Here is a 121,896-nt window from a genome sequence, read left to right as displayed (position 1 = left end):
TTCTGGTGAGGTAGACTGACAATTAATGGCCCTCCCTGTATCCATGCATTTTTCCAACTTTGTAGTGCTTTCTAACCTGACTCTGGGTGCAGTCATGTGACCTGCTCCAACCAATGGCACATAGAGGCTCGAAGTGGGATGAAGCACTGGGGCTTGTTCTCTGGCTCTTTGGCCACTCACGTGAATAGATCCAGGCTAGTTAGTCATGGATGGGTCATATGAACCAGAGCTGAGCCGCCTAGTCATTCCAGCTGAGGTCAGCCTAGGTTAGGCAAGAACCAAGGATCGCAAGATCATCACAGCTGCCTGGCTGACCCACAGCTGACTACGGACACATGAGCAAGCCCAGCAGAAATCACCTGAACCCAGCCAGACCACCTGAACCCCAAGGCTTAAGAGTCACGTAACTGTTTATTGTTAAATTCTACTGAAGTCTGGTGGTGGTCTGTTACACATTATTCTGGCAATAGAAAACCGAAAATATGGGCACATGAATTTAAATCATTTCTTTTGCTAAAACAGGGCGGTTCAGGGCTCTGATAAGGGGATGGAGTCTGAATAAAGCACAGATGTCTGGAACTCCAGGGGTCGGGCAGGGGTGTCAGACTACATCTTGAATTTCTGCAAAAAATTTCTTGTACTCATAATGGGACCCAATAAATAATTGTATTTGCTCTGTGGCTTAATCTGCCTACTCTGTCAAGGAGATGCTAAGGCTAGGCCTTGGCATGCCTCTTAACTATGAAGAAAGCAAGCTAGACAGACTCCACAATTTATCGAAAAAGACTTCAATTTATTTCCTATTTATAAAATGAAAAAAAGTGCTTTGGGTATAAAATCTAAATGTCCAAGGTGTGATCAGTCAAGAGTACAGAAATGTCCCTGTGTATTGTTCAGTTAGCCATGTGTGCTGCAAAGCAAATGGGTTCTGGGAACATCTCCTGTACAGGCTAAGTGTGAGCTCCCCAAGAATAAAGCCACAGAGCCCCTGTGAGGGAGATGGGACAGAAAAGAAAGGGGATAGAACCGAGGTAGGAGGCCAGGAAGGGATCATTTATGTCCTGGAGTCTGTACTGGGCAACACTTTAATTTGCAAGAGGGAGCATCTTCTTTTTGACTGCTGAATGAAACTGGCCTGAGCCTGTCCAAGGAAAGTCAAATTGCTTCCTGTGCAGAGGGCTCATCACTCCCTCTGCAGAGCAGCAAATGTAGCTTCTGTCAGGAAGGAAAGGCATCCATCAGTGTGACAAGAAGTGGTCACCTTCGGACTTGCACGAACTCCTTGCGCAGCCACAAAGAGTCCTGGTAGAAGCGAGGATCGCCCAGTCTCACAGCTGTCCGTTTGTAGAAGTAACAGTATAACACTGCCGCTGTAGATAACAGGCAGAAAAGAAGCCTCAGGGATGCTCCCGAGTGTTCGGTTCAGGTAAGAACATACCCTAAGGAGGCGGAGGGACCCTGCCTCAGGATTTCCCAGTGACTCCTGATAAGAGCAGAGGACAGTACTCTCTCCTGTTCCTGGTGTGGCTGTTCCGCCCATCCTACACCAGCTGTGATGGGCGGGCAAGGCAGGATCAAGGCTCTCACTGCCAGGCCATAGGAGGGACCAAAGTGAGACCTGACATTGGTCTGGTCCTTACCTAGCCTCTGGAATACAAATAACGTTTGAAGTCCATCTGTCCAAACAAAGCGGTTAGAGTCTTTCCAGCGTAAGTTCTGAAGGAGACATGAATAGATGGTAAAAGGTTAATGGCCAGATAAGGCTCTGACACATCCAACTTGGTCAGCTGCAGAGATGCCACTTGGTTTAAAATCAGGCTAATCTCACCCGTCTTTCTTTCCACAGCCCCAAGTTATGTTTCTTAAAGATGCCTCAAGATCACTTTTGTGCTGCAAAGGGGATATCCTTTTAACCCTGGGGGATGAAGTTTGAACTAAGCTATTTATTCCATTTCACTCCATAGCCTTGGCCAAGGAGAAATGATACACATAATCTCAGGAGTTCAGTGTGGTCACTATCTTGCCTTGAAACTCTCAGGCTCAGCTCATGTCAGATAAAGGCTCAGGGTTTAATCAGATTAAGAGCTTTGTGGTACAAAGCCGGGACCTATTTTGGCTCCGGGAACCAGAGTGGAGACAATCCTCTTTAGGAAGCACCTACAGACTTGAGCACTGCTGCTTTCCTGGGAGCTCTGCTTCTCTCTAGGGGATCGTAAGGGTAACCCAATAGAAGGTTCAGTTTGAAAAGGTGACTTTAGTACAGAAATGACTAGAGAACTGAGGTTTCGACATGTTCTATCAAAATGAGTACTTGAGAAACACATGAGATGCCCAGAGATGAAAGAATTTGTGAAGCAAAAGGAATCTGAAACCATGAAAACTGGATCTGCTCTGAGGCTTACCTCAGACCCAAACGGAGGCATCTTGAATTTGGTTCTCTGAGTGTATGTGATGGGTCACAACCGAGGGCGTGAGGCACTAAAGGGCAAGCAGCACTCGTGCTTGGTTATTTCCCATGGGACACTGACACCTCAGAATACCCTGTAACAACACCCACCTTCCCAAACGGCTAATGATGGAACCGATTCAACTTCCTGTTTTAGCCCTGGCAGGCCTGTTTGTGGCAAAAGTGAACTGAATTTCCAGAAATGTCCCTCGACTCTTGGATAAGGCTGTTCTTCAACCCATAAGGTTGGGCAAAGCGCCTCATGAAACCTTCATGTACCTAGCTCCAGGTCAGACGACATCTGTTTCGCCTTTTTTTTTTTTTTCCTCAAGGATTCCATGAGATATAAAACAATGATGCTGGACTCCCAGAGAAGATATTCCTTACCCTTTAAGGATTCAGACATTCAGAGCTCCACTCTTACCATGACCCAGACATGAAGGGAGATGCTGAGGGCGAAGTACATAGCTGTCAGGATGATGGTCCCTTTGAACTTGTGGAACAGGAGGTTGACCAGACCAGCCTGGAAGACGAAGGTGTTGAAGAACATGAGGAAAATGATGATGATGTTGAAGAGAACTGCAATATCCTGGATGCTGCAGACACAAAAAACACAGTAGAGCCGAATGGAGGCCTGTGTCAGGACCCAAGAGCCGACCCCAAGTCCTAAGGGACACCATGAGGTCTGTCCTTCCTTATGATTTAGTCCTCTGAAACCCCCACAGAGATAGCATGGGCTTTGGGGCCCCAAATGACATGAAGCGAAAACTACACACTGGCCCCTCAGTTGAGTCGCAGTCCACAGACAACTCAACGAACCTCCTAGGCACTTGTGAAGAGAAGCTCATTTCCTCCTCATGTCCAGAAAATTCCAGCCCTGTCTGCAGCATAACCTGGTCCTATCAGACATTTTCATCTAGCAAGACAGCAATGCGCTTTCCCCGATCTTTGCATGGCTGGTACTTTAGTGCCATCCAAGTCTCAGTTCAATTGTCCCCTTTTCAGAAAGACTTTTCTTTAGCCTTACGACCTAAAGCAGCCCTCCCCTCCTCGCCCCAGCTACTTTCTATCTGTTTAATGACATTTTACTATTCGAAATCATCTTTTTTTTTTTTTTAATGTACTCATTATCTCTCCACTAGGATGGAAACCCCACGAGAACAGGAACTCTCCAGATTCACCACTGCAGCCAGAACTGTCTGGTGGGCCAATGAATACCTGTTAAAGGAAAACCATGTCTATGGCTGTGGCTTTCTGTCTGGAACGTGCCTCATGAAGTCTACACATCATTATGAAGGAAAAATGCCAACAGCTTTCATCTCACGGGATTCGTATATATTATTAATACTATTATCCTTTTAACCTGCCACTTTGTAATCCCCTTTCATAGCAATGTAAGACAATATTTGTAAAATGATTGGGTCAGGAATCTGACCCTCATCTCCTATGTGAACTGCTCCCTGTATCCCAAACTCTTGTCTGAAGTATGCAAAAATAGGACCTGGGACGTGACTATGTACCAGGGAGTAGTACCCAATTTTTTTCCTCCCTGATAATTCTCTATTAAAAACTTTAAAATGCTATAAATCACGATTGTCGAGGCCTTCAAAATGCTTGGTTTAGCTGTCCAGTCCCACCCACTGAACTCACATGAAGAGCACCAGCTGAATGACAGGAGCCATTCGGAGTAGCTCTGAAAAGGAATTGACAAAGAGGTCATAGGACAGCAGCAGGAACTGCAGGGAGAGCACCAGGCTATAGTTACTTGTCTGAAGCATCTTCCTTCTGCTCTCTGGGGCCCCCAAGGGCACATTCCACAGTTCCCCAGAAAACAGCTCCCCAGCACCGAGGGAGAAGTGTCTAGCCTCTCAGAATCAGAGCTGTTTCCCTTCCTCTAAGACCAGGGTCTGTTGAGGCAAAAAAAAAAAAAAAAAAAAATTAATAAAAGTGGTTAGAAATTCATTAATATAATAAATATTTACTGAGGACCTATTATGTGCCAGGCACCATTCTAGGTGCTTGGGATATATCAGTGAACTACATAAATAACAAAAAAACCCCAACTAGTCACTCCTAGGGACCCTCACCCTCAAACCTTCCTCTACGCCTGAATTTTCTAAACACAGAACTCTACTTTTGAGTCTAAAGGAATCTAAGGGTACTATAAAGAATGATCATCTGGTCATATAATAATTCTAATACTAATTGCAGTTATATTGATCACTTACCACACGCCAGGGGCTATTCTAAGCACTAACATTATTTAAATCTCACAATAACCCCATGAGGTAGAAGATACACTATTACTTTCCCCACTTTACAGATGGGACAATTGGAAATCCAGAGAAGTAAAATAGTTTGTCCAAGGTCACATCGCTAGTAAGTGGCAGAAATGGGACTCAGATCGAGGCAGTCTGGGTCCAGAATCTGTGCTCTTAACTCCTGCGCAAAGCTGCCTCTTACATAAATGACGGGCTGATATGTAACACAAACATGTTGGCACAGGAGAAGTGGGAAGTGGTATAGGCAGGAAAAGCTGAGAGGAAATTGTGCTTTCCTGCGAAACTCTATGTTTAAGATTGCAGTAGCAATACAGAGGCACCAGGTAAGAGAACCCGGGCCCTAATTTTCATGTAAGACTCAGAAGTTACTCTGGGGGTGTCTCGTGACCCCTCCCTGCTGGATTAAATTTATAAACAAATTTCGAAATGCTTCGAAGTATTAGAGATTGAGATTAAATTAACATTCGTAAAATGTTTTACAATTTACAAACTCTTTCTATATTTATTACTTATTTTTCATTCGTACACCCATTTTGATTAGCAGCTGTCATTATGCATATAATCCCCATTTTACACAGAGGCTCTGAGAGGTTAATAAACCTTGCCCACCTCACCTGGTGGCGAAGTCCCACCTTGGTGGATGTATGAACGTGGTTTCTCAGACGTTTCCTCATTCATCAAATAATACTGATAGCACCTATGTGCCAGCATCATGATAAATTTGTCAACAAAGATAATTTCCTCTAATCCTCGCAATTACTCTACAAGGTGGGAAAGAATTATCCCTATTCTACAGGGAAGGGCACAGGGTCAGAGTTCAAGTCGTTCTTCAGGTCGCAGTTGAGAAGAGCCAGGATTCACAACTAGGTGACACCCAAGCCCGGACTCTTAACCACTACCTCAGCCACCAGAGGGCTGTTGTGAGGACCCGTTATATAGAACTGCCCACAGCCATCCGTACGGGAAGGACGAGCATCTTCCTCGAGTTTAGGGCAGCAGTGATTCGTAAGGTGATGAAACAGTCTTCAGTTTGTCCACCGTTACCTGCCGCGTTCCCTTTGTCCCCAGGGCAGTATTCCTCGACCCTTCCCAATCCACTTTAAAGTGGAGCTGTCTTGGCAGGAAACCGAAACCAAAACAAAAACAACAAAAATTCCGACTTCTGGACACATTACCTACTCCTCACCAGGCACTCTCACCTCACAGCCCCATCGTCGGTTGTCATGGGGACATCTTCTGGTTTCCGGAAACCGGTTTTAAATTCCGGAAGTAGATGACATAGGCGGGCTCTGTCTGCCTGTGTTACCAGCCTGTCGTCGGCTTTTTCTCCCCGCTCTACGGCCAGTCCAGCTGCCACGTTTGGGTCCCGCTTTCCTAGGCTCGCTCCTCCCCGGGCCCTCCCATCCGCTGACCAAGGCCAGCCCTTGGTGAAAAACTTCGCATCAGCCCAAACATATCTGCTTCCACGGCATGGCGGACGAGGGGCAAGGTAGATCCACGAAGGCGTTGCTGACCCCTGGAATCCCAGGCTTGGGGAAACAACGCCCGCGGAGGAAGAGGAGTTGGGCTCAGCTTCTTAGCGCGCTGGGAGCCGGCGACCCAGCGGCTCCGGACTTCATTTCCCAGGAGGCCGCGCGCGCGACCGGAAGTGCAGCGAGCCTATAAAAGACAGAGGCATCCTCGCTAGTGCATTCTAGGGCGACGGCCTCAGGTGGGTTCGGTTGTTCCTGGGAGTCCGTGACTCCATCTCCTAGGAGCCCCGGGTGCGGCAGCGGGCGCTGGGAAGGGAGAGGCGGGTCTCGGAGACCCCAAACCCCACTGCGTCTCACTGTGGTTCGGGGGTGGGAATGAGCCCAGGCTGGGAGTTCAGTTACCTGGGTTCAGTACTGGCTTTGCTACTACCTCGCTTCGCACTGTCGCGACCCTTTGCCCGGCCTCAGTTCTCTCATTGGAAGTGAACAGCGTTCTCCGTGCCCTTTCTTCCTCTGGTGGTGGTTGTAAAGGCACGAAAGCTTCTCAGAAGCAGCAGTCAGCGGGCGGAGCCCCTCCTCTTAATTTTCACCCAAGGTTAGCCGGAACCTCCTTGGTCCCAGCAGAGGAGACAGGGATCGGTCCCGGCGTTCCTGGAACGGTTCTCTGAGCACCTGAGGCAGACCAGACCATATAGCCCGGAGGGCGAGCCTGTTATCACGCGGATGCTAAGTAAGGAGCGCTGAAATTTTAGGGCTCCTCACTCCTAAATCCTGACTTGGAAATGAGTCCTTGGAGCTGAAGGGCTATGGGAGCGTAAATCTGGATTCCTGTACCAGCTTTGCTACACACCTTGGCCAAGTCACATTCCTTTTTTGAGCCTCAGTATTTTTGATCTGTAAAATAAGAGTAGGACTTGAGTTCTAAGTCTCAGGATTCCTAAAACTTGGACTATTCATCTGGGACAGGAGAGCAACAAAATGACTTTCAGTTCCTTTATTTGTAGTCTACGATATTAAAGTAGTATAAGTTTGAAATAGAGCCTTTTCCTAAGTCTGAAGACCGAATGGGAAATACAGCCATACCTCTCATTTTTACATCTTGTTTTATTGCGCTTCACAGCTGTCGCGTTATTTTATAAAGAAACTCAAGACTCTCCACCAGCAAAAAGATCACGACTGTATTGTGATACTCACTTTACTGGGGTGGTCTGGAACCAGACCCGCTGCCTCCGAGATATGCCTGTACCCACTTCCTACTCCAGGGCCTGATCTGTTTCTGTGCAGCCTGGGAGAATCCTTTCTGCCAAGGGGTTATGGAGAGTGGACTCGATGGATGGGGGTTGACCACCTGTGACCCACAGACCAAATCTGGCTTGCCTGAATGGTTTTTACACATTTTAACACTTGAAAAAAATGAAAAGGGAAACTTTTTGTGACATGTGAAAATGACATGAAACTAAAGTTTCAGTGTCCATAAATAAAGTTGTGGGGTTTTTTTGGCACACAGCATGTTCATTTGTGAAGGTGTTGTCTATGACTGCTCTTGCACTACATTAGCAGAGTTGGTGACATGGTCGTGACAGAGACCACATGGCTTGCAAAACCTAAAATATTTAGCATTCTGGCCCTTCACAGAAGAGTTTGCTGTCTTAGAATGGGGCTCCACAAAGCCAGGGAAGACTAGGGGACCACACTGTGGTGAGTACATCCTGAAATCAGTACAACCTGCTCTCGAGTAAATGAGAGGATGTTTTTAGCATTTGGATTACAATTTTCACGAGACTTCCTTTTTTCTCTGCTTTTGTTCTCTGTTTCAGGCAGAGGGAGGGCTCATCTGTGTACTGTGAGCAGTATAGAACTGCAGCCCTCTGACAGGAAAGTCCCTGTTGTCCATTTCAAGCCTGACCCAGGGCAGGACTTCTTCCAGGAGGGTGGATATAGTCCTTTTTGTATTATATTTACTTTTATTTTTTCCTTTGATGAAAGGAAGAGGTTCTTCATGCTGACATTCCTTCACTGGGGGGGGGGTGACTGAACATCTGGTGACCTCAAGCTTCCTCTGCTTCTGCACAAACTAAGGGGGCAGCTCTGAGGCTGGGCAGCAAATCTCTGAGCTTGGTAGTTGATTCATGAAGCTTCTAGGAAGCCAGTGGCATGATTTTCTCCTTCCAGTCTCATGGAAGCTTGATTTTTCCCCCAGACCTTGGCTCTTCCTTTCTCAGAGATTATTGCCAACTTGTATCACCTTGCAAGAGCTCTGTCTATTTCTGGCTAGGTGGACACCTGGCGTGGAAAGAGCTGGCATGGCATGGAATCAGGGCCCCTGGGTAGGCATGGGGGCCATATTTTTCAGGTTTTTGTTATTCGGGATGAAATGCTGTGACAATACTAAAAAATGTGTAATACTTCACTCCCGCAATGTTCTTACATACATTTCCTCACTTGCCCTGATGACCTGTGGTCAAGGAAAAAACATGGGCCATGAAGCCAAATAGATAAGGGTTTGACACTCCCTGCCCACTTACTGGGTTCTGATTCTAGCCAATTAATCTTTCTGAGCCTTATTTTCCTCATCTGTCACACGGGGTTGATAACTCTTCAGAGGGTTGTCAAGAGGAGAAAATGGGATCATGTGTGTAAAGTTTCAGTGTGCTGTCTGCTCGTAGCTGCCTTTCAGTAAATTATATTCTCATTGTCATTCCTTTATTCCAGATGAGAAGACCAAGTCCTACACATGTTAAATGATCTGCTCAACCTCACTTTATAAGAATTAGAGCCCAGGCTGCCACCCTATCGGCCTGCCACTAGGACTCAGGGTAAGGAATCATGTGTTTTATCTCCTTTGGAGTTCTCGGCCATTACGGGCCTCCTCTCTGTTAGCTGGTTCGGATTGAGGGACCTCAACTGCAGGAAGCCACAGCGTCACCTTCTTGGGATGGGGAAACTGCCTCGAGAGTTGGACCCATGCTTCCCGCACATTTGCTGAAAGCAGGGACAGTCTGTGATTTTGTGCACTTGACCGCTAACCCTCATGCCCCCCTGCCAGGCATTTGAGAGCAGCTGCACAGGGGCCTGCACATTCTCCATACCTGAAACTACAGTCGCTGTCTGCGTTCATCAAGTGCATGTGGAAATCTCAATAGCAGGTCCATGAATAATGTTGTTTTGTTCACTGATGAGCTTAAGGAATTTAAGTCTTGTACGTATCAATTAGCCTGTGGTGAAATTGGTTTTATTATATGTCATTTCATCATAGTTCCAAAACCTGGCGATGATGTTAACTGAGGACCTACTCTAAACTCTTGCTTTCTAGACCATGAGTTCTTACTTCCTTTTTTCTCCTTTGGACTTTCCACAGAGGAAGAGAAAGCAGAAGTCTGGGGATAGCTGCGGGCCATTGCCCAATTCAAGGTATAGAGGGTGGGGACTCGAGTGAAGGCCTGACCTCACCTCCCCAATGGGAGGATTAGCCCCACGGAGTTCGTCATCTGGGGGAAAACTCCTCTGTAGAAGTGGGAGCCCATAGGACTTCCCGGCTGGTCTAGTAGGAGTGTATTTGCTCCTTGCCAACTGTGATTTCGCCTCCTGATGTTAGAACCGAGGGCATTTGTGTGAGCTCACCTGGCTTTCGATTCCTGTCCCTTTTTTGTGGGGAGGCAGTTCTGGTCCCGCGAGGGGGGACTAATCCCAGGGTTCTGGGCCCGGGGCCGTGGTGTCAGCCACGGCAGATGAGGCACCTCTCCAGGGCCAGCCCCAGGCCTGGCTGACTTCACTTGTGCACTGCCAGGTGCTGGGCGGGGCCTCAGTCGCTGTTCTTATCTAGAGATCAGGCCTGCCCAGCTGTCAAGGCCTCATGGGACAGTGCCCAGGCTGATAGTGGGGAAACTGAAACAAAAAGTGTCCACCCTTCAGACCAAGAGCAAGGTCTTTAGCTGGTGTGTGGGGCACGCTCGAGCCAGCAGGGTTGTGTGATTTCTCCTTCTAGGAGTGCCTATCAGAATGGCTGTGGCATGGTTCTATTTGTCTGTCCTGGCACTGTTGTCCTTGGGCATGATGTGCATCCTCTTCACCACCTATTGGATGTGGAGCTGGCATGGTGGCTTTGCCTGGGATGGCACCAAGCTCATGTTCAACTATCACCCAGTGCTCATGGTTGCTGGCATGGTGGTGTTCTACAGTGCTGGTGAGTAGGAGGTCAGCAGGGGAGATGTTCCTCGGCCCAGGCCTGGGCCGGGCAGACCGCTCCCTCTCCAGGGCTGGCTTTTGTCACTGTTGGTTCAGGGCTATAGAGGTGGGGTGTGTTGGTCTGTCTCCGGGCCCAGGTGTCATTTGGGGGCATCTGAGAAAGGCAGCTTCATGGATATGCTAGGGCAGGGGTTGGCACACGATTTCTGTGAAGGATCAGGTAGTAAATATTTGAGGCTTTGCAGGTCATATGATCTGTGTTGTGAGAATAGCCATGGACAACATGGAAACACACGTGCGGCTGTGTTCCAATAAAACTTTATTCACAGAAATATGTGGTTGGTTGGATTTGGCCTGTGAGCTGTAATTGCTGACCCTGCTCTAAGGAGCAGGAGGTTGAAGCCTCTGCGGCATAGTAGGTCCTCACGTAAGGGATCTGCTTACTCCTGCCAGACCCATCTTAGTCCCATGCATTCAGGGTTGGGCTTTGGGGCCCAAGAGAGCCTCATTTTCCCCATGTGTAACATGGAGGTAAACGATGGTGACGTTAATGATAGCAGCCTACCCTGTGTACTTCAGATATTTCATCCCATTTTGTTCTTAGAAGAAGCTTGTGAGGTGGGCTCTATTGTTATCCCCATTCTACAGATGAGGAAACTGAGATTTAGAAAGAAGATGCCAAATAGCTAAGAGATAAAGCCAGGATTTGGACCTAGGTTATTTAGCTGTATATCCTGTGTTCTTGATAACTAATCTCAGTTGTGATAATACAGGTAGATGAAATAATGAATGCGACATTGTTTTTTAACCTGCAAAACTGCATGCAAGCTACCTTTATTATTGTAATGACCGAAGGGCAGGTTCAAGGAACTTGCTCCTCTCTTTTTATCACTGTCCCTTCCCACCCTCCTTCATGACTGACTGTCGCAGGGAGAAGAGACGCTGAGGAGTTGATCCCAGTGTTCTAGCATTTCTTTCTTTCCTCACGGGAAGGCTGTGTGGGACCGTGTCAGGGTAATTCCCCTCATGTGCGGTGAGCACGAGGGGAAGAGGCCGAGCCGAGCCTGCTCTCTCCCGCAGCGTCGCTGGTGTACCGTCTGCCTCAGTCGTGGCTGGGATCCAGGCTGCCCTGGAAAATCGCCCACGCAGCCCTGCACCTGGTGGCTTTCATCCTGACCGTGCTGGGGCTTGTGGCTGTCTTTAAATATCACAACGAGGCAAAAATCGCCAACCTCTACTCCCTGCACAGCTGGCTGGGCATCACCACCGTCTTCCTCTTCGCCTGCCAGGTGGGTGCTTTCCACCCTCCGTTGGGTTCCCACTGCTGGATGGCAGCCATGGGTTCTGGTTGAGGCTTCACTTGTATCAGCACAAAATATTCTGTCTGCTCATTGCCTGGAGATGGCCTTGCAGGGCACGTCCTGTAGAACGGGCTGTTTAAAAAGTCGTGGGAGATTGGCGGTTCCCACACTCACCCCGTTCCTGCTTTTACCCATCACACTGCCCACCCGTCATCCCCCAGTGCTCTGAGCTAACCTTGTCACAGCACGTACCACGCTGATGCTAAATTATCTTTTTCACCTTCCCCACTCTCACCGTTGAACCAGAAGCAATTCTAGAAGTCGTTTTCATAGTCTGATGTCAGCGCTGTACAAGGGAGGAGATTTACGAGCCGGTCCTGGAAAGAAATAGACAGACAAGAATGGCCGGGTTTGCGGGAGAATGGGGTTGCAGCTACGCATTTTATGAAACGTTGTTTGTGTCGGGGGAGCAGACACCACATTCAGGAAGCTCGGTGTGGCTGGTGGGCCAAGGTCTCCTGACCCGTGGGAGCCGCTTGTGGGGTGGGATGACCTGGGGCACCTTTGGTCACACACAGTATGGTCAGGTACTCTCGCCCTGTGTCACAGTGGTCCCTGGGCTTTGCCACATTCCTGCTGCCCTGGGCGTCCATGCAGCTGCGCAGCCTCCTTAAGCCCGTCCACGTCTTCTTCGGAGCCTCCATCTTCTCTCTGGCCATTGCGTCTGTCATTTCTGGCATCAATGAGAAGCTTTTCTTCAGTTTGTGAGTGGGGTGGGGCCCCAACTCTAAGGTGCAGGGGAAAGAATAGGGTCCTCAGAAGATGCACCTTATGATCATGGGACCCAATCAAGGGAGGGGGGCCTGGGAGGCCTTTGGGGTTGGGCTCGTTCCTGATCTGGAAGGTCTTTCTTTAGGTAAATTGAGATTGGTAAATAGTCAGCGGGTGTTTATCCAGCATCGAATTGACTTAGCACCTACTATGTGTCAAACTATTCTAAGAACCTTAAATTGCCCTACAACATCAATACTGTTGTCACTGCCACTTACAAATGAGTTCCAAGGCACAGAGTTTCTTCGTAGATGAAAAGCATTTTGCAAAATATTTGTTGTGGCAGAGATTTAGAAATATGTCAACATTCCAGGTCACAGGTGGTCCTGGGGAGCATTCTCACCCTCTTGGTGGCACTGATTCTCCCACTGGGCAGAAACAGGTGGGAAAGTCTCTCAAGAGCCCGTATCATTTCATCATCTTCAGGAAAAATGCCACCAAGCCGTACTCCAGCCTGCCTGGTGAGGCGGTCTTCGCCAACACCACCGGGATGCTGGTGGTGGTCTTCGGGCTGCTGGTGCTCTACATTCTGCAGGCTTCGTCTTGGAAACGCCCAGAGGTGGGGATCACGACCGAAAGACAGGTATGGAGTCCTGGTCTCCCATGGTAAGTTGGGGTAGGCCTGGGTCTGGAGAAGGGTCACCAAGGAAAGGCGTGAGCCTGACCGGGAAGACTAACCCAGTAACATGGTGGGAAACCAAGTAGCTGGAAGGAGGGGTTAGGTTCGCTGGTGGGAGCCCCAATGTCAGGCTAGCACATTCCAGCCATTGTAGCAGATGCAGCTTCTCTGGCTCAGGGGCTCCTAGGGCCCTGGCCCGTCCCCTGCAAGAGGACGGCGGTTACTCCCCCGAATTCCTGTGGTTTCACGAGGGAGAGTGAGGCCTTATTTTCCCCAAGGAAGGACTTGGGCATGATGAGCTGTAGAAATTTTTACTCTTCCAGCTTAGGTCTAGTTTGGTGGGATGGGAGCTTATCTAGCAGGCGCTTGGCGACCAGCTGAGTGCTTGGAGCAGGTTTTGCTTGTTCTTGGCCACGCAGGCACCTGAAAAATGGGGTGAGCTGGAGGGCCTATCAGGCTGAGGGGCTTTGGGGCTTCCCTGAAGGATGCGGTGGCCTGGGTGGGGACTGCCCTGCAGGTTGGGGTTCTGTGTGAATAGCTCAGACCTGGTGTGACTCCTGCAGGTCAGGGGCCATTTTGACGTTATGTCCTTAACCCCTGTGCCTCTGCCTTTCTTTCCAGTCCCTGTTGCATGAGAGGGAGTGAAGCGGGAAGGGGCCCCCGGAGCAGCCGGTGGTGTGGTCTGGATTCCCCGCAGGAGCTCTGATCTACCCGGGGTGCCTGTCTGGTTTCTGCAAGACTCGTTTGGGCTCCGGGCCCATACCTGTCCTTCCCTCTGCTGGGCCTGCTGTCTTCAACCTACTGCTCACCGCTTTTCTTGGTGGCTTTGGCGTCTCTCCCCCTTCTTGGCATTGGCCTCCGAGTGCCGCATTTACACAGGCTCGCAGCGCTCCTGATGTCTGTCCGAAGTCAAGCACATTTCCCCTTTAGACCCTTCAGGACGTGGTGGGAAATCCCGACAGCCCAGATGAGCTGCGGCTCAAGTGCAATCTAACATGAAAGTGAGGGCGGTGATGTCCACAAAGGCATTTCGTTTAGGGGACGCCACGGGGCAGGCTTCATCTGCTGTGATCCCCATCTGGCCCACCCGGACGTGAGGCTGGACTGGGACGGCGCGAGCTGACGGAAGGAGAGGGGGAGGATGGTTGCAGAGCGGCCTCTGCAGAGGAGCCGAGGCGCCGACTGCTCTTTGCTGTCGTTTCATGTTGCTGCATGGCGTCTGCATCCACTGGGACCGCGTGGCTCCACCTCTTCTAGCTGCTGCTACAGCTGGCGCCTGGATCCCCGCCCGTCCCTGTGACTTACATGCCTGTCAATGTCAGGCAGCCCTATGAACCCTGGTAACCTGTTCTCCCAAGTGCAGACAACCTGTCCCCGACTGTCCCGACAGGGATGAGTCGCAGGGGTGCCTCAGACTTTTTACTTTCCCTCACTAGCTTAGGGCATCCCTGCTTGTCCTGAGCAGGTTCCACCTTGCTCTCTTGATAGGGCCCTAGCCCCACTGATTTTCACACTCCGGCCCACCATGAGACGTGCCGAAGTTGCGTATTGTGCCCGGCAGAGCTTAGGGTCATGGCCATCTTAGAGGTGGTCCTTGCTGAGCATCGGAGTGCCTCGCCTGCCCCCGGAACAGCTGCTTGCCTGGCCAGACCCAGGCGCGTCCTGCCAGCCTGGGCGTTGTGGCTCTTGAGGGGAGACGCCAGCGGGCACTTTGGCTTTTCCTGCCCCCTCCAAACAAGCCCAGCCAGGTCCCAGGCACCACGCTGCTGTGCTTAGATGACAAGCAGGGCAACACCTGGGGTCCAAAGCGTGCGTACTTCCGGGCGGGTGTCAGTGAGGCCAACTGGCCACCCCAACCCTACATGGCCAGATGCTGGCAGGATGGCTATAGCTAAACCTCCTTAGTGGCTGAAGCCTTCAAAGCCGTTGGGATGCCAAGTGCCTTAGTCACATGACCAGCCCTCACTTTCTACATAGGTAGGGATTTCACTTGTTTATGAAGCCTGATATTCATTAAACATATTTTTGAAAAAGCCTCCTCTGCTGAAATGACATTGTGGTTAAATGAGCCCTGTATAACTTGTAAAAGCCTCAGGGACAGTTCTAGGCCTAAGACCTGGGGAGGGACAAACTAGAAGGCACTGAGGATCCACACGGTTGTCTTCCTGGAGTTGCCTGTGACTCCTGATAACATGGACATTCCTAATAGTGAATGGCTTTTGAGCACTTGGTCATCTCATGAAGAAGGAAATGCTTCCAGTTTTATAATCTGGAACACAAACAGCTAAGTGACTTGCCCAGGGTTACCCAGCCAGGAGATGACAGAGTGGGGACCCGCAGGCCAGATGTCTGATGCCAGAATCTCCTGAGCTCCTGGGTGTGCACGTCTGTGCACTGATAACTCTGGTCGGGGACCCTGAGCAGAGAAGCCCAGGAATCGTGGGAGCCTCCCCTCCCCCAGTGCGACCAGCTGTAGATGCCACCTGGCAGTGGAGCAGATGACCTGGAAAAAGTCGGATGCAGACACCAGTGATAACAGGAGTTCCCAGTGAGTGACGCCCCCGGACTGTGCTGGCGGCTTCACCATCAGTTCATCTGAATCCTTTTCCACATCCCCACAGGACAGGTACCATTCTGATCTTACAGTCCAAGAAGCTAAATAATAGGGCTGACTTTATGTAGCTGGTTAAAGCAGAGCCAGGATTCGGAGGTGTGTCTGTGTGAGTCTATGCCCATGCCTATGACCACCGCCCTGTGCCAGGTATGGGCCAGCTGTGCAGGGTCCTGTCCACCACGCACCAGCCTTGGCAGTGCCATCAGTGACTGCGCTAGAGAAACCTGGGGGTGCTGTTTCTGTTTTACCACCGACTTACACCATGGGGATTCCTTTTCCTCCTGGTGTCCCATCTGCCCATTTGATTCCTGAAGGATCAGTAGGTCCTATTTGTTTAGTGCTAAGAAAAGCACACTCATTAGGTGTGGTCTGTGTCAGGACAGGAACGGGGATCCCAGCGGAGCCAGCTCAGCTGCACAGACCCAGCCTTTGCGTCTCAGATGTACGAGATATGCCATGATCACCTCAACGAGGGGCCGAGGTCCTAGTCCCTGGTGCAGCAGTAGGGCCACTGTTCACAGGTGGAAAAAGGTCCCTCAGAGGAAGCGGTGGCTGCTGCTTCAACGTGGTTTATTAGTTTGCTTTCCCACACTAGCTCAGGGTCAAATGCAGAAGGCCTTTCATGGGGAATCTAAAAGCCAAATTAGCATTGACAGTTAAAGGCTGAGCTGCCACCCAGGGAAAATGCCTCATTGCCGCAGCCCAGAGTTGGCTGGGGACAAAGGGGGGTGACCCCAGGGCCCCACCCTCCCTGAGGAGGGAAAGGGCAGTGCTGCAGAGGCACAGGACCCACTCTGGGGCTGTAATTTCTACAGTGGAGAGGTTCTGGAGGCTGGTGGGGGAATTCCCTGCTGAACTCAGGATGGGCCCGAGGGGCGAGGGAGGGTGACAGAAAGCAGAAGTGATGATGGCCAAGTGCACAGCAGTGGGAGGCACTGAGGCCCAGGGAGGCAGTCACGTGCTCTAGCTCTGCAAGACCTCCAGGATGGCACGGAGAATGGCTGCGGCCGCCACTGCCCCGGGGTCTGGCTGATCCAGCCGTGCAGAACTGATGTAACTGGCTCTTCCAGCTCCAGCTTCCATGTTCTTGGTGGCCTGGGCTGCGGCTTCTGCACTCTGAGGGGGTGAGGGTGAGGGAGCAGGTTTAAAGACAAGCCACCAGGCCTCCTTCCTGCCATGGAGCCCGGGCCTTCCTGTCCCAGCTCTGCAAGCACCCTCTGTACTGTCACTAGGGTAGAGAGGTCACCTCCTACCGGCCTCCATTTACTAGCAGGGCAAGGTCCACCATTCACTGAGGGCCTGCTATGCCCCCGACACCCATCTCTCTCCAGCCTCATAGCACCCTCTGATTCAAGTAGTCACCGCTACTGTTAGAGGTGGAAACTGAGGTATAGACAGGCTGTTGACTTGCTCTAAGCCTGTCTCCCTGGGTGGCCGGGCCCAGCCTCACTCACCTTGACTGCTTTGGTCAGGATCTGCAACAGATCAGCCCCTGGGCTCTTCCAGGCCTGGAGCTCCTGTCCTGCTGCCCACAGAGAATCCAGCTGGACAAAGTGAGGGACAGGGGGGCTGAGGACAGGCCCTGTCACAGAGGGCAATCTTCAGGGCTTCTATAATCAAAAGGGGGTAAGGGCCGGGCCAGATACACACCATAGTCCTGTCGCCTGGGGCAGCCTTTCCATACCTGGTAGGAAAAGAGAATGAATCAAGTTTACTGTGGGCACAGGGCCTGGCTGTGATGAGGTGACATCAACCACCTCCCCCAGCCTACCCCTGGTCTAAGGCACAGAGTTCTGGCTCACTTCTGCATGGCCTCCAGGCCGGCATCCATGGCAGCAGACCAGGCCGGGAGGTCTGTCTTGGCCTTGAGTGGCTGGGCTGCTGCAGTCAGGAACAGGCCGTAGAGCTGAGGAGGAGCCGAATGCCGAGCGTTCAGGTCTGGCCTGGGCCTCAGCCAGCCTGGGACCCCTCGGCCAGCCTAGGACCCCATGTCAGCCCTCCGACCCCGGGGGCTGCCGGCACTCACTGCCCCGGATGAGCCTCCCATCTTCTCCAGCAGCAGCATAGACAGTTTGGAGAGCAGCTGGGCAGGGCGGGCAGGGGGTGGACCCTCCTTCAGCCACCCCTGGATCGCTGCAAGCAAAGGGGTGGTGAGGAATACAGAGTCTCTCTCTCCCATCTGCCTGGACCCCAAAACATACCCAGGCCCCGCTGCCAGGCAGCAGGAACGGGTCCTGGAACAGGCTGAGGGAGCCCACGTGAGATCCCAGGCTCCCTGTCTATACCCAGTGTGCAGCCTGGAGAGGCGGGGAAATGGTGACTGACGGGGACCTCGGCGTTCATCCAGCGGGTGAGGCCTGCCTGGGCACCCTCGCCTGACCGTCCACAGCTCACTTCCCGGCTTCATTTTCCTCCTCGGGCCTTTGCTCTACTATAGTCTTACTGACTGTTCATTGTTTGTCTCCCTGCCAGAACACAAGCCACAAGGGCCGTGATTTTTATCTGCTCTGCTCACTGTTATATCCACAGAGTCGAGAGACTGGCCTGTGGTCGGCACTAAATACATTTTTTTTTTTTTTTTTGACCAAATGATGCTGGATAATAGAGAACTAGCCTGGATAAGCTGAGAAAAATAAGAACAACAGAATGAGTTCCCCTTGAAACTGAAGTTATTCACTGCAGAATATTACATTTTGCTCTGTGATAACCTTCCCACACTTGTCAGAAGGGCCTTTTCTCTAGGAAAACAGGTAGAAAGGGTGCTAGGTTTTGTGAATGCTGGCAAGCCACGTCAGCACTCCAAATGATTTTGCAATTGTCCCGGTTCACGTAATGCCAATGTCTCAGAAGCAACATGCCACCGGCCCCTCTCCTGACCCCAGAGGAGCCCTGGCACCGACCTTTGGCGGCGCGGCTGTGGGTGATGCCGCAGTCCCCATCACCGGCAGCACGGTCCAGGGCATTCAGATGGTCCTCCATGCCCAGGAGGGTGGAGCACACGCGCTCCAGCACAAGCACTACCTTCTTCGAGGCTACGCCTAGAGAGGGAGGACAGTGGGGAGGAGGTCTGCCTGGCCCTTTCACAACCGAACTTAAAGGTATGGGAGGTATGGGTGCCCAGGCCCTGCAAACCCTGCACCCTCCAGGGCTCGGGCCAACACCCTGGGCCACCTGCGCCAACAGCGGGGTCTGGTACCTCCTGCAGGGGTGGAATCACGGGCCTCCAGGGGCTCGGTGGGGGCTGCCCGGCTCCGCTTCCGCCCGGTCACGGAGACCCTGGGCGTGTTAGGCCAGGCTGATGCGGTGGTTTCTGCATCTAGTGACGAAAGAATGATTCTCTTATACACGGGTCCGTTGGCCAGAGATCAAGTGGGACCTGGATTCCCCACCTGGTGACCTGGCTCATCTCAAAAAGCAAGTACTGAGTATCTACTATATACAAGGGAAGGTGGGGGTAGCATCCCTGGGGAGGACCCTGATACCAACTCCTCCACAGTCACGTGAGAGCTGGAAAAGGCTTGAGAAGTCAGAAAGGGCCTCTCCACGGGGGCCCGACTGTCATGGTCAGCCCTGATGGGATTTCTCCAAATCCCCCGGCTCTTTCTAGTTATAAGGAGCCCCGGCTCAGATGCCCCGGGTCCCAGGTCTCACCTATCAGTTTCAGGAGGGGCTCGTCCACCAGCAGCAGGGTGAGAGAAAGGCCCTGCATCTCCAGGGCTGACATGAAGGTGCCCACGAAGGAACGGGCAATCTTCACCCCACGGCCCTCTGCAATTCCAAAACATGGATGTCTGTGAGGGAAGGTGGGAAGGGTAGTGCTTTCCACCCCGCAACCTGGAGCGTCAGAGGGATAAATGGACTAAGAGAAAAACGAGGACTTGGGAAGCTGGGGCCTTAAGTCAGTAGAGAGATGGCCAGATCTGCTCAGGGCGTTCCTTCATGAAGCCCTAAATTACCATGTCCCCTGGAAATGTCCCTTCTGTAGAGGCAGATGGGTCTCTTTTCCTGAGCTCTTACAGGCACCAGACACTGTGATAAGTGCCTTAGGTATGTTTGATCTCATTTAATCCACAACAACCTGGAGGCAGGTACTAATGTTTTTGTCCCCTTTCTATACACAAGGACCAGGCTCAAGGCTTGCAGCGATGAGGTGGCGGAGCGACGGCCTGACTCAGGGCTTTATCCGACTGCACAGCCCATGCTGTGGGCCGTCACGAGACCCCACCTCAGCGGCTTTTCTTATGCCCAGCTTCAAAGGGCTGGAGGGAAGAAGCTCTGAGGGTTGGGAGGTCCCCTTCCAGAGCGAGGCTCACCCAGAGAGCGGACAGCAGCGTCGGCGATGATGCCCAGTTCCAGGAATGACAGGCCGCCCAGGTTGTTGACCATCAGCACCACGGAGGAGCCTATAGGCAGGTGTGATACCCTGGTGAGGCTCTCTGGGCCCCTCTACCCAGGGGGAAGGAAGGGTTGGGAGACAGAAGGCATGATAGCCCCTTACCAGCCTTCACAGGCACATGGGACACATTGGAAGAGTTGGTCATGTGGTCGAGCATGAGTGTCACAATCTTGTCGGCGGTTGCAATCTGCCAGAGGGAGCCAGGAGTGAAGTATGTCTGAGGCCCTGGCCACTCACCCACCTTCCCATCCACTCACCCATCTATCATCCATCCATGCACCCACCACCCACCCTGAGCCAGGGAGTCCGCCTACCTTTATCCGGCGAACGCCGGCTTCCCCGTGGATCCCTGTGGACAGACACGGTCACTGCTGACCTGCTCAGCCCTGGAGACTACTAGCTCGTCATGTTTTTATGAGGGGTTTGCTAAGTGTTCAGCACTAGGCTAGGTGCTGTGTACACTGGGTGTGGGGGTGGACGTGCACAGAAAATGAAAAATACACAGTCTCTGCTCTCCGGGAGCTGTGGCTTGGTGCTGGAGAGAGCCAGGAAGTTAACTTTTAACGAAGTAAGAAGCTTTAACTGGAGGCAGTCACCACGAGGCCACATGAGGTCGCTGCCCTTGGCTTTGGACACAGGGGAGGGAGAGGGAAGGCTTTGTAGCCAGGAGGGAACTCTGAAGGGACCTTGGAAGAAGGGCTGCATTTTGGCAGAAGACCCAAAACGGTGTTACCACAGCAGGGAGGTGGACAGTGCATGGAACCCCATGTTGCTGGAGCCCTGGGCGTGGATGGCAAAGCAGGTAGAGATCAGGCAGGTTGGGCCAGAAGAGACTCAAATAGCCATTTAAAAATACCAAGACCACTCATGTGACAGCTCCAGGTAAGCTGAAAGGACCAGGCAGATGGCTCCCAGAGCATAAGATGTGGGTAGAGCCCACAGGGAGCTGGCATGGCTGGGATGGGGTGGCCGCAAGCTTACCCAGGCCGAGTTCTACCTCATCAGCTGCAAGTTCAAAGGTGGGTCTGGAACCAGGGACACTGCAGGAGGACAAGCTCACTCCCAGGGTTCCTAGGAGAAATGGGGTATGAATGGGATGACGGCTCTGCTCCTGGCATCGGCCAGGGCAGCAGTGGTTGGAAGCCCTGCCCAAGGGCAGCCTCTTCACTGAGAAGGGATGCCCAACTTTTCATCTCACATAGAAGCCAGCTCTGGGACCCAAGGCTACCAGTCCACAGAAGCTCCCCCAGGGAGGCCTTCCCTCAGCCCCTGGGGAACGCCGTGGCGAAACTTCCTACGGAGCTGATGGGAACATGCTCCTAGTCCCAAGGTAAGCCTCAGCCTCCTCCCTTCCCCTCCCCAATCCCTGGGCAGGCACTCACCCATGGCCTTGGTGACCATGCTCACTCGCTCTGTGATCTCCTCCAGCCCCACTCCTGCCTCGGCCAGGGCACCTGCCACCTGCACCCACACAGAAATAAGCCCCCACAGGGGAAGGAGTCGCTGTAGCACTTGGGGGTAGGAGACAGGCTGGGGCTGAGTTTCTAGCTGGGTACATCTGAGTACTGCCACATCGACCTGGCCCATTGCATTTAGGGCAGAGGATTGTATCCCTGCAGTCATGATGTACCTACCAGGAATTTTCAAGAATTCCAGTCCGTTGGAGCCAAAAGGGTCTTTACAAATAGAGAAATAGACCCAAAGAGGAGAGATGACTTGTCCAAAGTCATACAGCCAATTGGGGACCAGTCCTCTAATGCCTGGTCTAGAGTTCTTTCTCCAGGGCATACACACCGTGGCTCCTTTTACCCCCCTCCCACCCAGCTGCCAATCCACCCACCCACCCACTTTTTGCCAAGCATCTAGCATGTGATGAAAAAAAAAAGTGACTAAGTCACAGTCCCTTCTTTGAAGGAACTCTCAGCCTCAGGGGTGGGGGGACTGGGGAACCAGACACATACGACTTGAACATTTAATGGGAAGTGGTAAATGCAATGGTAAAGTTCGCCATGCGATGTAACACAAGCACCGAGAAGAAGCTACTAACCAGCCCAGGCTGACTGACTCGAAGACCCTAGAAGGTTTTTGGCAGGCGAGGAGAGGCTACTAACCAGCTCGGTGGAGCGACAGGGGCGCCCACCCAAATGGGGAGACATCAGAACCAGAATTTGATGGGACAGTAGGAGTTAGCCAAGCCAGCATGGGCTGGAAAGGACTTTCAAGGCTGTAGATACAGCACCAGGAAAGCCCCAGAGGTTGGCCACAGCCAGGCGGTACAGGGGATGGGGGTTAATAGGCCATAAGAGGATGGTAGGGATGATGGGAGGTGAACTTGGAAAGCCAGGGAGGAGGGGCTGCAGTATGGTGGGGCTTGACCAAGAGGCCTGGGCTGACTGACTCGAAGACCCTAGAAAGCTTTGGCAGGCGAGCAGCCTGGTCAGACACCTCCGCGGTAGTGTGGGAACAGACTGGATGCGCAGGCGGGAAGCAGGCAGGGGAGCCCAGTGAGGAGGTGGCTACTGCCACTCGGGTATGAGCAGGTGAGTGCTGAACCGAGGCTGGGACAGAAAGGGTGGGGCTCCGAGCAGGACCAGTGCTGTAGAGGCACCCGGGAATAAGGTCACCAGCAGGGCGATGCTGGGTGTGAGGCATGGAAAGCCGAGGGCCTGGGAGAAGGCCTGTGTGCTGGGTTTAGGTAGTAGAGGAGATGTGAGGCCTTCCTGGAGAAGGAGTGGCTTCCTGTGGGGTGGGGTGGCTGGAAAGGCCCAGGTACCCGGTGCTGCCAGGAGACGGCAGGCTGGGAGGGGCTGGCCAGCCTGCGTCCAGGTGGGGACAGCTCACCTTGTGTATGAGCACTGTGCCACACAGCCCCCGCCTGCCTGCCTTCTTCAGGACGGTGAAGGCGCTGTCATCCCCAATGACCACCATCTCCACAGGGATGCCCGCAGCCCGGGCCTGCTCCCGGGCCAGGCCGAAGTTGAGGCGATCCCCAGTGTAGTTCTTCACGATGAGGAGGGTCCCCACTACAGGAGCAGCCGGCAGGGCACCATCAGTGCTTGTCCTCACTGCCCCCCAGCCTGCTATCCTGGCAGCAGCCCCGCCAGCACGCCAGGCTTACCTGTGCCTGCCTGGGCCACTGCCCTGATGGCCGCCAGGATGCTGCCCACGGCTGGGGAGGTGAACACGGCTCCCGCGATGACCCCTGTCAGCATCCCCTTCCCTATGAAACCTGGAGACGGGAGAGGTGGGGAGAAAATGCTGGGTGGGGACCTGTGTCTGCTGTCCCTGGGCTTCATGGTTTGGTGGGCCCTACTCTGTGCTTAATGCAAGAAAAGCACCTGGGTTGCTCTCCACAGATGCTCACTCAGGAGTTATCTTCCTTGACCCTCACAACTGAAATTGTCACCTACCCCAGCCTTGTGGCTTGCTCTTCCTTTCCCTGCTCTTGTCTTCACAGACTCATTCATATAACCTGGAATGATCTCTTTCCCTTATATGTCTACCTGGTTACTGTCTGTCTCCCCAGAGGGGAACAGAAGCTCCAGGAGAGCAGGCGCCTTGCCTGTCTGGTTCACTGTTGCATTGCTAGTGCCCAGAACAGTCCAGGCACACAGTGGGTACTCATTAATGTTTGCTGAATGGATGGATGGATTTGCCGAAGGGAGACAGCAAAGGTAAGGAGGATATAAAGCTTGGTCCCTGCTCCCAGGAGCTCTCAAGGAGAGCTCACATGCCTGGAGCTGAACAAGAAACAATCCAGGGTTGTCCAAGTTGCATGTGAAAACGCAGGGTAGGAATCCAAAAAAAAAAAAGATGTCCCTCGAGGCTGAAAGTGTCAGGAAGGTTTCGTGGAGGAGGGGATGGGTCAGCCAGGCCTGGAAGGCCAGGAGGATTCACAGAATCACTGACTCTCAGAGCTGCAAGGGTCTGGAAGATCATTTGGCCTAACCTCCTACTTTTATAAGATACACAGACTGAGGCCCAGAGAGAGGCCATGACTGGACCCAAATTATAGTCTGAGATATAGGAGAGCAGGAACTAGGACCCCTTTCCTAACTCTGGGCTGGGTTCTGTCCTGAGCCTCCTAGTAGCAGCGACAATTTCCCCGGAGCCCCCATCCACTCTGCCCAGCACCCAGCCTGTACCTCTGGCCCAGGGTACTCACCGGCATGGGCAGGCTCATGGCCAGATCCACCACCCGACAGCAATGCCACTCGGCCCTTGAGGCTGTCCAGGTCAGAACGGAGGACCACACGGTGGCCCTGCAGTAACTGCAGGTTGGGGTTGCAGGCCACCAGACCAGCAAGGGCATCATCAGCACAGTTTGCCACCGAGTTTATCAGCTTCTTGGACGTCTGTGGGAGAGGAGAGAGGCGGAGGTCCTGGGTGTCATCTGGCCCCCACCCTGCCACATTGCTATAGCCAAGACCCCTCTTCCACGCCCACTCAGGAACTCCAGGCAGACAGCAGCTGCAGCAGGAACTACAGGACACACAGAATTGGGTGTCGTTTTATCAGGAGGATGTTTCTGTGAGTTCTTAATTTGTATCTTTTGTATCCTTTGCCTACTCTATCAAGTGTCTTGAACTATGGTTTAAATTTATCCTGAAGAATGGTTTCCAAACATAGAAAATGGGGGAACTGGAATCCTGAGTACAAAAAAAATTTAATGAAATTAGGGCCCAAAGCCCGTTTTCTGTCAAAGGAGAAGCCTGGCTGAGGCTCCTGTGCCAGGGCAAGAGGGCAGACAGGCTGTTCCCACTGGGCCTTGGGCGGGGGAAAACAACACTCCCCACGCTTCTTGGTGTGCCAGGCCTCGCTCTAGGCACTGTGTGTAAAGGAATAACAGAACACTGGTACCGCTTTCAATGGAAACACACGGGATTTCCACATGCTGCGGGGAGTGCCTCACAGGGGAAACGTGTACACAGGGAGGGCACCCCGGAGGCCCCTCAGCCCCTTTGGCAGATCTTGGGCGTCTGCGAAGGGGGAGTAGGACTTAGGGAGGTAAAAGGGAGTGAGGGGCACTCGGGGAGGGAAAAGGGAGCATGCTCCAGGCAGAGGGAGAGCATACGCCAAGGTCTGGAGGTGTGAAATAGTATGGTGGCCAAGCCAGGAAGCAAGTTAGAATGACCTGAGCTACCGGTGACCATCAGGGAGAGGTGGCAGGCGCTCACCAGCAGATGGAGGATGCTGGCCACACAGAGCGTCAGGTGGCAAGGACATGGGAAGGCTGGCCTGAGCGTTGAGCTGACACAGGAGGCACAAGTGGGAGGAATGGGGGCTAGAGCTGTTAAGGGTTTGGGTTCTGCAGGCACGGGCATCGGGGCTCAAATCCCACATCTGCCTCCATCAGCTGTGAGAACTCAGCGAAGACACTCACTGTACTGAGCTACGAGTCTTCCTCTGCAAAATGGGGATTATACAGTATATGCCTGTTATACAGTAAAAATTGAAAGAAGGGAGCATCTTCCTTTTTCAAACAGGCTCTAAAAAGCTGGAGCTAGCTGAAGGTTTGCAGACTGGGTGCAGCTCCTGCTTTTGTCCCAAAGAATGAAACTGAGGCCCCAAAGGGACCCAGAGGGCCAGGCTCACAGCGCCACCTGCTGGCCTGGGGGGCAGCCTGCAGCTGAGTCGGGTTCTAGCAAGGTGCTAGGGTCTGGTCCTAGCAAGCTTCTCTGAGGCTCCTTCCTCAAGCCTGTGGGCGACAGGTTCCATTGTGAAAACTTTGGCCTTTCCTGGGTCCTGCTTTAGGACAAGGAGAGCAGCACAAGTCAGTAGGGAAAGAGCAGAATAATAAGATTGGCTCCATCCCTGAGCAGTGACTAAGAGCCAGACTGCTTCTAAAGGCTTTTGAGCACGTCTCAGTTAATCTTCCCACCAACCCTATTAGCTTGGTGAGGAGACTGAGGCACAGTTAAATGACTTTCCCCGAAGTCACACAGCCAGCTACTGTCCAGGTCTGCCTGGCTCCAAAGCTGGCTCCATTTTGGCCTTATCATGCTGCTTTCCCCAGGGGCTGAAGGCAGGTCGAATGGCAGGTCTTGCCCTAGGACGCGAACAGGCTTGTAGCTCTCAGAACCCACCAGGGACTTGAATATACAATAGAGCTGTAAGTTGTTCTCAGCCAGAAGCCCAGCCTCCAGCGCCACCACCCTCATCTTCCCTGGCAGCCCGTCCTGCCTAGAATTCGCAACCATTTCTGTACCAGAGCCAGAGGAGGGCTTGGGACCAGTGCCATCCCTGGTTCCCGTAGCATGATAGGGTAGAAAAGAAAAGAAAGCTGATTAGGCACTGTGCAAGGCCCACGACTCATGTGATAAACGCCTCATGGCCCCTTGGAGGCAGGCCTTCATCGGCCTCATATTGCGGAGGAGGAGAAAGAAGCTCAGATAGGTCGAGTCTTCTGTAAAAGGTCACAAGCTGGCAGGCTGAAATTCGAACAGGTCTGTTCAAGGCCTGTTTCAGTTTGCATCAGTTCTAGAGTGGGCACGGAGCAATGCTCAGCAATGCTGAGCTTCCCATAGCACAGATCCTATCTCTGGGACCAGCCAGCCTACATATGCCTCTGCCTTACGAACAGGCATAAGGTCCTTCTCCATGGCCCCTTCTGTAACTGATACAGTGTGTATTACAGAGTAGGTAACTGTTAATGTTCTAAGCTAAAGTCATGACCCAGACTGGGCGCAGACAGGCCCTAGAGAGACTCAGAGGCTACAGCCCCAGGCCTGGGTGGGAAATGGAGGGAAGCAGGGATCAGGCCCTGAGAAGAATCATCTCTCTTAACCTCTCTGAGCCTCAAAAGACAGCAGCATCTCTTGGTCAGAGCGAAAGGAATCCTGTCTGCCTAGGGCTGCCACTCCCCAGCACTGCTCCAAGCCCACAGTGTCCTTCGCCTGCCCGGAGGTCTTCATGGGACTCACCATGGTGAGGAGACTCTGAAGCGAGCTGAACTCACACCTTTGCACTGAGCTGCTGGAGGATGGGTGATCTTATGTGTGCTCCCTGTGTCTCAGTACAGTGAAGACAGCAGAACCTGCAGGATGGGAGAGAAAATGAGCTGCTGAAGGCACTTGTACCCTACTGACACGATCACGCTTCCAGGGCCCTAATAATTTGGGAGCTGCTCCAGACTTTGATCAAAGTCTAAACTCCAAACGTGGACTGGGGATGAAGAGAGGGGGGCTGATCAAGGTTCACGCCTGTCCTTGGCTGCCAGAGACAGATCTACACACATTGGGCACAGCACTGCCTTTATGCCCTGGAGCGGCACCCACTTCATCATCAAGGGGCAAAATGACCCACAGACTAATTCATTCTCTCACATGGGCCTCGTATACAGTGAATAAGTTTATAAAGATCTTCACACACTTGCTCTCGTTGGTGTTGGTACCAAACCAGGAGGGAGGCAACTGAGCCTTTGACCAAATTTTACTTCTGGTAAACTGACTCAGAGAGCTCTAGTGACTTGTCCAAGGTCATACTATTAAGTGCCAGGATTTAACCTATGTCCAGTCTTTCTACAGACTGTTCTACTGATAATTCAGTGTCTCTAAACTCAGGCAGGCCCTGCTGTGGGAAACGACACGTGTAAACCCTCGGTAGGCTAACCCTCAGTTCAACTTGGTTCAGAGGTATCTTGGGATCATCCAGGGTCTTGGGCTCACTGTATGTGTCTGCAATGGGAAGAATCCACACCAGCTCTGCATCTGGCTCTGCTTCTGACTTATTGGGAGAGCAGAGGGCTGGGTCCTTAGGTAAACCAATTCCCCCGAACCTCAACTTCCTTGTCTGTCAAATGGGCTGCATCCTCTGTGGCATTCGGCAGGTGCTCCAAGCCATGCGGGTCTCCTATTCCTTGCAGAGCCTGATGTTGTCCGCCTGTAAGTTGCAGGGCTAACGGCTTTGCTGGGTCATTAAGGTTCTCACAGGGAAATTCTGGTTATGTTTGAGGTAAGAATTTGTACAGCAACAGGGGAACTAATAATGCTGGGCAAGTGGCCTAGGGGGCCCTTCAAAGTCTGTAGAATTAAACACAGTTCGATAATGAGAGAGGTGAGCTTGAGCCTCCTGGTGTCCACCCAACTCCCCACCCCAGGTGCAGTGCGGTAATAGATCATTCCAGGATCAGGTGAGGGTACTAGCTAGGTTTGGAAGAACTAGAAGGACTAAGGGGAGGAAGGTACGGAACTTGGTTCTAGACTGGACCGTGCACAAATTGCTGTCACCTCCCCCCACTCTCTAGGCCTTTGCAGTTCCTCTGGTTCCAAAAGAATGAAAAGCCCCAAGGCCTCTGAAGCAATGGAAATGGGAGAGAACAGGGCCTGGGGCAGGGCGAGGGGCGTGGACTGGGGACGAAGTCGGCGAGTCAGCTCCCAGGGCAGAGGGGACATCGGCGCAATTCCCCCACCCGCTCACGCCCGCATCGGCCACCTCCGCCGCCAACTCCGCTTCTCAAAGACCCGTAACAAGGGGCCCTCATCCGGGTACTCGGGCTCTGGCGGTAAGGGAAGGGGCGGGGCCTCCGGGGCCGGGCCTCCTTTGGTTGGCCGCCTCGGGCGCCCTGAGTCCTCCGAGAGGCCAGGTGAGGCCGTCCCGTGATGCCCTGCGCCCTGGCCGCTCTGGGCTGCAACGTGTCTGCGGGGCGGAGGCAGCGGCAGCGGAGTTCGCCGCGCGGGTAGGGGACCCTGTCTCTTCGCTGGTGTCCATCTCTCTGTCGTTGCGCTCGAGTCTCGACGGGCCAGCTCAGGCCTCGACATGTCGTACAACTACGTGGTAACGGCACAGAAGCCCACCGCCGTGAACGGCTGCGTGACCGGTGAGGCTGCTAAGGGCTGGAGACCCCCGTGAGGGAGAGAGTTGGGGGGAACCGAGGCCTAGGGAGGCCCGCGGCCCCTGGGGCGGCGGGCGGGAACCGGGCCCGGGGAATGGGAGCTGCCGGCGGCCGAGGAACCCCGAGTTCACTTCAGAGGAACTGCCTCCACACGCGCCTTTCGGAGGGGGAGGGAAGCTGCGTTCGAGGGTCCCCTTTCGTCCCGGGAGGTCACTTGACCTCGAGGACAGGGACGGGCCCGGTGGGACGGAGAGCGAAGTGAGAGTTGATTGTGCGGTGTTGTTGGGGCCCCGAGACTGGCCTCGCGTGGCCAGCGGACGGGGCAGTGGCGATAGCGACTTTCGGGTTAGAATTTTCTTGTGAGAGAGCTGGGGGGGTCGGGGGGCGCAGGAGGTGGAAGGGTGTGAGGCGTGTCCGCGCTCACCCCAGGCGAGAATTCTCTTTGCCTTGGGGCTGTTGTTTACTGGAGGGAGCTGCTGGAAAAGAGGGTTCGGATGGCCCAACCCAGTGCCGGGTTTGCCTTGTTGACTGTGCAGGGATCGTTAAGGACACGGATGTCCAGAACCTGGGAGCAATCGTCTTGAACTAGGTTTTCAGCAGAGTGTGAAGACCCCAAACTTGTGTGTGCGCGCAAATACTAATTATGATTCCAAAACAAAACTGTTGTTTGAAGAGTTGGAGGTGTGGAAGAGTGTGGAGGAGGGTACTGGCAGACCGGGGACAAAACAATGTTTTCACATAAAGCTTCGAGAATTTCCTTCATTTGACCTGGTGTTTTTGATAAAGAACTTGTGAAAATTTAGATAACGGACTGAATAGAGATGCACACTTTCCCCAGCCTCTCTTGATTAGAGAATAAGTCTGCCAGTGCAGTATGAAAAGTAAAATTTGAGGGTACAGAGGCATCCGAAGTGTTTTCACAGTCATTGTCCGTTGAAGGACTTTTGCTGCTCTTAGGCCCAGTCTAGTTTTCTTAGTCTGATTTGAGAAGTAGCTCTTGTGAATTTATGAAGTAAGGCTCTGAGGTGCCGATTTGGTGAGAAGGGTGTGAATGGAGGGAGCTGGAGAAATAATATGAATTAAATGAGAATTCTGGAGCTATTAGGTAGAAGCGATAGCATTTTTTAGGTACCGCTCTGGCTTTAAAAGTTAGAAAATCTGTTCTTTCAGGACACTTTACTTCAGCTGAAGACTTGAACCTGCTGATTGCCAAAAACACAAGATTAGAGATCTATGTGGTCACTGCCGAGGGGCTTCGGCCCGTTAAAGAGGTGGGCATGTACGGGAAGATTGCTGTCATGGAGCTTTTCAGGCCCAAGGTAAGTGCTCTGGGTTGGGCCCAGCGACAAAGATGGTTTTACATTGTTTTATGTTATTGCTTGGGATGGGTGGAATAAGGCTTAGGAGAGAAACTACTCTTTTGAATGGCAGACTTTAATTTATGTTCTTCTTGAACAAGCTTCCTAGAAGTGGGAGAGATTGACTAGGGAAAAAGAGTTTGAAATGTGGATCACCGTACCGTGGGTCACCATGGAGCTTCAGAGTGTTGGCTCTAGAGTAGGGCAATCTTACCGTCATTCTTTATTAAACCAAACTTTAGATGTCACCGAACCTTTCAGAGTCTTATTTCCCTATCTGCAAAATGGGAAATAAGTATCCAATCCCCTGGGTCATTGTGAAGATCAAATGATTTAAGAACACAGGGCCTAACATAAGCATTCACTGTTATTTTAACAGTTATTCTCACATTCCCATCATCATTATTATAATGTTTTCATTCAGCTAGCCACCACATTGCTTCGTTATCTCTTAACTGAATCTGACAAGAAAGCAATGGGTTCAAAATTTTAATTATAACCTTTCTGCGTTAATAGTAAGTAAAACTTTGTTGATTCGTTTTAGCTTCTATTGTTTACATTTTTTCCCTCTCTCCAAATGCTCGGAGAGGAGTGGAGGAGTCATTCACATTCATCTTTCCGAATTGAATGAAATGAGTGAAGTTAGTTTGATTTGTAAATAAGTGAAGAAATGTATGTAGAGCAGAGGTGGAGAATCATGAAAGTAAGGAGAAGACTTGATGTTTATCAGCTTCAGTTCTGACCTTTCGTACACACCCTTAGAGTATGTGGGCACTTACGTGTGTTACATACTCACGATGGGTTTTCTCTTCGGGGGAAAAAAGAAAGTTCTGAAAGAACTTAGCTTGCTTAAAGAATGATGATTAAAGGCTCGCTAGGTATTCCTGTTTTGAACAGATCCTCTCTTGATAGCATAATGTTGGTTTCCAGGGGGAGAGCAAGGACCTACTGTTTATCCTGACAGCTAAGTACAATGCGTGCATCCTGGAGTATAAGCAGAGTGGCGAGAGCATTGACATCATAACGCGAGCCCATGGCAATGTCCAGGTGAGGTGTCTGCTCCAGGCTGGTGACGGTTTTCTGGGGCCATCATGATTCGTTGAAGAAAATTGAAGTGCTGGGGGCAGCTCTCTTCAAATGACCAGAGAAGCAAGGAAAACACTAAGGGTTTGAGCTTTTATGAGGAAGGGACTTCTGTAGTTTACTCAGAGTCCAAGGGACAGGGTAAATAATTCACTGAGGTTCAGTATTTTGCAAAAAGGAGTACACTGACATTTAGGCTCCCTGGCCACTAGTTTTCTACTGCTCCTAAAACCATCCTGGGAAAGAGGCGCCGGTGTCCTCTGTTACTCTGGGTGTTGAGGTTCTTTCCTAACCCCAGTTTTACTTCTCAGGACCGGATTGGCCGCCCCTCAGAGACCGGCATTATTGGCATCATTGACCCCGAGTGCCGGATGATTGGCCTGCGGCTCTATGATGGCCTTTTCAAGGTTATTCCACTAGACCGGGACAATAAAGAGCTCAAGGCCTTTAACATTCGCCTGGAGGAGCTGCATGTCATCGATGTCAAGTTCCTATACGGTTGCCAAGCACCTACCATCTGTTTTGTCTATCAGGTACTGGAGCGGGAGGAGAGAGGGAGAAGCTGTGTGAATTGGTGTAGTAGGAGTTCATTTTTGCTAAATTGAAATGCCTAGATTTTGTAGTAGAGTAGGCAGAAGTGTTTAACGTATTTGTCCTGAAATGTTTTGAATGATATAATCCATATGGGTCAGGTTTTGGTTGTATCTTGAGTGCAGCGGTGCTTTCTGAGGAGGCAAGAAGCTCTGGGGCTTGTAGCAGGTTTTAATCCTGAGATTACCCTCTGGTTGTGGGCCTTGGAGATTTCATAGGGTGACCCAGTTATACTTCACCTCAGTCTCTTACTGGCATGCTAGGGGATTATTAAAACTTAGCTGTAGAGAAATGATCTAGAAATTGCCTTTACAAGCAAAGAGAAAAATGTCTCGGTGAGGCTTTTATATATGTCTTCTAAGAAGAGGTTGGCATTTTATTCAGCACTCACTTTCTGTGACTTGCTGGCTCTTGACTTCTATTTTAGTCTGTGCCTAAAACTTCAGCAGAGCTGATCGTGGGCAGCTGTTCCTTGGGCCAGATCCGTTAAGGAAGAGGGGGGCAGGGTGGCAGAGCACTAGACTGACATGCCTGTATCTTGGTAAAATCTCAGCCTTTTAACAAAGGGCCGTACAGCATGAGGTCATTTCACCAGCATGTGGTTGAATAAATGATGGAAGGAAATAGTCTAAGTGCATGTACTATGTGTGGACATGAACACACTTCGACAGGATCTCTGTTAAGTATTGGAAATATTGATGTATATTTGTAGATTCCTAGTTTCACCATAAGTATTATAGTTCTGAGGCTGGTTGGAGTTCAACTGGATAAGGTTAAAACTATTTTGGAGATTTAGTTTTATTTTGCAGTGTATTAACTATCAGCTGAAATAACTTAGAATTTCCCTTTATTCTTCAGTTTTGTAAATATCAGGTTAGTAAAACTCTGACGTTGGTTTTTCTGTCCGTTCCCAGCCTCAGGGCTGCCAGTGTGAAGGAGCTTTCGTTTCTGTACGTGTGTCTCAAGGGACCTAAATCTAAACCCCAGTTTGAACTTTTCGTGAAGTTGAGTCTTACCCCAGTCGTTGATGGGAAAAATCTCTTCATCAACTAAAAATTACTTTATTTCCTGTTTTTTTTTTTTTTTCTTGGCCAAAAATTTGATTTGACAGATATTTACCATTCGAAAGGTAGTTATGCTAAGTGTTTCTTGAACTGTAATAGCAACTAAGGGGTGGTCCCAGCCCTGAAACACATGTCGAATTCCTTTCATAACTTCCTAGACGCCTGTCTGGCTTTCGTTGAGGCCCTCCTCCCCTGGCAGAATGTAGCCTTTCCCCAGCCCTGCTCTTTTATCTCATAAAGGTGACTGACAGCTCCAGGGCGAAGTGAGTCATGATTCAGAAAAAGGAGAAGACGATGATGTTGACAGTGGCAGGACTGGAGGTTTTGACTAACTTTAGAGGAGCAATAAAATGTCGTGTTCTCCTTACTATCACCCCTTTAGATGTATTTAACTACTCAATGTGTTTGTTTTTTCTCTTTAGCTATTTTGTAAGTTCTTGAATATATATACTTCTTACACACATATACATGTGTACGCACACAAACCTTTTCATATTTACATTGTATCTTATAGTGGTCAGTACAGTGACAAATTCTTTTTTCTAATATTTAAACCTTTCCTGATTGGTTAAAGTGTTGGAAACAGTAGTTCTCAATGTCATTCTATCCCAACTGATGGATGAGGGTGTGAAGGCTGAGACGGGACAGTATTGTCAGATGCTGGGTCGTTGTGGTGTCCCTTTCAGGCTCCCTCTCCAGCCCAAGGTTCACCTTTCCTAAGGACGAATCCATTTTCCCCACCTAGGACCCTCAAGGGCGGCACGTAAAAACCTATGAGGTGTCTCTCCGGGAGAAGGAATTCAATAAGGGCCCCTGGAAACAGGAAAATGTAGAGGCCGAAGCTTCCATGGTGATCGCAGGTGGGTTGGGGGTCTGAGGAAGTTTGCCTCTGCCCCAGGTCTGGGGCGGTTCCCCGTTTTTGTTCCTTCCTCACCTCGGCCCCTTCATCTCAGTGCTCAAGTGCTGTTACGCCTGTTCGTTGTTGCGCACTCCCTGTGTCTCCTGCCTTTAAATGTGCTTGCCTTTGTTTTTTCCATTTCTGTCTTTGGGATTGTCTTGTTTTTTACTGACCCCAAAATATAGCTTTCCTTTATTTAGGATGGAAGGATTAACTATAAAACACTGGGATTGATTTGCAGAGTGGCATATGGAAAATAGTCTCATTATTTTATTGTTGGGCATAATATTTAAAAAACTGAAAGGGACCAATAGAGCTTATCCAGTCTGACTCCTTTATTTGACAGATGAGGAAACAGGGCCCGAGGGACTTGCTCCTGCCTGCACTTCCTCGACTAAGCCTGGGTGACATTCCAGGCCTGTTTGTACCTTATCTACACTCTTGCCCCAGCGCTGTGTTGTGTATCTCACAACACAGAAATTTTAAATCTCTTAAGTGCAGATTGTCTCTTCTAAATGACGGCCCTGATAATGGGGGAAATTAAGCTAAGGAACAATTAAGCTAAGTAAAAGCTTTTAGGCAAGAAGGATTTGAAGCTTAGGAGAGAAAATGGGAAGGATGCACTGGAAGAACACCAAGACGACTGCACCCTAGGAGCTCAGAAACACCAAGAGTGGCAATAAAATATCCCCAGGATTAGATCGTGCCAGCCTAAGGTTTCTAAGACAGGATTCTCAGAGAAAAGGCTATCGTGTTCCCTGGGCTTTGATGTTTTTTTGAAAACAGTGACCTTGTTGAAATTCGCCTGGGATAAATGGATCAGGGCCCTTGCTGTCTCAGGGTGAGGCAGGGCCAAAGTGCAGAGCGTTCTAATGCTGCCCTTTCTCATGCAGTCCCAGAGCCTTTCGGAGGGGCCATCATCATTGGGCAGGAATCAATCACCTATCACAATGGTGACAAATACCTGGCGATTGCACCTCCTATCATCAAGGTGAGCAGCTTTCTTTTACTTTTTTCTTCTGTCTTTTCTCTTATGCTGCTCCTGTCTTTCTCCCCATTTGTCAAATGGAGATTCACAGATTTCTGTTGTACTTCTAACTTAGCATGTAAGATATTGTGTTGGTCTTTGGAAATACAAAGAGAGATGGGTCTGGTTTTGCCTACAAAGGACTGGCTTGTTTACTAAGAGAGAGAAATAATAATCAAAATAGGTTTACCCTTTGGTGCAGCTGCTATGGAAAACAGTATGGAGATTCTTCAAAAAATTAAAAGTCGAGCTGCCATCCAACCCAGTCCCACTTCTGGGTAATTTATCTGAAGTAAACAAGAACATTAATTCAGAAAGATACATGCACCCCTATCTTCATTGCAGCATTATTTATAATAGCCAAGATAGAGAAGCAACCATATTCCAAGGTCAATTGGTAGACAGTCAATAAAGTATATACACACCCTATACACATCACACACACACACACACACACATACACACAATGGAATGTTACTCAACAATAAAAAGAATGAAGTCTTGCCATTTATCACAACGTGGACCTAGAGAGGATTATGCTAAGTGAAATAAGTCAGAGAAAGATAAATACTGTATGATTTCAGTATAAATACTGTATGGACTGCAAAAATTGAATAAACAAAACAAACATCCGTAGATACAGAGAACAGGTTGATGGTTGCCAAAGGGGGAGGGTGTGGGGGGAATGAGTGAAAAGGGAAAAAATGCTCTGCAGATCTGTCCAATAAGTGATTCTAGTCATAATAAAAGTGGCATACACCAAAAAAACAAAAGGTTTATCCTTTCATCGACTGGGGCAACTTTAAGAAGGGAAAAATTTTGCAAATTCTATTGAATGTGTTGAGGGCTCAATTTATGTTAAGTAATATAGCGATGAATTATATAGACTTTAAAAAGTTAGTCGTAAAAATTTCAAACTTTAAAATTTCAAGTCATAAAAATTGAGTCTTTAAGTTAAATGGCAAAATCTATGGTAGCATTATTGGTAGGGGGTAATTAGCAGTAGTGAGGATAAATAACAAAATCTGATAGTGTTTATAGTCCAGTGAATACTTAGAACTTGTTCCTATTTCGTTTATTTCTATTTTCTAGTAGAATAATATGGACAAACATTTAAAGTATATTGAGCACCTCAGAAAATTGTCTTCAAAATAAAAATGTCTTGATTTTTAATCACCCACATAATGTTAGCTGAGTGGATTCCTTGCTTGTGAAATAGTCGATTTGGTAAAGAGAATGGCTTGCTCTCTGGTTGTGGAAGAAGTTTCATCTGTAATGATTGTGTCTTCTCTCTTGGCAGCAAAGCACGATTGTGTGTCACAATCGCGTGGACCCCAATGGTTCCCGCTATCTGTTGGGAGACATGGAAGGACGGCTGTTCATGCTGCTATTGGAGAAGGAGGAACAGATGGATGGCACCGTCACCCTCAAGGACCTCCGCGTGGAGCTCCTGGGAGAGGTCGGTCTCGTACCTGCTCTGCCGTGTCCTGGGGGCCTAGTGACCCGAGATGTGCGATCCCACAATGCGACCGGGAGTTAAGTTGCTTAGCAACACCTGGCCACTCCTGCTGTGGACGTTGATTTTTGAATGAATCGGAGGTTGGAGAATCTCACAGGCAGCCAGGCACTACCTCAAGCATAAAAGAAAGGGAAACAAAGGGTACAAGCTAGAATTAAAGCTTAATCTAACGCTGATAGTTCTGGGAGAAGATTCCCCCAAAAATTAAAGAATTATGCAGTGAATTTTAGAGGTTTCTAGTTATTTTGCAAAGACCAAAGTTGTTGGGATTAAGATGATCGTTTGGAGTAGGCACCTGTAAGATAAGTTACCAGTTTTTCTGCCCATAGGGATGTGATAAAAAACTTCAGAGATTTAGGAACATTTGCTTAGTGTGACCTGAGATTCGAAATAGAGGATTGTTTTGGGAATCACAGCTGTAGTTGTTTGTTTTCTCAGCAGAGGTCTGAGAGATGGGTAGGACAGCATCTGGATCCCACACGGAGTCCATTCTAATTTCTTTCATGCTGTTGACTTTCCCCTAGACATCTATTGCTGAATGCTTGACATACCTCGATAATGGCGTTGTGTTCGTTGGGTCGCGCCTTGGTGACTCCCAGCTTGTGAAGGTGAGAAGACATTTTCTTCCTTCTATCTTCTTTTTCACTGTCTTCACTGCTGCTTCATCAGGTTTCTCCTGTGTTTAGTGCCTCTCAGACATTCTTCGGTTCGTTTATATCTGTACTGTCCAGCGCTCTACCTGTTTGGTTTAACTTCCCGCCCTGAGTAGATCTTTATCCTAAAGGTTCATTCAGCAAGCGTGTCACGCAGGGTACTGGCTTTTGTGGACAATGATGAACAAGACACATCTCTTCCTTTTAAAATGTCATTGTCTAATGTACTGGATATTCTCTTAAATATGAAAATTTTGGACCTTCTCTGGAGAAAAATGCACACCAAACACGTTATGTTAATTTCCAAACTGCTTTGTTAGAAATCCCTGGCTGGTTAGTGGGCCAGAGGTAGGACAACCAGGTTCCTTAGTCCACGATCCTCACTTAGACTCCTCCAGTGGAGCACAAGAAGGGCAAATCTGGTAGAATTGAGAGTTTCTTTTGGACGAAGACCCATTTCTTTAGGGATGAGCCTGTTAGGAGCGTTGTAGGATTAACATTATTCTTTCTTTTTAGCTCAATGTTGACAGCAATGAACAAGGCTCCTATGTAGTGGCCATGGAAACCTTTACCAATTTAGGACCCATTGTGGACATGTGCGTGGTGGACCTGGAGAGGCAGGGGCAAGGACAGGTAAGGGGATCATCCTGGAAATGGATGGTTGGTGTGCCCACTCTAATTGTGTCCTAGGTTTGCTTGTGTAGAATGGGGAGTGTGCGCTGAAGATAACTGAAGAGCTTCACTCACTAATCCCAGTGATAGAAGGATAACTACCATTTATTGACTGCCTATCTCAGGTTGCCAGGCATTTTATATACATTATCTATAATCACACGAGCGTCCTGTTAAATAGAGTTTCTTGGCCATTTCAGAAGTGGGGAAACTTAGGGCTGAGAAGGATTAAGGAACTTGTCAAGGTCACATAACTACTAAATGGCAGATTGTGTCTGACCTCAGATCCTGTAATCTTTCTAGTAGTCTAGGTTCTAGGTGGAAGCCAGCTTGCTAGGAGAAGCTGTAGGAGCTTTTTGCTTCTTGTACTAGGATATTCTGTTTTCTTGGTAAATTTGAGAGATGTTGGAGATCAACCTCTGCTAAGTCTGCATCCTCGAACCTAGCTCCACGATAAGGGCCCTTGGATTAGTTATTGCTAGTTTACTTTCAGGGCATCGGTGTGATGGCCTAGTCTCTGGAGGGTTTATTTAGAAACTTTTTTTTCCTTGCAGCTGGTCACATGCTCTGGGGCTTTCAAGGAAGGCTCTTTGCGGATCATCCGGAATGGAATTGGAATCCACGAGCATGCCAGCATTGACTTACCAGGCATCAAAGGTAGCCTTCTGGTGGACATAGGAATCCGGTCTTACTTGAGTGACCTTGGCCTTTTGCCTTGTTACATGTCGTGAAGGCACTGGGGTGGGACCTAGAGGAAAGCAGATCAAATGAAGAGTAAAAGGCATGATAACAAATAAGTGATAGAAGCTTAAACATACTTAAAGGTATAAAAATTAACTTAAAGAATACTATTGACTAAAATTGGATAATGGAATAGAAGAATGAGGGTGGAAAAGATTAATGTTTTTTTTAGGGAAATAATAGACTCTCTAAAGAAAGTAGGGACTGAGGATATATAAGTATATTATAAGTGTAATATGAGGATATCTTATAAGTATAAAAGGTAATTTCTAGAACGAAAATATAAATCTTAAATTCTAGGCAAAATATGATGATTAGAAAGATCAAAGAAAGACTATAGTGAAAGGCTTTCACAGCATATAAACAAACGTAACGTAAAATAATATGACAGAACTAATAACAAACATCTGTATGAGTATCTATATCTGATATAGCAAATATGTTTTAAGAAAAAGATAATCAGATCGAATCATAAAATCAGTTCAAAGTTTTATACAGAAGGCACATCTAAAATAAAGTAACTCAGAATACGAAAAAAGGTGAGAATAGAAAAGAAATAGAGATTTATGAATTAGAAAGGAAGAAATAATGTAACTACAAAACCCAAGAGAGTGAACCGAAACACTATAGACAGTAAGAATTCATTAAGGTGGCAAGATATAAAATTAATATAGCGAAATCAATAACTTTCGTGTAAAAACACAATGAGAAGGTATAGTAGAGGGAAAGAGGTAATTAGCAATAGCAATGAAAGGATAAAATACCAAGGAATAAATTCAACAAGAAATGTGTAAAATCTATACAAGGGAATCTTTAAAATACTCTTGAAGTTTTAAAAGGATAGATTGATCAAATGAAAAAGTTATACCAAGGTCTTGTAAATCATTATAAAGCAGTTCTCTCTTTTTATATTTAATGTATCGCAATAAAAATATCAGTAGGTTTTTTAGCTTGACCTAGACAAGTTAAAAACCAAATGGAAAAAGAAGAAACAAGAAAAGCCAGGAAAACTTTAAAAACAGTGGTGAGATGGGACTAGCTTTACCAGATAGTAAAACATACTGTAACACTTCAGTAATTAGAAGTGTGGTTTTAGTGCATGAATAAGTGGGCTCACTAGTCCAGAAGTAGACACAATTAATTACCTGTGGGAATTTAGTGTACAATACTGGCGCTATCTCAATTCAGAGAGATAAAGGTGATTCTTTTAAATAAATGGTATAGGGATAGCGGTCATTTGGGAAAAGGTAAGGTTGGACCATACCACACAATGTATAGCTTGCTGGAATCTAAACGGATCAAGGGCTTAATGTAAAAAGAAGCTATACAAGAACTAAAAGAAAAAGTTGGTGGATTCCCTTCTAATTTTGGAGTGGGGAAGGTCTTTTAAACCATAACTCAAAGTACGGAAGCAAAAAAGAAAGATTGATAAATTCAGCAACATAAAAATAAAACACTTCATGGCAAAAGCAAAACACTGAGCTAATTTAGAAGAAATGGCAAACTGGATAAAAACATGTTTGTCTTCTAGACAAAGGCCTAATCTAATTTATCAAAAAATTTGTAGAAAGAAATTCCTGTCCCCAAATTGGCAAGAGACGACATGAATGGACAGGTAGTAGTCCTCACTTGTATTAAGAGAAATGCAAATCAAAACAACGATATCGAACTTTACCAGATGGCCAGAACCAAAAGTTTGACAACACACTGTGTTTGTGAGGCTGTAAGGAAATAAGTGTGTTCATTGTCAGTATCCACCAAAACAGCTGCATCTAGGGATTACCTGGCAGCCCCAGTTCTGGGCTTCTACCCCGTAGACCTTCATATATAAGAAATGACAAATACAAGATTATTTGTTGTGGCATTGTATCTTATAGCAAAATGGTAGGGGAAAAAGAACATCTGTCAGTGGACTGACCAATCAACTGGAGTAGCCATAAAATCAGATACAGTGCAGATGTCAAAAGCAAGGAACTATTCTGTTTTGATAAGGCTCAGACATACAGTAAGTGAAAAGTGCAGACCAGTGTGTGATAGGCTCTTTTATATTTGTATTTGCTTGCAACACAGTGCTTTCCTAGTTCCTTAAATTAAAAAAACAAATTGGATTATTAACCAATTTATCCCAGTAAATTTAAATAAATTTTTTTAAAAATGGAAAGGCAAACTAGAAACTATTCTTGATGACTTCTTTAGGGGATAGGTTGGAGGGAGAGGTAAAGGAATGCGAATTCTGTGTTTAATTTTGAGTCATGGAAATGTATTATCCCATCTAAAATCAAATGAAAAAATTTAAAATATCAGGCTCAAAACAGTTTTTAGAATACCTAATTTCTTCAGAGTCTTAAATCTAAGAAAAAACAGTGTGTGTTTCAGCTGACAACTGACTCCAAATTTCCTGATCTTTCCCTGGGGTCAGGCTGGTCCTTCCTTGGATGTATTGGTCTGTGCTGTGCATCTTAATTCTTGGTCTGTGTTTCAGGCCTATGGCCACTGCGTTCCGATCCTAACCGGGAGACTGATGACACTTTGGTGCTCTCTTTTGTCGGCCAGACAAGGTAAGATGAGTCTGATGCCAGCTCCAGTTGCTCATATGAAGGTTGCAAGGCGGGGAAGCTGGTCCGGCTGACCCGGCCTTCAATTCTGCCGCAGAGTTCTCATGTTAAACGGAGAGGAGGTGGAAGAAACCGAACTGATGGGTTTCGTGGATGATCAGCAGACTTTCTTCTGTGGCAACGTGGCTCATCAGCAACTCATCCAGGTAACAGCTGAGAAGGGGGCAGGCCCCATGTACTTGAATTTGACCTAGAGTGCAGGACAGAGCATCTCTGGATTTTAAAACAGTCTATTCTTATGGCTCTAAAGTAATGTTAAAGGGCTAGAAGAAATTTAAATTACCTAATAACCAACTCACTACCAGAGATAACAATTTAACAACTCTTAATTTTTGAGATGTTGCTTTTAGCTTCATTTTTCCTGTACACATGTATGTAAATTGTATTTATTCATGTTATCTTTTATAGATTGGGATTGTATATTTTCTGGGGGTACTGTTTTAGTACTAATTACATCCTGTCTTCTGAGATACACATTTTCCCCCTCATTATAATATTAATACATATACTTATTGGAAAAAGGTTAAAAAGCACAAAGAAGAAAAAAGTCATAATGCTACCATCGTATATGACTGTTGGTAGCACTTGCTACATATTATTAGAACCAGAGCTCTAACTCTGTTTGGAATCTTGTTTTAAATCTATCTGTGATAAGAGAGGGTCACTTGTTAGCCATGAGAGCCTGATTTCTGAGCATCCTTCCTCCTTCCCCCGCCAGTCTCTGTTTGGAGCGACGCTGGTACTCACTCTTCAGCTTTGCACGCACCCCGCGCCTTTTCATCTGCTCTCTACTCTGGCCAGAGTCAGTGTTTGTCAGTGTTGGGTACAGGATTTGAGTGCCTGAGGATTATTGAACTGTCTCTACGTTTTTATCTTCTTGGTCTTCCTTTAACCAATAGGCAGTGCTGGATTTGGTAAAAACTGGAGGGAGGAGGTTTCTGTCAGTTTGTGGATCAAGTGTGTATGGCGGGGCAGTACTGACTCATTGCTTCATTAGTGTTTTCTAACTAGTGGCCCGAAAGCTGGCACAGCTCACGGATCTATTATTAAAGGGTTTTTCTCCTTTAATATAAACTCTGTTTTGATAGGTAAGATGAATTGATACATAACAATGTCATCAAAATGGTTTTTGGACATTTTGATACAATTGTTGCATTTAGTAAAGAACTTTAAATCGTTTTAATGATTTATACACTGTAAAGAACTTGGATACTTTAGAGGTGTCATTTGGGGTTGAGCAAAACTGCTGGCCTGGGTCTTACTCCACTGATTCCTTTCCACAGGATGTGGTTTGAGTTACCCAATCCTTAATCCAAATGAAGCAGGCCTTTTATTCTCGCTGTAGGCAAGCAAGCTGCAAGCTGCCTTGAGTCAGTCTTTTTCAGAGCTTCACCTACACACGACATTGTAATTGGTCATCGCAGGATTTCGGGAAAATATATGGCAGAAGAGGACTTGCGTAGCTTATTCTTAAGGCTCTCCCAGGGCAGCTCTTAGCACCTTCCTGCTCCTGGACAGATCCCTGCAGCCACTTGAAGACATTGCTCTTTTCTCTCTAGATCACTTCTGCGTCAGTAAGGTTGGTCTCTCAAGAACCCAAAGCTCTAGTCAGTGAATGGAAGGAGCCTCAGGGCAAGAACATTAGCGTGGCCTCCTGCAACAGCAGCCAGGTGGTAGTAGCCGTGGGACGGGCCCTCTACTACCTGCAGATCCATCCTCAGGAGCTCCGACAGATCAGGTGTGTGTTTATCTGTCTGCACTTTTTTCCTCCCCTGTTCTCTGAGACTTTTTTCATTGTTGGCTTCCCTCCTATGCCATATTCTTCTGTGTTTAGCCACACAGAGATGGAACACGAAGTGGCCTGTTTGGATATCACCCCCTTAGGGGACAGCAATGGGCTGTCCCCACTTTGTGCCATTGGCCTTTGGACAGACATCTCGGCCCGTATCTTGAAGCTGCCCTCCTTTGAGCTACTGCACAAAGAGATGCTGGGTGGAGGTATGGACCTTGTAGACGTGGGCTGGGATCAGAGTCAGCATGTGGACCAGGAGCGTAATGCAGCTCTTTCCCACAGAGATCATCCCTCGGTCCATCCTGATGACCACCTTTGAGAGTAGCCACTACCTCCTCTGTGCGCTGGGAGATGGGGCGCTTTTCTACTTTGGGCTCAACATTGAGACAGGTGAGACACACGTGTCAGCTGAGGGGCTCTGAAAACTGAGGAGAGTTGGAGTTGCAGAGTTCTCAGCCTCAGGGTGCTGATTTTGGACCTTCACAGTCCAGCTTTCTGTCCTCCTTTCCTTTTGCTCTTCGGACCCCGTTCTCTGTAGGCCTGCTGAGCGACCGGAAGAAGGTGACTCTGGGCACCCAGCCCACGGTGTTGAGGACCTTCCGCTCTCTTTCCACCACCAACGTCTTTGCTTGCTCCGACCGCCCCACTGTCATCTACAGCAGCAACCACAAATTGGTCTTCTCCAACGTCAACCTCAAGGAAGTGAACTACATGTGTCCCCTCAACTCGGATGGCTATCCTGACAGGTTAGCCTCTTTTTCTTGCCTCAGCAAGAGCCATGGACTGAGGGCGCTGTCACGCTCAGTAGAAAACGGAGGTGGGACGTGTAGAGCAGAGATGCTCGGATCTGGCCGCCCACAGAAAGGCCTGGCAGATTTTTTTGGCTCGGATTCTTATTCAGTAGCTCTGAGGTTGGGCCCTAGAGTCTGTGTTTTCAGAAAACCTCTCTTGTAATCAAATGATTAAACTCCTGATTTAGGGATCATTCTGTGTGCCCATAGAGCTGGAGTTCTCGAAGTGTGGCCCCCACAACCACAGCACCACCTGGGAACTCATTAGACATATAAAGTCGGGGGTGGGGCGGGGGTCTGATTTAACAGGCCCTCTGGCTGATTCTGATAGTTTGATCATTGTGATTGAAAATCTGTTCTTGATTCTAATGCTGCACCATTAGCATTCAATTGAAAGCTAATAAATCTCAACCTAGGCCCACCTAGACTAATTTAATAAAATGATCTTAGGGTGGGACCAGGCAGAATTTTGAAGTCTCCCCATGTGATTTTTAGCATACAGTCTAAATCGAGAACCACAAGTAAGCTAGTGGGATTCTACCCTGTTTTTCTTCCCCTTATGGAGTTGCTTCCTAGAATCTTTTCATTCCGTGGTCTATTCAGTCTAAACCCTTCTTTCCAGCCTGGCGCTGGCCAACAACAGCACCCTCACCATCGGCACCATCGATGAGATCCAGAAGCTGCATATTCGCACAGTTCCCCTCTACGAGTCTCCCAGGTGAGGCAGGGGTAGCGGAGCTGTAGACGGCGGCGATCAGGGAGTCGGTGGACTTTTCTGAGAGACAATGTTCTGTACTTGTTCTACAGGAAGATCTGTTATCAGGAAGTGTCTCAGTGCTTTGGGGTCCTCTCCAGCCGTATTGAAGTTCAGGACACGAGTGGGGGCACCACTGCCCTGAGGCCCAGTGCCAGCACGCAGGTGAGGGCAGTGGACAGAACGATGGCATTAGAGCAGGGGCAGACTCCTCTGTGCAGGGTCAGATGGTAACTGTTTTGGACTTTGCATGCCTCATGGTCTTGGCCACTACTTAACACTGCTGTCATGATAGCAGCCATGGATAACAGGTGGGGACAGCTGGGTTCCAGTGAAACTTTACTTAGGAGAACAGGCACCAGCTGGATTTGGCCTCCTCATTGGAGGGTTCAGAAGAATTTGGGATAAGTGCAGCAGTCACTGACTGTCAGTTTAGGTACTTTGTTTGTAGTCGGGGACAGCATAGCATAGTAGGTAAGAACATGGGATTTGGAGTCTCACAGAACTAGCATTAAGGGTTATTGCCAGCTGCGTGACCTCAGTCAAGTCGAAGCTTCGGTTTCCTTATGCACAGATGCTAATAGGACAATCTAGAGCCGCCCATAATAGGCTCAATGGAGACATTAACTGGTCTTTTTATTCCATATATTCTTGGCCTTTCTTGCTCCCAGTGTGTGTTAGGACTTCCCTAATCCCAAGCAGAAGGTCTTTATAGTTTTAAAGTTTTCGTTTTATTTGAAGTGCTCCCTGCTCTTCCCATTGAGAGAGGTGGAGCCTGTCAATTTATTAGGTCTGCTAGTTCCTTGTTAGCTTTGTTTGATTGATGCGGCATCACTGTTTTCATGATTGTTAATGAACCTTAGATTTTTTTGGTGTTTTGGACTCCTGCGTCACTTCCATATGGGATTTGGATCTTCATCCTCAGTCCCTCTGTCCTTTCTGAAGCCTCTGCTCTTCAGGCTCCACTTGAGCTGCCAACCTTGTTTTCCTTGTCAGACTCAGTCTCCGTTCCCTGACCCTGTCCGATCCCTTCACTGGCGTTCCGAGCACTTGTTCTTCTGAGGGGTGATAAGTGTCCTTTCTGTCTTCAGGCCTTGTCCAGCAGCGTCAGCTCCAGTAAGCTGTTCTCCAGCAGCACAGCCCCTCACGAGACCTCCTTCGGAGAAGAGGTGGAGGTGCACAACCTCCTCATCATTGACCAGCACACCTTCGAAGGTGCAGAGGAGCTCTTTCTGTCAATTTGTACTGAGTTCTCCCTAAAGTAGGCTGTTCTGGGTTCTGATGTATTCCCAAATTGAGTGGACACCATGACAGATGTCCTAGGAAAGGGTGAGACCTCTGAGTTGGCTGTGAGTGCGGAGTATTAGGCCTCCTCAGGTTGGTACCGGCTGGGGAGGAGACAGGAACGGCAGGAGGCCAGTGCCCTGTCACCTCCCACAAGCCGTGGGCTCCAGTGCAGGGTTACCTGTACGTGTGACGATCGGCCAGTCACCCCTCTCTTCCTCTCCTCCTAGTGCTTCATGCCCACCAGTTTCTGCAGAACGAGTATGCCCTCAGCCTGGTCTCCTGCAAGCTGGGCAAAGACCCCAACACGTACTTCATTGTGGGCACAGCCATGGTGTACCCAGAAGAGGCGGAGCCCAAGCAAGGTCGTATTGTGGTCTTTCAATATTCGGATGGTAAGTAGGCACAGTCTCCAGCTTTTGAGAGGTTTGAAATTCTGGAAAAGTAAGCATAGCGTTTTAGGTTTCAGAGTCTCAGTTAAACAGCTGAACTTGGGATAATTGTTGTGACACAGAGTATTTTATTACTTTCTCTCAAGCTGTTGATGAACTGAATGTGTTTTGGAGTAGTTAAGCAGAGGCACATCCAAGCTAGCATGTATTTTTTCCTTTTCTACTCTTTGAAAGGTAGAAAAAAGGGAGAGGTGAGCGGTGAGTATGAAGAATCTAGTGGCCGGAGGAAGCATTAGGAATCCTGGATTTGTTTTCCACTTGGTCGCTCAGCCATTTGGGTCCTCTTTCCAGCTTCAGCTCTTTGGGTTCATTTCTGTGTCTTTTCTCACCTTCCCTACCCAGTGCAGTTCTAAAGACGAGCCGTCAGCCCAGTGTCAGATCAGATGGCTGAGATGGACGTGGTCTCCATCTCAAGAGACAGAGCTGGGGTTTCCGGGTGGAGGCAGATCTGGGACACCATCTGGAGTCGCTGCACATTACCTTGGGGTTCTTACTTCTGATGTTGGTTAATCCCAATATATACTGAATCTGCGTTTTCCTGCTTTCAATGGTGGTTTTAGGGGCAGGATTTAGAGTTGGGAAATCAGAGGATTTGTTTGATTAAATGTGGGCTCCTAAAGGAGATTCAAGGGTATCTTTTCTCCCCCCAGGAAAACTACAGACTGTAGCTGAAAAGGAAGTGAAAGGGGCCGTGTACTCTATGGTGGAATTTAATGGGAAGCTGTTAGCCAGCATCAATAGCACGGTGAGGCCCATACCACTTGGTAGCATGTCTCTCTTCTGTTTCCTGGGGCTGTGTGTGTGTCCAGTTTTAAGGATAACATGGTAGTGGGCCTGGAGGGTGGGATGGGGATCCAGGAGGCTTGGGCTGGACCACATATCAGACTTAGTTATGTGAACCCCCGTGTACGTCAGATCCTAAGGTCTGTGGGGATTGAGAAGGGCAAGGGCCATGGCTCCTGCTCCAGAAGAATCCTAAGTGCAGGAGCTCCTGCCCTGCTGGAGTTGGGGTGCACCACCCTCCCAGTACGCGGGTGTGTTCACCAACCAGAGAACTCTTTTAACCACATAGTTTAGGGATTTTTATGGCGCCTTCACTAGACATGATGGATTAACTCAGTCTCCAGCCTCTCTTTTCTCCCCAGATGATGGGTGGGACCTAAAATTCCAGGCTTCTAATCATGGTTTGGTCTTTCTGGTGACCAGCCCCCATCCCGAAGCCATCCAGGGTTACCAAGAGTGGCCTTGTTAGAGCAAAACACACTCCTATCTATCACTCAGGAAATTCCAAGGGTTTTAGGAGCTCTGCATCAGGAACTGGGGGAAGGTACCAGATATACATGTCTTACTGTGTCACAGCGAGGACATTAGAGGTTTGGTTTTGGACATGCTGAGTTCCAGTAGTCATCTTAGTGAAATGCCAGGTAGGCGGCAGGATGAGGGAGGCATGAGGTAAGCTGGAGAGATTGGCATGCCCGGTATTAGGTGGCATTTAAAGCTGGAAGTCTGGATGAGAGCACCTGAGCTCAGGGGGAAGCGATAAGCTGCACGTGCTGCCTGTAGGTTGGTAACATAAGGAATAAGAAGAATTGGCCATTGGTTCTAGCACCGTGGGCGTTAGTGGTGATTTTGACCAGAGCTCTTGGTCGAGTGTTGGGGATGGAAAGAAGTCTGAAGAGGTTCAACTAGGACTAGGTGGAGAGGACAGCCAGCATTAGAAAACCCGTCAGGGAGTTCGGTAGTGTAGGAGAAGAGAGTAATGGGGGAGCCACTGGGGAACCACTGGGAAACGTGAGGACGAGAGAGTCCTTCCTGACTTCGTAAGTTAGGAACTGCTGTGTATGTTTCTATTACGATGGGAACAGTCTGTTAGAGGAGAGTTGCCGGAGCCAGGTCTTTGAGTAGGCGACAGGGAGGCATGGGATCAGGTGCATAGTGTTGGCTTCAGGTGCTGGGAGCATTGAAACTCCTCTGGTTGTGTCCATCTTCTGTGAAGTGGCTGAGAGGATGGGTGGGAGAGGGGAGGTATTAGAGGCTCGAGGAGCGTGGAGGAGGGATGAACTTGGTCCAGGGTCTGAGGAGTAATGCACTGGGAAAGTGCGCAGTTACTGAGAAGCATGAGAGCCCATTATCAGTGCGTGGTCTGGAGTTTACAAATGAGACCAGTCGTCCTGGTTGGTGGTTTTTTTCTCAGCTGTAGTTGAAAGTTAGAACTTCACTGAAGTCGTGTTTTGTTGGGTCAGCATGATCAAGGCGGAGAAGGGCAAGGGAGCTGGGTGCATGTAAGAGGGATTATGGTGCTGGCCTCTGGGGTCTGAGCAAAGGTGAAACTGCGCACACGGCATTATGGAGTTATTTTTAACAGCAGGTTTAAGAGTTGGCCATAGGAATGGACAAGATAAGTGAGGAAGAGGGCTCGAGAAAAGGATCAGGGTCAGGATCAGAAAGGTCTTCCTCTTGTGAACATTAAAGTCACCAGGAATTATGGGAACGCTGTGTGGGAGTGATGGGCCGGGGCGGGAGTGGTCTGGCGGCGTGAACTTCAGAGCCTGCACCTTTGCGGGGAGGTGGGACAGACGTCTGAGAGGGCAGGCAACGAGGAGCGTGGACGCTGTCCTTCCTCCAGTCCAGTGGTACGAGGGACAACAGGAGGGTAAATAGCCAAGTCGAGGGGGCCACAGGGCCCTTATGAATGAACCACATTTTAGTTAGAGTAACAAGGGACCAGCCACAGAACAGATCTACTGTGACTAGTGACAGTGTGTTCCAGAGGGTGCAGTGAACCGATGCCAGGATTGGGAGGGGTCAGATGTGAGGTGAGATTAGGAGACAGACAGCTACCATTGCTCTTCAATAGAAATGCTATAGGAGCCACGTGAATACACGTAAAAGTAAGTGAAATTCATTTTAGTAATGTATTTTATTTAACCCATTAGATTTAAATATTATTCTAGCATGTAATCAGTATAAAAATTTTTAGATAGTTTTACTTTTTTTTTCATACCGAGACTTCAAAATCCACTGAGTAGTTTACATTTATAGCACATCCCAATTTTGCCTAGCCACATTTTAGGTGTTTTGTAGCCATGAGTGGCTACTGTGTTGGTCTTAGAGGTCTAGAAACTGTTGGGTTGAGAGTGGGAGGCCTGGGTTTTTGGTGGTGTCTGACCTTGGTCTTGATTCTCTATCTTTGCGGCAGCTAGGGAGGCTGAGAGTGGAGAGGGAGGGGTGGTTTGTGTTGCCAGGAGTGTGGAGAGCTCTCGGGCCCTTCTTTACTGTCGGATGTGTGGAGGGTGTTCTGAGCACCCTTGATTCTGCCAGTGGAGGTATTGTAATGATTACAGATGACTGTAGAAGTGAGTTAGGGTTTTTTGGACATTCCTCGAGAAATCATGGCTTCATATATTCTGTCCGGGAGTTTCTGCATGTGTAGAGGCCATGTGAGGGGCCTACTGGGCTTGGAAGGATCTGTCAGGGCAGGCTTCTCCCGGGGCTGAGTCTGTCTTCCTCCGACTGCTGTGCTGAATATCTGTCCATCTGTCTGCCTATTACAGAGCACCTTCATTCTTTTGGAGCTGTGGCCGTAACTGAAGAAGCATTGCAGTAGAGAAGGAAAACAACGTTTGTTGTTTGTTTGTTTTACTTTGGATGGAGGAGTGGCCACACACCCTAGTGCTTTAGAGTCCTTTGTTATGTGACAACATTTCTGTTGGACTTTCCCATTCATTTTTACTTGTTGGGCTCACATCAAAGGTTCCAAGAGTGAACAAGTTTGAGAAGGGTTTGGAAAAGGCGCTTTGTTGAGAGGTGACCTCCTTCCTTTCCGATCAGGTAATCAGAGATGGATCTTCTCTTTCCAGAGATGTTTCCATAGGTCCGTCACCGAACTTCAGTCACAAGAAACCACCCTTTGTCTTATAGTGTGGATAACAGTATCGCTTGCATCGCTGTTGACTTAGTAGTATTCATCTTCACAGTGACTCATTTTTTACATAAAGGAAAATTTTATATAATTAGTTTGATGTGCTCACTCTGTTTTCATAGCTCATAAATACAAAATACTGAAATAAAAAAAACGTTCATGCAAGTACCACATGAGACCATTTCACAGCCCACGTTGCGCTTGGTCACTGGTGCTGCAGGAGGAGGACTGAGGACCCGGAGGACCCGGGAAGACAGTCACTCTGAGAGGGCTCGTGCCTCTCAGGTTGCGAGAACTGCAATGCCCTCCCCAGGTGCGGCTCTACGAGTGGACGACAGAGAAGGAGCTTCGCACCGAGTGCAACCACTACAACAACATCATGGCCCTCTACCTGAAGACCAAGGGTGACTTCATCCTGGTGGGCGATCTCATGCGCTCCGTGCTGCTGCTCGCCTACAAGCCCATGGAGGGAAACTTCGAAGAGGTAGTGGGGGCGGGGCAGGCCTCTGGCTGGAGCCTCGACTTGCCAGTGTTTGGTTGGTGAGGGACAGTCAAGCCCAGTGGGGGCAGAAGTGCTTTCCCTGGAACATACATTCTGTATCGATTAAGTATCCTTACAGGCTGCCCAACTTGAACTCTGAACAGTCTTCATTTTGGGGGCTGCGTTGGCCAGCAATTAGGGAGAATCTCTCTAGAGTGGCAGTTATTAAACCGAGGGCCAGATCTTCCCAGGGCAGACTCTTGGCTTCTGGCTAAAGAAGACAGACTCCAGAACTGGGTTCCATGCAAACTGCTGATTGTATTTTCTTGTTGGCACCTTGTTTATTTTAAGATTGCTCGAGACTTTAACCCCAACTGGATGAGTGCTGTCGAAATCTTGGATGATGACAATTTCCTGGGGGCTGAAAATGCCTTTAACTTGTTTGTGTGTCAGAAGGATAGGTGAGTGACCTGCTTGGGAATGGTAGGGAGAGTGGCGGGAGCCCCGGGTCGGTCGTGGATGAGGACATCGTGTCCCCTCTCAGGCTCAGGCACTCCTCTTCGCAGAGGTGGTTTTTTTCATGAGAGAATCAGCCACAAAAATCGGCTTCTACCGACCGGCTCCTCTTCTGTGGGGTGTGTGGGCTCACTGGGCGTTCAGTGTCTGGTGTCCATGCACATTGGACCCCGTGGGGCTGGGAGGTTTGGGTACTGAGCTTGTCACACCGCCTTTCAGCGCTGCCACCACTGACGAGGAGCGGCAGCACCTCCAGGAGGTTGGTCTCTTCCACCTGGGCGAGTTCGTCAATGTCTTCTGTCACGGCTCTCTGGTCATGCAGAATCTGGGCGAGACGTCCACCCCCACCCAGGGATCCGTGCTCTTCGGCACAGTCAACGGCATGATTGGTAAGGTCGCCTCCACTGGCACGTTCCCCCACGGCCTCCTTCCTGAGGGAAGAGGGAGAGCAACCGGACACAAGCTGGGCAGTTACAGAGGGGCCGGCTGGCCGTCCGTCCTTCGCTGTGTTCCTGGGCTGCCCTTGGCAGAAAATGCTGGCGTGGGCCCTGGAGCTCTCCACAGCTCATTGCTGCTTTTACCTCTTCAGGGCTGGTGACCTCGCTGTCAGAGAGTTGGTACAACCTCCTGTTGGACATGCAGAATCGACTCAATAAAGTGATCAAAAGTGTGGGCAAGATTGAGCACTCCTTATATCCTTCCCAGAGGTGTCTGTGCCCTTGCTGGGTGGCATGTCCTGGCACAGAGAGCTGCCTGACCCCGAGCTGCTTCTGGAAACTGCTGTCTAAGAAATGTCTGAACTAGGATTCTGTGTGGAATAGGCTTTCTTTTTTGTAACTTACGGAAGAATTCAAACACTATTGTAGAGATAAGAGTGTAACAACTCCTTGCCTAGTTATCACCCAGCTTCAACTGGTTCGTGTTGGAACTGTGCATTTATGTTCTGAAATGTATCTGTTCTGGCCTTCCTGGCATTGCATGTCAAACCAGTTTAGATGACAACATAGGAACATCCTTTCAGAGAAATTCTTGGTATGGTGGCGGGGCAGGGGGTGGGGGTGCAGGGAGAAGGGTGGTATCTAGGACCCTCACTAGAGAGGCTACCAAAAGAGGGAAAAGTGAATAAGCCGAAAACTCCAGAAGCTCAAGGGTCAGCCCCGCTGGGACATCCAGGATTCCAGTATTACTGGAAGCTTGTTTCTTGCAGAGGGTCCTCCCCCAGGCAGGAGGTGGGAGGGCTCCTGCTGTGGTCCTGTGAGGTTGCTCACACTCTGCTGTGAGGCATATGGCCCAGCCGTAGCCATGGAGGGAGGGGATGGGCCACTGTGTGGGCTTTTTGCTCTCCAGCAGGACCTTGGGCACACCTGTGGTCTCACGAAGCCTCAGTTCATTCATCGGTGAAGGTGGAGGCCGGCCTCAGAAGGGCGGTCCTACCCAGGCGTGCACGTCCTGTCCACCAGGATCCCTCGTAAGACACCCACACGCTTTCAGGCTCCACACTCAAAAGGCTGATCTAATCTTTTAAAACTTTGAAGATCGCTTTTGTTGGAATAGGTAATAATTTTACATATCTTTCAATTCCATAGCTCTAAAAAAGCAGCGTGATTTTCAGTTGAATCTGTTGTTTCCTAGTCTCTTCCTGATGATTGCTTCAGGTTGTGGTCCTGTGCAGAGTGGGATGACAGAGAGTAGGGGTATTTCTAAATAATCAGATATTCCTTAACTCACCTGTCCACCTGGAGATCCTTTCACACTGAGCGAAAGACAGAACCAGCCACTGGCTTCATCGATGGAGACTTGATTGAGAGTTTCCTGGATATCAGCCGGCCCAAGATGCAGGAGGTTGTGGCAAACCTACAGGTGAGCCCTGTGGTGTTCAGCCCTGGGCCAGTTACACAAGTGCATTACAGGGCTGGGCTCGCCAGGAGCCCATCAGGACTCCAGGGGTGTCCCCCCGACCCCACTCCCACATCCCCAAGGCCAGCTGCCTCTGCATGGGAGGGTGGAGTCCGAGGGCAAGGAGATGTGTCTGAGGCTTGTGGGTGCCCAGCAATTTTACCCATATCACCTCTGTCCTTTAGCAGTGAGGGCACATTGAGGGGCAAGTCAGGGAATCTGGCAGTTCCTCAGGAGTGAGCCAGGGTCAGAACCCCTCAGGGAAGAGAAATTTCCGGTGCTGGAGTTTGGGGTATGCTCCCTGGAGATTGCGCCTCTGGGGAGCATCCTGGAAAGGAGAAACATATACCTGGCAGCAGCGTCTACACCAACTTCGCTGTCAGTGGGTCTTGCTGACCTGGACCCCCAAGGAGGGGTGTGGCTTCTGACGAGAACCTCCTCCCTGCCATGACGTGGTTGAGCCGGGGCCTTCCCTCACGGCCTTCCCCCTTTCCTTGCTGCAGTACGATGATGGCAGCGGAATGAAGCGAGAGGCCACCGCGGACGACCTGATCAAGGTTGTGGAGGAGCTGACGCGGATCCATTAGCCAAGGGCAGGGACCTCCTCTCCCAGACCCTCCCCGGAGGCTTTGCCCTCCTGCCTCCCCTCCCCCACCACTGTCTTCTCGGCCGTGGGAACCTTTCCCTGAGCCAACTGCCCCAGAGCCCACAGTCACGTGTGTGGGAATGGGGATTTCTTAGAACTAAAACCAGTTCATTGGAGACCTGGGAATGGGCTGAAGGTGAAATATTTTCACCCTGGATTTTTACCAGTCTCACATGATTCCAGCCATCACCTTGGGCCACCAAGCCTCGATTGGTGTCGCCAGCAGTCCTCCTTCCAGGGAGGGATTTTGCAGCCCTTTGGCTGAAAGGAAGCTCTGTGTGTGTCTCACACTCATACATTGTCCTCTGCTATCTTTTCGTGTAGGTTGGGGGTGCGGGGAGGTTGCGGGTAGAAGGGAAGAGGGGTGGGAAGGGTTCATTGTCTTTGAGAGCTTCCTTTTACTTTGTTCTATTGCCTCTGAGGGCTTTGGGTCTGGAGGCGTGACCACCAGGCCATGGGCTGCCTGAGCATAAGACCTGGAGATGGTGGAGGATTCCCCAAGCCGCAGCCTTTTTGTCTCTGGGGAACCGCCTTCTTCAGAGAGCAGGAGGTGGGTGGGTGTGAATTGGTGGTTAGTTTGAGTTTTACCAAATAAAGTAGAATCTAAGAAGAAAGATCCGTTTGTCTCTGCTTTTCTTCCCCTGCCCGGCGTTCCAGCATCCTGGCCGTACTGTGTCCAGTTTCCTCAGACTCGTTTCCCTCTTTCACGGCAGCTGCTGCAGTCACTTGTCCTTGCTGCTGGAGCAAGTCCTCTCAAGTAGTGAGATGACATCTGTACTTTTCCTTTGCCACGTGATCATTTTTGGTGGGATCCCAAGGGTGATGGGGTGTCAGGTTTTTGGCATCCCATGGCCTTTGCTCACCCTTGACTCTAGTCTAACCATTCGATTCCCAGTTGGCTCTGTTTGTAACCTGCCTGAGGGTTGCTCGGGCCTCTGCCGATGTCATTTTACAGCCAGATGCAACTTCCTGCCAGCCAGTCCCCAGGCACTGCTCCTTGGCCAGGCAAGTAGCTGCTCGTGCACCTCCCTGCTTCCTGTTATCACATGCCCTTCGGATTCGGGTTTTATTGCCTCTGGTTTTAATCAAGTAAACCTTTGGTGCCTTTGGTTTGAAAATAGAAGAGTAGAGCACATTTGGGGTTCGCCTTTCTGTCCAGCAAACAGAGCCTGTCTTCTTTCAGCGCAGTGGGTCATCGTGTCTGGGCCCATGTTTCCACCAGTGACCCGGTGGGAATAAAGGCTGCTCTGTCCCAGCCGCGGAGTCGGGTTGATCCCAGGCATATTGGCTGGCTCCTTTAAGACCAGCCTTTGATACGGTGTCAGGAAAGTTGTGGTTTCAAGTTCAAACTGTGGTTTTGAGAGATTCTAGCTTAAAAGGAAAAGGGCAAAGAAGCATCTCTGCTTTGGGGGTCTTCTGGAGTGGGTTTCCTTCCCTAGAGGCAGTCCTTGTGTTTCATTACCGTTCTCTCTCTCTTACTCTCCTGGGATTTCTGAGGGTGGGGGATAAGGCTCGTAGGGGAAAAAAATAATCAGCATCTCAAACACCACCGTTTGAACTTGAAACTGGACACTGTGATTTGAATTCTTTTAAGTCATAGTTTGAATTGAAAAGGACTGCCCCCATGCCAGAGACCAGCATTAATGAGGCAGGCAAGTAAAGGTCTCCAGATCGTGATCATTTAAAAATCTTAAATCTTAGGTGGGAGAATGGACTATAAGGTGCCAAGGTCAGAAAGACAAATGTAATGTGATGAATTCTGGTGCGTTTTCGTGGTCTGACCTGCAGCCACAGAGACCTGCTACCTCGGGTAGAAGGTGGTTACATTTATCAGTGGCTTCAGTCTTGACTTTGGAATCTGTGGAGTCCTTAGAGTTTTTGTTTCCTACAATCTTGGGTATATTCATTCAGGATTGAAATCCAGCAGTCTTTTGGAAACTGACATTCTGCTGCCACACTCCCATCCCCACCTCCCCCGTAAAAACCATTAATCACCACTCCAGGGGTGAAAGGTTGCCTGTGGGCCTTTGCTACAGCCAGCTGGAAGAGCTTCTTCCCGTGTAAGTGCTGATGAGCTCGCCTTCCTCCAGGCCTCCTCACGAATGGACCTTTGGGAGAATAATAGAAACTCTGACTCATCATATGACCGTTTGGAAGGGTCACAAGCCAGAGGCCGCCTTTCTTCAGCCAACAACAACTTGGATCCTCCCCCTCGGTGGAGGGTCCCTTTTGTTATTCGAGCCACAAGCCACAGAAGCGGGGAGGAATTGCTGAAGAACTGTTGCTAAAGGATGTGCCCAAACTAGTCTTTGAAGATGACCGAGACTCTCAGGGTCCAAACTTTGAGCCTCAGTTCAAACCAAAGGATAAGATAAAACAGTGAAAAGCAAACTAAAGAAGCACAGTGTTGATAAGAGCAAGACGATCGCCATAAGGTCAAAGAAACTGGGAAATGAAAGAAATGTCAGGGGCTGTTTACAAAGTTGTTTCGAAACACTCAGGAATTTACAATGTCTTAAAACCCCTGAGCTCCTCCTGAGGGTGGATGAGGATTTTGTTTAAGCACTAAGTTGCATCCCAGCTATTCACTGACCAATATGGAGCAGACCCTGCCGGGTTCAGGGCTGCCATGGAGGGCGGAGGGGTGAGGCCAGATGAAGCAGTAGAGCTCAGAGGTGTGCGGGAGTGTGGGAGGGGCTGGCATGAGGTGTGACAGGTGTATAAAAGGAAACATGTCCTGAGTAAATGACAATCTGTGGGTAGCTTCTGGGGCTGGGGAGAAGGAGCATCTATTTGACATTGAGTGGTGGTCTAGGTAGGAGTGATAAGGGTGATAGATTTTGTGGGCTCAGGTGAAGGGAGGGCTTTACGTTGATCCCTACTGAATAACTCAGGGCTAGATTCGTGACCGGACAGCGAGGTAGCAGGGAGGGATGCCAGGTGGGCAGGAGAGGGAGAGAGTACACCTTCCGATGTTTGAGATAAAAAGGAAAGACGGCCTAAGATTCCGAGGCTCCTCAGGACTCAGAATGGACAGAAATATGGAAGCCGCATTCAGCGTAGAATATGGAATATTTTGGCAACCTACTTGCTGAGAATTTGTTGCTGAGCTTAGAAGATGGACCAAAGCTAACCAGGTGACATAACCAGCCTACATTTGAACATCCGCACAAACAACCACACAGGTTTCAGGCAGGGACATCAGCTTAGCTTGTGTTTAATAAGCAACAATGTAAAAACATAACAAAAACACCTGAGGTTTTCCTTTCCTGTAAACTGTTATGAACTAGCAGCGACATGGCATTACCCCCAAAGCCAAGCAATATGTTAGGCCACGCTAACGAGAGTACGGTGTCTGGAACAAAGGAAGCAAGAGTCCAGGCCACTGTTGGCGCACCATGTTCATTTGTGGCCACCAATGCTAAGGACCTCAGTGACAGGCTGAGGTAGCCAGCGGGACGGCAGCTGCAGAGGCGGGACCAAACGAACTGGGGTTATTTAGGTGGGAAGTAAAACTGCTTTCTAACAAATGTAATTATTCAAAACGGAATTGGTCTCCCTTCTGAGAGGTAGTGAGTTCCTTATGCCTGGAAGTATTTAAGCAAATCTTGACTGATTGGGTCCTGATGGTGGGGAAGATAACCCAACGGAGCAGAAGGGAGAATTTCAGCTTTCTGGTCATCCTCACAGCTTTCTCCCAGCTGAATGATTCTGACCATCCACCACGAGCTCCCGGGTCCCTGTGTCCCTGCCTGCCTCTCTGGCTGTGGCCTGGGGCAGCTGCAGAAAGGAGCAAAGAGGAGACTGTGGGTTCACGATGGCTTAGTAATTCCTGCCTGGGGAGCAGGTGGACCCACTGACTGGCACATTCAGGGGTAGGGTGCAGACCTGCTGGCAGGGTGGACGCCGGCCTAAAACTGTCCAGCAGTGAAAGGACCCAGAGTCCTGGGCATGGATTTCCACGTTTCCCGTCTTCTGATGATACGGGCACCTTGGGCTCCACCGAGACCAGCAACTCCCTGGGCGCGCGCCTTCAGCACCAGCCTTGTTCCCGAAGTCTCTTTCCTCCCTGGGCCTCAGTCTGACGCCCACAGGACTTCTCCGGGAGCCTACTCCCAAACCCAGGCAAGGGGTGTGGGCCGAGGGCGAAACCCCGCCCCCAGGGGTCCCTGATCTTTGACCCTGACCTGGGCTCCACGGCCACCCGCGGGCGGGCAGCGCTGCCTTTTGTGTCTTGCTTTTAGGTACCGGAGACCCCCCAGCCCTGTGCTGCGTCCCCTCGCGGCCCCCTGCCCCTCCTCTCGGCGTCCGCAGCCCCCCTGCTCGGCTCCGCGTGCCAGCTCGGGGCTCGCTGGTTCGCTCCCCGTGGCGCCAGGAGGAGGGGCGAGGGCCGGCAGCCCCCTCCCCCGCGCGCCTCGCCGGAGACCAGCGAGCCGGGGGGACGCGCCGCCGCCGGTCATGTGGGCCGGACTGCTCCTCCGGGCCGCCTGCGTTGTGCTCCTGCTGCTCGGGGTCCTGGCCCGCGGCTACACCGGGAGGAAGCCGCCCGGGCACTTTGCAACCGAGAGGTAAGCGCCCCGCACCCTTCCCCTGCCCCGCTGCGGCGGCACTCCCCGCGCGGAGCGGGGAGGCGCGGAGGGGCGCCCGCAGCCACTGGCAGCCGCGCACCCGGGCTCCGCACTGGGGCTCTGTCCGCGCGCGGGCGCAGCCCGGGGGTCCGTCCAGACAAAGAGACAGCAGCGTGCGCCTCTGCACGGTTGCCGGTTCTGCGCCCTTCTCGGGGGGGGGGGGGGCTGCCCTCCCTGGCCGGGTCCCCAGGGGCATGGCAATCCAGGCGGTGAGCGAGCCCGTCTCAGTGCCCTGGAGCGGGGACCTGGGGCGAGGGGAGCCCGGGACGTGCCACCTGGTCTCCAGACTGGCGGGCTTCCCTGGCGAACGTGCCAGCGGCTGTGCCTTGGCAGGCCCTGGCCCCCTGCGGCGCCGGCCCGTTCGGGGCAGGGGGCTTTTTCCGTGCCTAGGCTACGCGCACCCCGTGGACCTTGGACCTGCTGGGGTCTCGGGTGATGTTTCGGCTTCCGCCGGTGCGCACCCCACCCCCACCGAGGGCGGGGCGGGGGCGTTCGTCCCTTTGCTCTTTCCCTGCCGCCCTCCTCTCGGGTCGCCTCCTGGCGGAGGCCCCGGCGGCCACGGGCCGAGCGCGTGCGTGCGTGATGCTCTGAGCGAGGGAGCACGGTGTCAGCCGGAGGCCTGGCCCACGGCCACCACCTCGCGAGGCGCGCAGGGGGCGGCCCCCCCAGGCTTGCGGCTCGCACGTGTGCTGCGCCGCCGCCGCCGCCGCCGGTTCCTGCTCCAAGCCGGCCAGCGCCGCGGGGTTCCAGAGCCTTCCCGCCACCTGTCTCCCGGTCGGGGCCACCCCTAGGAGGCTCCGTGGGGCGCTTGGCCCCGGCCCACCTGAAGGTGTGTCTCTGCCAGGCTCCAGGGCATCTTAACATCTGCCACTTGGGTGGCCTGCCAGGCCCTTTCAGAGCCTGGTCTGAGGAGCCGGAGCTGCCGGCTCCTCCTTCTCAGGCTGCCGGTGCCGAAATCGCTCCTGCGAGGGAAGTGGCTGAGACATCACTGCCAATTCCATCCTCCGCCCCCCACCCTGGCCCCCTCTTTTTCTGTGAGACTTCAGAGAGCGGACAGGCCCTTTGGGGACACCAGGGTCTGTTTCCTGCAGACGTTTCTGTACGACCCTGCGCCCTGAGCTTCCCTTTTCAGACTGCTTGCCACCTTTCGCAGGGATTATTCTCCCCAGGAGTGGCGTGGGTCTGTCCTGTCCACCCACGTCCCCCAGCTCTACTACTGTGTCTGGCACATCGTGGGTTTCCCAGGACTGCCTGCCCGGCATTCCTCGGTCAGCCTCTGGAGCACAGGTGGGGGCGGGGCTTCTCCTCCCTATTCTCTTGCACCAGGCTTCCCAGTGAAACCAAGCTGGACTGCATCACCCTCTGCCCAGCCCATCACAGAACCAGTTCCAGTCACAGTCTCTGTCGCCCTCCGGGCCTGTGCCCTGTGCTCCCTCCGCCTGGAGCACCTCCTCCCTCCTGCGCTCTTACCCGCTGCCCCTTGCCTCTCCTCTGCCTCGGCCTAGATGCCGTCCTTCCAGGAAGCCTCCCCTGACCCTCTTCGGGGCTTCCCAGCCAGTTCCGTTGTGGCAAATTGTCACAGGGCGTTGTTATCACCTGGTTCTTTGTCTACCCAGAGTCCCTGAAGGTGAGGAAGTGGCTTGCTCACTGGCATAACCACCCTCACCCCAGAGATGTCACCCGGGAAATGATGTCTGTCCAGCCCCTCTGGGGCTGCCACCCCCCCTTCCTCTTCTGCCGGTGTCCCGCCTCAGTTTTTCCCTCAACAGCCATTTATTGAGCACCTACTATGTGTGAGGCGTTGCTCTTGGTGCGGAGGTGAACGAAAAAGAGGAAACTCTTTTCCTCAAGGAGTGGTAGCGGAGAGGGACAATGAACAAATCAACAAATTAATAAGTAGTGTCTGAGGAAGCGGATGTTATGAAGAATAAAGCCAGGTGAGGGTGGGCAGGAGGGGCTTCTCTGAGAGGTGACGTGAGCAGGGAGACCTGGGTAAAAGGACAGAACGAGCGAGGTGAGTATCTGAGGAAGAACTTTCCTGAGAGTGGGAACTGCAGGTGCAAAGGCCCTGAGGCAGCCATCCCTGGGGCTCCTCACCCACTGCCCTGTTTCCTCCTCAGCGCTGGGGCCCCAGCCCCTCTCTCCTGGCCACTCTTTGCTCTGTGTTCATGTGGCAGGTATCCGTAGGACACTGGCGTCTTTATGTTTGTCCTGCTTTCAGGAGAAGCTGTCGAGGTCGTTTTCCTTCGGAAACTGCCCATTGCCCCTCCAGAGGGTCTCAAAAAACCGTTTGTTGACCGACTTCCTGACTGGCTGGGAGGCTCGCACTGCTCTGTAAACCAATCAGATTGTGGAAAGCGCTCTCTCCTCTCTTGCAGACGCCGGCTGGGCCCGCACGTCTGCCTGTCGGGGTTCGGGAGTGGCTGCTGCCCTGGCTGGGCGCCCTCCATGGGCAGCGGGCACTGCACCCTGCGTAAGTGCCTGTCCCAGACGTCCTCCCCAGCAGGGTGCTCATTCCCCGGGCTGGTCTGAGGGGGCCCCAGCCCCCACCCCCTCACTGCATTTCTCCTCTCAGCCCTCTGCTCGTTTGGCTGCGGGAGCGGCATCTGTATCGCTCCCAACATCTGTTCCTGCCAGGATGGAGAGCAAGGGGCCACCTGCCCAGGTAACTGGGGTGGGCAATGGCTGATGGGAAGAACTCTGCTAACACGGAGATTGTCATGCGCCAGGCACGTGTGTCCCAGCGTACCGTCTTCATACATCCAACCCCGTTAGGCAGACATTCCCATTCTCATTTTATAGGTGAGGAAACTGAGGTAAAGAAGTTAGTGGCCCGCCCAGGGTGACTCAGCTAGTAAGTGGCAGAGATGGAGTGACACTCAGGCCCGTTTGCCTCCAGAAGCACCTTCCTCACAGAATTCAGGAGGCGCCCCAGTGAGGACCGCCGGCCGCGACTTAGGCGTGGTGCATGCTCACACGCCCGCTGCCTGTTTCAGAAGCCCATGGCCCCCCCTGTGGGGAGTACGGCTGTGACCTCGCCTGTAACCACGGTGGCTGTCGGGAGGTGGCCCGAGTGTGCCCCGTGGGCTTCTCGATGACAGAGACAGCCGTCGGCATCAGGTGTACAGGTGAGAGACCTGGGAGCAGTGGGGGAGCGGCGGGCGGGGGGACTCGTGCCCCGTTCCTGTCCTGCCAGGGTGGTCTGCAGAGCGATGAACAGCAGAGCCCGGGCCAGCCCTGCGGTTTGAGAGAGGGCAGGGAGGCAGGCCGACCCGAGGGGTACGTCTCCTCTGCTGTTTCACAGATCCGTACAGAGCACCTCTTCTGGGCCAGGAACTGAGCTGGGGGCGGGCGGGGGGATGTGGGTGGGGCGAGGCGATAACGGTGCCACGTGACGACACCGGAACTGTTGACGTGCAAGGTGGCGCTGGAGGTAGTAGAGGTGACCGCGGGAGAGTCCCTTGGGAAAGTGACATGTGAACGAGGAGGAAAGCGAAACTCGGGAACCGCTTTGTAAAAGTGTCACTCGTTCGCGATTTAAAAAATTCCCGCGGGGTAGGTCTGTTGATGGGTTCCTCGGAGGCGGCCACTGTGACCGGTTTCTTGCGTATGATTCTGGAGAGCTGAAACCCTCTCTTCGAAGTTCGATGTTTTAAAACTCATGTCTTGTCCCTTGCATGCAAAAGCAAAAGATAACTCGTTTCGGAACTTTTGGAGAGTAAAAGAAGGGTGGAAAGGTGGGGAACAACCCGACAGGTCCTGAAGGCTCTACCTGGAGGTACTGGTTACAAAAATGAAGTTATTTTTTCTGCCTTTTTCCTTGGGCGCATATGTTTGGGGGTGCGCACCTGTGTGCCTATGTGTGTTAAGCATGCATACCTTTATGTTGTATGAAATTGGGATTATACTTTATAGTTTTTGTTCATGAGTTTGCTCGCTCAAATTTACACTGTGAGCACGAAGTAGTCCTTACAACGTAATTTTTAACAGTTGCGTTTGTGGCTACTGTAATTTCAGTACCTGGTTCTCTGCTACCCCTCAGAGCTTGTCTGCAACATTTCACCACTGTCAGTAAAGCTGCAGTAAAGGGCTTCTGGTCAGCATCTCTGATTACTCCCAGGAGGGGAGCCATTGGGTCCAACAGCTCACGAAAGCGTTCGTGCTTGGGGCTCATCGAAGCCGTCCTCCCTCCCCTGTCTTTCATGGGGAGTACTTTTCTCACACACTTCTTGTGACAGAGGCAAACTGGACCAAGGAAAAGCCAGAGAACTATGTCAAAGCAAGCACAGGGCAGGGGGCACGGACCACGGCCACCAGCGGTCCCGGGGGGTGGGGTGGGGTTAGTCAGGGTGGGCTTCGTAGAGGCGGTGGGAGAGGTCCGGAAGGGGCTGCCTGTGGGAAGAGCAAGTAAGGAGAGTGGAGGTGCTCGTCAGGCATGGGGGACCTAGGGGTGGGGGACTCAGGTGCAGACTGGAGTGGGCAGACCTGGTCCCGTTGGTCCTCCAGAGCAGTAGCAGTTCTCAGATGAGGAAGGGGAGGCGGGGGTGGGAAGGGACGTCGCCCAGCCCCTTCACCCCCTCAGGCCTGAACCTCCCCGAAGCACTATGTGGATCCAGCCACCCCTCCTGGGCAGAAGCTTTGGAGACTCCTTGGAGCTCCACACTGGAGCCTTACCCCAGCTGCCCAGCCCTGCCTCCCATTGCCCCGACGCTTGTGCCAGACTCATCCCCGGGCGGTCCCTATGGTTCCCAGAAGCCCCCCAGACCTCCCTCCCCTCGATGGGCCCCTGCTGCTGATGCCTCCTGGTCCTCCGGCCCATCTCTCCAGCACGCCGCCGCTGCCGTGGCTGGGCGTTCTCTGGTAGGGCACATATCACCCAGCTACGTGTGGCCCCTCATGGGCGTGGGTCGTGGCTCCTACGTTATCAGCCTCCAACCGTCTGGAGAGTCAGCGTCATGTCCTAGTCACAGTTGTGTCTTCGACAGCCCCCTTCAGGTCCCCTGCACACAAGTAGCACTCAAGAAACATCAAAGGGGTTAATCAGCCTTCCTACCCACGCCCCTCTGCTCTGCTCTGCTCTGCGAGTGGGGTCCTCGGCAGGGCCTCTGTCTCAGCCATCCTCTCTGTCATCTGGTCTGCGGGGCTCGAAGAGGGGGGCCCTGGTCCCTCGGCCTCTTCTTTCTGGGGCTTCCCACACAGCCCGGTGACTTTCCCAGAGCCTGGTCTTTCTTCTCAGGATGGGGTAGGGGCGCGGGGTCCCCGTGGGGTAGATTTTCCCCCTACACCCCGACCACTTTCAGCGAGGGTGGTACAAGGCTGTTTTCTCTCTTCCCAGATATCGACGAATGTTTGAGCTCCTCTTGCGAGGGCCACTGCGTGAACACGGAAGGCGGGTTTGTGTGCGAGTGCGGGCCCGGCTTGCAGCTCTCTGCTGACCGCCACAGCTGCCAAGGTGAGCGGCTCAGGGCCGGGCCACGCGGACGCTGTCACTGCTCCTGCTGGGCTCTGACATTGACCGCGTGGGCCATTTCACCTTTACCACAGCCCTCTGAGGTGGACCCATGATCGTCTCCGCTTGACTGTGGGGCAACAGGCTTGCCCAAGGCCATTCGGTTTGAATCCTGGCAGCTCTGACCTTAGGGTCCGGGCTCTGAACCAAGGCTCTCTAGAAACTGCTGCTGCCATCATTGCAGGGTGGAGGGATGGGGGTGAGGCGAGGCCCTGGGGAGAGCCGGGTCCAGGGCTTGAGATGACTAATTGGAGGGAGGAAGCCACTGCGGAGGGGGCCGTGAGCACAGCACGCCCCGGGGCTGTGGGAGAGGCGTGCATGCTTGGGGCGTTCATTTGTTCCACCTGCCCCCACGCGCTGGGCCACTGGGCCGGGCTGGGCCTTGGAGACACTGGCCTCCGGCTGCCCGCAGTGCGGTGGGGAGCAAAACAAAGAGCTTGGGACAGGGCGTGAGTGCTGTAGGGGCCAGCAGAGAGAAGGAGTTTGTCCTCCTAAGTGAGCAAAATGGGAGAGATCTTTTAAAATAATGACTCATTCTTTCAAGATGACTTATTTACAGAGGTTAAGCAAGAAAACACTCTCTCTTAAACAAGGCAGCTAAGGCAAAAGTTCTACTTGATACTACAATATTATTCTCTGTGTGTTTGAAATTTTCATGAATTTCAAAAAGCCGCTAGTTCCAGGCCCTCTCTCCCACTCCTGTACTCTGCTTTCCCTAGAGAATAATCCCGGTATCATAGTCAGCCCAGGCTGCTGTAACAAAATGCCACAGACTGGGCGGCTTAAACAAATTTATCCTCAGTTCTGGAGGCTCGAAGTCCAAGATCAAGGTGCCAGTCCGTTCAGTCCCTGGTAAGGGCCCTCTTCCCGGCTTGCACGTGGCCACTTTCTAGCTGTGTCCCCACATGGCAGAGAGAACAATCTCTCCAGTGTCTCTTCTAATAAGAGTGCTAATCCCATCATGAGGGCCCCACCATCCAGAACTCATCTAAACCTAATCACCTCCCAAAGGCCCACCTCCTAACACCATTACGTTGAAATTAGGGCTTCGACATATAAACTTGGGGGTCACAACTCATTCATAGCATTTGGTTATCAGTCTGCTGGGTGCCCAGCATGCCTCTTCCCAGTACATGTACACACACACGTGCACACACACACACACGCACATGCACTTGACAGAGATGATGATAAGAGATGGGCAGCTCACAGTCCTGAACCATCGTGTCTGGGCACTGTGCTAAACGCTATGAATGTATTTTCTCATTTCGTCCTTAAAATTATCCTATGAAGTTGGTTTTGTTTATTTCCATTGCCCCAGTGGGAACACTGAGGCTTAAAGAAATGAAATAACTTGCCCAAGATCATGTTAGAGCTGGAATTTGAACCTCGCCATTCCCGTACTTGCTTTTTCCTCCCTCGGTGATCTACCTGGAAGCTCTCTCAACGCCGGGGTCAACAGATCCATCTCGTTCCTTTTAACTGCCGCCTGATATTCTGCAGAGTAAACATCCCGTAGTTCACTGACTCTTACTGATGAACATGCAGATAACGTTCAGTTTTTCACAATGTCACATTCCGGCAAGGGGCAGCTATGTCAGAGGAGGTGCTGTAGGAGCTGAGTTTTGAGGTATTAGTAGGAGTTTTTCAGTCAGACGAGATGGGAAAGGTAGTTCAAGCAGACAGGAGGACGTGGGCTGACGGGGAGGCCCACGAGAGCGTGGTACGCTTGGGCAGTGGCACGAATTTAAGCCAGAGTGAAGGTGAGGGGCGAGGAAGGAGTTGGGAAGGGCAGTCCAGGGCTTGGGGACTGTGGTGCAGCATTGGTGCCTGTGGGAGCCGTGGGGGGCTGGGGGGCGATCAGAGGTGCCCTTTGCTCAGACGTCCTGGGAGCGGTGTAGAGGCTGGCTCGGGAGGAGCGCAGGTCGAAGCGGTGAGGGGCAAGAGGTTGTTGCTCTTCCCCAGACTAGAGACAAAGGTGGCCCAGGCTAGGGTGCGGCAGTGGGGGTGGAGGGAGTGGGCTGGTCCGAGGAGGACTTAGGAGCTGCTACCCTGATTGTGGACAGTGAGAAAGAGAGGAGTGGCCCCAAGTGGGACAGGAGATGGGGAGGAGAGATAAAAGGGGGCCATATATTTCCAAGACTGTGGGGAAAGAGCTCCAGCCTTGTCCTGCTTCCGCCCAGACACTGATGAATGCCTCGGGACCCCCTGTCAGCAGAGATGTAAAAACAGCATTGGCAGCTACAGGTGTTCCTGTAGAACTGGCTTCCATCTCCATGGCAACCAGCACTCCTGTGTAGGTAAGGTCGGGAGGACCCTGTAGTCTTCACACTCAGGCTGCCAATCAGGAGGATGGACAGGCGAGCCCAGGGACAGGGAAAGGTCAATGGTCTGGACCTCCTGGTCCCCTGGAACCTGTACCCGCTTGAGCCCTTGCTCAGAGCCTGCCTTTTGCTGGGGTTGGCATGGCTCCTCACGGAAGACCCTGTCTTTTCCTGGCCACATGCCACTGTCATCCTGTTCTGTTTCTCTTCCACCCCTCTCCCAGATACACCCTAAGGATTCCTCTCTGGTCACCCATTTTCTTGGCCGCCTTGCTCCCCTTGGTAAATAAAGCGCGTTATGTCTTGGTTCCTCTGGTTTAGAAGGAGACCCCTGTTTTCTCAGCCCATTAGCAGAAATTTCCAGAAAGGGATTGGCACGTTTGGCTCGAGCTTGGCTCATGGGTTCGAAGGTGGGGTCCCATGGGCCTGAAAAAAGTCTTTGTTCCAGTGGAGTTTGGTGTTTGTCCTAAGCCTGCCTTGAGCAGTACAGTGACTTTTGAGATTCTTTTTTCAGAGGGGGCCACACCATCTGACACCCAACACATGAGGTGGTGGAAGGTTTGAAGATGAGATTCCCAGTGGGGCTTAACCCTCCAGCCAGCACTTAATCGTTGCTTCCCAGGGCTGGGAGATGAGTCACTGGTGCATCCATTAGATGCCTACTGGATGTATGAATCTTACAACGAGACTAGCATAGATTTTAACCCCACTCTCAGACATCTAAGTCACATCCCGCACCCTGGGGCAGGGATGGACCCCGTAAGAACATGGCAAGGAGACTCCCCAGCCTTTTTGGCTAAGGGATGATGGAAGAAAGGCTCGGTAGCCCCCAACAAGGCAGCTGTCGGCAGGGAGGCTCTCCTGCAGATGTAAACGAATGCCGGAGGCCGCTGGAGAGGCGAGTCTGTCACCATTCCTGCCATAACACTGTGGGCAGCTTCCTGTGCACATGCCGACCTGGCTTCAGGCTGCGAGCAGACCGTGTGTCCTGTGAAGGTGAGCGTCTAACTCCGCCTCTGCCTCCCGCCCCCGCCCCCTCGAGCCAGGCCCCGCCCCTCAAACCAGGCCCCGCCCTCCTAGAACCAGGCCACACCCACCAGAGGCTGACCCTCTTACTTGTCCTGTTTTTGAGTCATCTTCCCAACGCTTTCCTTTCTTCCTCTCTTCCTCCTCCCACTTTTTTATCCATTCTTAACCCCTTTTCATTTCGCTGTTTCCCTAGCCCTTCTGTTTATCCCCCAAATGGAAAGAGACAGTGAGGAGCGCGTGACGTAGGAGTCCCAGCAACTTGGCCTTCCAGGGATAGACACTTTGTACAGTGGCGTCAGGTCGTTCTGTCGTGCTGTACCAGCGTGCCTGTAAACACGTACAATGTCGTATCAACACCGAAGGCGCTCTCTCTAGTCCGTAGCGAGTTCTCCGAGCACCTCAGCACCCTCTCCCGGGAAGCCACGCATGCATGGGGGTCAGGGGCCACCCTCCCAACTTGTGACCTAGTCTGCTTATTTGGTACTTTCCCATCAATCTTCTTGTGTGATCGTCTTCGCACCCCCAGTAGTTTAGGGGTACCACGGGTGGTATTAGATCCATTATGTTGATGAAGAAACTGGCCCAGAGACGTTCGGCGGCTGTGGCGACGGTGCTGAGTTCCGGCCGCCAGTCTCGCGTCCTGCCCCTGCCGCCTCCCTCCAGACTCCCCTGTGCTTCTGTTTCAGCTTTCCCGAAGGCCGTGCTCGCCCCATCTGCCATCCTGCAACCCCTGCAGCACCCGCCCAAGACGCTGCTGCTCCTTCCGGAGGCGGGCCGGCCCGCCTTCTCCCCAGGACACAGCCCTCCTTCTGGGGCTCCGGGGTCCCCAGCCAGAGTCAGGACCACCCGCCGGCCGTCGCCCACCGCCGCACTGCTCACATCTTCCCCTTCCGCCCCAGTGAGGCTGCTGCCCACCCTGACGGCCACCCCAGTGCCCCGAGCACCCCTGTTGGGGACCACCAAACCCTCCTCAACACTCCAGGAGAAGGCAGCGGTGACCCCTTCCTTGCCCGCGGACCCCACAGTCCCGCAGCCGGCACCAGGGCCTTCTGCCTGCTGGCACCTGGGAGCCATGTACGAGCTGGGGAGCCGCTGGACAGAGCCGGGGTGTTCCCAGTGCTGGTGCGAGGTGCGTGTGAGGAGTCCTCGGGCTGCCCTGCTCTAGTGTCCGGGGCCTTGTGGTGATTGGAACTCCTGCTTCTTCCAGGATGGGGAGGTGACCTGTGAAAAGGTGACATGTGAAACTGCTTGTTCCCACCCGATTCCCTCTGGAGACGGAGGATGCTGCCCATCGTGCACAGGTGGGAGCCGGTCCGGGGGAGGCCATGAATTCCCAGTGCGGTCCCAGCCCTGGCCTTCCCCAGCCCTTCTGCAGCTGAAAGGCTGTTCTCCAACCTTCCTGTACTTTTGAATCATCTGAGGGGTGGTTCCCCACTCCCCGCCCCCACCCCCGCCCCCAGAGCTTCTGATTTAGCTGGTGTGTATGGGAAGGGCCTGAGAATTTGCATTTCTGACAAGTTCCCAGGTGATACTGTTGGCTGCTGGTCTGGGAACCACAGTTCGAGAACTTCTGGTCTATGCTATAATATACCTCAAGAAGAGCTTTTCAACTTCTGGGGATCCCTTTTGAGCTTCATTCATTCATTCATTCATTTATTCATTTAGCGAGTTTCTCCAAATCCACTCTGTAGTCCCCTTCCCCTGGCCAGTTCCCCTCCGGCAGCCAGAGGAGGAATCATTTTGTAAATTCTGCCCCCTTTTCGATTCCCTCCTACAAACTGCTCACAGTTCTTCATTTGCCTCCCATTGCTGTTAGGATAAAGACCCCACATGTTAACAGATCCTCAAAACTCACTGTGCACAGGCATCACTGGGGTCTTGTGGAAATGCAGATTGTCAGTCAGTGGGACTGGAGAGGGGCCTAAGCTTCGGGGTTTCCATAGTGATGAGATGCCCAGGTTGCTGCACTTTGAGCAGCAGTAAAAAAGTCTTCCTAAGGGTTAGAATGAAAATGCACCTGTTGATTTTCTGAATGATAATTGGGACCTTTTACTGTGTCAGCACCGAGCTCTGAATGTAAAATGCTGGATACTTTACATCCACGGTCGTGGATCCTTCCCAAGTCCCCTTCAGGGCATTTCCATTTCACAGGAAAGACAACTGAGTCCCAGAGAGTTTGGGTCACATGTCCAAGGCCATTCGGGTAACCGAAGGAGCAGGCCAGGTTTTGAACCTGGCTGCCTTTCCTGCCTGATGGGACTAAAATGCCACGCTACCAACCCAGTTCTGTGTTTATCGGGCGTGCATGGAACCATGCCCAGGGCAACCTGTGCGGGCGTCTCCTGGTAGTCCTTAGGAGGGGGTCCTAGGACCACACAGTTCTGGGCATCTGGATCTGTCACTCCAGGGGGACCCCTGCCAGTAAGAGAAGGCGCCAGGTTCATTATGCCTGGAAAAGTAATGAGATCACAAGCTTCCTCTGCTTTGAAGGGTTCTGACGCCCCCCCCCAACCCAACTTCTGTTTGTCTCTCAAAGGCTGCTTTCACGGCGGCGTCATACGAGCTGAAGGTGATGTGTTTTCCCTTCCTACGGAGAACTGCACCGTCTGTGTCTGCCTGGTGAGCATCACAGGATCTCCGAAGCCTCTCGGGTGTTTTCTTAACCTTTTGGGGATGTTAGAGGTGAGCTCGTTGAATGCAGGGAGAGCATTCTCAGGTTGTGGATTTTGGTCGGAACCTGTCGAATTTAAAAGCCTGGGAGGAAAATGTGAAACCTGCAGGTCTGTGGAGTCAGGGAGGTGTCTGCTGAGCAGAAAAGAGCCAACAGGCAAACAGGGTTCATCTGTCTAGCAAGGGGAGGGGACAAAAGTCCCTTGGAAACTTCCCACCAGGGCGGCTGTTTTTCTCTCCAGGCAAAATATTTGCCGGCACAATAAAGGTACCCACCTTTGAGAGAGAGAAGGGTCATTACCAGACTCAGCTTGTTGAGAGTATTTTGCTTTAGGCAAATTCACTCCTTCAAGAATAGTTATTAAGCACCTACTATGTGCCGGACACTGCCAGACGTGGCCACGTGGATTCGATTATGAGCACCCAGTGTGTACCAGGCATGGTCTTTGGTGCATTTCACCTGTTTCCTTACCTGAGGCTCCTGGCAGCCAGCTCTTCAAGGTCAGCCTTCCTGTCCCGATTCTGCAGATGAAAAGAATGAGGCTGGGAGGGAGCAGAGCTGGGATCTGAGCCGCGGCCTGTCCGCGTCCAAAGCCAGGGCTCTCCCTGCCACCCCGTGACCATCTTACAAAGCAGCCCGTGGTGCGGCGGTGATGACGGAAGCTGCCATGTAAAGGTGGGGGTGGGACATGCAGACAGCTCCTGCCACTCTTTGTTGAGGTCTTACTGGGTGCCTCACACACGCAGTGGCCAAGCGCTCTCATGGGTGATCTCATGTCACGTAACCCTCGGCGCCCCCTCACTGATAGGGAGACCGAGGCTCAGAGAGGTGACATCCTTTGTCCAAAGTCGCACGAGTCACTAATGGAAGAGCAGACACCGGAACTCAAGTCTGGCTAGCTCCAAAGCCGGGGGTTGGTTTTTATCTTAACTTAAAAATTTTTAAAATTTAGTTTTAACTTTGATTCTTTGAATAGCTAATATAGGCACTTAGTTCAAAACTCCGAGGCACAGGAAAGGTGTCCCTGGCGGAGTGGGTAGCCTCTGTCCGCATCCTTCCATGGCTTCCCTAGGCTGCCGGACGGGGTGCTGTGCCGGGCGAGGCGCACCCTGCTCTCTGGTCCAGCCCTCGTCTTGGAAAGGGAGATGTTTTAAACCACCCCATAATAAATGCTGAGGACTGGGTCCCTGCAAACTGCTTTTGTCGTGACCGTAGTGGCGTTTAAATGTCTTGGAAGGCTCTCTTTCAGAGGCTTTTGTGCTGGCTGGAGGTGTGGTGTGACATGGGTGGAGTGAGCTGGTTCTCGATGGGCCTGAGGGCGTCAGAGCCTAGTTCTCCTCTCCTCCCCACTCCCCCACCCCCCTCTCTCCCCTCCTCAGGCTGGAAATGTGTCCTGCATCTCTCCAGAATGTCCCCCTGGCCCCTGTCCGACCTCCCCAAAGCCAGACTGCTGTACTTGTGTTCCAGGTAAATGACTCTCTGAGGTCGGGGGAGAGGCTGGAGCATGTAGCTTCTTTGTGTGTTTGGGGGAGGGGTGTCTTTTGAGTATGTTTTGGGGGGCAAGATGAGTAGAAGAGAGTGGAGATTGATTTTTGCTTTAGAAACTCAGATCAACTGAAGCATTTCAAAGTGCCTGTTTTAACTGAGGACCTACTATGTGCGCAGTGGTTCAGGTGCTAGACTGGGCTCGTGGCCTGACCTGTCCCCTGCCATGGGAAGCACCTTTAACTCAAGCAGGAAAGAGTTTTAAGTTCACTCTTGGCATTGATCTGTCTTGAGCAGGGGAGGGCGCCTCCCCTTCCCCACGAATGAGCTGGTCTTTTGTTAAAAATGTGAGTTTCTTTCCTGGGATGAGCTCATCACCGGCACAGATATTCCCTGCTGGCTCCGTGCTGTCGCTGTGTGGGGCGCTTGCCAGCCCTTGATCTCACCGCATCCGTAAGACACGGCCCTGAGGGAGTGCTGTTCACAGCCCCATTTTATAGATGAGGAAACCAAGACCTCAAGACACACAACCCGTTAGTGTATGAGCAGGACTTGAACTCAGGTCTACCTTTCAAAGGTGGTGTCCTTTAAAAAATTTTTTTTTCTTAACTTTAAATGTTATATTATTTTACATTAAAAATTTTGCGAGTGGGCACTGTAGTCCCTACGAGGTAGGAAGTGGTATCAAACCTTTGTACCGATGAGAAGACGAAGCCTAAACAAGCTTTAGCATCTGCCCAAAGTGACTCCCTACTGAGGCGTGCAGCTGGGGTTTGAACCCGGGGCAGTCCAACTAACACCGGGCCAGGTTTCCAGCCTCTTCTTTACCTGTGAGGCCTCTCTAGATGAGAGGCTCTTGCCGAACCCTCCCAGCCACGCCCCCTGGGTGGCACGGTTCCCAGAGCTGTCTCAAGTGTCTGGGTCAGTCTTTTTTCATTTCTTCTTTTCTCTTCCTCTCCGGTTATTCTGGGCTTCCCCTGCCTTTTTAGTTAAGGACCTTATTTTACACAGACAGCATTCATTCTCCGTCAGTTTTCAATAGCACATTTTTTGTCAGGGGTTCAGAGGGGAGAAGTGAGCATGGGCCGTGCTGTGGAGTGTCATAAGCGTGTGCGAGCATCTCTAGGCTCCCCCCACCCATGTCTTCCCCTTTTCCTTCAGCTGCCCTCCCTCAAAGACCTTGAGCTGCTTCTCCCGTTTCTCTCTGCAGTGAGATGCTTTTTCCATGGCCGGTGGTATGCAGATGGGGCTGTGTTCAGTGGCGGTGGTGACGAATGTACCACCTGTGTCTGCCAGGTAGGGAGCTGAATTGGTGGGTGATGGGGAGAGGGTAAAAGACTGTCCTAAGATGCCTTGGCTGTGGGTAAGGGGGGCTGCCGTGTGGCAAAAGGGAGACTGAAGTAGCAAAGAGACTAAGGGACCCGCAGCCACCAAAGCCTTCCCATAGGCTCCTTGAAGTTCCTCCTTTAGCAATGCGATTTATAGAGCACCTACTGTGTGCCTGGAGCAATGCTGAGAGCTGGGGACGCAGCTAAGCACAAGACAGCGCCAGTCCCCTCTGTCAGGGACCCCAAAGCCTGGGTGGGTGATGGACAGGTGACCAGGGCTCCTAGCTAGACTTGCAGACGTCAAGGACACCTTCTCGAAGGGAGGGATGCCTAAAAGATGACCAGCACTAATCAGGTAAGGAGCTGAGGCAAGCGCGCCCGGCAGCGGGCACCGTGTGAGCGGAGGACGGGAGGCAAGAGAAAGCATAGGGTGCAGGACAGAACACGTGATGGACTTGAGTCAGGCACGAGCCGAGGCTGCAGGCGGGGATGGCACTTGGGTTGGCTTCAGAGGAGCAGCGCCCGAGGCGGGATTCTTGTGTAATGAGCGAGCGCTCTCAGGAGAACCGGTGAGGGGAGCAGGAGAGGGGCAAGGAGCATGGTGAAGATGGGGCTCGGGCTGATACCCCGGGAGCTGGGCGCTTACACCTCCAGCATCTCAGCCGAGTGCACTCCCTTGCTCCCCAGGGCGTCGGAGGGTGAAGGAACCATCCAGGCCCCTGGAAGATATGGCTCCCTTTGGCCAAGGGCATTACTTTAGGGGTGGTGGTGGTGGGGGGCAGACTCAGTCTTCTGCAGAAGGCTTTGCCAGCCGGGCTGACGGTTTGCGACTCGGCAGAGCTGGGGAAGAGTTTTAAGTGATGGAGCCATGCGATGAGGTTGGCGTGTGGGAAAGTCCTCTGGCTGCATCGTGACAGTAGATTGCAGCCAGAGCCGGGATCCTGCCCAGAAGCCGTGTGGCAGAAGTGAGGGCAAGAGACACTGGCAGCTGCAGCTGGGGCCGTGGGGGGGCCCTCCAGACGAACAGCTGGCACATTCCCAGGACCACCGCCCCCCTCGGCCTCACCCCAGCCCCCAGTGAAGGACTCGCCCTTCCTCCCTGTCCTGACCCCTGGCGATTTCTTTGTCGCTTTTAGGGGGGTGATGGCAGCTGCCAGCCTCCTCTTTGGGAGCCCTCAGATGGCCCGAGGCTTGGGAGCTGCCCGCACTGGCTCGTGACCCTTGGCTTTCTTCCAGAATGGGGAAGTAGAATGTTCCTTCACTCCATGTCCAGAACTGGACTGCCCCCGTGAGGAGTGGTGGCTGGGCCCTGGACAGTGCTGCTTCACCTGCCGGGAGCCCACGCCCACGACAGGTGAGGGGCCCCAGCCCTGCCCCCCCGGGCTGCACCCCGCCCGGGCCGGGGTGCCTCCAGGAGGGAGGCTGAGCTGCACCCACTGAGACTGTTGGAATGAGCTTGAGTGTGTGAGTTAGTGTGTGTCTGTAAGTGTGTCTGCGTGTGAGCGGTTATCTGCGAGCGCGTAGTTGTGTAATCGTGTGCCAGCGTGTGTTTGTGTATTTGTGTATGTGTCTGTGTAGATCAGCGTATGTATGTCTGTGTGTAATGGTTTCTCCGTGTGTGAATATGTGTTTATAGGTGCATGTATTTGTGCGAGTGTGTCTGTGTGTACCAGGTCCATGTTTGGAGGGAAAACCCACTAAATGAGGGAGCTAGACAGGTAGCCGTGGGCCGCCCCAGGTTGAGTGTACAGCCGGGAGCTGTCCGCACAGCGTACGTGAGCAGAGGGGTCCGTCCTCGGTGCCGTAGGTCCAGTGGGCGTTCGGGGCCTTCCTCGGCCCCCTCATCCTCTCTCCCTCACTGTCCCCTGGCCAGGCTGCTCTCTCGATGACAACGGGGTTGAGTTTCCGATTGGACAGATCTGGTCTCCCGGTGATCCTTGTGAGTTATGCATCTGCCAGGTGAATGACAACCTGCGCGCCTTCAGCTGCTCTCCCTGCCGCTCCCCCCCCCCGCCCCCTTCACCCCTCCTCTCCACTCTGACTGGAGTCCTCGTGGGCCAGACACCCCGGCCCCTCCAGAAGCTGGGCCTCCTCGGGCCTGCCCTCAGCCTTGCTCCTACGCTATCAAGTTTCATTTCTACAGAAAGTGTGGGGACCCAGTTTATTCTGTCCTTGGCAGACTTTTCAGGACAGTGGGGCGCGTGTTCAGGATGGGGGGCTCGGCGGTCTGCCTTACGGATGGCGTGTGGCGCGTTGCCCTTGGATGGGGAGCTGCTGGCATAGGGAAGTAGGAGTCCTAATGGCAGGTTACCCCCCCCCCCCACCATCCCCCCGACACAGATAACAGGGAACTGGGGCAGCCAGTCGTGCAGGCCTTGCCTTTGAAATTGCCGTGTTTCTTTCATTAACCTGAATCATGTGACCTCATCGCATCGGAACTGGATAAGGAAAGGGTGCTTGAGGTTGACAGCCGTGCAAACACAGCCACTTACCCAGAAACACAGGTGTTTCAGTTCATTGTTTAAGGCCACGTTGACTCTTCCTTTCCACTTTAAAAGAGGTTTCAGTTCCTCAGAATTTTATATGCGTCACAATGAGGTCCCTGCACCAGCGGTGTCGTGAGCGTCACCTGGAGCCCGGTAGACACGCAGTCTCTGAAGGCCGCCCAGACCCCCCAGCTCAGAATCTGCATCTCGCCGTCGGGTGGTGCGCGCATGCGCATTAGCGTGCGACAAGCGCAGCCTTCAAATCCCTTTGCCGCGCCATTTGTTTAAAAGCCTTAGACCCTTACAAAAGTTGGAAATGTTTCATCAGAACTGGAGTTGGGACGAAAGTACACGTGCTGCCTTTTTTCTCCTTTATGACTCATCTAGGACACTCAGGTTATATAAAAATAAAGTAACACAAAAGCTGTATAAACATTCAGATTCTTAGAAAAAAGGAGAGAGCAGACATAACGCTAATGTCTCCTGAAATAGACATTTCGGGTGGAATAGTTTTCTATAAAAATAGAATTTTTGTTCTACTCCATAGGTTTGGGGTGAGCTGGGGTTCCAGGGAAACCCTGAAAGCAGAATTTGGGTGGGGTGTTGCTGCAGCCTTGGCTGCCGCTGGAGAGGAAGAGGAAGCCGGGGAGATGGAACCCCAGTAATCACCTACCCTCCCCGTGGATACGGGGGCCTTCTGGAAGGCTCACGCCCACTCCCCAAGTAGCTGGTCCTCTTTGGCCGGGCCCTGCCACTGCCCGCTGCATCCTGGCGCCTCTTAGGGCAAGCCTCGGCCAGTTTGCAGCATCACCCTTTTTGGGGGGACTCTGGGAGAGTGGAGGGAGGGGCCAGTATCGTAGGTGGGGTCTTGGTGAAGTTCCTCCTTTCTCAGGCAGATGGCTCAGTGAGCTGCAAGAGGACAGACTGCGTGGACTCCTGCCCTCACCCGATTCGGATCCCTGGACAGTGCTGCCCCGACTGCTCAGCAGGTAATTCCCCACCCCTGCTGGGGGGCTGCAGAGCACCCGCCTGGCGCTGTCGCATCCGGACTCACCCTGCCCCGGGCCCCTCCGTGAGAAACGTCACACAGGCTTCATCCCGGGTCACCTGCACACCCACCCCGGGGCGTGCCCATTTTAGAGATGAGGAAACTGAGGCTCAGAGACGCAAAGCGCTTTGCCCGCCGCAGGCCCTGTCTGGGAGCTGGAAGGAGATGTGCAGATAGATGTGCAGAGCTTGCAGCCTGGGTGAGGTGACCAAGAAGGAGGCCCTGCCTGTGAAACAGAGAACAGTGAGAGAAAGTAGAAGCGATACTTTATTCTTTTATAGTAATTTTTACCTTTTCCCCTCTATTGTGGCACATTTAGAACATACAGAAAGCAAAAATAAAAAAGAAATTAAAAAGAGTCCTCATTACCACATTTACCCTCATGATTTTGTCTTTCTAGTGCCTTTTTGTTATGTATCTACGTCTATATATAATGTATCTGTAATACATATCTACATGTAACATGTAATAGATACATATTATGTATTTTTTTCTTCTAAAATATTGTCCTGCTGTCACCTCACCTGCTTTTTTATACTTAATAGTATATATATAATAAATTTCATCAGGGTAGCAGCACAGATTGGGCCTCTGTGGGTATTGGGAAGCAGAGAGGGGAGAGGTACGGGGGAACGTTCTAGAAGGTGGGGTTTGGGGTTTTCCTGAGTGGGGAGGAGCAGAGAGGATGGCACGGCGCCAGGCACCCAGGCACCCGTCTCTCGGTCCCTCTGTCCTGATCCCACCTGGTGAGGGGTAGAGGAGGATACGCTCAGCCCTGAGGGCGGGGGGCGGGGGAGCGGGCAACCCCGAAGTGAAGACACCCTGACCCCCCTGGTGAATCCTGCACAAAAAATCAGCCTCCAGTCCAGACACGTGTTCTGTCCCTTCCCCAACCCCTGGGGCAACTGCCCGGGGAGGCATTTGGCCTGACCTTTGCTACCCAGATAAGCCTGGGACCTTCACCCTGGCCAGAGCCTGGTGACTGCCCCCCACTCGCGGCGGGCGCTCACCCTGCGTCTCTCTGGCAGGCTGCACCTACACAGGCAGAGTCTTCCACAACAACCAGACCTTCCCATCTTTGCTGGACCCGTGTCTGAGCTGCATCTGCCTGGTACGGCCACCCAGATCTGACCCCTGTCTGCGGAAACTCCCCAGGGACTGCCACCAGCTCCTGAACCCTGGAGGCAAAGTCCAGAGACCTCCAAGAGAAAGGTCACTTCTGGGTCATGGTGACAGTGGGCTCCCTCCAGCCCTGCCCAGGGTGAATCTTTACCCAGGGCCAGAGAACTGTTTTTCACTCTGCCTGGCTAAAGTCCTCTGCTTCTGATGACCAGGGAGGGTCTTGGGGGCGGGGGCCGGGCCTCACAGTATGAAGTGTGGCCCAGGGGTTCTCGCTGAGTGTGTACTGTAGGTGAGGGATCCGGGCCCAGACTCTGCACCCAAATCTTTCATGCGCTCACATTGCCCAGCCCCGGTCATGTGCCAGCCTTGCCCTCCGCCCTACACGTGCATAAACTCAGTCCTGGGGAGAGTCCCAGGAGGCAGGCACTGCCATCGCTTCATCTGCTGGGTGGGGAAACCGAGGCGCAGTGAGACAAAGTCATTTGCTGAAGAGGCCACAGCTAGCCAGTTGACGTGCCGGGCGCCACGTGCCCCGCTCTGGACCTGCGCCCCAGGAAGCACACTGTACCCCTACACCGTACTGCCTCTCAGCCTGAAAAGCGTGTTCGATAGAGTCTTGTCAGCTCGTATTTGGAAAATGAAAAAACGACCCCAAAAATAACTCACGAGGGCTCGTCTCGCCGAGAATGTTCAAAGCCGGTGGAACGTCTTTGCTGGCGGTGAGCGCAGACACAGTGTGAGAAGGGCCAGGGTCTGCAGAGAGGTCGAGAAACTCGGGGTGAACACCTCTGGCCTCTCGGTGGCCCTGGTCATTCACAGCCACATGTTTTGGGGGGCTTCGGCTTCCGGGTCCTTCCTTCTCCTCGGGTTTTGGTGCTTGCCTTTTTTAGGAATTTCATAGATTTGTTTGACAGGTACCTGTTGGTAGATGAACTCTGGAGACAAGGCCGGGGCCTTGGCCTCGTGGGGCTTGTGTTCTGCTGGGAAGACAGACTCTTATCTGCCCCTACCACGGACCTCTCCACCAGCCTTGGTGGTTCTGGTGGGCACTCAGTGGCTGTGTGACCTGAGTGTTCTGTCAGCTGCCCGGAACGAAGGGCCTTGTGCGTTTTCTGTGTCCTGCAGCTGGGCTCAGTGGCCTGCTCACCTGTGGACTGCCCCATCACCTGCACCTACCCCTTCCACCCCGACGGGGAGTGCTGCCCGGTGTGCCGAGGTGAGTGTGGCCAGCTGCCCCACGTCCGAGGCCCCTGGGTGGGCCTCGGCACTCACGGGCCCTTGTCTCCTCTGCCCCTGCAGACTGCAACTATGAGGGAAGGAAGGTGATGAATGGCCAGGTGTTCGCCTTGGACCATGAGCCCTGTACCCAGTGCACGTGCCAGGTGAGCCGGACCTTGGAACGGGGAGCTGCCAGGCCAGGGGCTGCTGCTTGCGTCTTGTCCCTGTGCAAAACTCGGAGCCCCTGAGCCAACGCGTGAGCCCCGTGTCCTCCTGCTGGTTTTCGACTTTAATTACCGGCCAGAATACCTTCGGCCCTGATGGCGTCCTCCCTCTTTGTGGTTTCCTTAAGGCAGCCTTGCTGCGTGTGGCTTCGCCTGTTGTTCAGGTGAGGGCCAAGCACCGCAGCCCGTCTCTGGATCTTTCTGTGGGTCCCGCGGCTGGTGCATGAGGCCCTTGGGGGAGCTGCTGTGGGCGGGCGAGGTGCTCTGGGCATCCTCACGTGTACCCTTCTTCCCCAGCTGGGAGAGGTGAGCTGTGAGAAGGTCCCCTGCCAGCGGGCCTGCTCGGACCCCTCCGTGCCGCCTGGGGACTGCTGCTCCTCCTGCCCAGGTAAGTGGGCCTGGAGTTTCTGCCACTTTGCTCTTCTTCCCAGAAACGTAGAAGTCGTAAAGGGCCGTGTGACCTTGAGCTCATCACTTCACCTCTCCGTGCTTCAGCCTGAGAAGCCCAGGCTCAGAGAGGGAGCATGGCGTGCTCCAGGTCACGCAACCAGCGCACGGAGCGCAAGCCCGTGCCTCGGCATACTGACCCCCCTCCATGCTCCTGCCACACCGTGCCGTGCCGTGCGGCAGGCTTGTTCGTTTACTGTGCCTTTTTCTTCTCCATTTTCTTCTTCCTTAATCTCTTCCTCTGTTTGCTTGCTTGCTTGCTTGCTTGCGTGCTTTCTTTCCTTCTTTCCTTCTTTCCTTCCTTCCTTCCTTCCTTCCTTCCTTCCTTCCTCCTTCCTTCTCTCTCTCTCTCTCTCTCTCTTTCTTTCCTTCCTTCCTTCCTTCCTTCCTTCCTTCCTTCCTTCCTTCCTCCTTCCTTCCTTCCTTCCCTCCTTCCTCCTCCTTCCTCCCTTCCTTCCTTCCTTCCTTCCTCCTTCCTTCCTTCCTTCCTTCCTTCCTTCCTTCCTTCCTTCCTTCCTTCCTTCCTTCCTTCCTTTCCTTCTTTCCTTCCTTCCTTCCTTTCCTTCCTTTCCCCTCCCTCCCTTCCCTCCCTCCTCCTCCCTCCCTCCCTCCCTCCCTTCCTTCCTTCCTTCCTTTCCTTTCCTTCCTTCCTCCCTCCCTCCCTCCCTTCCTTCCTAATTAGAATTTAGCATCAACTTTGCCGAAGAGCAATCGCTAACGCCGTATGGAGCGTGCGTTTTGTGTCAGGGAACATCGCATGGCTCTTTCGTTCCCTTTTTCACAGCATCCCTTTGCGATCGGTACAGGTGGGGAAGCCGAGGCAGAGAGAAGTGAAGTGACATGCTCGAGGCCACACGGCCAGTTGGCGGTCGCCCCAGGATTCGAGCCCCAAGGCAATGTGTCAGCTCCGACTCTGCCTCGACTCCTACAGATTAACCTCATCAGTTCGTCTTCCTCCATCGTTACCGTTCGTCCACGTGGATTATTTCGCGGTGTAAACAGGACCCAGACAGCCTGCTGTAGCACGTGGTTTCAGAGTATTGATGTGGCCCACAGCTGGTCATTTAAAAGGCTCCCAAATATTCTGGTTTGCTTACCCCACCCCACCCCCCGCCTTTTTGGTTGACATTTAGGTGGTTTCTTTCTTTCTCTTTCATTCTCTCCATAATGGACCTACTGTGAAAAATCTTTGGTCAGACAACTTTTTCTTTAATTCTGTTAGCTGCGTTTGGACTTCGGGGTTAATAGCTGGAGTAATTTGGTCACGGAGCGTCGGAACGGTGTGGTAACTGGTACGTGACCACAGCGCATTGCCAGATGGGATCCTGGAGAAAGAGAACACTCCTGGGGACGGTGGCCCGTTTTCCATATGCCCACCAACTCTACCCTGTATGTTTTGAATTTAATTTTTCTAATTTAGCGTGTCCATCGAGTCCCTTACATGCGGCTCTTTTGTGTGTGTGTGTGTGTGTTTTTTTAGAACTTTCAGGGAGACGGTGAATTCTTCCACTGATTTGCAGCCTGGATTTCCTTGTGTATAAAATATCTTTCTATGCCTTTGGAGTTTTGAGGTGGATGTCCTATATTTAGGGCAGTTCTTCATATCCGTGGATAAAGAGCTGCTGTGAGGACCGGGGGGCTGGAGACATCCTGAGTCCATACAGCCATTACGTGAAAGGAATCAAGTGCTTTCTAGATTCTTCTTTGGTTTAGCCACCACCAACTAACGCCTCTGTAAGCCAATAGATATTATTCTCCCTGCAGTCTAGAGACTAATCATTAGCTAAGGTGCCAGGCACTGTATGGAGCATTCTACCTGCATGATCTCATTTAAATGCTCCAGGGAATATTCGAGAATGGCCGTTGTTACTATTAGCTCCGTTTTGCAGATGAAAAGGCTCAGAGAAGATTAGTGTCTGTCTTAAGGCTTTGTGTACTTGGTGGTGTTAAACTCAGGACCAAGTCTCCCTGAACCTTACCCTCTGCTCCTTCCCATTCTGCTCTCCTGCCTCCAGATGAGGAAACTGAGGCCCAAAGAAGCGAGGCACGGAACCAGCTCCTTCCGCTGGGACACGCGGCCTCAGCTTGGTTCTCCACGTTGCCTCTACCTAACGAGAACTCCTTTTAAGGAGAAACCACTGTTTATTGAAATAGACTATGAGTTAGAGATTTTTTTGTTTTGTTTTGTTTTGTTTTTTGATAATTAAAAACGGTAACAACTTTCTCGAGACGGGGTTCACCTGCTATACAATTCACACACTCCAGGTATCCAATTCGGTGGGTTCGGGTACGTTCACAGAGTTGTGGGACTGCCCTTCGATGCTTTTTAAAGTATAGTCGGTCCAGCGTTTTGATGCGTTTGACGACACCCGCCTCCTCCCCGATCGGGCCCTTCTCCAACACTCTTCCTTCCTTGACTTCTTCTGCTCCTATGCGTTCAGCCCTTATGATGTGCGGGATCCAGGCTGAGACTTTAAAAAGAGATGTTTTTTTTTGTTTTTTTTTTTGCCATCGACTTTATGTTTTCAGAGCCGTTTTGGAGTCCGAGCAGAATCAGGCGGGAGGCACACGGCGCTGTGGTACGCCCCGCCTCCCCGCATGCGCAGCCTCCCCACCGTCAGCGTCCCGCGGCAGGTGGCACGTTTGTTGCCCTTGAGGAACCTATCTCGAGCCCCGGGCGGTCACTCAAAGTCCGTAATTTACATTCGGGTTTAGGCGGAGACTTCCTGTGCACCCCGTATCCTTAGGTCCATCTTACAGACGAGGAAATGGAGGCCCGGGGTTGTCGTGTGCCCCGCACGACGTCACACGGCCACTGCCTAGCAGGGCCTCCCTCCAGGCATGTTGTTTGGGTCTGCTCTCCCTGGAGGCGGGAGCCCGCTGGTCCTCACCAGGTCTTCGAGGACCTTCGGAGGGCTGAGTTTGAGCATCTGTCCCCAGTGCGGCTTGTCCTGGAGCTGCCTCAGCCATGGGGGAGGGTCACTGCGCTTCTCGTTTGCCTCACCTTGCTCTAGATTCCCTGGACGGAAGACGAGGGCACTCCGCTCATGGAGACGGGGACGCGGCACGGAACCCCCGCAGAGCCACGGAGGCCCCCGTCAGCTGTAGCTCCTGCCCGGGCCCCCCTGCAGCATCGCCTCAGAGACCAGCGCTCCACACCCTCCAGCTCCTCTTAAGGACCAACGTGTCTTACATGCAGACTACACCCATGAGCCCCTCAGGGGCCCAGGCCTCACCCTCACCCCCTGTGGGGCCTGGGGCCTCCCAGTCTCCTCGACCCTCACCAGGGCCACCAGTTTCTCTGGGAACCTTCACTCTACCTCCAGCCTCTCCCGGGGCTCCTGGGCCACCCCCCGTTACTCCAGAGCCTTCGTTCTCAGCGTCTGGGAACTACACGGTGTCCAGAGAGGCTTCTCTGCCTGCTACCATCCTGACTGACACTTCCGCCCTGTCCACGACGGGCCCTAGCCCCTCAGAGACCCCGGTCACCCTCCTCAGGCCTCGCAGACTCTCCCACACCACGTCCAGACTCTCTGCAACCCTTGAGGCCACCGCCAACCCTAGTCCCCAGCAGCCCACGACAGGAACCTCGAGCGAGGAGGAGTCTACTGGGTAAGCGGGCCTCCATGACTCTGGACAGAGGAAGCCGTGCCTGAGAGACGCTGGGCAGAGGACGCTGCCTGGGGCCCTGAGCGTGTGCAGAGAGGCTCCGGGGGCAACGGGGCGCAGCCCTGCAGGGCTCCCGGCTGGACGGAAGACCCCCAGGCCTGGCGTGGCCTCGTTCCCAGGATTGTGCCGTGGGAATCAAGCACGTGCCTCCTCTTGGGCAGCATCCTCCCTGGGCAGCGTGGCCTCTGGTCTTTTGAGGAAGGTTGGGCTGCTGAGCTCCCCACTCTGGAGGAGGAGGGCCGGAGAGGGCCTGGGCTTCCACTGGGATTGCGCCCCCAGCCCGCACTGTCCTCACACCTGAGGTTTCCCGATTAAAGGCTGTCTCAGTCTTTCCCAGGCTGTCCTGCTCATTCACTTCTCACTTTGGGAAGGTGGGAGAACTTCACTCCATGCCCACAGGTGGTAAACTATACCCCGTCTCAGCCCCCAGCTTGGGAGGAAAGCCTACCCCAAACTGGGGCTGGGTTGGGGAGGTGTCTCGTGTAAGCACCTGGTGGCCTCTGATGCCGGGGGACTTCTAAAGTGAGAAGGGAAAAGACAGATGGAGAGGGCTTTGCAGGTTGGGCTCCCTGGGTGGGGACCTCTGAGGACGGAGCAGGCCGGCAGTTTCTTGTCGCCACACCTGTGGGCAGGAGGGAGGGAGAAGTGGGGCTGCCTTGAGTCCCAAGGCCTCAGCCAGCCGGATCTGGGAGCTCTGAGGCCCAGCGACCCTTCATAGTTGTCCTGAGGTGGGGAACAGGGAGAGCGCTTTGTGTTCCCTTGTTGACCAGTAATTCTTTATGGGCTGCCCCAGGAAAGTGGTGAGACCTTGGACCAGGCAACTCCCTTCAGCCAAGGCAATTCCTCATGAGGGCCGATGGCCGAGGGAGCTGTCAGCCAACAACCTTCCCAGCAGATGGGGGACTAAATCCTTCTGCATCAGCGCTGCAGGGGAGGTCTGGGCGGGGCAGCTTGGATTCGTGACCAGGGATCGAGGTCCGCGCTCTTACGAATGGAGGAAAACGAGATGGGAATGGGAGACGGGAGACTTCGCTGTCACCAGGTCGCCAGCTTGCTACCGCTGAACACCAAGGAGGGGCCGTAGAAGAAACTGCCGCCCCCACCGCCCAGACCCCGCCCGCCTGTGCCCGGGCTCCCCTCCCCTCGCTCTCCTCCCACCTGCCGCTCGGCACACACGTTCCACGTGAGGACGTCTGCAGTGTTGCCAGCCGCGAAGGCCACCTGCGCCGTCCGGCCCGGATGTCAGGGTAGTCGTGTCCTAATCTGCGGCCATAGCGAGTTTAGCGTTAGGAGCATGGAAACCAAAGGCTTAAGAGGTGCAGAAGACTCGGAGGCCATTTTGCCTAGTTAGACTCAAAGGGTGGCAGTTCGGCGTGAGGTCCAGGGCGCGTGAAACCAGGTTTGAGCCCTACTCCGCCGCGACCAGCCGGGGGGCTTCTCGTCTCCGTCCCCTCATCTGTGCGGTGGGGTCACGATCGTCCTACCTTGCGGAGCCGTGGCGGTGGCACGTGATGATGCCTCCATCAGTCTCTGTGGTTCGTGGCCCGCGTGGCCATCCATCCAGCTGCCCTGCGTCACCTGGCATCTGTGTTTCAGGATGAAAGTGCGGGGCGCTGGCTGCCTCCACCTTGCAACTTCTCAAACAAGGCAGGAGCGGCCGGCTACCAGCCAGTGCCCATTTTCTTATGGCCATCCCTCTATTCCATAAAGAATGCAACTCACATTTGAACGCTGGTTTCTCCCTGCTCCGTAGAACTCAAGTAAATGATGTTCATTTCGAATCGTTAAAAAAATAAATACGTAAAAGGCTGGGGGGAGAGCTGTAAACATTTTCCCCAAGGTGGTCCAGGTATGAAAGCATGCTTCTCTGGATGCCCCGTCACCTCCCCTCGGGTTACAGCTGGGACTGCGGAAGCCCAGAGAGGTTAGGAGGCTCCCCTGAGGATGCACAGATTATGAAGGCTGGGCTGGGCGGGGAGCCCCGTTTGGCTCCCAGTATGGGCTTTTTCCCTTCACACGGCACCTGGTGGGCTTCTCCTGTGGGAGTTTCAGTCGATGATGGGCTACAGTTGATGGGAGGGTGCTGTGAGCACCTTAGCTTAGTCTGGGCTTCCCCAAGAGCAGACCCAGAGATGAATACTTGGGTGACAGTCACTGACCTAGGAGTGATCGCGGGGAGCCCGCGAGGGAGGGGGGAGTGAGACGGAAGGGAAGAAAACTAGCCGAGGTGCATTACAGAGTGGTCATCGCTGTGGGCAGGTGGCACCCAGCCCTTCTGTGGGCCCTGGGAGACCATGTGGCACCTGCCTCAGAATCGTCCCCTCCCCCAAGGGCCTGAGGATGCCACTCTGCTACTCTTGTCCCTGTCTTGTTCCTGGCATGTCCAGCTGGCCCTGTCTAAGGACCAACCCTACTTCCTTGTCACTCACTCCCGGGCACGAGAAGGCTCTCGGGGCGGAGGTGCAGGAACTGCCCACAGCAGCCCTCCTGCGGGGCAGGGCTCACATGGCCTCACTGCCTCTTCTCAGGGCCCGGGGTGGCGGGCAGGCAGTGCTGTTGTGGCCTTCTGGGAGCCCCTGTGGGATCTGACCAGGCAGGAACCTGTTGTGCTTACAATAAGGCTCACCGTTCGCAGCCCCTGCCCAGGGCTAGCCGGCTGCAGGAGGCTGGGGGACCACCTTCGAGACCCCGATGGGCGCTTCATGCCTTTAATGGGCAGAGTGAGTTAACAGCCTGGGCCCCCACAAGCAGGAAGGTGCTTGTTCTTGGGCGAACATATCCCACATCTCCCCTTACCTAAGGACTCCACATTAGGGTTCTGAGGAGCAGCGGAGGATGGAGAGAGTGTGCCGGAAGCCTGTTCCCCGTGGTCAGTTTCACTGGATCCGGGCCTTCCCGAAGGGGCCAAGTGGTCAGACCTGGTTCCAAAGACCTGCTTCGGGAAGTTATCAGGTGGATAGGCCTGAAGGCAAGCAACAGTAGGTCGCGCATTAGGATAAACGTTCAGAGGGTTAAAAGTACCTTTCATTAACTTAGGGTGAATGTGCGGTATATCTGTATCCTTAGAAATAAAAATGTATAGAATTGTATTCAGTGAGACATCTCCCCCACCCTGCATTTACCCAGCCTCCCCTCTTCTCTTTTCTGTGGTCTCTGGCCTTGGATGTCATTTCTCAGTTCCTTTGTGTGCATGCAAGCAAATCTTGTAACCCAAATACGGCACAGCGAAAGCCCCGTTGTCCTTTCTTTGTTTGCGTATTTGTTTGTCACGGGACGATCCCTTCTCAAAATCTCTCCGCCCCGGTCCCTAGCAAGCGTGCTCACTTTCTCCTTTTTACAGCCGCGTAGCCACTCCGTGCAGGCGCGCACCAAACGCTGTTTGATTATTCCCTGTGGATGGACATGTTTGAGTCATTTCGAATCTCGCTCTTAAAAAAAAGACGCTACAAAGGAATAACCTTGTACTTACGTCATTGTGCACGCGTGTAAATGGATGTTTAAGATGAATTCCCAGAAGTGACGTTACTGGGCCAGAAGGTATGTGCATTTCTAATTCTGACGGATATTGCCGCATGGGGCTCCTTAAGGGTTGTACCAATTTGCGCCCTCACCAGCAACGTGCGAGAACCTGCATTCGGGGAGGGTTCGGGTTCCATAGATGAGCGGAGCAGCGACCCACGAGATGAAAATAACACTCCTGGATGAGCGTGGATGGAAAGGAGGGGTCTGGCTGGGTTTAGACCCCCCAGGACCCCTGGGAAATGAGAAAGACGCATGAAGCTGAAGAAAAGGACTGTGCGTCCACCTCGCTTAGCAACGTGGGGCGCGTCAGATCAGCTATGTTAGCATGGGGTTTTCCCATCTGAATGATCTGTTTGAGGGGGAGCCTTTTTAGAGTCTGTCTGGATCCAAGAACCCCAGGGTGAAGGAATTGGAAGCAGGGCTGTGGCGGGGGGAGGGTCTGAGCTGCAGCTGGCGGGGTTAGAAGGAAGGATGTGGCTAGGAGCAGGAGAGGAAGGGTCTGGGAAGACCTGTCCACGTCCCCAGAGCCTAGCACAGAGCCCGGCTCATAGGAGCTGCTCGGGAACTGTCAGAAAGACAAACAGCTAAGGAGCTGGGACACCGTGAAATTCCTACCCAGAAATCCGAGCAGTCCACCTGTTGGTCCCATGACCACACACGGCAGGGACAGAATGCGATGGGGGTAGGAGCAGATCCACCTGTTGTCGTACGCGTGGCCTCAGTCAAAACAGATCCACTCTCTCAGCCTGTCCTCATTGGTTTAGAAAGTCACTCAGATAACCAGGACATTCAACAGTTAAACGGTCACAGCCCTGGCCCGGTAGATCTGAGGCGAGCCCTTCCACAAATGCACGGCGCCTGGTTGTGCCCAGTGCCGTGAAGGTGAGGAGGGTCGGGCTCTGTGAGAGGGTGGTCAGGGAAGGCTTCTCAGGGAAGTGGTGCTTCGGCTGAGATTTGCAGGATGCTGGACGTTAGCAGATCACGACAAAGGGAACAGCGGCCCAGGCAAAGGGAACGGTGTGTGTAAAGGTCTGGAGGCAGGGAAGCAGTCTGGGTATTTGTGGAGGTGGGAGAAGGCCAGGGTGGCGGGAGCTCAGGGTAAGACGGATCCAGGTGAGGCAGGGAGGGTAGCACAGACTAGAACCTGCAGTGCCTAGAAGCCACACCAAAGGTTTACTGTCTTAATCCAAGTGCAACCGCCAGGCATTAATGAACGATTTTAAGCAAGGAAAGGATGTGCTCAAATTCGGGTTTCGAAAAGATCATTCGGCTGTGTCTTCTTAGAACTCGACATCTTATATTCATACGGGTGATAAACGGCAAATCGCAGGATGACGTGACAACAGCGTATCTAAAGCCATCTTGTTCTGGTCACCCCAAAGTGATTCTCGCTTGGCAGGGAGGCCCAGCTCTAGCGCTCAGGCCAGTGTCTCCGGCGAACGGTCTGGAGTCCAGCTGTCAGCAGAGGCAGGAGCTATGGGAGTTTCTCCAACGTGCGTGTGGAGGAGCACAGGACTACAATAGGTTTACTAGCGGAAGAAGAACGGGGATCGCACTGAGCTGAGTTGAAGGGAAAGAGATCATTTCACAGCAGGGCTCCTCAGAGCCTTCGATTGGGACGTGCGCCTCATGAACCTCGAAGAAGGGGCTGGAACGTAGCACGTTCCACACTCATTTTGGAGACTTTGGTTTTCGTTGAACATTTTGCTACCAAACCCACGCTGAGAAACGCTGCTCACTTTCCCATTCGCGTTTCTAGGGCCTATTGGCTCAGGCGCGTGCTCGGTTCCTTCTCTCGTGACCTTTATTCAGGGAGCAGGAAAACCACCCTCTTTCCTGGTGGAGAAGTGCGGCGAGCAGGTCAGTGTCTTGAACCCAGAGTGTGGCGGCGGCGTCAGCTATGACGCTGGCTCGACCCGCTCATCACATAGAGCAGCCTGGCTGACGGCGGGTGTCAGCTCCTGGCTGACGGCGGGTGTCAGCTCCTGTCACCTCTCTGGCCCGTATCTTACAGACGGGACCTCCCCGCCTGGCCTGCTTAAAAACATCACCGTCAGCGGCCACCTCTCTTTGATCTCTCTTCTTTCCTCGTTGCGCTGTCGGCTTTGGGAGAAATAAGAAGCCGACTCCCTTAACCAAGAACTAAGGGGTCCTGTTCCACGAGAAGGCAATGTCCTGCCGTCTCTGGTCCCCAGGTCTTTTTAATTCAACTTTGTTATTTTTTAAACCGAGGTGCGATTGACTCCCCCACTCTTTATATGATGCTCCCAGCAGGCCCCGCCCAGGCCTGTTTGTCTTCCCGGCTCTCTCATGAAGTGTGCGCTGCCGCGGTCACCGTGTTTGGTGCTGTCGCGGTAGCTGTGGTCATTTCTGTCCCCTTGCCCTGGCGCTCGGACCCCAATGATGATGTGACGAGACATAGCAGTAAAGAGAAGAAGCTCCACGAAACATTTTTTCAGGATGATATGTTTTTATTCTACATCATTGGTAGGACAGGGACTAGGGCTAAGATTCTGCCTTCGCAATCCCGCAGGAAAAGCAATCAGGAGAATTACGTACGTCTAGAGTGGGCACAGAGCTGGGGGCTGGATCATCCTGGGAAGTGGCCGGAAAGACTCCGGCTTAGGCCACGGGAGCCAGGCCGACCTGGTTGTTGGCTCTGTCAAAGACGGTGAAGTACTGACGGATGAAGACATCACCCAGGATCCAGAGATCCCCGGACGAGGTGGGGAGGTTCATGCCCTGGAAGCCACTGATGCACACATCGTCGCTCTGGAGAAAAGCACAATCGAACCGGGGATGGGACACAGACTCAGCAGCAGCAGGCGCCGGGGACTAAGCATCAGGCGCCATGGTCCACCGCAAGGCTCCAGCAAGGAGGGGCTTCCTGGGCCGTGTCCGGGGACGTGGCTCTCTGGCCCAAGGTCCGCCTGTGTAAGCTGTTCGCTGTGCTATTGTTTTCCAGGGGTTCCTAGACATTATCCGGCGTTTCTGGCAGAGGCACAAAGCCTGACACCAGGATCGGAGCTAAGGGGTGTTGGGAGAACTCAGCTGCTGGGGAGGACTTTGGACGCCCCGGCGACACAGCCTTTTCTCATTATTCTGATCCCATTCAGTGACAAACAAGGTCGGCTGTTAGTTTATTTTCCTTCACCAGGGTCCTGGGCCACAACTATGGGTGCACATTAGAATTACCCGGGGAGCTTCGAAAAATCTCATTGCTCAGGCCTCACCCCGACTAATTAATCAACATCATTGGCGGCCGAGGGCGTGGTTGTTATTCCTGCCAAAAAACAACGACCCACTGGGCAAAATTACTTTTCCCCCTGGCATTGTAATAGAAGATCAAGGGTTTTCCTGTGGTTCATTTGACTAAAATTTGTCACTTGGCGGAGACAGTAGGAGCATGTCAGCCCTCCTAAGAAAGTCGTGACTCCCATTCGCTCACCATTTAATAGCTCTGATGTGGTCAGTCTCACCTGGCTCCCCTGACCTCTCTCAGAATCAACAGGCTAGTTAGTAATTGAGGCCCAGGGCTTGGAGTCAGGTGTACAACTAGAGATCCTCATTTCATGCCACCATCCTTCGCCTCACTTTTTCTCTTGGGGGTGGGGGACATGCGTGCATTCATTTTCAATATGTTCCTTTTCTCCAGGGGCTCTCTAGTGTGGACGGCAGCCGCAGCTTGTGGGGGTGTACCTCCGCTCGCGCGGGGCGGGAGGACGTGGCCACGTTCTATGCAGGCACACCCAGGTGGAAGGCCCAGAGCCCTCTTACCTCCAGGATGTAGGCACTGGCGGGCAGAGGGTACTGGACGCCGTTGATGGTGAAGATGATGTTGGGCAGCTTGCTGGCGGACGAGCAGCTGACCACCATCTGGAAAAAGAGAGAGTGAGAAGGGCCGCACGCCGCCTGGGTGGCAGAGCCACCAGCGGGCTTAGGCCAGGGCGGTCGGGCCTGGGCTTACATCGCCGTCCGAGTTCTCGCTGGCTCCAATGTAGCTCTGGATGCTGCTAATGGCGCTGGTTGGGCCAGAGAGCAGAGAAGTGCCGGTGTCAATAATGGCCTGGCAGCTGTCACTGCAAGCGAGGGCCTCTCCGTTCACGGTGACACTGAGGGCAAGATGCAAATAAGGGTCCCCTTAGCTCCCAGGGGGCACATCTCCCCAAGGAGGAACCCGGTGAGCCCAGGGGGCTCCTTCTTCCCATCCATTGGCCAACATATAACATTGCAGCTTCTCTCATTCACATATGCATTCACCCCACAAATATTAACTGGGTGCCTACTGGGTACCGGGCACGGGACACGCAAAGCCGGATAAGACAGCCACACCGTTTCCGGCTGTGGGGAGTTCACAGTTTGCTGGAAAGATAAGGTTTGATTGAGGAAGAGCAGGATGAGCCGGGACGGGGCCAGGGAACAGAAACGCAGTCCGGGGCGAGGGTGGTAGTGGCGGGGAGCAACCGGGGAAGGCTTCTCAGGGAAGCAGGCACCAAAGGCTGCCGAGGAGGGGAAGCGCCGAAGGAAGACATCACAGGCAGAGGGGATGGGAGGTGGGCGTCGTGGAGACAGAGCAGCAGGGGCGAGAGTCGCAAGAACTGACATTTTAGCATGGCTGGCAAAGACGTAAGGCTACCAGTGCATCCCGATCTACCCGGGACTGTCCTGGTTTTAGTACTGGAAACTCTTGCATCCCAGGAAACTGCTCACTCCTGGGCAAACCTGGGTGGCTGGTCACTCTAGCAGCCAGGCGGGGGCGGGAAGAACAGCTGGGGGACGAGGCTGCATGGGGAACCAGCAGGCCCCGAAAGAGGGAGGTGGGAAGGAATGGCCTGAATCAAACTTAGCCATTTGGCCCCAACCCTAGGCTAAAAGTGGCATTTTCCCGAGCATGGGAGGAGTGTGTGCCAATTCACAGTCCCCTATACGCTGAGCCACGTGGGCAGCCAGCTTCCGGCTCTCCCCAGGGATGCTGGTAGATTGTCCTCCTTCGTGACCGGAAGAGACGTGGTTGTCTCATCCTTGCAAAGGGTCTGGGGGTCTCAGTGAGGTGTCTCTCTCAGGGTCTCCCTGTCTTAGCCAGCTCTACCTGCTCCTTCTGGGGTGCATTTCCCCGTGCTGGCCGTTCTGGGGGGAGGCGGTTAGAAAGTTTAGTTGACTACGAGTCTATACAAAAATGGAATCTGGGGCTCGTGCCGGGACGCTGCCCATCCACGGTGCTCTCACCTGTCCAGGGTGATCTGCCAGTAGGTCTCAGCAGACAGAGGCACCCAGTTCAGGCTGCCACTGTAGTAAGACGAATCGATGCCACCAAACATCACCACACTGCCACTCTGGTCATTGCTGTGGGAAGTGGAGGGAAAAGATGGGAATTCGTTCCTTCCTTCACGCCTCATTCCTTTGTTCAGCGAACCGAACCTAAACTGTATGCCTTGGAAGAGCTACGTTTTCAGGGGTTTTTTTGCTATGGAATTTTGGCCTCTATTTTAAGCAGATTTGCTGTAGGTTCTTGCTGGTGCCAGGAGCTGCGCCGAGTGTGTGACAAATGAGGTTTCTTTTTAATCCTTACACCAAGGCTCATGCCATGCTCACCGCGATTATTATTATTTCCACTTTACAGAGAGGAAACTGAGGCACAGAGGGGTGAGGTGACTTGCCCAAGGTCACACAGCCTGGCGGTGGCAGAGCCAAGGTTAGACCCCGGGTCTTTCCGGTTCCAAAGTGTGCGGTTTCCACCGCGTACTCTCAGTGCTGTGGGGACCGTAAGGGAAGCAAATACACGACAATGTTTGTTGCTCTGAAGGACTTGATGGGGCGGTTGTGCCCCCAGGGGACATGTGTCAATGTCTGGAAATGTCATGATTGGGGTGCCACTGGCATCTGGTAAGTAGAGGCCAGGGAGGCTGTGAAATAACCTGCAATGCACAGGACAGCCTCGAGGACCAGGAATCGCCTGGTCCGAAATGTCCAGGGTGCTGAATCGAGAAACCTGATCTGGCTGGGGAGATAAGAGCTCTCCACGACACGTCTTAAGGACCTGAAGATCTGGCTTGCGTTCAAGAGCTGACTCCAATGTTAAGCGGCCAGGAATAGAAAGGGTAAAAGGAACCTCCTGTTGCAAACTGCGAGGGTCCTCGTTCCTGGAATATTTTGTTATCTGAATCTTTGCAGATTTGAGTTAGATAGGAAAGCAAATGTAGATGATGGTAGGAGATTCGTCACCGAATAATTGGCCCAGAGACAAAACAGTCCCGCCCATCTAACAGCGCCTCTGACAGTACATGTGACACAACGAGATTACAGCAGAACAATCAACAACTGAAGACAGACATCGACGGTGACGAGGAGCTTCAAAAGAGAAGGATGCGGGTGTCTTGGGGAAGTTGAGGATACCCTCAGATATTCTTGCATGAACCTCTACTCAACTTAAACCAACGCTCGGTTTATCCTTTATGCATTCTTAGAATTAACTCATCGTCACGCCTGGAACCTAGATTTTAACAAATAAAAGAAACTGGCTTTCATCATTTAAAACTTTCACTGTTCAAGATATAAGACCCAATCGAATCGTTTTTTTGTTTGTTTGTTTGTTTGTTTTGCTACAGAATTTAGGCCCCTATTTAAAGCGGATTCACTTTAAATGGGGGTCTTTCGGAGACCAATGATGATGGTCTGGTGCTGGAGAGCAAGCAGCCGATGACATTGGACTTGTGCAGGTCAATGTGACCCAGGCTCATGCTGGCCAAACAGGTTGGATGAAGATGGCTTGTCACAGAGGGAGTTGTGGTCATTTTCACCAAAGCTACACTTTCCAAGCATTGGACACCAACCTTTCAAACCTCTGACTTGCTAAGACCCTCTCTACCCCACCCAGTCCTGGACAGCACCCTGCTAGGCCAGGTGACCTTGACCTTTCTGCTCTACTTACGCGCTCAGGTAGACAGAGAAGAGGTCTTGGGAAACGAGTCCCTGGTCCCACAGGTTGTCAAAGACGGGTGTGGCCCCCGAGGAGGAGATGCTGGGGAAGGCCAGACCCAGGATGCCGTCGAAGGGCGCGTAGTACAGGAAGGAGCCGGGCTCCGTCTCGCTCAGGCCGAAGATCTGGTTGGTGTCGGAGATTCCTCCAACCTGGGTGGGGGGGACCAAGTCGTTCGTGATCGCCTCGTATGGACTGAGCCCTCTGCGGTTGCCAGCCCTGGGCCCAAACCATCCCGGTTCATTTTGCGTGGGACTCGGGAGTCAGGCTGCAAGGCGGGGAGAGGGACTGTCCCCAGGGATGCTTGCTATTCTGCTAGAGGTAATCATTGCAGCTGATCTCCAGGTGGCCACAGTCTGTGACCTGGTGTAAGAATTTGCCGCAGAGCAGATGGTCACCGTGTGCTCGTGTGTCTGATGGGAGGATGCCAAGCGGACCTCAGGCAAATCAGAGCCCTTGACCGCTGCTAGGAGCGGGGGGCTGGTGGAGCTTTTGTTGGGGTGGGGAGGCCTCTAGAAGGGGGAAGAGGACGAGGAGGAGGAGCTGCAAAAGAGAACTGAACCTTTCTTTTTTACCTTCACCATTCCCTCCCCCTGTAACACTCAGCTTGGGTGGGGCTGAGGTTGGCCTATGGCTCCAGACACCATTCGGTTACCACCACTGCCCACTTAGAAATGTCTGTGATGTCTCTTGCATTTCCCCCTTGCCATCCCCCAGTTAGCTTACTTTTGTGACCACTGAGACCCGTATTGCTTAAACGAGCTGGTTCTGGGGGTGAGAGGGGGTTGCTGCTTCTGGGTGACCCTTAGGTCCTTGGAAGCTGGCCCCAGGGCTGGGCAGAATGAAGTGGCCAGTCGGCAGGTGCTTACCTGGACGGTGTCATATCCGAGGATGCCTGTCATGCTGCCGGTGCCGTAGGTGATGGAGACCGTCTCGCTGGTGGCCTCGAAGGTCGAGGAGTCCTCAGGGTTGAAGAGGTTGTGGTTGGCTGTGAGGGCAAAAAGTGACATCATCAACTTCCAAAGCTGAGCAAGAGTCATGGACTGGGGATGTCTTCCTGGGGTAGGTGTCTGGCTGGGCGGTGGGGCTCTGGACGAGAAGGGTGACCTCTGCCCTGGACTCTGGAGTCTGGGCATTCCCAGGTTTCATTCCTGTCTGGTTGGGCCAGTTGGGACCATCTCACAGCTGAACCCACTGGCCCCCCCGAGGACACCCGGGCAAACACTGAGTGGACTTGGCTCACAGTTGCCCTTGGCGAGAAACGCCGGCCCACTTCTTTCTGCCATTGGACTGAGCTCCTTGAGGGCAGGGACTATGCGTGAGTCAGCCTTTTATCCGCAGGGCACCTAAGCCCAGTGCTTGGCACGTAATAGCTGTTCAGTGAAAGCCTGTTGAGTGACTCCTGAAGTGGCTCCAGCAGGCTTGAAACTAGACTGGTTTGAAGCCCTTGAGTGTCCTGGGCTCCCAGGTCGGTTGGTGCTGGGGGCCCCGGCAGGGCCGGGCAGGACCGGGCAGGACCGGGCACTCACAGCAGGCAAGACTGTAGCAGTAGACCGAGGGCACCCACAGGTTGGAGGAGCCGGTGTCAAAGATGACGGTGAACTCCTGGGCAGGGGTTCCGATGCCAATGGTGCCGAAGTATTCCATCTGTGGGGTGGGGGCGGCACAGTTCATGGACCGGGGCCTCCCCACCTCGGCTTCCCCAGGGACTGTCTCTACGTTGGGTCCCTAGCCCACCTCCCACCTTTCCCCTCACTCTTCTCCTTGCCTTTCTCTGCCTGTCCTATTCATCCGTCCTTCAAGGCCCAGCCTCGTCTCCCCTCCTCCTTGAAGTCTTCCCTGATTGCTGTCCGGTTTCACGGTTTCACGCTGACTGTTCTCTTCTAAGCACCATTCACACCTACTACTAATCCCAGCTGGTCTGTCTTAGTCTTGTTCTCAGAGGACAGGGTGAAAACTTAAAGCGCCCCTCAGCGGAAAAGCTTAAATTCCCATTCATTGAATTGTTGATTAGGAGGTAAACAAGTCTCGGAAAGATGGAAACCCCTCGAGATATCTCCTCATAGCTAGGTTTTAAGAAAGGGCATTTAGGAAAGGGGAGTTTTATTTTTAGCTCCAGCACGTTAGCCCTTGCCGGCTTTTCCGGCCACACTGGTCTTGCTCTTCTAGAATGACAATGAGCCCATGGGCATCTCAGGGCCTTTGCACTTGCCATTTCTTGCGCTTGGAAAATGCGCAAGATCGCAAATGCTCTGGATCTTTCCTTAGCTGGCTCCTTCCCATCAGTCATTCAGAGCTCTGGTCAGACATCACCTCTACCAAGAAGCCCTCCCGGATGACTTTATCTACGTTCACTCCTCCCTCATTCTTCTTCCCCTTACTCTAATGAATTTTCTTGGTGCTGCTCATCTTTCTCTGACATTCTCTTACATACGCATTTGTCTCTTACCTGCCTTCTCTAGCATACAAGCTCAAGGAACTTTGCTTATTCACCATTGTTTCCTCAATTCCTTGCATAGCCCCTGGCACACAGTAGGCGCTTCCTGAATATTTAAGTGAATAAATGGGCTAACTTCACCAAGCTCTGTCCAGGGGACAGGCCCTGTGCTAAGTACTCCAAAAGACATGATTGCACTAATTACTCGTAACAGCCCTCTGAGGGTCAGTATCAGTGGTTCTGATTTACAGACTAGGAAACTGAGGCTCGCTCAGAGAAAGTAAATGATTCGCCCAAAGTTATATGGCTTGGAAGCGTTAGAGCCTAGATTCGGACCAGGTCTTGCAGATTTCAAACGCTAAGCTCTTAGTGACAGGCGACATTGCTTTGTCCCCTTGGCCCTGTGCCTTTTACACGGGGGACACACGGTTTTTACCGAAGGGCAAGGCGTGGCTGTGGCATCCCAAATAGAAGAGTCAGATTGATCTTCCTGTCACTCCAAACTGATCTCGTTGACCGCCCATTGAGATGATTCAGTGGCAATTAGGATGCAGACCCTTATCAGGGACTCTGCCTGGCGCCTCCCGCCGACTCCTCAGGCCTCGCCGTGCACCCACCCCTATTCCTCCCTCCCTTTCTGTTCTCCGTGCACACTGGCTTTCTTTCCTCAAAGGTACTCTGCTCCCCACTGTCGCAGGGTCTGGAACGAGCCCTCCTGCTCTCTGGGACTCTCTCCCGTTCTCTTGGAGCCCTGGCTCGTCCTTCGTTGCTCCAGAGAGGTGTCCCCGCCTGCAACCTGCCACACCGGCACGGTCACCATAGCCCTCGCTCGCCCACCTGGACTTCTCACGCTTAGTGAGGCTCGCGGATTATTGTCTGTCTCCCCCTGGCCCAGCACAGTGCCCGACACATAACGAGGTGCTGTATACGTAACCACTGGATGAATGAATGAATGAATAAGTGAAGGAATGAATGAATGAATGAGAGCAACAGCTCTGACCGAGTGTCCCTTCCTTCCCTCTGTCCCTGAGATTCAGGGAGCAGACCCCTAGGTTACTGCCTGGGGGCGTAGAGTCCCGGTCCATTTTCTAAGACGCCTGGGACCCTCCCTCTCCTCCTGGCCAAGTCCTTGGAGCCACCTCTGCTGCCTGCCCATGCACTCACGTCCAAGTAGTTCTCAAGGGGCTGGGTGGACAGGACGGAGGCGGCCTCCTTCAAGTACTTGCTGGCTGGGTTAAGTTTGTGTGTCTTCAGGAAGTCCGCCAACAGGCCATGCTGGATCAGGTTCCTCCTCAAGGACTTCTTTTTGACGAGGGGGACCCTGTGGCGAGCGAGTGTTTGCAAACCGACGGTTAGGAGGAAGAAGAGTAATGAGGCAAGGAGTCTGCTCACGGGGTGCTGTGGAAGCCATGAAGAAAAGGAAGTTGGCCCAAGAGAGGACAGGGGAAGGAGGCCCAGAGAGGAGATGCTCCCATTTTGGGCACAATAATGCAAAGGGGTTAAGTGGACGTTCAAAGCCACCTGGCCTAGCGATGGAGCTGGGAACCAAAACCAGGCTGCATTTGAGGGCCTGGACTCTTAAGCACATTTGCAGTGCTGGCTCCCCAAAAGGGCAGAGAGAGAGAGAGAGAGAGAGAGAGAGAGAGAGAGAGAGAGAGAGGGAGACGCCAGAAGGGAGATCTGAGATGGTCAAAGAGAGAGAGGAGTTGTACGAGGGAAGGAGAAACACCTAGGAGGGAAGAGAGGCAAGGCGACAGGCAGCGAAGGAAGACAGCCCCTCGGAAGCTGTTCTCTGCGCGGCGTGACCCCCAGACTCACTTGTGGATGAGGCACTCGGACAGCGCCACCAAGCCGAGCAGCAGCAGCCACTTCATGGTTCTTCCTGGGTCCCAAGTCTCCAGAGAAGGAAAGGTGGGTGGAATGGGTGCAGAAGCAGGCAGGGGCTGCTCCTTATATACAGCCCGAGTGCTTGGGAATTGATCTTATCAGCCCTCGAATGTCACCTATTATTCTAATTCCAAACGGAAAGTTTCCTGATAAGATTGTCCCCGCCCCTGAGCCATGTTCCAAGAAGTTTCCAGCCCGAGTGGAGCTTTCCAGTGAAACCACCTTCCAGGATGGGCGTGAACCCGCAGAGAGAGCAAGTCACCGCGGCGTGGAGGCTCATTTCTTAAATCATAGCATGCGTCAAAACTCGACGAGATGGATATTTCGACAGGGATGGTCTAGCGTACACTTAGGATTGAACGGATGTCAAAGAAGCTCAGGGCACCCAGTGGGACCGACAGCTGGGGTTCTCGGAGAGCAGCTCCCCACTTAGGGATGGGCCATGTTCCTGTAGCTGTGGCCCCGAAGCACTTTCATAGGCTGGTGGTTTGGGACTTAGGACACAATTCCCTACAGAAATGTCACTGTATGGAGTTGTCGGGTGTCTCACTAGCCTTCCGGGCCTTCTTGTCCTCCTGTTCCTGGTGGGCATTGGGCCAAGTCCCGGGAAATACAGGGGGAGAGAAGGGAGTGGAGCAAGTGGGAAGATGCCGCCCCCCTTAAAACAGGCCGGGTTTGCCTTCGGAACCTGCGCCCCTGACTTCCTGAACCCCTTCTCTTCCTACTGCTCCCGCCCCCAGCCTCTCCGGTAGCTGGAGGCCTCTACCTTTGAGATCTCACGGGGTGCTGACTCTCCTGGGTGCTCCATGCTTCGAACTTGGCTGAATCAGCTGCAGTGCAGCAAAGCAATTTGGGAAAATTCATACTAGTGTGTGCATGACTTAGAAAGGTTCTCTTGTTAAAAGAAGATGCTACCAGACAGGGTTCCATAGTGTAGTGGTTAGCACGTCTGCTTTACATGCAGAAGGTCCTGGGTTCACATCCCAGTGGAGCTGTGGTCCATGTTCTACGGCCATGCCACTCTGAACAAGTCTGATGTCTGATCTCGGAAGCTAAACAAGGTCGGGCCTGGTTAGTACTTGGATGGGAGACCACCTAGGAAGACCAGGTGCTGTAGGCATAAATAATAATTAAAAAAAAAAAAAAGAAGAAGATGCTTCCTAAACAATGGATTCTCTACTTTATGGGGTTTATTCAGCAGACAAAATGGAGTGAAATTTTGATTCAGGAATCGTGGGGGAGGGAGGTCACCAGTAGGTAGTGAGCCCTGTCTGTGGGTCTTGTTCTGAAATTGTATTCCCTGGACCATACTTGGTTTTTCCAGCTCCAAATTCCCCCCAGTGCCTCTGAGTGAGTATGGAGGGGTGGGCAGTGTGGATCAAGTTCAGGACCAGCAGTAGTCAGTATGAAGCACATTTGTATTTCGAAACCACCTGTTAAGACATCTTCATGCCCCAAATGTGGATGCTTGATCCATATTCCCCACTTCCGCATCTTGCATCTTGTGGCGCCCGCTTCCCCTCCTCCCTTCCCCTCCTCCTCGGGACTTTCTCCTTTGATCGACACCCTCACCTTCTGGCTGATCTCAGCACTTCCGTGGAGGAGTCCATGGTCCTGGAGCTGCCTGCCTCAGTCCTGGGAGCAGCAGATGGAAACCCCTGGGCGAAGGCTGCCAGTGGGCCGGAGGGCACGGGGCATGTGCCGGGGGTGGATTTTCAAAGGTAGCTGGGGTTTTACACTGGCGGCAGGACAAACGTACTCATCATTACACTTTGCATATGCGTTACGCACGTTTCAAACTGTTCATAATAATTTTTTTTTTTTGTAAAGAGGGACAGGAGGACCAAGTCTTTCATGCACACTTTTCAACCCGGAAACGAAGGGAAGTGTGGTCGGGCGGAATAGCGGGATGAGCTCTCAAAACTGACATGTGGGGAGTGAGCCGTGAGAACATCGCGTGCCTCGTAGCCGTCGTTCATCTTCCTCGGTGAATTATATGACGCGCGGAAGTGTTCAGCGCCGCGTTTTAATTAATCCCGTGTAATGCCGGCCATTCGGGCAACTTAACACAGAGGGACGCGATTCACGTGTTTCCCTTCCCCGGCAGTGACAGGAGACAGGGGAGCCCAGGTGTATCGACCTCTCGCTCTGAGCTCAGGGTGGTTAAGTAATGTTATCCCCCACATCTTACGGATGAGGAAACTGAGGCACAGAGAAGTCGTGCCGCTCGCCCGAGGTGACACAGGCGGAAGTGGCTGCTGAGCGGGGGCAGGGGTCCAGGTCTCCGGGGTTCCCATGCCTGCTCCCTTACTCTGCTGACTGGGTTTACCGGGGGCCGTGGAAGAGTCTTAGGAGGCACCCTGATTCCAGGGTCTGGATTTGAATCTCTGTAGCACCTGGGGCTAGTGATCCAGTCCTCTCTGAGACTCAGTTTCCTCACCGGCGTAATGGATCTAATGGTACCATCAATTTCTTGGGACAGTGCGAGCCTTCGGCCTTGAGCGCACAGCAGCGACACACTTAGAGCGGCTCAAATGAAGATCCTTGTTAACACCCAGGGTTGAGGAAGACCGAGCGGTGGAACTTCCCCTGCGGTCAGGTGGGGACAAACGCCAGCTGGTACAGCCAACGTTGGAAAACAAGTTGGCAGTCTCTCGCAAAGTCAACATGCACTTACCATTTGACCCAGCAATCCCTGGCCTGGGTATTGACTCAAAAGAAATGAAAAACCTATGTCCCCACAAAGACCTGTGTGCAATGTTTACAACAGATTTTTTCATACTTGCCAAAAACTGGAAACGATTCTAACGTCCTTCGGCTGGCCCCTCGAGGAACGTGTAGCCTCACGGCGGAGGAGCGCTCAGCGGTGAACAGATGAACGACTGGGTGACTCTCCCCAACCTTACGCTGAAGGAAAGAGGCCAGAACCCAAAAGGCTACGTTTTTATTACGCACCTGCTTCATGCTGGGTGGGCACGTTCTAGTTGTTGGGGGCACGTGCATGAACAAGGTGGAAATAGGCCACGCCTGCAGGGAGTTTGTGGTTGGCTCAAAAGAGGGCAGAAGGGGAGGCCCCTTTCCTTTCCACTCGGTTGGGTCTTGGGATCACACCAATGGGAAGCTCTTAGATCAGTGAAGATAATTAAGTCTCCCCACATTAGGGATTCTAACAGCCTGGGGGAAGCTGACATGCTCAGTGGCACCAATTCTGGGCTTATGGCAGACTCTGCGATGGCCGGCGATTATCCTTGCCTCCTGGCATTCGCGCCCCTCATAATCCCCTCCCTGTGAGCACGTGCAGGGCCTGCGACTTGCTGTTAACCGGTAAGTAGTACACGGCGGAGCGATAAGATGTCACTCATACGATTACATTACATGGGGTGGTCACTCGGGTCTTGCTAACTGATGCTTTGCACAGACTCTCATTTGCTGGCTCTCATGAAGCCACTGCCCCGTGGAGGGACATACAGCAGCCTCCAGCCAACAGCCGACAAGGGACCTAAACTCCCAGTGTGACGATCCGCAAGGGGCTGAATCCCGCCAACAACCCGGTGAGCATGGAAGTGGACCCTTCTCCAGCGGAGCCTCAGATGAGACCACACCCCTGGCTGACACTTTGACTGTGGCCTTGTGCGAGGTCCTGAAGCACAGGACCCAGCCAAACCGAGCCTGGGGTCCTGACCCACAGAAACAGTGAGGTGATACATGTGAGTTGTATTAAGTTGCTACATTTGCATTAATCTGGTCTCCAGCAATAGAAAACTAATACAGGGCTAGAAACCTTCTAGAAAACTCTACAAAGATCCACCTGGCTGCCTCCCTTTGGGAGCCTATTCATTGCCCAGCGATTGGAGAAGTAAGGAGTCGAAATCATTGGTTCTCTTATCTGCAAACCTCCATCGATACCACGAGGCTTGCATTTCCATGGCTCTTCATGATTTTCTGAGTGCTTGAAGATACATGAGCTTTTAAAAATTATTATTATTCCTGCATTATCCCTATAGACACAGTTCAGAAGGCTTAAGTGATGAGCCAGGGTTCACTTAACTAAGTAGTGACAAGCGCAGGACCAGCACCCGGATCACAGAAGGCTCTGGTCTTGGGAGACTCTCGTTCTGGACCAGGTTCTGTGCCCAGATACATCCACCCAGTTTCTGTTCATTAGTTAGAGAGTAAGGTGGACATTCTATGCTGGCCGTAGCCTCCATCCCAGGGACACTCAGAGAAACCATTCTACCCAGTCCCCAGGGGAACTCTTGGCAGAGAAAGCATAACCCTTGGACCGTGTGTTCTCCGTGAGGGCTGACGGCCAGCCAGGGCCAGTGTGTGGCTGCCAGCGGGAGGGGCCACGTAATCTGACTGTACCAGACCCGCCTGGCAGAAGATTAGACAACAGCGTTTACTTTGTCATTAGCCCCACCTGGCACTTGGCTTTGAGGGGCACTGGGACCTGCATAGCTGGGACCTGCCAAGGGTGCAGGTGTTTGGAAGCGGGTCTGTGAACAAATCAAATCAAACAATGGAACGGAATCTAAAGAACCCAATCACGGCAAGACCAAGAAAAAGCACTTAGGTGTGATAACAGTTATCAAGCCGTCTGATAGGCCAGGGGACGGCTGGTCCCCTCAGGTCGCATGGTCCCCTGGGAACTTTTCGTCAAGGTCTCCCCAGCTGCGTGGTCTTCCAACAACACAGAAACACATTTACACTCCCCAGCCCCAGACCCACACAGTCTCTCCAGAGATGAACACAGGTTGCTCAAATTAAATTTATTATAACACTTTTTTTTGGCCTAAGTAGACAAATAATGCATGTTTGTTGTAGATTATTTACAGATAAATAAAAATTTTTAAATGACTCCACTTCTCAGAATTAGCCACTATTAATGTCGTGAATGAATTATTTTTATTTACTTACAGGAATGGGGCCATACTGTACAGTACACACTGTTTTGCAAAGTGCTTTCAAAGGATAATTAAAACTTTCTTAAAATATAATATGCACACAGAAAGATGCATGTCTTAGGGAACGGCGTGATCAATTTTCATAAACTGAACATCTCCAGGTAAGCACTCTCAGAACCAGAAGCAACATTACAAGCACCCCAAAAGCTCCCTCAGGCTCCCTTCCGGTTACCACGCCCCCCACTTCCAAACTTCAAATGGCAAAGATTAATTTGACCTGTTTTTTGTACTTTGGATAAATGGCACCCTATAACGAGCACACTTCCACGCCCGGCCAGCTTCTTCACTCAAAATTTACGTCTGCGGGATTTATTCCAGTATCGTGCGTAGTTGCATATTGGTTATCTTCATTACCGTATTTCATTATTCATTGTATAAATAGACATTCTATCGATCTTTGCTTTGGCCGATGGGCGTTTGGGTAGCTTCCGGCGTGGGATTTGTAGGGACGGTGCCGCCGTGAACTAGTCCCCGCCCCTTGGTGAACGCAGGTGCGCATCTCTGCATCTCTGCCGCGTGCAGACCAGGAGCGGAAGTGCTGGACCCGAGGGTAGGCGTCCGCGTGGCGTTAGTTAGAAACTGAGTTTTGCAGATGGGCTGTGCTGTTTGGTCCTTCCCCACGCAGCATGTGAGAGTTCCAGTTGCTCCGCATCCTCGTCACACGTGGTACGTCAGTCATTTCGATGTTAGCCAGTCTAGGGGATGTAAGGAGGGAGCCTTTTGTAGTTTTAATTTGCGTTTCCTGAGGAATAAAAACATTGAGCACTTTTCACAAACATGTTGGCCGTTTGCGTCTTTCTTTCTTTTTTTTTTTTTTTTTTTTTTTTTAAGAAGCGTCCGCTCAAGTCTTTTGCTCATTGGAAAAAATTAGAGTTTTGTCTTTTACTACAATCGGTAGGCGTTCACGTCAGCAATTTAAATCTTCTAAGAGCAAAATATCTTTGCATAAAACCTTACGTGCATGTGATGCCATCATAGGAAAGCACAGTTGGGTTGCTCAGGCAGCCAAGGAGGAAGACCCACCAGCCCACGGGGCATTGCTCTGGAACCCCTGGGAATCGGAGAAATACCGTTTGAAAACCCCTCAAAATAGATGCTCTTCCGACCCCTCCCTCCTGTGTGTCTATGTCCTTTGCAGTTTTGGAGTTTCGAAGCATAGGGGTGGGAGCCCTCCTCCTCCTCCCCTCCCCAAGAACATTTCTCCCCATGCGGCTGTTCCCACCCAAATCAATGATGGTACCTGCCTGCAGGCATCCAGCACATGCCTGTGTGTGGCATGCGAGGTAGTCACGTGGTCCCTCCCTGTGAGATGGATGCGGGACCATATGGCACCATTTTATAGATCCAGAGCTGGTAAACTGAGGCTCGAAGAGCTTCATCGGCTTGCCCAGAGTGCAGAGCAGCGAGGGGCGGAGCTGGGGTCCTCGCCTCCTCTGTTCTACCCTCTGCTCAGAGGGCTGTGGTGCTGGTCTGGCCTGTCCTATGGGGCCCAAGAGAGTCTTGGGAGAAATGAGGGTGAAAGTTCCCTTGCACGGAGATGTGTGCAAGGCCCCCGGGGCCTGGCATGTTTTATTTCTTGGCCTGGGCAGTTACTTATGTGTTTTTTATGATAATGTGTTCGAGTGTATATTTACGCTTTAAGCATATTTTCACATATTTGTTATGCTTCATGGTCGGAAAAATAGAAGAGTTGATGGTCCCTTCGTTCTGGCTCTGGCTTCTGCTTGTTCCTGGAGGAAAGTGAATTTCTCACTGGTCCTGGCTTCCAGACCTCTGAGGGCTGGCCAGTGGCACACGGGTGAGATGACCTTTGTCCCAGCATAGTCCATCTCCTTGGGGCAGGTGGAACGAAGCCCCTTCCACCCAGACAGGTCACCAAGACAGGAAGGCTTAGAGGCCCGTGAGCGTGATAATGGCTAAGATGCATAAAGGCAAGTGTGTTATGTGAATTAAGCCTCATTTCAACAACCCCATGAGGTAGACACTCCTCTTATTCATGTTTTACTGATGGGATGCAGAGAGGTTCATAACTCATTCAAGGTTACGCAGCCGGTGGGGGGCAGAGCTGGGGTTCAAAGCCAGGCTGTCGGGATCCACACTCGTAAGCGTTTACTGCCTCTTAGAATGTGGCAAAAGCTCAGGGCCCCCTCCCCAGGAAGACGCATGCAGACACACTTCCGATTTCAGAGCACCCACAACCCAGCCCTGGGGGCCAGCGAGGGGAAGAAGTTCTGCTCCAGTAAATGAAGTCGTTGACCATGGATAAGGCAAGCTACGTATGGGTAGTGAGCTCTGCTCCGTGGGAGGTATGTAAGCGGAAGCTGAGAATCCATCTGGCAGCGGGTGCAGAATAGACGTTCCATACAGATTAAGTGAGTGAATGAATGAGTTGCTCCCTGGGACAGCTGGAGTCCACTCACCTTCGGGGACCAGGAGCATGGGGGGAATGAGAACCATCCTGGCTCTGATTATCCCCAACTTTGTGGGTCCTTGAGCTGGGACGGCGCTAGGTGCTGCTGTCCGAGCTCTCGAGGACAGTCAGGGAGCAGAGAGGAGGCAGCGCTTCCAAGGATCAGGAATGTGCTTGTGGGGAGTATCCAGAAGGGGGAGGCAGGGCCCAGAGCTTCAACCCCAGCCTCCCAGGACCAGGCCGGTCAACTGTCAGAAAGGCTTCTGACACCTGCTTTGAATGGAGGCAAGAGACAGGCTTGGGAGAGGGAGAAATTCGGAACGGGGCAGAGCAGGGGGTAACTGGAAGCAGACCAGGAGAGGTTTGGAACCTGGGAGTGGGCTGGCAGAGGCCAGAGATACTAACCAGGTATGGAAACACGGGAACTGGAGTCTAACCCCCAAATTGGCCTGCAGTCTTAGGCAGGGACAAAGGGGTTCTCAGGAGGCCCCCTCTGCCCCTCAGGGCCCCCAGCTCCTCCGTGTGGCAGCTCCCCTGAGATGAACTGCAGCATGAACCTACTGGAGCTGGTGGCCTGGGGTGAATCCCTTCTGAGGGCCAGTGGAGGCCCGAGGGCCTCTGATAATGGGCCCCGTGGCACGGAGCCCCGGCACCTTTGTCCTGCATATCTCTAATACCACTTTACTCCCTGGTACTCTGCTTTTTCTGATCCAATCTGATGGCAACCTGAGTTCTGGCTTGACCTGTGACTTCATCATGTTTGGTTACAGCGGCGGGAGCCAGGGTGTGGCTGGAGGGTATTTAAAACCCTTGCCCTGGGGCCTCCCGCTCCAGATGGGCAGAGCGGCTGGGCGCCCAGCCTTCCCTGCCCAAAGGAGCTGGAGCAGCAGCGGCAGCTTCGGAGTCTTCGTGCCTTGGCCTGGGGTGGGGGGAAGCGAGGCCGCAAATCCGAGCGGAAGACTTTGCCGCCTTCTCCTGCCCTACTTCCTGCCTTGCGTGACCCACCTTTGCTGGGCTGCCGAGTACCTAGGCTAGAGCAGGATACAGGAAGAGACCAAGTGCTATGGGTCCTTTATTAAAAAGAGCTCACTTCCAAAGGACATCACAGAGGCTGCCACAGAGGAGGAGGCATTTCCAGCTGTCTTAGTAATATTTAAATTGAGTGCTGACATCAGCCTGGGAGTGTATTCCCCCTTCCCAGGAAGAAGCACTTATTTTTACAGGCATTGGGGCCTGGCACGGGGTAGATGTTGAGGGAATGGTTGAGCAGTAAGCATCCCTGCTGACCCTCGGGGGTGAATTTTTGATGCTAGGACAGGTGGAGGAGGCTTCTGAGCCTGGCTGGAGGCTTTGAAATCATCACGCCGCTGGTGCTCAGGCGGCACCAGCCCTGCTCCTTGTCCTCGGCAGAAGGCGTGCCCGGGTTACCGGGAGTGGAGGCCTGGGGCTGCCGCTTCCGCCCCAGTCCACGGCCCCCATGCTGGCTCAGGTAAGGCTGTAGGTAGACCTCTGCTAGTGAATCACACATGGGGGCGGACTAGGGAGGGACGTGTCCTGGTTCCCAATTTCCACTGAGGCCAAAGCTGCTTGGCTTCCTGTGCTCTGGCTCCCCAGGGCCATGTGAGTTCTCCCAGCCCAGCTGGCCATGCCCTCCCTCACCTCTAGGCACACGCTGTTCCCTTTAAACAAGTTTACTCTCCTCACTGGGTATATCCTTGCAGAGTCCTTGCAAGAAACAAGCCCAGAGGTTTGATCGAAGAGGTGGGGTGGGCAAGGGGTCAAGGGCCTGAAGAGGGATGTTGAGGCACGGGGCACCGGCAGTGGTAGGAAGTGGGAGGGACAGGGGGAGGAAGCAGAACTACCTGAACCTGGCAGGAGCCAGGTGGAAGGCAAAGGGAGGCAGGGGCTGGGGGCAAGGCGAGCACCGAGCAAGTGAGAGTCCAGGGCCTCCCGCCTTCAGATCCTCCCCACCTCTGATCTCTGCTTAGGGTTCCCCCAAATTGCAGACCGAGGCCCGAGGCCCGTAGTCAGCCTCCTGGGCTCCAGGCAAGCAGGTCTGGAGGACTCTGGAGGGCCGAGGAAGAAGCGCCTTGCAGGGCCTGTCTGTCTTCAGGTCTCAGCACCACCTCTTCCTCTGTGATCCAAGCACCTGGAGCCCGACCACCCACGGTGGACGGGGCGCCCAGGGGAGGGGAACAGTCCAGCGCTTGCTTACCCCGGCCTGGCCCAGGGCACGGAGAAGGGGATTCGTAAAAACAGCAAGAAGAACTGATGAACAGGAGTCAGGCCTGAGTTCAGCTCCTGCCTCCCCGTTAGTGACCTTGAGCTATCTTTCTATGAGCCACACAGTCCTTATAAAACAAGGCATTAATGCCTAACCTGTTGGGGCATCAATGGAATACAATAGGTCCACAGTAGGCAATCTGTAGGGCCCTTCTCTCCTCACTTTCATTGTGGGAAGAAAAGAAAGGTGACCTTGCTTATGGTCAAAGCCCTATAGCAACATTAGGAGACGTGAAATCACTCACGAATTCCCCTTCCGAGTTTATTTTCCGTCTTGAATATTCCTTTCAGTTTTTTGTTGTTGTTGTTAGCATGAACCACTAACAACTTTAAAAACCTTTCATTTTGGAAATATTTCAAATCTACAGAAAAATGGCAATAGTGCAATAAGCTCCCACGTAACTTCACTCAGCTTCTCCCGGTAGTGACACTTTACCGTATTTACTGTCTTGGTGCTCACGCACGCACACACATGCACACATCCATTATTCCGGTTGAATAATTTGGGTCAGTTGCAGGCATCACGACCCTCCACTCCTAAATTTTTAGGTGTGTCTCCAAAGAAAAAGGACATTCGTGTATATAACCACAATATAACAATCATATTTGGGAAATTTAAGATTGATACACTACTATTATCTAATTCCAGCACATAGTCAAATTTCACCAGTTATCCTAAGACGATTCCTTTTATGATTCTTTTTTTTTTTTTTTTGGCTCTAGGAGTCCATCCAGGATCATGCATTGTTATTGGTCACGGTTTTCTGTACATCCCTTCGGTCTGCCACAGCTCCTTAGGCTGTCTTTGTTTTTGGAAGAGTACCGGCTGGTTTTTCAGAATGTCCCTCAATCTGGGCTTGTTAGACGTTTGCTCACGTTCAGCTTCAGGCGATGTGTTATTTCGCAGGACTATCATAGGGGTGATGCTGTGTCCTCAGTGCATTGTTTCGAGAGGTATGTGGTGTGGATTTGTCCCATTATCGGGACAACTGTCAACTCTGATTAGTTACTTGGTTGAAGTGTTTGCTGCCGAGGTCCTCCGCTGTAGTCTTTGTGTTGGATTATTAAGGTATTCCACAGGGAGATAGTTTGAGGCTATAAATAACCTGTTTCCCACCAAATCTTCACCCAGATTTTAAGCATCCTTTGAGGATTCATGCCTGAATTAATTATTAAAATGATGGCTGTAGAGAGGTAATTTCCTAATTCTATCATTTCTTTTACATTTTTTTACTTGGCATTGTTTGGTGAAGAAGAGCTTTTTTTTTCATCCTATGTATTTATCTGTATTTATTGGTCAGCATAGACTCATAGATTCCTGTTTTATTCGATGAGTTATAATCCGTTATTATCATAACTTATTTTCATGCTTAAATTGTCCTGGACTCAGCCCACGGGAGCTCCTTTAAGCTGACTCCCCTGTTCTTTTAACAGGTCCCAACATTATTTGTGTTTATGGGCTGAATTATGTCCCTCCCCCCATTCATATGTTGATGTCCTAACCCCAAATGTGACTGAATTTGGAGGCAGGGTTTTTAAAGAGATGATTGAGATTAAATGCGGCCCACCTGGGTGGACCCTAGTCCAATTTGACTGGTGTCCTTAAGAGAAGAGATCAGGACGCAGACATACACGCAGAGGGATGGCCCTGTGAGGACGCGGGGAGGAGGCCATCCACAAGCCAAGGCGAGAGGCCTCAGAAGAAACACTCTGCAGACACCTTGATCTTGGACTTCCAGCTGCCAGAACTGTGAGAAAATAAGTTTCTGTTGTCAAAGCCACCCTGTCCGTGGTATTTGCTATTGGTGGCCTGGGCAGACTGAAACAGCTGGCCATGGCCACACCTCTTGCTGTTGCAGAATCGTCGTCAGTGTGAACCGATGACGTGGCGTTTTCTTAACACTGATTTCGCATAACGTTCATCCCCCAAATATTATTCATTGAGTATTTATTATGTTTTGGGCCCTAATTTAAGAACTGGGGATCTGTCAAAGAACAAGACAGACCCAAATGCTGCCCAAATGAGTTTCTACTCCAGGGCGAGAGACAGATAATGACGAGATAAATAAATAAATTATACGGTGTGCGAAATGGTGGTGCTGGAGGAAAGTGAAGGCAGGAGGGGACAGAGTGTCAGCGAGGGTTGACATTTTAGTGGGGCCAGAGCGGAGGTTATTGGGGCACAGGCCTGAGAAGGTAAGGGAGGGAGGGGGTGCGAGGGCTTGCGGCCCACGATTGGGGCTGCGTTTTTCTTTACATGGTGCTGAATGAACTCGAAAAGGGTCTGGAGTCTTGGCTAGAAATAAACGATAGACAGTTATTCAAGGGTCTTAGAGTTTGCAGACTGGGAACATAGCTGGGCACAAACCCAGAGCCGTTCCAAAGAAGAAAGGAAAGTTACAAGTTCCCATAGTGAGAAGTGCATTATTGAGAACCATCGGTCATGCATTCTTAGCCCTAGGATTGATCCAGGATAGTTATCAGTCAGATGTCAGGCATGCAGGATGACAGAGGCCAGATGGTTCAGAAAATGGGTGCCAGGAGATCTGGTTACATCCAGCGATGACGTCAGGTGGTCTGGATACGTGAGGCCTTCAGGGGATAATCAGAGGATTATCTGGAGGTCTGGTATGTGTCCAGATGTGTATCCAGGCATTGACGCAGAACTGGAGATTAAAAAAAATAATAATAAATTCCCAGGCTAGTTAGAATAAGAATGGAATCTTTCCTTATCCTTCAGCCTTCATGTTAATAATTTTAGCAGCTTGGTTAAAGATACTCCATTTTATATATTCCCTATCCTTACTCTGTGCCCAATGGACATAACACACATTCATCACTTTAAGAGCTAGGAGCAGATTCCTTCCTGGTGATAATTCCCCTGCTGTTAGAAACTAAAGCAGTCTCCAACTTTTACTATAAATTCCCTGGGGAAATATTTATAGCTAATATAATAATTTATAGCGAAATCTCTCTATACATAGATATATAAATACATCTGTCAAAGTGTGATTAGCATGTCCAAAGGTGGGAGAGTTGATGTGCCAGCCGTTTCATGTTGTCAACTAACCCTTCAGGTACGTGGATCAAACCAGCCAGGTCCACCAGGGTAAGACCTTGGAGCGTGTGCACGTAATATCCACCTTGGCCACTAGGTGTCAGCCCATCGCTGTCTGTTCCTGCTTAACTTTTGCTGGCCATTGATTTGCTTTCGCAGACAACCCCAGTCAAAGATACCGTCCTCTTCATAGAATAATGCTTAGCTCTCTCCTGATCTCAAAAGTGATCACTAAACAAACTAAGAAAAGTGTAAGGTGAGAGGGAAATTGCCCATAGTGCTGCCTCCGGGGAATAACCACTGTTATGTACTGTGGTCTTTTTCTGTCCTATTCGTGAAGTTGTAATAGCTTGTGTTACTCTGTGACAGGTTTTCTGAAGATTTGTGCATTTAATTCTCACTGTAGACTGAGAAGGTAAGGACTATTCTTTCCTGTTATTATTTTAGTCACATATTTGTACAGCCTGTTTGAGATACATTTCACAGATTATAAATTCTACCTACCATTTAAGGTGTACAGTTTAGTGTTTCTTAGTATATTAATGGAGTTGTATAGCCATCCATGATTTAATTTTAAGACATTTCAATACCCCAAAAGAAATGCCAAACACACTAGCTGTAACTCTCATTCCTACTCCTGCCCTTTTCTCCATCTAGAAGAGACTATTTATTGTTTTAATTATTTTTTTATTGTAGTAGGAACATGTAACATGAGATCTTAACAAAATTTTAAGTGAACAATACAGTATCACTAATTATAGGCACATTATTGTGGAACCGATCTCTAGAACTTATTCACCTTGTATAGCTGAAACTTCATACCTGTCACATAGCAATTCTCCACTCCCCCACCCCCTGGCCCCTGACAACCATCATTCTAATCTCTGCTTCTATGAGTTTGATTACTTTTGATACCTCAGATACATGGAATCATACGGTATTCGAATTTCTGTGACTGGCTTACTTCACTTAGATTAGTCCTCAAGTTTCATCTACGTTGTGGCAAATGGCAGGATTTTCTTCTTTTCTATGATTAAATAATATTCCATTTCATGTATAGACCACACTTTCTTTATCCATTCCTCTGTCAATGGACATTTGGGTGTTTCTGCATCTTGACTGTTGTGAGTAATGCTGGAATGAACATGACGGTACAGGTATCTCGGTGGGATCCTGATATTAGTTCTTTTGAATAAATAACCAGAAGCGAAATAGCTGTGACATGAGATAATTCTATTTTTTAACTTTTGAGGCACCTCCACAGCGCCTGCACCATTTTGCATTCCCACCAACAGTGCACAGGGTTTCACATTCTCCTCAACACGCTTGTTATCTTTGGTTTTTATGACAGTGGCCACCTTAACGGACATGAGGTGATATAGCTCATCGTCATTTTGATTTGCATTTCTCTGATGATTAATGAGGGAGCAACTGTTTTTATCTCAGATTTGCAGAATAGAAAACCGGTGTCCAGAGGTAAACCTATCCAAGGTCGTGTGCCTGGTAATGTGTGTCAGGGCTGGGATTTGAAGCCAGAGAGGAAAGCTCCAGAATGTGCAAGCCGGGCCGGTCTGCTGTCCGCCTTCCGTATGCTTAGCAAACCTGCGATCATGCCGTTTTGTGTTCTGTTCTTTTCTCTCGACGTCATAGTAGAATGGTTTCTTCCTTATAAGACTAAATATTCTCCTCAAACGGAATTTTAAGGTGGCTGCACGATGGTCTAGCTATGCTGTGGATACTGTATGCTGGACTAGCATTGGGATGTCCCTGGTCTTCCCTTTTGTAAGATACTCTGAGGATTACACCTTTGCTCATGTGTTCGCAGGCATTTCTGATCATGGCCTTAGCACAAAGCATAGAAGCGAAATCGCTGGGACAAAGGCCATGCATATTTAAGGATGTAATCTCAAAAAAGATTGTACCCATTTGCACTCTTACGGGAAGTGTTCCAGAGCTATCACTTTCCTTTTTCTTCACATTCTCGCTCACCAAAGGCTATAAATAAATCTCTTGGTCCACAATTGCTAAAAGGTGGAAATGGAGGGAGGGGGAGATTTTTCCTTCGATGAGTAAAATTTATCCTCGTGTTTATGGCGCAGGCTACAAATAGAGAGCCTTGGGGACAGTTTGGCTCATTAACAGACACAGCTGCAGCCCCGCACACAGCCTTGTTTAGCGGGGTGAAGCCTGACCTTTGACGGTTGGTGTGATGGCCGTCAGCCACACTGCCACCACGGGCGTCGTCTGGCACGGATGCGGCGGTGTGCTCTAGAGGAAGCATTTGTTAATGCACCCATCCATGTAGTTCACATGTATTAATTGAGGGCCTACTATGTGCCTGGTACCAAGTGCTGGAGCCAGAAGATGGGAGGAGACTTCCCTCACCTGTGCAACGGGGACAAGGTTGTCTGCCTTGTGGAGGGTGGTGGTGAGACAGTGAGAAGGCATCGGTAACTAACGGGAGCTGTTACCGTGACTCTTATTGTAACAGTAAGTGGCGTGAGTGCTGGTTTCTGACCAAGAGAGGCGTTGCTTATGGTTCCATGAAGAGCTACTTGGAAAATGAGTTTAATAAACGGTTCACCTGCCCCTCTCTTAAGCCCAGTTCCTGATATGTCCTGTTTGTTTAAAAACAATACTGACTCAGATCTCGCCCTTTCCCTGCCCTTTATCAGCCCTCTCTTGCCTCCCCTTATGCTGATCATAGTCCTATGCCATCCCAGAGGGGTCAGGTATGCACATCTGTGGGCGTGCAGTGGATTTACACACAGATGGTGACTGCAGATTTGGGGGGTGTGGTGGCAAGACCGAGGTCGGCGTCATACCCTTCCACACACACACCCCTGGAAGCTTCTCCCTGGCCCTCTGAAGAGAAAACCCATCACCCCTCTGGCCCCTGATCATCTAACCACTGTCATCTCCATCCGGCCATCTGCTATTGGTGTCACGATTTATCTCTTTATATTTCTTCCTAACTCGGCAGTGGGTTCTTAACCCAGCCACAGTGCCTGGCACATACTAGGTGCTCAGTAAATATGTACTGAATGAAAGGGCGATGAAGGAAGGAAGACGCCCCTTCCACTGACGTTGGTCTCGCCTAGCACAGGGCAGTACCATGCATTGAGACGGGGCACTCGTTTCCACTTTTACTCTTTCCTGCTCCTTCTTCTGATTGGGCCCCTCTCCCTCTGCCTTCTGACCCCTGCTGCTCTCATCCTGGTCCTCTGCCTGGGGTCTCCAGGTGGGAGAAAGTGATACCCACGCCCAAAACTTGCCAAACCATGGTTTGCTCCAACCAAATGGTTTTGAAACTGTCCCCCTGGAAGAAGCTCAGGATGATATGCTCTGGAAGGCCAAAGGCTTTGTGCACCCTGGGGCCCCTTTATTTAAGAGTCTGCCTCTACGAGACAGTCTTTGGGGCCAAGGGAAGGGCCGGGCTGGGCATCTGAGGAGTAGGGATGGCTCAGGCATCCATATGGGCCCATCACCTGGGAAGCAGGACCAGAAAGGACATTGCAAGCATGTGTGGCAGAGAGCTAGTGACTGGGGTCTTTGCCTACCTTCCTGTGTGTGTATTCAGGAGGCAGTGGAACCATCCCAGTTTGAAGGACCTCACCCAGAGCCCCCCTAGAGCAGAGGACCACTGCCAAACATCCTTTGAGATGGGAAGAATAGAATTTATTTTTATTCTCCCCCACTATCTCTCTGAATGACGGGGTGATGGAATTTGTGGGATGATCACAAACTTTTCCATTGTCCAGAACATCTCTCTGCCAATTCTTCTGGGGACCGCTTCTCCCTAGCTCCAGGCAGTGGTTCTGAAGGAAACTGTCAGTCACCATTTACAGCTCAGCAGAGGCCATGTGACCAAGTGGAGCCAATCATAGTACTCCCCACCTTGGTCATAATGATTGGTCCAGGGCCAGACACATGACCTGAGTTGGACCAATCAGAGCTCTCCATGGTACTCTACTCTTGTCTGAGCTTCTCTCCTTCCCAACCCTTAGCTGTGTTAAGGATGTAAAAACCTGAGACAGACAGCAGCTAAGTCCTTCCCCACATTTAGAGAAACCTGGCAAAGAAGGCGAAGAGAATCAAAGATGAGAAAAGGGAAAGAAGGAGAGAAAGTGAACTGATAGCTTTTGATTTCTTGGGTTCAGTCACTGAGCTTTTTGGACCTGCTCTGGCTCCTGCACCCTGGATCCCCAGTACCCTTCCCATAAATGTTCCTTCTTGATCACGCTGGGGTTAGGCTCCTCTCACTTGTGGTCCAGACTAGATTCTAGAGTCCTGCCTGATTCTGATGCATCTCCCAGACCCAAACAAAGGGAGGTACCCATTTATATTGGAAAAGTGAGATCCTTTATTTTTCACTGAGAATTAGGCTTTGCAGAGCACCAGACACAGTTCGAGCCAGCTCTCCTGCGTGGGAATGCCCCGAATGTGTTTGTGAGGGTGTTCGGAGTGGGCCTGGCTGCTTCCTGGAGCAGTGCCAGCATCTACTTCGCTACTGGAGCCAGGCCGATCCTGTCGTTTGCCCGATCGAAAACGGTGAAATACAGCCTCAGGAAGACATCGCCCAGGATCCAGAGATCTGAATCGACAGCCATGCCTTCAAAGTTGCTGTAGCAGATGTCCAAGTTGTCCTGGAGGAGACAGAAAGAACACACCGGTCAGCCTGAGCCCTCGCCTGCCACTCACTTCAGTATCCAGAGCTGGTGGCATCTCACCTCCATTTCCCTCCTTTCCGATGGGCTAAGTGGCTCTTTCTGCAGCGGCAGAAGTGGGATGCCTGCCCAGAAACCAAAACTGCCCGTAGTTCTCCTCCCACTCTGCTGTCTTTCCTCAGGACCAATGCTCAGGCTGTTCCTCATCTCCCTTACTCATTCTTAATGACTGAGCTCAGCCTCCTCTGGACAGCCTTCCTGGACCCATGCCCGCCCTCCTCAGCCAGTCCAGGATGGATGGGCTGATTTCCCTGGAGGTCCTTGTGTCTTTAGCCTTAAGCGTGCCCATGTGCCCCTTTGTATAGTTCTTTGGGGTCCCCTTTGCGTGGAGCCTGGCGCAGACCTACCTTGATCCAGGCAGGCCTCCTTGAGCCTCCATGAGGCTGGGGACTTAGAATTATTTATCTCCTTCTCTTCCTCAAAGCTTTCTTTGAACCCAGTCAAACCTCCTCTGAACTCCCATGGGAACTGACATTTATTAAGCTGCAACTCTGTGCCAGGTGCTCTGTGATCACTGTGCATCCTTTATTCACATCAACATCGAACCACCCACACAAAGGGAGGGGGTGGTACCCCATTGACGGAGCGGGAATAGGGGCTTAGCAAGGGGAAGTTGCAACTTCGGACGAGGATTATCATCCAAACCAGGACATTTTTGAGATGGGAAGGGAGCCCTGTTAATTACGGTGAGATAACACACTGGGACTGTCCTTGGCCAGCCACACTCGTCCCTATTCCTTTGGCCTAGTTCTGGGCTTGCTATGGCTGATTTCCCGCGTTCATCCATCTCAGTGTGCTGGTTACACGGAAGCTCTCTGAGGTCAGCGGCCCTCAGCATTCTGCTCTCCTTGTGCCTAGTGCCGTGCAAGTGCGGGGCGGTTGCCTTATATTTATGTGAGGATGATGGATGCCTTAGACTGCCATTTGCCATCAAGAGGTTTGTTTAGTGGGTGGTGCTAGCCCCGCCTGGCATGCTCTGCAGCATCTGCAATGGCTGGACTTGGCCTCCAGGGGGCCTCTTCCTCCCGCCTCAGCCCAATGGATCCCGCAAATTCCCAGATTGGAGAACCAGACCCAGGGGTTGGGCCCTCACCTTCTGGATGTAGGCACTGGCTGGTACAGGGTACTTGACGCCACTGATGGTGAAGATGATGTCAGGCAGGGTGTCAACGGAGCTACAGTCGACAACGGACTGTTCAAGAAAGAAGGAGAGAGAAGGTTAGCACAGCTGATCCTTCTGTGTGTGGAGAGCCCCAAAGTGCCCTGTGTCATGACTCCGTACCTCGCCATTGCTGGTGGGCTGGGCGTTGATGATCTTCAGGATTTGGGAAATAAAGTCATTTGGGCCAATCAGCAGTGAGGTCCCAGTATCGACAATGGCCTGGCAGCCACCATTACAAGCAATAATCTTCCTATTCATGGAGATGCTGAGAGACGGGGGAATGAAGAATTACTCTGCAGCCTCCCTGGCTGTCCCCAGAACGGTCCTCTGGCTCATGCCCTCCTCTGTTTCCCTTTTTCTCTGGTCACACTGACCTTCTTTGTCTTCCTTTCAGTTCTTGAATACAGCAAGCTCTTTCATGCCTCAGGGCCTTTGCACTGTCTAGAACCGCCCCATCTCCTTTGTCTGGCTAATTTATCTGATGCTCTAGGTTCCAGCTTAACTGTCACTTTTTCAAGGAAGTCGTCTCCCCAGACTAGATCAGGCTCCTCTCTTGGTCACTCTCGGCATAGTATTCATTTCTAGCATGTATCAAAGTGGCAGTTCAGTATTTGTGTGACTTGATCTTTCACGTGTGGCTGCCCTCCTAGAGGTGAGGTCAGTGAGAGCAAGTGGTACCCTCTGCGCCTCCCTCAGGTGCCTAGCACACAGCATATGCTCAATGGATATTAGTTGAATAAATGAATGAATGAATAAACAAGCGATCGCATGAGGGCTAACTGGAGACGTGTATCAGGCGCCTGACCAGTTATGGAAGCCACACGGTGAAGACGGAGGTTCTTCTGGGCAGCAGGTGCTCAGAGTGGTGGGAAGGGAGCTGTGTGTTGTTTTCCCCGCTTCCGAGCCCCCATCGCAGGCACTGAGGCCTCTGGCCAGGCGATGCCTGAGCTAGCCCAAGGGGCAGGATGTGGGCCTCTAAAGGACATTGAACATTGTTGTCCGATGGGATTACACAGAATCCCATAATGATTGCCACTTTGTTCTCAGGCCACGCCCGAATTCCCAGCTTCCTGATTCTGTCACGTCCCCTGCCCCACTGGTGCCCAGGATGAGGGTGGGGGGACACCCCCTTGCATGATGTGCTTTCAGGTCTCTATAATGAAGACAATGTTTCATCGGTGCTGGGTAGGTTCTCCCACTGGGGACCAGCCCTCCTGGTGTGTCCAGGACTTTCTCTTTTCAAACTGGCAGTCCTGTGTACCGGAGTGACCTGGGATGGTTAGTCACCTTACGATGACCCTGTTCAGACTGGTGGCATTCTCCTTGACCCCCTTTTCACTGCAACGCGCCCCACAGCCTGGCGGGTGCAGCAATCCCACGCCGCACGAGCCTCTTCCCGGAGAGTTTGGTCCCCAGGCCTGTTCCCTCCCATCGTACTCCATGACTTAGGACCGATCCAGCTTCGCTGGTCAGGAAGCCTGGGGCAATTAAGAACCCGTGCTGGTGCGTACGACTGTGTGTGTGTGCGTGTGTCTGCATGTTAGCGTGTGGCTATGTGTGTGTCTGTCCAAGTCTGTGTGTGTCCGTGTATCTGTGGGTGCATTTGTGCTTGTGTGCATGTGCGCGTGTGGTGACGTCACGGGGAGGGGCTTACCTGTCCATGGATATCTGCCAGAAGCCACGTTGAGTCACCGGCACCCACTTGAGGTCCCCCCTGTAGTAGGAGGGGTCCACTCCGCCGAACAGCACCATGCTGCCCTCCTCGTTGTTGCTGGTATGTGGGGGGGGGAGGTGGAAAGAGAGAGCTCGTTGTGAGGGGAGAATGATGGGCGGCTTTCCTCAAGCTCAGTGACGTGCCAGGTACCAAAGGCTGCACTTATCAGTGATCGCTTGTCCACGCATCGCACAGCCCTGTGGAGTGGGCCCTCCTATGGTCTCCATTTTACAGGTGGGGAACTCGAAGCACGGAGGGGTTGAGTACTTGTCCAAGGCCAGTTGGATGGCTAACAATTGGCAAAGCTAAGGTTTGAACTTGGACACTCTGGCGGGGCTCCGAAGACGGCCAGGTCCCCTCCAGCAACCGGAGCACTTGGAGATGCTGTTGGAGGACTCCGTGCCGGAGGGGACTGGCCTCCACCTTGTCTAGCCTGTCATTTTTCAGAAGAGTTGAGGCTGGCGGGAAGCCACGGGCCATGGGCTCAGGCTCACCCAGGGCTGGCTTCACGGGCCTGCTGCCTGTGCTGTCCACAGTGCCGTGCACCTCTGCTGTCCATGTTTTGAAATTCCTAATACTCTTTGAACAAGAGGCCCCAGTTTTTCATTTTGCATTGGCTCCTGCAAATTAGTAGCTGGTCCTGGGCTCATGATAAAATGTTAGTGAGGGAGAAAACATCCCTGCCGACTGCTCTCCTCCCTGCTGCATCGAATCGATCAGCAAATCCCGTTGCCTTTTCCTGCTACGCACACCCTAACTCCTTCCCCTGCTCTGCCTTTTCCACCTCCCTGGACCAAGCTGCAGCCCTCTTTCCGCTAGAGAGGCTACATGGCCTCTTCCCTGGCCTTCCCGCCTCCTCCTCAGCCCGTCATTCTCCAGCACGCACCCAGAGCAAGCTTTCAAAAATGTAGCTCAGATCACATTTTCTACCTGCCTAACCCTCTGCCAGGGGCCTCCACTCTCACCTAGAACAAAACCCTAGGGCGGCCTTTGCCCTTCCTCCTAAGGAAGACTTCAAACTGCCCCCCACCTCCAGCAATCCGGCCACACTGGTTCCTTGCTGCTCCTGGCTCGCCTGCTTGTGCCTTGGGGCCTTTGCACCCACTCCCCGCGTCTGCCCCCACCGTGCTGATGGAGCTTCGCTTCTCTCCCATCGCAAGGTCTCAGTGCAGAGAGGTCTTTGCCCCTACGCATCTAAAACCTCTCTCTCCTCACTGTCCATCCCGCCGCCTGTTTTCCCGCTCTCCCGCCTGTGCCGGGGGGATAAAGAGTATCCGACTAGGAATTATCTTTTCCCTTTGTTTGTTGATTTATTTCTTGTCTGCCTTTTCTCTCCCTCTCGTCTGTTTTTTTTTTTTTTTTTTCTCACATGCACAGAGCGGTCCCCAGCTCAGTAAATATTTGTTGAATGAGTCATGTCCTTTGATTGGGTACAAGTGTCCCAGAGGCTTAGAAAGGTTAAATAACTTTCTTTGGTTCATGCTGTGGAGCCAAGAACATAGGTCCCCCCCCCCCCCCCCGGAGGCCACCGCCTCAGCCATACTCTCTGCCTCCTACGAGGATCTGTGGGGAAAACTTCTGCCTTTGGTGGGAAGACACAGTCTGTTAACGGGGTCCTCCTCTAGTCTGTACTTCACCCCTGCCCCCACGCCCCAGACCCTCAACCTGTCATCTCTCTAGCTCAGTGACTGGACACCTGCTGATGGCTTGACCACCCACCATGGGGGAAAGTTCGATGGGCTGAGTTCAAGTCCTGCTGCTACCAGTACCTAACTGGGGAATTTTGTGCAAAGCTCCTCTCTGAGGTTCAGTTCCCTCATCCGTCAAAGGGAAGAACTGAACTACAGGGGTGGGCAAACTTTTTAAAAGGGCCAGACTGTCACTTTTTTAGGCTTCTCAGGCTGCGTGATCTCTATTGCAACTTCACGGTGCTGCCATTGTAGAGCCAAAGCAGGATGTAGCCAAAGCAGGGCTGTGTGACAATAAAACTTTATTTACAAAAACAGGTGGTGGGCCAGATGCGGCCCGGGGCCACTCTTTGCTGATCCCTGGACTAGACTGTCTCTCAAGAACCTCTGGGCCAAGTAGTCTATAATTTTTCATGCAACCGGAAGCATCTTACCTACTCAAGTAGAAGGCGAAGACGTTCTGAGGAATGAGGCCTTGTTTCCACAGGTTGTCGAAGACAGGGGTGGTCCCTTGGATGGCGATGTTGGGGTAGGCCAGGCCTAGGATGCCGTCAAAGGTCCCATATTCAAAGGACTTGTTGGACTCCTTCTGGCTCAGGCCAAACGCCTGGGACACGTCCACAAGGCTTCCGATCTGTGGGAGAGGAGGTCGTTCTGGTATAAAGGTCTGGGAAGTGGGGCTGGGGCTGGGGCTGGGCGGGGGGTGGAGGTGGGTGGGCAGATGTCACTGGTACCGCAGGGGCCAAGCGAGGCCTGGCTGTGCCCGGGGCTGACCTCACATGGCGGTAACGAGCCAGACCCCTGTGTGCCGCGCTGTGGAGTTTAACCCACACCCTGTTCCTCCTGCTCGCATCATCCTACTCAGTCAAATACGCTTTATTCATTTTTTATAGGCGGGGAAACCGAGACTCAGAGTGGGACCGAGTGGGCTCCCATTTGAGGACCTAACGAGTAGAGAGAAGGGTCGTCTTCTTCTTGGCATTACCATGATCCGGTGACAGACATGGAGCAAATCCGTCACAGTTCATCGTGGATTCCGCATCCCTTCCCCCTCCGCCCCAGGAGGCAGAAGCCACTTATACCATGCGGCTGCCAGGGGCCTTACGCGAAGTCTGCCTGGGAAACACTCTTTTGGATGTGCGTGTGAGTGTGTGTACTCAGTCACTTCGGGGAGGCGGTCTGTAGTTTTTATTAGATTCTTGAAGGTCCCCCAAAGTAAGAACACTTTTATCAGGGCCCTCCAGCATCTGAGGCCTCCTGCTTTCCCTGCCTTGGTGTCGGGAGCCCTCTGCAGCCCCCAGAGGTCCCAGGTCAGTTCTGCCTGGAAAATACCCCATGCCTCCAGGTATGTGACTTGGGGCAAGGCACTCACTCTCTTGACTTCAGTTGCCTCATCTGTATTATGGAAATACTAATAGTGCCCGCCACGCAGGGTTGCTGCAGGATTAAACAAATTATTACAATGAAAACGCCCAGCAGAGCGCCTGGCACAATACGAGAATGTAAAAATGAGCAGTTGTTCCTCATCTGTCTAGGCAAAGTTGGCCTTCAGCTCGTGGTGGGGAAAGGAGCTGCAAACCCACGTCCCCAGGCCCCTCCTGCACGAGGACCTGCTCTCTGGGTTAGCCATTCTGGAGGTTTGTCTCTCAGCAGGGTCACGATCTCCCCAGGGACACAGCCCCACAGCTGCTGGGGGACTTTGGGACACACGGGCGCTCCTCACTGACCCTGCATCTGGTCCCGTGAGCAGAGGTCGCTCCCAGGGCCAGCTGTGCCTCAGCCTCCGGTTCCCACCTTACCTGGACGTTGTCGTAGCCGAGAAACCCGGACATGGCCCCGGAGCCATAGACGAGCCGGATGTGCTGGCGCGTGCTCCGGAAGGTGGAGGACAGCCGGGGGTCGAAGACATTGTGTGTGGCTGCAGACATAGGGGGTGCGTGTCTGTCAGCCCACCAAGGACTGAGGGGGGCCCTGAGGTGGGATTCGGGGTCACTCACTGCAGGCCTTGCTGGAGCAGTAGATGGAGGGTACCCATAAGTCAGCTGAGCCGGTGTCAAAGATGACCCTGAACTCCTGAGGGGGCGTTCCAATGCTGATGTTACCAACGTAGTACAGCTGTGGGGGCAGGGCAGGAGTGGTTAGAGCA

General features: G+C 52.1%; 7 protein-coding genes and 1 pseudogene across 32 annotated transcripts in view; 4 read left to right on the top strand and 4 right to left on the bottom strand.

The window, feature by feature from the left end:
* Nucleotides 1–772: 772 nt before the first annotated feature.
* Nucleotides 773–6,065, bottom strand: TMEM138 (transmembrane protein 138). 6 transcript variants are annotated; one of them, XM_016134203.2, is made up of 5 exons: nucleotides 5,928–6,065; nucleotides 4,097–4,353; nucleotides 2,871–3,042; nucleotides 1,641–1,716; nucleotides 773–1,370 (listed from the first exon to the last, which is right to left on the bottom strand). In XM_016134203.2, exons 2-5 carry the CDS (start codon nucleotides 4,222–4,224, stop codon nucleotides 1,258–1,260), a joined length of 489 nt encoding a protein of 162 aa, XP_015989689.1. In that variant the 5' UTR covers nucleotides 4,225–4,353; nucleotides 5,928–6,065; the 3' UTR covers nucleotides 773–1,257. The 6 variants fall into 6 exon arrangements, with proteins under 6 accessions (XP_015989689.1, XP_015989684.1, XP_015989685.1 ...); XM_016134198.2 differs by lacking the exon at nucleotides 773–1,370 and having other exon boundaries at nucleotides 1,377–1,716; XM_016134199.2 differs by lacking the exon at nucleotides 773–1,370 and having other exon boundaries at nucleotides 1,377–1,716; nucleotides 5,904–5,984.
* Nucleotides 6,066–6,318: 253 nt separating this feature from the next.
* LOC107504752 (cytochrome b ascorbate-dependent protein 3) lies at nucleotides 6,319–15,172 on the top strand. Of its 10 annotated transcripts, none has more exons than XM_016134192.2 (8): nucleotides 6,319–6,439; nucleotides 8,913–9,016; nucleotides 9,559–9,611; nucleotides 10,186–10,383; nucleotides 11,466–11,674; nucleotides 12,296–12,450; nucleotides 12,944–13,100; nucleotides 14,394–14,480. In XM_016134192.2, exons 4-8 carry the CDS (start codon nucleotides 10,200–10,202, stop codon nucleotides 14,478–14,480), a joined length of 792 nt encoding a protein of 263 aa, XP_015989678.2. In that variant the 5' UTR covers nucleotides 6,319–6,439; nucleotides 8,913–9,016; nucleotides 9,559–9,611; nucleotides 10,186–10,199. The 10 variants fall into 10 exon arrangements, with proteins under 10 accessions (XP_015989678.2, XP_015989679.2, XP_015989677.2 ...); XM_016134193.2 differs by lacking the exon at nucleotides 6,319–6,439 and adding an exon at nucleotides 6,447–6,930; XM_016134191.2 differs by lacking the exon at nucleotides 6,319–6,439 and adding an exon at nucleotides 6,447–7,898.
* A 1,127-nt stretch (nucleotides 15,173–16,299) lies between these two features.
* On the bottom strand, nucleotides 16,300–28,649 carry TKFC (triokinase and FMN cyclase). Of its 3 annotated transcripts, none has more exons than XM_036221116.1 (19): nucleotides 28,557–28,649; nucleotides 27,924–28,167; nucleotides 27,070–27,182; nucleotides 24,312–24,501; nucleotides 23,265–23,375; nucleotides 22,988–23,169; nucleotides 21,529–21,607; nucleotides 21,128–21,217; nucleotides 20,461–20,495; nucleotides 20,249–20,333; nucleotides 20,064–20,153; nucleotides 19,402–19,518; nucleotides 18,947–19,066; nucleotides 18,651–18,788; nucleotides 17,777–17,883; nucleotides 17,553–17,656; nucleotides 17,401–17,434; nucleotides 17,205–17,294; nucleotides 16,300–16,866 (listed from the first exon to the last, which is right to left on the bottom strand). In XM_036221116.1, the coding sequence occupies exons 3-19, from the start codon at nucleotides 27,070–27,072 to the stop codon at nucleotides 16,714–16,716; spliced, it is 1,728 nt and encodes a 575-aa protein (XP_036077009.1). In that variant the 5' UTR covers nucleotides 27,073–27,182; nucleotides 27,924–28,167; nucleotides 28,557–28,649; the 3' UTR covers nucleotides 16,300–16,713. The 3 variants fall into 3 exon arrangements, with proteins under 3 accessions (XP_036077009.1, XP_015989673.2, XP_036077008.1); XM_016134187.2 differs by having other exon boundaries at nucleotides 16,615–16,866; nucleotides 27,924–28,027; nucleotides 28,557–28,636; XM_036221115.1 differs by having other exon boundaries at nucleotides 16,615–16,866; nucleotides 27,924–28,027; nucleotides 28,580–28,598.
* Nucleotides 28,650–28,751: 102 nt separating this feature from the next.
* On the top strand, nucleotides 28,752–54,348 carry DDB1 (damage specific DNA binding protein 1). Its single transcript, XM_016134177.2, has 27 exons — nucleotides 28,752–28,964; nucleotides 30,150–30,298; nucleotides 31,268–31,384; nucleotides 31,732–31,953; nucleotides 33,821–33,935; nucleotides 34,867–34,964; nucleotides 36,301–36,459; nucleotides 37,044–37,127; nucleotides 37,689–37,805; nucleotides 38,399–38,501; nucleotides 41,068–41,143; nucleotides 41,238–41,346; nucleotides 42,760–42,938; nucleotides 43,035–43,198; nucleotides 43,275–43,382; nucleotides 43,531–43,738; nucleotides 44,406–44,501; nucleotides 44,591–44,702; nucleotides 45,629–45,752; nucleotides 46,052–46,216; nucleotides 46,924–47,018; nucleotides 50,509–50,679; nucleotides 51,028–51,137; nucleotides 51,412–51,581; nucleotides 51,782–51,884; nucleotides 52,929–53,052; nucleotides 53,592–54,348. Exons 1-27 carry the CDS (start codon nucleotides 28,904–28,906, stop codon nucleotides 53,673–53,675), a joined length of 3,423 nt encoding a protein of 1,140 aa, XP_015989663.1. The 5' UTR covers nucleotides 28,752–28,903; the 3' UTR covers nucleotides 53,676–54,348.
* Nucleotides 54,349–55,778: 1,430 nt separating this feature from the next.
* VWCE (von Willebrand factor C and EGF domains) lies at nucleotides 55,779–83,253 on the top strand. Of its 10 annotated transcripts, none has more exons than XM_016134182.2 (20): nucleotides 55,779–58,302; nucleotides 60,741–60,835; nucleotides 60,938–61,027; nucleotides 61,359–61,490; nucleotides 63,698–63,814; nucleotides 66,055–66,171; nucleotides 67,063–67,191; nucleotides 67,911–68,353; nucleotides 68,432–68,525; nucleotides 69,761–69,843; nucleotides 71,275–71,362; nucleotides 72,591–72,676; nucleotides 73,945–74,062; nucleotides 74,582–74,667; nucleotides 76,087–76,183; nucleotides 77,271–77,353; nucleotides 78,490–78,580; nucleotides 78,664–78,746; nucleotides 79,104–79,194; nucleotides 82,268–83,253. In XM_016134182.2, exons 1-20 carry the CDS (start codon nucleotides 58,193–58,195, stop codon nucleotides 82,867–82,869), a joined length of 2,835 nt encoding a protein of 944 aa, XP_015989668.2. In that variant the 5' UTR covers nucleotides 55,779–58,192; the 3' UTR covers nucleotides 82,870–83,253. The 10 variants fall into 10 exon arrangements, 9 of the variants coding, with proteins under 9 accessions (XP_015989668.2, XP_015989667.2, XP_015989666.2 ...); XM_016134181.2 differs by having other exon boundaries at nucleotides 58,168–58,302; nucleotides 69,761–69,906; XM_016134180.2 differs by lacking the exon at nucleotides 55,779–58,302 and having other exon boundaries at nucleotides 59,250–60,835.
* Nucleotides 83,254–88,906: 5,653 nt separating this feature from the next.
* Nucleotides 88,907–97,173, bottom strand: LOC107504744 (pepsin A-4). Its single transcript, XM_016134169.2, has 8 exons — nucleotides 97,022–97,173; nucleotides 94,950–95,067; nucleotides 94,290–94,408; nucleotides 93,373–93,572; nucleotides 91,671–91,787; nucleotides 90,412–90,556; nucleotides 90,222–90,320; nucleotides 88,907–89,216 (listed from the first exon to the last, which is right to left on the bottom strand). The coding sequence occupies exons 2-8, from the start codon at nucleotides 95,065–95,067 to the stop codon at nucleotides 89,067–89,069; spliced, it is 948 nt and encodes a 315-aa protein (XP_015989655.2). The 5' UTR covers nucleotides 97,022–97,173; the 3' UTR covers nucleotides 88,907–89,066.
* Nucleotides 97,174–98,748: 1,575 nt separating this feature from the next.
* LOC118603125 lies at nucleotides 98,749–98,864 on the top strand (annotated as a pseudogene).
* A 15,640-nt stretch (nucleotides 98,865–114,504) lies between these two features.
* LOC107504743 (pregnancy-associated glycoprotein) overlaps nucleotides 114,505–121,896 on the bottom strand; it is a 9,489-nt gene continuing 2,097 nt past the window's right edge. Inside the window, exons 3-9 of the mRNA XM_016134168.2 lie at nucleotides 121,748–121,865; nucleotides 121,550–121,668; nucleotides 120,185–120,384; nucleotides 118,003–118,119; nucleotides 116,469–116,613; nucleotides 116,280–116,378; nucleotides 114,505–115,105 (exon numbers count right to left, since the gene is read on the bottom strand). Of these exons, the coding sequence (XP_015989654.1) occupies nucleotides 114,959–115,105; nucleotides 116,280–116,378; nucleotides 116,469–116,613; nucleotides 118,003–118,119; nucleotides 120,185–120,384; nucleotides 121,550–121,668; nucleotides 121,748–121,865 (945 nt within the window). The 3' untranslated portion in view covers nucleotides 114,505–114,958. The remainder of the gene's footprint in view (nucleotides 115,106–116,279; nucleotides 116,379–116,468; nucleotides 116,614–118,002; nucleotides 118,120–120,184; nucleotides 120,385–121,549; nucleotides 121,669–121,747; nucleotides 121,866–121,896) is intronic.

This window comes from Rousettus aegyptiacus, unplaced genomic scaffold, assembly GCF_014176215.1.
Source record: "Rousettus aegyptiacus isolate mRouAeg1 unplaced genomic scaffold, mRouAeg1.p scaffold_m13_p_5, whole genome shotgun sequence".
NCBI lineage: Eukaryota > Metazoa > Chordata > Mammalia > Chiroptera > Pteropodidae > Rousettus > Rousettus aegyptiacus.
The sequence above is the reverse complement of the archived record's forward strand: the minus strand, read 5'-3'. Positions and strand labels throughout refer to the sequence as shown.

Coding starts and splice junctions, on each gene's coding strand:
- TMEM138 (XM_016134198.2), bottom strand. CDS start 4,224: ATGCTTCAGACAAGTAACTATAGCCTGGTGCTCTCCCTGCAGTTCCTG. Junction 3,043..4,096: donor ATTCAGCTGGTGCTCTTCAT/GTGAGTTCAGTG, acceptor TTGTGTCTGCAG/CATCCAGGATATTGCAGTTC. Junction 1,717..2,870: donor CCCTTCATGTCTGGGTCATG/GTAAGAGTGGAG, acceptor TGTCTCCTTCAG/AACTTACGCTGGAAAGACTC.
- LOC107504752 (XM_036221118.1), top strand. CDS start 10,200: ATGGCTGTGGCATGGTTCTATTTGTCTGTCCTGGCACTGTTGTCCTTG. Junction 10,384..11,465: donor GGTGGTGTTCTACAGTGCTG/GTGAGTAGGAGG, acceptor TCTCTCCCGCAG/CGTCGCTGGTGTACCGTCTG. Junction 13,101..14,393: donor GGATCACGACCGAAAGACAG/GTATGGAGTCCT, acceptor CACCTCTTCTAG/CTGCTGCTACAGCTGGCGCC.
- TKFC (XM_036221116.1), bottom strand. Junction 20,496..21,127: donor TGAGGTAGAACTCGGCCTGG/GTAAGCTTGCGG, acceptor GTCTGTCCACAG/GGATCCACGGGGAAGCCGGC. Junction 20,334..20,460: donor CCGGCGTTCGCCGGATAAAG/GTAGGCGGACTC, acceptor TCCCTCTGGCAG/ATTGCAACCGCCGACAAGAT.
- DDB1 (XM_016134177.2), top strand. CDS start 28,904: ATGTCGTACAACTACGTGGTAACGGCACAGAAGCCCACCGCCGTGAAC. Junction 43,199..43,274: donor CAAAGAGATGCTGGGTGGAG/GTATGGACCTTG, acceptor TCTTTCCCACAG/AGATCATCCCTCGGTCCATC. Junction 44,703..45,628: donor GGCCCAGTGCCAGCACGCAG/GTGAGGGCAGTG, acceptor TTCTGTCTTCAG/GCCTTGTCCAGCAGCGTCAG.
- VWCE (XM_016134178.2), top strand. CDS start 60,565: ATGTTTGTCCTGCTTTCAGGAGAAGCTGTCGAGGTCGTTTTCCTTCGG. Junction 72,677..73,944: donor GTACCACCTGTGTCTGCCAG/GTAGGGAGCTGA, acceptor GCTTTCTTCCAG/AATGGGGAAGTAGAATGTTC. Junction 78,581..78,663: donor GTGCTGCCCGGTGTGCCGAG/GTGAGTGTGGCC, acceptor CTGCCCCTGCAG/ACTGCAACTATGAGGGAAGG.
- LOC107504744 (XM_016134169.2), bottom strand. CDS start 95,067: ATGGAATACTTCGGCACCATTGGCATCGGAACCCCTGCCCAGGAGTTC. Junction 90,557..91,670: donor TGGCAGATCACCCTGGACAG/GTGAGAGCACCG, acceptor TCTTGCCCTCAG/TGTCACCGTGAACGGAGAGG. Junction 90,321..90,411: donor GCGAGAACTCGGACGGCGAT/GTAAGCCCAGGC, acceptor CTCTTTTTCCAG/ATGGTGGTCAGCTGCTCGTC.